This window comes from Pinus tabuliformis, chromosome X, assembly GCF_031772625.1.
Source record: "Pinus tabuliformis cultivar Carrire ecotype Pingquan chromosome X, CPIR1, whole genome shotgun sequence".
NCBI lineage: Eukaryota > Viridiplantae > Streptophyta > Pinopsida > Pinales > Pinaceae > Pinus > Pinus tabuliformis.
Genome location: NC_142308.1, coordinates 1,652,133,153 through 1,652,277,331, shown reverse-complemented (window position 1 = coordinate 1,652,277,331; position 144,179 = coordinate 1,652,133,153).

The following is a 144,179-nucleotide window of genomic DNA, read 5'->3' as shown; positions in this document are numbered from 1 at the left end:
AAATCCCATGTTTAAGTCAAATTTTTGTAATATTATTATAAAGAATCCACATTTTGTGGTTGTAGAGTGCAAAGGTGTTATGTGTCACAAAGGGTAGTCCGCCCTTATTTTTGTAAAGTAAAGTCAACTGTAGGAGATCTACCCATGGTTCATGGACCATGGGATTGTATAAAAAGAGCTAACCTCTAAGTAGTTAGAAGGATAGAACATGTAAGAGAGTCATAGCTTTAGGGAAATAAGTCTAAGTCTTCGGTTGTAGCGTAGGTAGAGGCTCTGCAGCTGAGTGCATAGAGGCCTAGGGTAGAAGTCCATAGCTGAGTGCATGGACCCCTACAGCTATGTGCGCAAGGTGGACAGAGTCTGTAAACATCTGAAAGATATTAATAAAAGGAGTTATTCTGTAATTTTTGTGTTTTTTTTTTTCGATGCATTTGGATATTTTATGTATGATTTTCCTTTATTATGCTTATACAATGCGCAAATGAATGCCACTACATTGAGTAATTAAACACAATTACGAATATCTGCTTGCGCAGTGATAACTTTAAGTAGTTTACAAGATAAAAAAAGTCACTTAGCGTAATTGAGGAATCTGCACGACGTGCTGCCATAACAACGTGAGAGTACCTGAGCCCCAGGTTAGGGTTGCGTGAAGTTTGATCGTATACTTTCACGAAGGTATTGAAAGCTGAAATAGAGAGTTTGTCTTACAAGCCCTAGAACGGGACCACCTGCATGAATGCAGGGATAGAAGAAATCAAACGAAATCATAACCATCTTAGGGTACGAAAACATGGTTCGAGCATCCCCCCATACTACTTCGGCTGAGACTTCAGTCCATGCTCCACTAGATGATGCTAAAAGGGCCAGTAGTGTAGGGATTTGTTTGGCTAATTAATGTTGAACCTGGGTCAGGCCCCCTCAAGCCAACAGGGAGAATCAGTAGTGATGGCACATATAAAAAAATTATTGAGTTAATTAATATTTAACCATGCATGAACTGAAACAAGAAAACATCGATCAAAGAATCAAAATAAACATGCAACCATAAAATCAATCAACACAATAGACAAAATTGTTTCTGGTGGAAAATCCTTCACCGAGAAAAAAAAAACCTTTCTCTTGCTTCGATACTAAAATTATATTATTATATATATGAACAAATTGTGCATGGATTAGCTACACCAATAGCCGAAAGAATCCATTTCTTTCACAGTATGTTAACCCTTTTATACAGGAAATTGTTTCTCTCTCAGATCTACAAACTACCATCCGCTGAAGGCCACCACAATCAATGACTCTCGCTCAACTGCAATTAGACTATCCAATTCCTCTTGGATGGATAAATCTCTTCCATCTATTGAATCCACTGAGTCATTGTATACTCTAAAGTATATGTGCCTTCACTTCATCCATGTGAGCCTTGTTTCATATATTTTCATACTGAAGTCATAACTTATGAATACTGTAACAACATAGAATTAAATCTCAAACAAATAACAAATTTGCAGCAATAGCTTTCATCAAAAACTCCACACAAAATCTCCACACAAGTTGCAAAAACAATCTCCTCAAAATCTACTCCAATCCATACATCAACACTTCACTCACTACACTAATCTGATGGTTGAAACATACTTCATCTCATTGCTGCCAAAGTGAAAAACTAATTCATAAATTATGCACTAGATAACACATGCAAATTCTAGACTATTCACCACACACACACTCACTCTATACAACTAGACAATCAACAATACTAGAAATGAGCTTTCTTCAATATATGGATGAACTCAAGTGCTCAAATCAATAAATACATAGAACTACTGAGCTCAAAAATATTGTTCATATTCTTGATTTGATCTAGATTCAGCTCATTGACTCTATCAACCACTAACTCCACTTGCATTTTTAATAGTTTCAACTTTAATTAACTTTTGGAAGTCCCACGAACTTTTCAGACCATAAACCGAAAAATTTTGATCATAATATTTGCCAAAATACAAAAATTAGTTGATCAGCGTGAGAAATTTGGAGAAAAAATAATGCAAATGCTCCGTCACATGCATGTCACTAGCTCCACATGACTGGAACATCACAGTCACTCCCATAGGCCTGCCTCCATGTGACTGGAGCTTTTCAGTTGCTCCCACAGGCTTGGCTCCATGCGACTAAGGCCAAAGATGAAGAAAACCTATGGATCTTTGGTCCTAAACCTCTCCCAGCTAATGAAACACCTTCTTTTGCATCTGATCACTCATCCAAAACTTTGTGACAAGTCTGCAAGTGATGGCATAGACCAAGAAGAATCTAACGACATGCAAGACCTATTCTAAAAATCTCAACACCAAAATCAACACCTCCAACACCTGTAGCAGCATCTCTAACTCTTGTAGAAATAATCTCAACACCTATAACAACATCATTAAGTCATCCAGCTTCCTCCATCACTGATAGAGCCATATCCAACACTAAAATACATGACTCAACACATGTAGCAACATATCCAATGTCTCGAAGACATGTAGAGACATATGGAACAACCAGAGTAGCATTCCAATCTCCTGTAGTAGCAACATCTTCAATCAACTCAACATGTCTGGAATCCATATCGTCCACTTAGTCATGCCATAACTAAATTAACACCAATTCCAACCAATGGGACCATCACCAAACATCCATCACTAATGCACATGACAAGAAACACCTCCAACCTATTGCCATTAATGCCAACACTACAATGCCAACAAACTCCCCCTTTGGCATTGATGTCAACCTCAACAAATTGTGAGACTCGTCTCCATATACTGAAACTGTAACTATCCATCCAAATTATCTCCCCCTTTGACATCAATGGCAAAGGGACATGCTAACACTAAAGAATAATGCCAATAATGTCAGATGAGGATAGGATTCCCCTTGTCATACACAATATCAAACAGATGCAACCATGAAAGCATTTCCTGCGAGATAAGCATGTAGAACAAGGAAACTAGATGCCAACACCACTAGCCAATGCCATGCCAACTATGAAGACTAAACATTCTCCCCCTAAGCATGTAATGGAGTTGCAACCATACAATATTCTTAATGAAGCCACACATCCGCTTGCTACAATAAGCATCCTTTCCAAGTGCAAGAGATTACTACTCAAGGACCATGACTCTAGCTGACTTTGGACATGATATACAATGCATTACAATACAAAAAAGTTATCCATACAGAAAATACATGGTTGTGACAAATACATAGGACCACAATATCAATCCTCCATAAAACCTCCTATCACCAACCATGACTCTATGGACCCAAGATTACATTATGAGCCCAATGAAGTGGTGCCACATCAATGATATACATCATAAACCATGACTTGGACTCCCATTGACCCATACATAGCTCAAGACATAGTAGACACCATGGGTATCTCCAAGAGAAATACACCCAAAGGATGAAACAATGATAGTACATGACATTTACATTTGCACACAATGGTGCTCTCTTCTATACATGCCCAAACTGTAAAATAATTTGAGTACATGGCATTAATGAGCAATAATATATGCTCCATATGGAAGCAAAAATTAAAATACAATCCATAGAATGTGCATCAAGACATAGGAACTCCATGAGCAAAAATATAATCAAAAGAAATAGACTAGAAATGAAAATTCTCTTCAAACCTCATGAACTCCCCTTGAACACATGCATCTCTTAATATGCATATTTGTCTTCATGAACCCTTCTATATATGGCTGCATATCCAAGAATCCACTTGTAACTCATGATGCAACCATATGCACCCCCTGAGATCAAGCAGGGCTCAGTTTTTGGTGGGATTTCCTTGCTAATCTTTTCTTCTCCAAACTTTCATCTGCTAATTTTTCCTTTTCTTGTGTGTTTGGCCTTCTATATTTTCCTCTCTCTGGTTGGATCTCTTGTAACATATGGGAAACTTGCAATCCTTGGCCTTACGGTGAATATTGTAACACATAAAACATCTAATGTCACCAAGGAACTGAGGAATAGCTTGATATCTTCTATTGATCTAATTTTTATTCCTTGCATGTGCCCTACAGTCAATAGCCCTATGGCCAAAATCATTGCATGAGAAACAATAACCATAAAATGGACTATTATACCTGACAGATGAAGATCTTATTTACATGCATGCTTGATGTAGCTTCTCCTTTGGTTGCTCCTTTTGATGAGAGAGATTGATCTCTCCATTTCTACGACTTGCTCCTATGTGTTCACGAACTCCACAGTTATAACACTTTCCAATTCTATTCTTCTTCTTGAACCTTCTTCACTTGTTGTTCTTGCATGGCTCATAGATCTCAATATTTTTTCTGCAACTAGGTGCTAAAACAATTTTTAGTTTGCTTGAAGATGCTTAGGAACTAGATCTAAGCGCTCTAATTCTTCTCTTGTAGAAACTGAACATAATTACTGATCAAACGAGAAAATTACCTAGTACCTGTTTTTTTGAGGTAGAAAAAAATCACTCGATTTTGAAAAGTGGTGATTTGGAATACACTTATTTTTTGGAGCATATTTTTGACACTTCAAATTTTATTATGTATCAAGTATGAACATTTTTTTAAATGTTAGTGATTTTCATGTTGATTTTCAAAAGTGTTGATGCAACATCAACACATTTTTTTAGAGAACCTATTTTTGACACTTTGATTTTTTTTTTTTTTTATGTATGAAGTATGAACATTTTTTTTTGTTAGTGATTTTCATCTTGATTTTGAAAAGCGTTGATGCAACATCAACCCTTTTCTAATGTATTAAGTGTGGACATTTTTTTTAAATGTTGGTGATTTTTATGTTGGTAATAAAACATAAAAAAATAGCATGACAAAAACAATCAAATATAAAAAAGAGGAAAAAAAACCATTAAAAAAAATAACTTGTAAAATAAAAAACAAAAAAAGGCTAATATTTCAAAAAACATATAATTTAAGGGAAAATTAATAAAAATAACAAAATAAATAAAAATCTAAGACAATTCTTTTAAGTTAAAAAAAAAAAAAATATCCTAGATATGCTAGCTGTTGGAGGCTCTGCTCAGACTATTTAGCATGATGAGCTAGATCTGTTTCTTCAACTTGTCCTGGCGATGAACCACACTAGTTGGTTCGAAACGCGTCGACAAATGAGATTCCATGTGATTTTCGCCGAAATCTTTCTCTAAATTAAAAAAAAATAATTAATAAAACGATAAAAATAAAATAAAATAAAAAATTCTTGTCGACCAACCATCCAGGGGTTAGTAGGGGCCGATTCCTAGAATTGGCCCCTGCCACCCGAGGCCGGTTGGGCTGCAGTGTAAGGGGGAGGGACTTTTTTAATTTATTTTTTTCTTAATTTAGTTTTTTTTTGTTTTTTATTTTATTTTATTTTATTCTTTTAACTTCAAAAAAAATCGCTGATTTTTTTAAGTTAATTTTTAAATTGTTTTTCTTAAATTATGTGTGTGTGTGTCTATATATATATATATATATATATATCATTTTTATATATCTTTTATATTTGATTTTTAATTGTTATGTTTTTTAATTTTGTTTATGTTTTATTACTTGTTATTATTTTTATACTGTTTTTGTGTTTTTCTTTTTCTTTTTCTTTTTAGTATTTGAATTTTTGTTTTCTTTTGTATTATTTTTTATTATTTTTATTTTTTTTCAATATTTGAATTTTTGTTTTCTTTTGTATTTTGCATTTTTAGTTATTTATATATTTATTTATTATTTTGATTTTGATTTATTATTTATTCTTTTCTGCAGGGTCCATGTCGGTGCTCATCTAGCAACCTCATCCGATTATCTGCAATTTAATAGTTGATTTTAAAATTTACATTATAACGAATCGAGTCCACCCCCACTATGTGTCAATTTCATAGTTGGTCTTTAAGTTTTCATTATAATGGGTGGAGTTCACCTCCACTGCGTGTCAATTTGATGGTTGATTTTTAATTTTTTATTGCAATATATCAAGTTTTCTTAGGCTAAGATTTTAAAATTAGTATACATTTAGCATATAAAAAATAGATTACTCTTACCATAATAACTCTTTCATTCAGGTGTTCAGTTTTAAGGTTTTTCTAGTCATAAATTTTTTCCATAATGTCATGCTTGAAATATTTTGAAAACTCAACATTTTTTGTAGTCATTATCTTTGGTTTTAATTCCATGGTTGAAAAATTCTCAAGATTTTAATGTTTTTCTAAGTCATGATATTTTTTCTTTAATGCTATGGTTGAAAACAATTATAAGTATTGTTTTCTTAACACCATGCCTGAAAATTGTTGGAATTTTAAGGTTTCAAAGACGTGATATTTTAAATTTATTGTCATGCCTAAAAATCGTTGGAATTTGAAGGATTTTCAAAGATGTGATAATTTATCTTTAATGTCATGCTTTAAAATTGCTGGAAATTTAAAGTTTTTCGGAGTCGTGATATTTTATTTTTAACGTCATTATTACAAAATGTTGAAAATTTTGGTTTTTACTACCATTTTAAAAAAATGTTGAAAATGTACCCTGAAAAAAAAATTGTTATTCCAGCGTTAACAATTTTCGTTTTAAGCTTGTTCCTTCATGTTCTTTTGGGGTTTTTTGGCTAGAGTTCTCATTTTAAGGTAGTAGTTCTGGTTTGATCGGTAACTATGTTATTGCTTCACCTTTCGAATTTTTCCATTTGTCCTCCAACTCCTTGTTTCCAGCCATGAGCCTTTGCATCTCTGCTTCTAGTGCCATCATCTTGGATTTCTCATTATTTTTGCAACTGATGTTTGATCTATCACTACAATCATTAGTGCAATCATCTTCTTGTGAGGATTGATTTGTTACTGCAATGTAAGTAGAATCCTTTGCATTTTTCTCCATTTCTAAAAAATGCAAGTTTCCTCCAAGATACAAGTTCGACAACATATCCAACATTTGTTTGGCAGTCTCATAATGCTTTGCATGCATGCTATCGAATTTTGAAATACTATTCAAAATAATATTTTTATCTAAATCATTAGATTTATCTTAACTCCATATTCAACTGATAGCAAAATATCTTCATCAATGGATAAAAAGTATGAATCCAAATTTACCCTCCAAGTTTCAAATTTACCTTCATGAAGTAGTGGAATTCCTTTGCTGATCCATTTCAGAACATTTACAAAAGTTATGCCAAAAACTCTAAGATCTACTCTCCAGCGATCAAGTTGCAATTGAGAGTCCGTTTTGTGCTACCAATTGTTGGAAACTATATCACTACTGAGAGGGGCGGTGAATCAGTAGTGATGGTGCATATAATTTTTTTTTCATAGTGATGGTGAATCAGTAGTGATAGTGCGCATGAAATTTTCGCGTACATAATCTGTAAACAAATAAAATCCTTTAAATTTAGAAAGAGGTACATGTAAAAGTCATGGAGGGAAAATATAAAAACTACTTTTTTTAATTGTATTTTTTTATTATCTCCTTCTAGGTTCACTCAAACTTAAAGTGTAGATACTCATTGGATGAAAAATTAAATTCCACATCCAATGCATATCCATTATTTATACTTTTGAGAAGGCCCACATTGATAAAAATGAAGATACTTTAAAAAAACTTGTTGAACATGATTTTTCATGTATCTTCAATTTTTGTCAATGTGGACCTTCTCAAAAGTATGCATAATGGGTGAACATGTTTTTTTAATCTATTTTCATTTTTTATCAATGTGGGCCTTCTCATAAGTGTGCATAATGGGTACTCGTTGGATGCATAATTTAATTCCACAGCCAACGAGTCTCTAGACTTGAAATTTGAGTAAACCTATAAGGAGATAAACCAAAAATACAATTAAAAAAATAGTTTTCTTCTTTTCCCTCCAAAATTCATATCTATTATTTTATTATTTTCCTCTTATTTTATTATTTTTCCTTAGGAGGCCACTTTTAGGCTGAAATTTCCTCTAATGAATATGTTTTAGCGACTACAACCACCCTACAAAATTTTGCCTTATCTTCAGTTTGGAGCCTCCCTTGCAACCTTCACAACAACTTGTCTTGCTTCATCAAGTTCAAAAGTTTCAGTGTTTTGCTTGCGCAAAGGTAGCTTGTCGATCCCAGCTTGATGCATTCCCCTCACAAGCCATTCACCTGGACTTGGTCCAACTACAGGTTGAGAAGCTTCCCTAAGAAAATTGCACATTTATGGAGGGAAACCAACCTTCCCTCCAGAAATTGTGCAATTCTGTCTGGCAGCCTGCTGGGCTCCAGGATTGTGCAATTATGTCAGTTAACACTCCCAGCAGGAATTGTGCAATCTTCCCTAGCAAGGCTTCTCAGTCTAGCATTTGTGCAAATCTAGGAAGCAGTCAACTGCTCTGTCTAGAAATTGCACAAATCTCTTGGGCATCAAGGCCAGTTCCCAGCCAAAAATGTGCATTTTCTCCAAGCAGTCGAGGAGTCTCTTGCATGTGTAGTTGAGCTGACCAGTTCCCTCCAAGACGAAGAAAAATTGGCTTGCATGCATGGGTTGCTTCTCCCAAGGTAGAATTCAAAGGCATCCCTTGTTTTAGGGATATTTTTCTAGTAGTTGGAGGTTACATGCAAGGATCATTTGAGAAACCTCCCACCAAGTGTCGCTTTCCCTAGATTTGCGGCATTCCCATCACAACCTCGATGTTGTAAAAAATCATCAAACGGACGCTACAAAGCTCATTCCTCACATCAACCTTGTATCTCTGACATCACACATCACATCTAGGAGCTGTCAACACATTTAACTCAGTTGTTTTGGGGTAAGCTCGCTTCCCATGCCTTGTGCTGCATTTCTGTCACTTTTTGTGTTTTTGCTTGTGTGAGTACTTCTTGCTTGATTTCAGTGAGCGCTTGCTATCGTTTACATGTATATTTGCTTGTCCTAGAATTGTTTCAATTTTCATTTCTCTCTCACTATTGTTGCATACATGAAACTGTCTTTCACGAACAGTCACCGATTTGGCAACTCATCTCACCCACATGCATGTTGTTCCATTTTATGAATCGGTCATTCATCGTTTGAATGCATTATGATTCACTTATGCTTACACTCAGTATCACCATGCATTCACACTCACATTCACTTTCAATTTCTCGTCGGCGAGTCTGGGCAGCCTTGGCCTAGACTTTGCCTCACCAAGACAACATTGTGCAATCTTGAGAGGGAAGGCTCTGTCTTCATCTCAGGAAATGAAAATTTCTTCCTAGTGACTATCGCCTAGAAATGCTTCGCTTATTTCTGAGGGATAGTGACTACTAGCCCAGAAAATTCACAATTCAGTCACTGGGCCTACGACCATTGCCAGATGAGATTTAGCATTGCGTAATTCCAGAAGTCAGCAACCAGATTGGACTGTGCATTGCACAGTTCTAGTAGTCAGTCAGTATCCTAGTAGCCCAGAGTATGCCTTGCACAGTCTTGGCAGTCAGTCTCCCGACCTCCGGGCTGAAATTACACTGTGCAAGAGACTGTGCATAGGGAGGCATATTTGATATGACTGAATGCCCCTGTCTGATCTCTTCTATGGTCCAGCTGCCCATATCCTGTTGTACACCAGCCTTAGATAGCTGGTCTGCTTCTTCATTCTTGTCCCTGTAAATGTGGCAGATAGAAAAAATATTAAAAGATGCCTTTAATAAAGAGATTTCTTCCACAAGAGTCCTCAAAATCTGATTATGACAAGATGCCTTTCCATTGACCCAATTTATGACATTTAGAGAGTCCCCAAAAATCTGTATCGTGTTTATGTTTCTGTGAAGAAGCCAGCATAAGAGGTAGCGAAGAGCTGATAATTCCGCATAGTTATTAGTGCCAGAACCCAACCCAACAGAAGCTTTCAAAGTGTGTTCCAGATTGATATGTATGCATAAGCCAGCTCCAGCCCTGTTATTTTGTGAAGCCCCATCAAAGAAACCACAGGGGATGCCTTCCTGAATGTTGATTTGATTTTGCTTTGGGTTAGGATTTTTAGGCTCAGGGGGCGGTAAGGCAGTGTAGATGGCAGCTATGTTAATGGCAATGACGGAAGAAGGAGTATCCTTATCTTGGAATATGCTTTTATTCCTGGCAAGCCATATTCCCCAGCAAAATATGAGAGGCAAGTTCCTCAAGTTTCCTTCTGGAAAGTCTTGCCACCATTTTCTCCAAGCTGTCTCCAAAGAATCATGTCCCCACTGAGCTTTAATCTTGAGCAGCACAGTGACCTCCTCCCAAATCTGTCTTGTGACAGCACAAGTAATGAAAAGGTGAGTAATGGATTCGTCTTCAGACTTGCATAGGGGACATCTACCAGGCCCAACTAAGAATCTTGCCTGTAAAATTTCCCAAGTTGGAACCTTCCTTTTTAAGATACACCAGAGAAAAAGCCTGGCCTTTGCTGGGCTTTTGAGTTTCCACATATTTTTGGCCCACCAATCCGGAACACCCCAGCCTTTCTTTCCCATCAAGAAGAGATAACCATCTTTAGGCGAGTATTCCCCTGATTTACTCTGGGCCCACATCAAGCAGTCAGGTTCATCTTTTATCCTGACATTTGAACGTTGTAAACCTTTAATGAAACCCTCCCACTCAGCCTTCCATCTGACATTTATTCCCAGATCGACATCATCCTTCCACGCCTGTCCCCAAATAGTAGACTGTCCGACCTTCTCCACCTGATTTAGTGCTGTAATACCTTTACTGTCCAGATGTCTGAGTAGTCCAGGTGATAAGGCAAAGTCCTCATTGCAGCCTACCCAAGGATCTCTGCCAATCCTGACAAGTCTACCATCACCAACTTTCCAAGCTAGGCCTTGTTCAATTACAGAGAAAGCATCCACCGTGGCCTTCCATATGGCAGAAACATTTTTAATCTTCTTGTTTTGACTCCGAATCCAATCTTCCAAAGGGATGGGGTCTATGTATTTCCTTTTTACCACTCTTGTCCATAAGTTTTCCAGAGTTATTAGCCTCCATCCGGATTTTGCAGCTAAAGAGAGGCTGAAGTCTGGAAGTCTTTTAATGCCCCATCCTCCCCATTCTTTTGGTCTGGCCACTTTGTCCCAGGCCACCCAAGGTAACACTGAGGACTCCTTTGTGCCAGCCCATAGAAATCTACAGCATATTTTCCTGATTTTCTCCAGCACTCCTTTGGGTATCCATGTCAGGGCGGCCCAGTATACCGGAATAGCTAGAAGAACTGATTTAATAAGAGTCAGCCTCCCAGCTCTGGATAACCATCTGAAGCTCCAATGTGATATTCTGGCTTCAATCTTGGCAATGAGCCAATTCCAGTCCTCTTTTTTGTAACCAACCGGCTTTAACCAGAATCCTAAATATTTAAAAGGAATATCCAGAGACTGTATGGGGAATGGGAATAAATTAGCCAGACTATTCCTTTCCCTTCTTTCAAAATCTGCCACACAAGCTTGGGACTTTCTTGAGTTTATCTGCATTCCAGTGGCTTTTAAGAAAAGATCAAAGATGCATTTTAACTCCTTTAGTTCATCAGAGGAACCATTAGTGAAAATCAAAATATCATCAACAAAAAGAAGGTGTGTGATGAAGAGATTGATTGCTACCTCGATACCCTTTACCTTCTCCGTTCTTCTGGCTTTATGAATTAGTCTGCTTAGCCCTTCTGCCACAAGAAGAAACAGAAGGGGTGATAAAGGGCAACCTTGCCTTAGTCCCCTCTGACTGTTGAAAAAAGAGGAGGCAGCACCGTTAACCAGAACAGCAAAGCTGACATTTGTGATGCACCCCATGATCCAGCTAACAAAGGAATAGTTGAAGCCAAGATGTGTCAGCAGCATCCTCAGATAGAGCCAACTGATCCGGTCATATGCTTTGGATAAGTCAATTTTGAGCACAACCCCCTTCTTTTTCTTCATTCTGATACTATGAATAACCTCCTGGGCTACACCAATGGCTTCATGTATTTGCCTTCCATCCAGGAAGCCAAATTGTTCCATCGATATGTTTTGAGATAGAATTGGAGCTAATCTGAGAGCAATAACCTTTGCTATAATCTTGTAGATGCAGTTGCACAAGGATATTGGCCTGAAGTCTTCGAAACTTTCCGGATCATCCTTCTTCGGAATAAGAGCAATAAAAGTTGAGTTGAAAGGTCTATAGACTGCTCCTTTCTGTCTCGACTCTTCAACTACTTCAGTTATTTCAGTTCCTATTTGATCAAAAAAATGGAGGAACAGCTCGATTGTCCAGCCATCTGGGCCTGGACTCTTATCCTTGCCCATGAGCTTCATAGCTGCTTCAACCTCTTCCTTTGAGACCGGGGAAGACAGATCTTCTGTTTCATCTTCCTCAATGAATCTAGGAAAGCTTTGCGCCGTTTGGAGGACTTCTGCAATAGTAGCCTCCCCAGAATCTGAGAAAATATTTTGAAAATGTCTTTTCCCTAACCCAGAGATCTCTGAGAAGGAATTAACAATCCTCCCTTCTTCGTCTTTAAGGCGCCAGATAGTATTTGCAGCTTTCCTACCTTTAGCAAAGTTATGAAAAAACTTAGTATTCTCATCCCCAGATTTTATCCAGATTGCCCTACTTTTTATCCTCCATTCTTCTTCCTTATCCAATAGGATTTTATTTTGTTGCTTCTCCAAATGGAGGATTCTGTCTTTGGAAGACTGGGAGGAATAACCATCTACCCCCATACTTTCCAGCTGCTTCAATTCCTCCCTAATTTTTTCCATCTCCTCATTTTGCTTCAGCTTTCTTTCCTTTGCCCAGGAGATAGTGGCTTTCTTCAGATTTTTAAGATTCTCCATGAACAAAAAACCCTTATCCTCATCTGAATTTGGTGCAGGGTGATTCCATGAATTATAAAACAGATTGCAGAATGAGGGGTCTTGTAGCCAAGCAGGATTGAACTTGAAAGGGGCAGGTGGCTTGGGAGGAGGGAGAAAAAGGTCTAGAAAAACAGGGAAATGGTCCGAGTTTCCTCTTTCCTCAACCCACTGTTTGATCATGGGAATTTTTGTTAACAGAGGCTCAGCTACCAGGAAGCGGTCAAGTCTTTTAGCAATTCGATCTTCACCTATTCTTCGATTTCTCCAAGAAGGCTTTAATTTGATCGGAGAAGGATCTGTGAGGTTATTATCCGAGATGAGGTTAAGGAAGAAATCTGAAAGAGGGTCTTCTCTAGCAGATGGCCCCCAAGCTTCAGCTCTGCCTATGGAGAAATTTAAATCACCACCCAGAATCAAAGATGGGGTCTTCATCACCGATTTCATCATCAGATCTTCCCAAAAGGATTCCCTGCCCTGACAGGGCCCATAGACATTTACTAAAGAGATGGGAAAAGAGAAATCTGGGGAGATAACCTCCATGCCCATTACATTTTTCATTCCCCATTGGTTTAAAATTTTAACCCGTCCTTCTTTGATTCCAATGGCAATGCCCCCCGAATGACCAGAAGAGTCAACAGCAGAAAAAAACCACCCAGGCAGAAGAGCTTTTAGCATGGCTTCAATCTCAAAGGCCTTCCCCAATGTTTCTTGCAGAAAGATAACATCTAGATTTGAATTGTTTATCCACTCTTTTAAAGCCAGTTTTTTAGGTTTGCTGGCTAAACCTCTACAATTCCAGGATGTCAAGATCATTTTATAACACTCTCAGGGGGATGGGCTGCTCTAAGAACCCCCGGGATAGAGTATTGCTTTCCATCTGCAACATCAAGTTTTGCTTTAAGCTTTGCTTTGGTCATATCCGATTTCCTACCTCTCTTATTTTTAGGGCAACTTTGATCAGAGGGCTGTCCCAATCCGCCTACAGTCCCTGGATCACTAAGTTTCCCTCCCATAGATCTCAAATTATAGGGGCATGAAGATCTGGCAGCTGAAAGAGAGAGGGGGGGCCAATGGTCTTCACGGTTAATATCCAGAGCTGGTAAGGCATCAGCAATAATGTCTATGGAAGGGGAAATAGAATTATGTTCCATAGTTTCAGCATCAATATATTCTTGTACATTACAGTTTTGAGAAGTAACATGTGGAGGAACAGTAACATGCTCAGGTAAAAAGTGAGTAGAAGGAAAGATCCTTGACATACCCTTTTCTTCGCCTTCACGATGATCTTGTAATTCCGGGACTGTCTTGACATTCTCCTCCGCGGTCGCCGATTCTTTGACAGGTTCCTCCACATGCACCGTCGAACAATTTGCGATTTCCTGAGATTCCTCTTGGATCGGAACATTTACATCCGCTGGAACCTTATCAATTTCCTCTGCCTCCATATCCGCTACTCCTTGCATCTCCGGGATTTCATTATCCATGGGAAACTGTTCAGGTGTTTGGACATTTCCTCTGTTCGCTGAGGCCCGCCGGAAGTGTCGCCTTCTTCTCATCTGTGGGCAATCTTTTGCCAAATGCCCATACTCATGACAGAGATGGCATCGGAAAGGCAGATATTCATAATCTAATATCTGCTCAAAAACGAAATCCTTGTACTGGAGATTAATTGTTTTTGCTAAGCCTCTGCTCGGATTAAGGGTGGCCAGTATACGCGCCATCGTTCGATCCTTTGTATTCAAAAAGGTCATATCTGCCTCCAGATATACCCCCAACCTATTACCAATGGTTTTGAACACTTCTTCAGTCCACAGGAAGGAAGGCAAACCCGGGACACGAATCCACACCGGAAACTCGTCGGTTCTCTCCTTGAATGCATCAAACATGGGAGTCCATTTCTTTAGCAGGATAGGAATGTTCCCAATATGCCAATTGCGCTGAAAAACCCATTCTGCCGAGTCTTTATCTACAAAGCAGAGCTTAAACCAGCCCTTCCCTAGAACTTGGGCTTCGAACTGTAGCGGTCTATCCGTCACAAAACAGGACTCCCCCCACACTTGTAGAAATTCAGAGGAGTATTTCTTACCTCGTGCTCTGCCGACCAATGTGCATTCTGCGACAGCTAGGGCTTCTTCAATAGACACCTCCATTCCAAGGACCAAATTGCCTTCTATCTCCTGAGATCCAATGGGTCTTTGCGACTTCCTCTTCGCCCCTTTGAATCCTAAATCTTCCACCTGAGAACCATAACCCTTTCGACCAACATTCCTTTCTGTGTTTACCTGCGGGATGCCCCCACTAGATGCTATCTCCTGCTGAGACGGATTTTGGCTCGCCAAATCTGCTTCCACGTTCCCTGAGAGTGACAAACCCTTCGCCTGTCCATCAGAACCTGCCCACACCCCAGCTGGAAGATCTCCGGGACCCTGTACAAACGGCCCTTCTAAAGAGAGGGATTCCCTTGGCAGCGAAACCCTAGTAATCGGTGGAAGCCCCCCAGAGGTCCTTAACGGGCTATTACTTGCAGCGAGCCCTAAATTTGAAAGATCTTCAAAACCCTTAGACGGCTGTAAACGCGAAAGAGCTTTTTTACCCTTTGGGTCCGAGGGTAACCCTTCCTCTGCTGCTCCTCTAAGAACAGAATCGATGCCATCCTTCTTAGTAACGGCCGCTGTGCCTGAATGATGTTCCGCACTGCCCGCAACCTTGTCTACTAAAGGGAACAAAGGGGTATCGTTCGGGTTTATCTCTCCCAACCTCGACAGGTCGAATGCCCCAAAATAATACTCCACAGCCTGAGCATTGGTCTCTTTCCCCCACATGGACAAGATGTCCTCAAATGCGGGGTCCAAATCGACTAATTCTGCGGGGTTAACCATAGTTACAAAGCAGCAGACACTGGTCAATGGAGGAGGCCCTCACGGTTCTTGTTGGAGGAAACGTAAAAAAAAGCGGGTGATCAAACTGTAAAAAACATTGATATGGTAACTCGGGAAAAAAAACAAAAGACCTGGTCCGGCACCAGGTTTTACCTCCAACTGCCAGTCAACAATAAACCCGCGCCGACAGCTGTTCTGAAAACCTCTGACCTGAGCAGACTATCCGTGGCCCTTGCGAGGTTCCAAGCTGCTTCCTGGTTCCAGAACCCTAGCCGGCTCCATGGTCGCTCTTCCGAATAGATTTTCGCCTGAGCGGTGCTCTTCTTTACTTTTGTATTTTGAATTTTTAGTTATTTATATATTTATTTATTATTTTGATTTTGATTTATTATTTATTCTTTTCTGCAGGGTCCATGTCGGTGCTCATCTAGCAACCTCATCTGATTATCTACAATTTAATAGTTGATTTTAAAATTTACATTATAACGAATCGAGTCCACCCCCACTATGTGTCAATTTCATAGTTGGTCTTTAAGTTTTCATTATAATGGGTGGAGTTCACCTCCACTGCGTGTCAATTTGATGGTTGATTTTTAATTTTTTATTGCAATATATCAAGTTTTCTTAGGCTAAGATTTTAAAATTAGTATACATTTAGCATATAAAAAATAGATTACTCTTACCATAATAACTCTTTCATTCAGGTGTTCAGTTTTAAGGTTTTTCTAGTCATAAATTTTTTCCATAATGTCATGCTTGAAATATTTTGAAAACTCAACATTTTTTGTAGTCATTATCTTTGGTTTTAATTCCATGGTTGAAAAATTCTCAAGATTTTAATGTTTTTCTAAGTCATGATATTTTTTCTTTAATGCTATGGTTGAAAACAATTATAAGTATTGTTTTCTTAACACCATGCCTGAAAATTGTTGGAATTTTAAGGTTTCAAAGACGTGATATTTTAAATTTATTGTCATGCCTAAAAATCGTTGGAATTTGAAGGATTTTCAAAGATGTGATAATTTATCTTTAATGTCATGCTTTAAAATTGCTGGAAATTTAAAGTTTTTCGGAGTCGTGATATTTTATTTTTAACGTCATTATTACAAAATGTTGAAAATTTTGGTTTTTACTACCATTTTAAAAAAATGTTGAAAATGTACCCTGAAAAAAAAAATGTTATTCCAGCGTTAACAATTTCCGTTTTAAGCTTGTTCCTTCATGTTCTTTTGGGGTTTTTTGGCTAGAGTTCTCATTTTAAGGTAGTAGTTCTGGTTTGATCGGTAACTATGTTATTGCTTCACCTTTCGAATTTTTCCATTTGTCCTCCAACTCCTTGTTTCCAGCCATGAGCCTTTGCATCTCTGCTTCTAGTGCCATCATCTTGGATTTCTCATTATTTTTGCAACTGATGTTTGATCTATCACTACAATCATTAGTGCAATCATCTTCTTGTGAGGAGGATTGATTTGTTACTGCAATGTAAGTAGAATCCTTTGCATTTTTCTCCATTTCTAAAAAATGCAAGTTTCCTCCAAGATACAAGTTCGACAACATATCCAACATTTGTTTGGCAGTCTCATAATGCTTTGCATGCATGCTATCGAATTTTGAAATACTATTCAAAATAATATTTTTATCTAAATCATTAGATTTATCTTAACTCCATATTCAACTGATAGCAAAATATCTTCATCAATAGATAAAAAGTATGAATCCAAATTTACCCTCCAAGTTTCAAATTTACCTTCATGAAGTAGTGGAATTCCTTTGCTGATCCATTTCAGAACATTTACAAAAGTTATGCCAAAAACTCTAAGATCTACTCTCCAACGATCAAGTTGCAATGAGAGTCCGTTTTGTGCTACCAATTGTTGGAAACTATATCACTACTGAGAGGGGCGGTGAATCAGTAGTGATGGTGCATATAATTTTTTTTTCATAGTGATGGTGAATCAATAGTGATAGTGCGCATGAAATTTTCGCGTACATAATCTGTAAACAAATAAAATCCTTTAAATTTAGAAAGAGGTACATGTAAAAGTCATGGAGGGAAAATATAAAAACTACTTTTTTTAATTGTATTTTTTTATTATCTCCTTCTAGGTTCACTCAAACTTAAAGTGTAGATACTCATTGGATGAAAAATTAAATTCCACATCCAATGCATATCCATTATTTATACTTTTGAGAAGGCCCACATTGATAAAAATGAAGATACTTTAAAAAAACTTGTTGAACATGATTTTTCATGTATCTTCAATTTTTGTCAATGTGGACCTTCTCAAAAGTATGCATAATGGGTGAACATGTTTTTTTAATCTATTTTCATTTTTTATCAATGTGGGCCTTCTCATAAGTGTGCATAATGGGTACTCGTTGGATGCATAATTTAATTCCACAGCCAACGAGTCTCTAGACTTGAAATTTGGTAAACCTATAAGGAGATAAACCAAAAATACAATTAAAAAAATAGTTTTCTTCTTTTCCCTCCAAAATTCATATCTATTATTTTATTATTTTCCTCTTATTTTATTATTTTTCCTTAGGAGGCCACTTTTAGGCTGAAATTTCCTCTAATGAATATGTTTTAGCGACTACAACCACCCTACAAAATTTTGCCTTATCTTCAGTTTGGAGCCTCCCTTGCAACCTTCACAACAACTTGTCTTGCTTCATCAAGTTCAAAAGTTTCAGTGTTTTGCTTGCGCAAAGGTAGCTTGTCGATCCCAGCTTGATGCATTCCCCTCACAAGCCATTCACCTGGACTTGGTCCAACTACAAGTTGAGAAGCTTCCCTAAGAAAATTACACATTTATGGAGGGAAACCAACCTTCCCTCCAGAAATTGTGCAATTCTGTCTGGCAGCCTGCTGGGCTCCAGGATTGTGCAATTATGTCAGTTAACACTCCCAGCAGGAATTGTGCAATCTTCCCTAGCAAGGCTTCTCAGTCTAGCATTTGTGCAAATCTAGGAAGCAGTCAGCTGCTCTGTCTAGAAATTGCACAAATCTCTTGGGCATCAAGGCCAGTTCCCAGCCAAAAATGTGCATTTTCTCCCAGCAGTCGAGGAGTCTCTTGCATGTGTAGTTGAGCTGACCAGTTCCCTCCAAGATGAAGAAAAATTGGCTTGCATGCATGGGTTGCTTCTCCCAAGGTAGAATTCAAAGGCATCCCTTTTTTTAGGGATATTTTTCTAGTAGTTGGAGGTTACATGCAAGGATCATTTGAGAAACCTCCCACCAAGTGTCGCTTTCCCTAGATTTGCGGCATTCCCATCACAACCTCGATGCTATCAAAAATCATCAACCGGACGCTACAAAGCTCATTCCTCACATCAACCTTGTATCTCTGACATCACACATCACATCTAGGAGTTGTCAACACATTTAACTCAGTTGTTTTGGGGTAAGCTCGCTTCCCATGCCTTGTGCTGCATTTCTGTCACTTTTTGTGTTTTTGCTTGTGTGAGTACTTCTTGCTTGATTTCAGTGAGCGCTTGCTATCGTTTACATGTATATTCTCTTGTCCTAGAATTGTTTCAATTTTCATTTCTCTCTCACTATTGTTGCATACATGAAACTGTCTTTCACGAACAGTCACCGATTTGGCAACTCATCTCACCCACATGCATGTTGTTGCATTTTATGAATCGGTCATTCATCGTTTGAATGCATTATGATTCACTTATGCTTACACTCAGTATCACCATGCATTCACACTCACATTCACTTTCAATTTCTCCTCGGCGAGTCTGGGCAGCCTTGGCCTAGACTTTGCCTCACCAAGACAACATTGTGCAATCTTGAGAGGGAAGGCTCTGTCTTCATCTCAGGAAATGAAAATTTCTTCCTAGTGACTATCGCCTAGAAATGCTTCGCTTATTTCTGAGGGATAGTGACTACTAGCCCAGAAAATTCGCAATTCAGTCACTGGGCCTACGACCATTGCCAGATGAGATTGAGCATTGCGTAATTCCAGAAGTCAGCAACCAGATTGGACTGTGCATTGCACAGTTCTAGTAGTCAATCAGTATCCTAGTAGCCCAGAGTATGCCTTGCACAGTCTTGGCAGTCAGTCTCCCGACCTCCGGGCTGAAATTACACAACCTTCATGATGAGTCACACAAGTATGTTGCAAGTCAGCGCTCTAGTTCATTTTGGTTTTTGACTGACATATTTCTTTCCATGAGTGTTTCCATGTATCCAGGTATTGCAGGTGCTCATCTACCTCTTGGTAGTGCAGGTGTAATGGTTTCTAAGAGGGTAGATTTGAAGACACTGCTCAGAGCACACCTGGAGATGGAGTCGATCAAATGTCTATGAGCTCGCCTACTCACAAAGAAATCAAGTTATTCGTAGAAAATAAAATCAATATATCACAAAAGGAAACATCATGAACAGCAGCTGAAGGTAGCATACCGAATGCAGTGAGAGTAGTGAATGCATCGAATGCACCGAATGCAGTGAACACAGTGAATGCAATGAATGGAACATGAAGGTTGTTGACAACGCAAAGGTGGAACAAAGTTGCAAGATCAAGCAGATCCACTGATGGTGAAAGAAGCTTGGGAGACTCAGACTATGAGGTGACGGTGCGACATGAAGATCACGGAAGAGAAAGAATGGAACAAAGAAGGAGTTGCATGCGTTGAAGTATCAACTCAAGGAAAAACATGAAGCTACACAGACAGATGGATGAGTTGTAGTAGGAACGGGAACAGTAGTGGGTGTAACATGCACTCACGAATGAAACTGCGCTCATACAAGTTAAGGATCCATCCCAGTAGCTAGCATGGAGCAGACATGGTGAGCAATGTTGTTGATCACTTTCAAGGGATTCAGTAGCATGCATGTCATTGTGCACATGCATGCAATCCAACCCATTCATCACACTCACCAAGGCGAAGACAAGAAGCAAGTCCAGCTGGAGCTGAACGTGTATTTCAGCAAGTTGATGCACTTGACCATCAGCGCACACTTGAAGAGTAGCACAGATACTATGCATCAGTGTGTGCCAGTTCATTTGCACCCAAGGAGACCATGCGCATGTTAGCAGATGAGTTGGCTGAAGGAACTGAACCAATGCACCAGATACAATAGAGGCAAGAGTTCACTTCAGCAAGATGTCACTGTGGGGTGCATGCACACCATCACGAATGACCAAGCTTGGCATCAGCTCACCACCTTCACCATCACAAGCATGTCAAAGAGTTGGTCTCATCACAATGGACCGAGTGTCAGTAATGTCTTGCATGGCTTGCTCAAGCCATTTTGTCTCACATGAGTACATGTGCATTGTAATGTTGAGTCATGTCAAGTGTAAGTTAAGTCTCAATAGTTGGATGTAACAGTCATAGAGTAGGTGAAGAGTCATGAGGGTAGTTGAACTATCACAAAAGGGAATGTCAAGGGTCACCCCACACTTTTCTATAAATAGTCCCTCATAACTCATTATAGGGTATTTTGGTCATCCAAGCTTCTGTTAAGACTATCTTGTAGAAAGCTTGGATAGTATTGTAATGCTCCTTGGCTTCTCCACTACACGGAGCTAGTACATCTCTTTGGAGGAGCAGGTGGATGTGGTTGTAACACTTCACTTTTGGGTCTAATAGGTTTATGAATGTATTGTATGATCAGGACTTACACTTATTTATATAATAAGAGCCAACACTTTTTCATGCATATGTTGTTATTGTAGTTGGACTGCTCCAATTTCTTAGCAATATATGTTGTTTAACTTACGTATTTATGTACGAATTGCTTTGTATGCGATTATATGAATCTTGTTGTTGTGATGTTGGTTTAACTATCAATTTGGATTGTCAACTGATATTCTTTCCAATTTGTGATGCATCTTCACTTGTGTGTTCCCTTTTTAGCTGAGTACTTCCATAGATTTCTAAGGAACACACTCATCTCACCCCCCATGTGTTAGAAAATCTCATTCACCTTCCTTGACTCATTGGAGCGGTCACACACTTGCTACTAACAGAGTTACCTAACTTGCCTCTGTCCTACATTGCGGTCAACGCATTACCTTACGACCCACTGCTGGTACGCCTACATCAAACAATCTGAGGTCTAATTGGGACTTCCTACTAGGGAGATCTGCTTGACATGTTGGCGGGTCCAGCACCATCAACATTTTGGCACTAGAAGGAGGGCCAGATGACAAGCTGAGTCCTCACATCTATTTTGAATCTCTACACATCTATCGTGACTAACTACTGAGTTGCTCTTACATAATGTATGTCTTATGGAAAAAATTTCATCATCCCGAAAAAGCTCTCGGATAACTTGTCTCATAAAACATTTGATGGTGGAGGCTACATAGCCTTTTTTAGGCATGCAGTCAGCATTGTAGGCTCATGTGAAAGACATGGATTCTTTGAAGAATATATGAGCTACACACTGTTTGTCTACACACTTCGAAGGCACCCAATGCACTAGTGTGCCACATTGCCCAAACAATATATTCATTCTATTGCTCATTTGGTCACTGAGATAGACCATGCTTTCAAGCAATTTGACCGTAAAGCACTCAACAAAGAAATTCTGGAATTACAAAAAGCACCCGATGAATCCATTGAACAGTTTCACACATGCTTTTGTAATCTTGCATACCGATTCCCCGAAGATGACATTGATTTGGAATTTCTTGATGGGAGATTTGAGTATCTTCTTTACATATCTGAAAATCCACAATTCTTGAAATCACTCAAAGCCCACTCATACTCCAGTGATGGAACTGCACAATCATGAGCAGGCACAGTCATTGTCACAAGTGATTGTCTGCCTTCACCTCATCAAGTGGCTCCACCATCGTGTAGTGATGTGGGAGATCATGCACGCACCATTGTTGAACTGTCACATCCTCCCACCCCACCACTCTTGAGATTTGCGCAGATTTGGCTTGCAAGCTTGTTGGTTGTCACATGGACGTGTTCCCTTAACCTCCGTCCTCGCGCTGTATTGATCCTCTAGATTGTACTATCTTGTGTTCTTCCATTCTGGACCCCTCACCTGCTATGAATGAGGATCAAGTTGTCGATGGAATTGTTGTTATGAATCCAGCCTATGCCATCATTCATGATAAGTGTGTGCGGGAATCTAAAGAAGAGCCAATGGTCAAGGGTGACTCCACTCCATCCGTGCCTCATCCACTTCACCTTGACATCCCTTGTGATTCTTCCACTGCTGATTTTCCCTGTGAAAACTCATTTCCGAATGCTTGTACTTCCGATCATTCACATGACACCTTAGGTATCAGTCTTTCATTATAGTGCAGAGATCACACATCTTCCTTGGAAAATTCATTCAATCTGTCATTTATCTTTCTTGAAAACACAGAGGGTGAACATATTTGCTTCTCATCTACCACTCTGCCCGATTCATCAAATCATGAGGATGCTGACCCACATCCTAAATTTTTTGATATTGGTTTTCGTGATCTATTCACTTCCTCATCTGATCACAATGTTGATTCAACAATTGTTAATCTATGCAAGACACTGGTCCACGATGATCTATCTGTCCATAAGGTCGAAACCCCCCAGACTGTCGAGGCACTTTAGCCTGAGCTGATGGTTATGTCAGGCCCTTGTTGTCCTGAGGTTGGTCTCACTTCCTATCACGAAAATTTTGAAATACTCAAGGCTCCTCATCACTCTCTACTTTGTTCTAAAGATCGACCAAACACCCAAATTTCGCTTCCTCCAGTCAAACTACACAATCCCATCACTCATGCATTAGGGGAATCGTACACAGCAATCACACATGCACAACACAAGTGGTATACCTTTCTCATGTTTGCTTCCATGTCACAGTCAAGAGAATGCATACACTCAACATCTGCATGTAGTGTAGAACAACATCATGGCAGCACCATAGAATGCATGTCATGCACTATCACTCATCTTTGTTCTCTGGTCACTTGTAAGCTTGGAGTGTGTTTGTCTTCACTGTTACATATTTCTTGTTTGTTGGTTCGTAGAACTGTCTTGTTCGCGAACCTTGCCTTCACCAACATGGGTCAACCAATGTGCCAGTGGTTGCATTGGAAGTATCACTTCACGTGAGATGACCCATGCTTTGTTAGCTTAGGATTAGGAGTAGACTTTGATTTTGAGTTGTTTGCTTACTTGCTTTGTTTTTTTATTTGTCTTATTTCTTTTTTGATTACTTTCTTTTCTTTCGCTTTTGTTTCTACCCTTTCTTTGTTTTGTTGTTTGTTAGTTCGCTTGTTACATTTCGTAGGATAGTTTTGCATGAAACCATGAATGGCTCTTGAAGCAAGTTGGGTAAGGTACAAGAGTTCGTGCACTTCTATCACTACTTGGTTATCTATCATCCCCCCTCTGTATGAAGAACTTGTTACTTCCAGTCCATGATACATCAATGGAAAATATGTATTGTTTGAAGTGAACCTTGGTGAAAACACAATGCTTGCACGCTAACTAGTGTCACCTACTCTAGTTGGTTGTTTTTGGGTTAACCCTTGTCAGATCATTCAAGTAGAGTAGGGTGAGGGCGAAAACCTTAAGAGGCATGTCAGAGGTATAATAAACTACTTTTATGCAGGAACAACCTCTTATGCTCTCAATAAGTCAGGATCCCTCTTCCGCCTTTGAAATGAATAAGTGTTATGCATAGTTAGGTAGATGAAAATGAAAAAAATAAAAAAGTGAAAAAAGTTTGAAAAAAAATGAAAATGAATAAGGCGAAAGAATAGAAAGGCTTCCTGTGTAAAAAGGTGATGCAAGTAACGCTGCCGGGGTCCTGACCGGCTCTCTAACAGTGGAGCCATGCTTGTGTTCCTATGTGACTCCATTGGGGTACTGTCCAGGCCTACTGGCAGCAGAGCAACACTAGAGATGAAACCAAGACTCTGACAACTATACTGTTTGTGTATCAATATACCCCTCAGCCCCAATCAAAACAAATGTGTTGACTTGGCTTGGAATGTGTGTCAACCGACCAAGATTTTTGCAGATTGTACATCTAACAATCAAGCTAGTGTGAAACCAAGAGGAGCTGAGAACTGAGAAATACTTCTCGAGGTGTTAGACTGGCTTTTCACGAACAAGGTCCATTTAGAGAGTTGGAGTTCTACCAGTGTGTAGCCAAGTGTTGTAGCAGCTACAACCACCCTCTAAAATTTTTGCTTAGCTTCTTTTTGGAGCCTCCCTTGCAACCTTCACAACAACTTGTCTCGCTTCATCATGTTCACAAGATTTAGTGTTTTTCTTGCACAAAGGCAGTCTTTCAATCACACCTTGATGCATTCCCCTCATAGGCCATTCACTCAGACTTGGTTCAGCTACAGGCTGAGTAGGTTCCCCAAGAAAATTGTGCATTTCTTGAGGGAAACCAGCCTTCCCTCTAGAAATTGTGCAATCCTGTCTGGCAGCCTACTGGGCTCCAATATTGCACAATTCTGCCAGTCAACAATCCCAACAGGAATTACACAATTTTCCTCAGCAGGGATGCTCAACCTAGAATTTGCACAAATCTAGGTAGCAGTCAGCTTCTATTCCCATAAATTGCACAAATCTCCTAGGTGGCTAGCCCAACTACCAACCAGAAATGCACATTTTATCCCAACAGTCGAGCAGTCTCTTGCATGTGCAGTTGAGTTGATCGGTTCCCTCCAGGACCGAGAAAAACAGGCTTGCATGCATGTTCTTCTTCTCCCAAGTCAACATGTAAAGGCATCCCTTGTTTTAGGGATCTTTTTCTAGCATTTGGAGGTTACATGCAAGGATCATCAAAAACATCCCACCAAGTGTCGTTTTCCCTAGATTTGTGGCATGCATCTCACAACCTCAATGTTCTCAAAACTCATCAACCAGACACTGTAGAGCTCATTCCTCACATCAACCTTGTAGCTCTGACATCCCACATCACATCTAGGAGTTATCAACACATTCACTCAGCTATTTTGGGGTAAGCTCGCTTCCCATGCCTTGTGTTGCATTTTTGTCGCTTGTTGTGTTTTCACTGTTTCTTGATTTTAGTGAGTGCTTGTTGTCATTTACATGTATATTATATTGTCCTAGCACTGTTTCATTTTTTGTTGCTCTCTCACTGCTGTCGCATGCATGAAACTATTTTTCACGAGCGATCACCGATTCGGTGACTCGCCTCAACCACATGCATGTTGTTCCATTTTCTGAATTCGGTCATTCACCATTTGCATGCATGATCATTAAATTATGCTTACACTCAGTATCACAATGCATTTGCACTCACATTCACTTTCAGTTACCTGTCAGCGAGTCTGGGTAGCCTTTGCCCAGACTCTGCCTCACCAAGAGCATCATCAAGACAACATTGTGCAATCTTGAGAGAGAAGGCTCTGTCTTCCTCTCAGGAAATGCACATTTCTACCCAGTGACTATCCCCTAGGACTGCTTTGCACATTTATGAGGGATAGTGACTGATGGCCCAGAAAATTGCGTAATGCAGTCACCGAGCCTGCAACCGTTGCCAACTAAGATTGCACATTGCACAATTCCAGTAGTCAGCAGCTAGAGTGGACTCTGCATTGCACGGTTCCAATGGTCAGTGAGTCTCCCAACAGCCCAGACTGTGCCTTGCGTAGCCTTGGGAGTCAGTCTCTCGACCTCCCGACCGAAATTTTGCAACCTTCATGATCAGTCACACAGGTATGTTGCAAGTCAGTTCTCAAGTTCATTTTGGTTTTCGACTGACAGATTGCTTGCCATGAGTGTTTCCATGTCTCCAGGTATTGAAGTTGTTCATCTGCCTCTTAGCGGTGCACATTTAATGATTTCCAAGAGGGCAGAGTCAAATACACCACCCAGAGCACACATGGAGATGCAGTCAATCAAATTTCTATGAGCTCACTTACTCACAAAGACATAAAGTTGTCCATAGACAAGAACATCAAGATATCATAGCAAGCAGCATCATGAACAACAGTTGAAGCCAGCATTCTAAATGCATCAAGTGCAAGGAATGAAATGAACACAACGAATGCAGTGAATGCAACAAATGAAATGAATTCAAGAGGAAGGTTGTTGACAACACAAAGGTGGAACAAAGTTGCAATATCAAGCAGATCCACAGATGGTGAAAGAAAATTGGGAGACGCAAGCTATGAGGTGACAGTGCGACATGAAGATTGCATGAAGATAGAGAATGGAACAAAGAAGGAGTTGCATGTGTTGAAGCAGCAACTCAAAGGAAGAACATGAAGTTGCACAGACAGATAGATGAGTTGCAATAGGAACAGGAACAATAGTGGGCGCAACATGCACTCAAGGATGAAATTGAACATGTACAAGTTAAAGATCCATCTTAGCAGCTGGTACAGGCCAGACATGGTGAGCAATGTTTTCGATTGTATGCAAGGGATTCAGCAGCATGCATCTCATTGTGCGCATGCATGCAATCCAACCCATTTAGCACACTCACCATGGAGAAGACAAGAAGTAAGTCCAACTAGAGCTGAACGTGTACTTTGGCAAGTTGATGTGCATGACCATTAGCACACACTTAAAGATCAGCATGGACACTATGTATCAGTGTGTGCTAGTTTAGCGGCACCCAAAAAGACCACGCATATGTTAGGAGATGAGTTGTATGAAGGAACCGAACCAATGCACCGGATACAACAGGGGCAAGATTTCGCTTCAGCAAGATGTCACCATGGGGTGCATGCACACCATCATGGACGACCAAGCTTGGCATCAACTCGCCACCTTCACCATCAAAAGCATATCAAAGACTTGGTCTCATCACAATAGGTCAAGTGTTAGTGATGTCTTTCATGGCTTGCTCAAGCCATTTTGTCTCACATGAGTACATGTGCATTGTAATGTTGAGTCATGTCAAGTGTAAGTTAAGTGTTAATAGTTGGATGTAACAGTCATAGAGTAGGTGAAGAGTCGTGAGGGTAGTTGAACTGTCACAAAGGGGAATGTCAAGGGTCACCCTGCCCTTTGCTATAAATAGTCCCTCATAACTCATTATAGGGGCTTTTGGACAGCCAAGCTTCTATTAAGAATATCTTGAAGAAAGCTTGGACAATATTGTAATGCGCCTTGGCTTCTCCACTACACGGAGCTAGTACATCTCTTTGGAGGAGCAAGCAGATGTGGTTGTAACGCTTCATTGTTGGGGCTAGAAGGTTTACATGGATGTATTGTATGATTGTGACTTACACTTATGTATATAATAAGAGCCAGCACATTTTCATGCATATATTTTTATTGTAGTTGGACTGCTTTGGTTGCTTAGCAATATATGTTTTCTAACTTATGTATTTATGTATGAACTACTTCGTATGTGATTATATGAATCTTTTTGCAGATGTGTTGTTGTTTTAACCATCACTTTGGATTTTTGACTTATATGGTTTCCATCTTGTGATGTATCTTCACTCGTGTACTCCCTTCTTAGCTGAGTACTGCTACAGGTTTCTAAGGGGTGCACTCATCTCACCCCCCATGTGTTAGAACCTCTCACTCACTTTCCTTGGCTCACTGCAGCAGTCACACCCTTGCTACTGATAGAGTTATCTTACTTGCCTTTGTATGACATCGCGGTCAAGGAATTACCTTACGACCCACTACTGGGACTCCTACACCAAACAATCTGAGGTCTAATTGGGACTTCTTACCGGGGAGATCCCCTTGACATGTTGGCGGATCCAACACCATCAACATAATATTTAACCATGCATGAAATGAAACACAAATCCATAGATCAGAGCCTCCAAATAAACATGCAGCCATAAAGTTAATCAACAAAAAAAACACAAATGTCACTGGTGAAAAACCCTTCACCGGCCAAAAACCACCCTGTTGTTGTTGCACTCCTCAAATTCTATTATTAAATATCTGAAAAAATTGTACATGGATTAGCTACACCCATATCTGGAAGACTCAACTTCTTTCATAGTATGTTGACCCTTTCAAACAAGAAACTATTTATCTCTGAAATCTATAGACTACCATCCATTGAAGGCCACCACGATCAATGAGCCATGCCCAACTGCCACTGGACTATCCAACTCCTATTGGATGGAGAAATCTCTTCCATCTACTGAATTTGCCAAGTCATTGAATAATCTGAAGCCTTTGTGCCTTCACTTCCTCGATGTGAGACTCATTTCATATTGTTATACAGGAAAATAACCTTCTCACCAGCTCAAATGAGAAAGACATGATGACTGAAGGACTGATCGAGTTCACAGGCCCAGTTGTCAAGCTAACATTGTCTAAACACTAGAAACCTTCTTTATAAAGAATCCTAGCAAGGTTAAGGGTGCATTAGTGCCTAGGGTAACTCTATATGTTACCTCGGGAAGAGCGTTAGTGAACTTAAATGAGTTTCTATGGGTCAAGGGAACAAGTTGACCGATAAATATCCCAAAATTCTCTGATATGTCAGCTCACAATAGCAAGGAAACATCAGAACTCGACCTATTTGGAGAATTCCTAATTCCTTATGGAGTCTACAAATGGGAAAGAGCACAAAGTCATGGAAACATCACTGCTTTTGCCTAATGGAACTCATGAAGGACTTGTCAACCCTATCCTCACATGCCATATATGCAAGGCTAGGGCCATTGTGAAAAAGGTCAAACCATTTGAAAGGATTGCCTATTAACTATCGAGCAGAGTCTCAAACTATGACACCAGAAGAGGTTAAGAAGGGAGAGAGAGAAAGAGGAGATTCAAGGGTAAGGGAAGGCTGATACAACCGATGGTTGTAATCGCTCTTTTCTACATCAATTATGTTGTCCACTCTGTGATGTTGGTAGTATAACTTATTTATATGTTTATGCAATGTCATTATTATGAGTGGCTTAGATATATGCAACTGGATATCTTCACAGGTTTATGCATTGTTTATCAAGGCTTTATGTTGTGATATTACTCTTATCTTTTCTATGTGCAGGTTTTGATCTGGAGCTAGCTCAGGGGTCTTCTGCCTAGCTACATTACACTCTCCAACAACACCACACTAAGACTTGAGGTAATAATTACTTCTCGCTTTGATATTCATTTGTTAAGCATAGGTATGCATGCATCTTTGTGACAGTTGCAGCTAATCTTACAGTATTCTGAAGATCCCTGGAAGATCCTTGAGGGTTTCTACATCACCAAATACCCATGCATTAATCCCTATAGCATAATTGGTGACTCCATTGGGGATTATAGTTACTTCTTGGGTTTTTCCCATAAAGTTCCTAGATCTCTCTTTCTTCTAGGACTTCCTGTACTTCTTCATTCCTTTCTGACCACTTAGGACTATACAACACCCTTCTCTCAATGTTCAACCCTAGACCTAATCCCCACAACCTATTTTTGACCCTTTTTCCTCACTAACATTGTCGCTAGTATAAACAGTGCTTTATAAAGCACCGTCGCCTCACAAAAAATGCATTAGTGTTGCAAGTAACTCTCTGTAGCCTCTATTACAGAGCGTTAGCCAGTGATTTCTTGATAAACAGACTACTCTGCGACCTCATGGGTTGGGAAATCTGCTTGTAGACTAATCAGGGATTTGTAGCTGTGCTTGTTTGATTGATTTGTGTTCTAAACAATTTTTTTTAAGAAAATAACTTTACTTCTTAAAGTCTTTTTTTCATAAAAGAAAAAAATACAATTTTTTTTACTGTTTTCTATTTAGTTGGTTAGATCTGCATTATTTGGTTTGAAAAGTTGTTAGTGAGCATTGTAGTTCTGTCGGTTATGCTAGTTTTACTGAATAGGATGCATGGTATATATATTGATGTATGAATGACTTTCCCTTTGTAGAAACAACTTATTCATTGAAAGTGAAAATTTACAAAAATTGTTTTTGCATGATTTGAGTCAAAGTCCCATATAAATTCATACGTCAACACCCCTACCGAAGACTCTAACGAAGTACATTTAAAATCCACCTAATAAAATCAATCAGAAACTCTTTTTAGAGTAAACACACATTATTTTAGGCTAGGATATTGGGATAGGTAGTGTGAGTTGACTGCATAAGATCATACATTGAAACTAGTGTCATTAAAGAGAGAAACCCTTCTACTCTCATACTTTCTGGGAGCATTACAGTAAAAGCGGAGATAAATACGAGACAACATCAGACTATAAGTGAAGGTATCCCACCTTTTCTTACATCTCCTTTGGGTATTCTATGTATCGGGGATCCCTTTGGTGATACCGGAGCTGAGTCGGGTACTCAGGTATCTTGCCCACACAACATACTATCTGTGACTATGTCCCCCCGGTAGTGTCTGTGATTTCAGGTATCCTTAGTCGCCATACTTTTAGGGAAGATCACAATGTAACTGGGGTGGGTGACCCTGGTACCTAACACAGATGAACCTACTCTATCTTTAGTTTTTGGGAGGGTGCTCGTCTTCATGAGAGTACTTGGCCCTTTAATCCGAGGTTTAGTAGAAGTTCAAGAGTAATGGTAACTATACATTTGGCCAACTCTCTCTATTATCCATTGTGATACTAGGTTTCATCTCCAGTGATCGGTGGTTATCAGACAGGGTCATTTCCCTCTACTTGTTGATTGATTTCCTTAGTGTATTTTTTATTTTCTTAAAAGTGCCAGATTATTATCACCGAGACTTTAACAAATATCACTGTAAAATCTATTGATAAAATTTATCAGTCACCATGGACAAATTCGGCCCTCGTCATCAATCTAGATGATTGTTAGGTCTTCCCCCACTCATTGTGGAGGATCTGTCGAGCCCTAGTGACTTGGATTCCTCGTCTTCGGGAAATCAGTCTCAGAGATCTAACACAGAATTAGTTTGGACATCCCATGATTCAAGCTTACCAGAAGATTTCTTTGCTGAAGGTTTCGTTCATCCATACAAATATCCGATCACGAATCCATTGGGACCACTCTTGATTCCTATTAAATTTGTACCTCCTATGTCTTATGTTGGACCTACACCACCCATCCCATCGACGACTGTCGTGGCGGAAAAAGTCGTTTGTGCGGACACAACTGACCTCCCTAGGAGTCTAAACTCTCTAGCGACAAACAAGACAAAATGGAGTGATCTTTCTCTAAATATATCTTTTAACACATGAAAACTACAAGTGTTTAGGCTTACCTTATTCCAAAACGCAGTTGTTGTAGTCCGTCCTTGCCGATCCGGATGAGCTCCTCCTTCAGTCAATTCCTGCAACCACAAACAATCAAACAATTACCAAGCACTTGCATTTCATATAATAAAACATATATTTAACATGCAGACCAAGGAACACATGAAATAACTCATTAACACAAGCTATTGAGAAAAATAAACCAGTTTGTATTAATAACGAAACAAAGAAACTCTTACAACCTGGCCTTGGTGTTGTGCAAGTTCCTCCCAGGGTCCATCAAGGGTTTTCCTCTACTTTGACAAAGCTCACCCACTTCCAAGTAGAATCAAGCAAAGACAATCTCTCCTCACAAGGTTCTAAATGAGAGTCCTAATTCCTGCAGCATTTACCCAAAGAAAATGTATAGCTCCAACCTCCTCTCCCTCTGGCTCAATGTCTTTATTTATAGTGCTGTAAAGAGGTTATTCAGGTCCACCATCAATGGGATAATCCCCCTCTTTGGGTGGGATAGCTCCCTTATTGATGGGATAAGTTCCCCTTAATAGAGATACATGAACCAACTGGAGGCGCATCCAATTCATCAAACCGACCTCTAGAAAGTTCTAGAAGTAACCACAAGTAACTTTTTTAAGATGAAACTCGCGCATTTTGCCTTTTACAGAAGGACGCACCTGTCCCTTAACATACAGAGCGTCCAAGGACGCACATTTTGTGAACATGGTCAGCGTCCCCGCAGGTAAGGCTAGAGAGAACCTGCGACCCCAGAGATAAACATATTTTTGACAAGACTTTCTCTCTTCTTTGAGTTTGAGATGGATAGCAGAGGCATAAGACTTGCCTAAGAGGGTAGCATGACTGTTGATTTGAGCCATACTAACTGTAAGTGGTCATGGTGACATTTTTTAGTGTAACAGATTGCCCCCTAAAGTGCGAAGCCTGGAATAGATTAGGGTTTTGTAATTCTAGGAAGGGTGAAGCGCTTTATCATTTCAAGGATTGTCTTGTGGATGGCCTGGTTGGAACCTGCAATTTTCAACACAAAATACATGGATAAGATTATATCATCACTGAGGTAGGCATTCCCATACTCAGATTCAAAACTTTAACTAATGGACTAACTATTCTGATACAGGAATGATCTTGCAGTACATCATTTTTATAGACTTTTGTAGACACAGTATGGACGCAGCCATCTGTTTATGATTAGTCTACATAGATAATGAATACAAAACTCCTCGCAGCCTGGATGGTAGAAACTAGATCCAGGGTCTTCACTTCTACTTCCCGAATTGGTACGATTCTAGCCATGTGATTAAATGATTCGATGTCGAACATGTTAGAAACCACTTGATTACCAGTCGATGATGCAAACTGTTAACAAGCGTGAGAGAAACCACCAGTAATGTCAATGGTTCTCAAAGTACCAAGCACAACCCGTGAAATGTGAATAGATGTTTTGATGTCGAACACTTCACGGAATCCTTTGATCGAAAGTCAATGATGTAAACTGACGTCAAAGGCGAGAAACCTGCCATTGATGCATGCAGACTTCAAGGTGCTGTCGATTCCTAAGTCATCTTTCTAGATAATGTGTCGATGTCGATAGAAAGCGACCCGTTGCAGGCAAGCCCACAACACGAAATCATTGTTCAAGTTGAAGAAATGTTGCTGTAAGGACTGACTCAGGGATGGTCAAATGGATGACAAGTATTTTGCAGATGAAAGTTTTTGCTTGCAGACCTCTTGAACACATAACGACACGACAGATGGCTTGGTGACGAATAACTCAAAGTTAATCCCCGAACCCGGTTAAAGACTTTCAAAGTGGTTTGGTCAACTGTGAGGTAAAAGATTTCCCAACCCAGGTGAATGAAAAGTGTCGTGTTCAAGAGTGGTAATAAAGTTTCTTTTGAGACAAAAGGTGACAAACAGGTTCATTCTTCTCTCTTTTCCCCCACCATTTCTGGCAAGTACCTCTTTATTTTTAACAAGCTTGAGGAGGATAACATATGCTTGATTATAAGCTCATCCTTCGGACGAGTCCAACCTAGTTTAAATTCGAACCCTAGGAAGGAGTGGTTCGTTCCTGTTTGTAATTGAACAGGTCCTTTACTGTAAAAGTTTAACGAGCCCAGTATAGGAGAAACTCGGCGTTTTTCATTTTTAGAGAGTCTGAAAAAACAAAAGGAGACTCCACGTTGAACTTTTTCGTATATTTGTGTCCCTCAAGCCCGAAAAAGTATAAAATAATACCTGGGGGAACCGCTTGATCTTGCGACCAAGGAGTACTTTCATAATAGTGTCGTCAACCTGAAAAGTAAAAAGCGATCAAGGACACGTCGTTTTATTTCCTTATCGAGTTCGAAACGACAAAAACCCGGCAATCTTTTCCTGATTTTACGGTCAGAAAAGAGCTAAAAGGGGACCGTCTTTTAATTCCGTTTTAACGAGTGTAAAAGAAACGCTCGGCGATCTTTTCATTTTTTAGGAGTCAGAAAAGGGCTTAAAAGATGACTCTGATATTTTTTTTGTGAAAAAATTACAATTTCCCTCGAAATCCCTTTGTCCTGCACAAAAGCGACACATTACTCATACCTGTTTAAAATAGGCAAAAATACATCGAAAAACATCTTTTCATGGTAAAAAATGAACTAATTCATCCAAAAAACCTATAAAAAGACCTTTTACCATGTCATTTTTACCGTTTGACTTTGAGGTTGAAAAAGGAGCTTTTGACAAGAAACTTCCCGTGGTCGCTGCGGAAAATCTGACCGTCGGAATCGAACGCCGTCTCATCCAGGTATTTTACACATCCTACTCTGCATTTCTATCCGTTTAGAATTAATTTTTAGGTCTTAGTTTCATTTTTTGGGGGGGTTTTGGTTTTGGAATGCGCCTCTCGGCGGACGCAGGTGCCCTTCGGGTGACCTGCGTCCCCCGACTTTTTCTCATACGGGAAAACGGTCGGAAGACGCAGCCCGCCTTCAGGCCAGCTGCGTCCGGGCGCCCTGTGCTACAAAGCCGGGGTGCGTCTTCCGAGAAGTGCGCATTTCAAAACCCCAACTCCCTCAAAAAACCTACCAAAAATCTTCAAATCAATTTCTAATTTCTATTTTTGATATGCAGGGCATTAATCATGTTAGACTGGAGAGAAAGAGAGCATGTAGAGGAAGATGAAGCTGCAATAAATCACCAACCTTCTCTGGATGCCCTAAGAGCATGCGGATTATACAAATATTGGACCATACCGGGCATGAGGGGCCAGGTAAGATTCTTGGAATGGCTGGTTGAGCGATGGAACGTTCAAGAACAATGCTTTTACATAGGAGGGCACCAGCTCGAGATAGAGCCCTCGGATGTATACTTTCTCACTGGCTTGCCAAACAGAGGTGAGCAACTCAGTCTTGCGGGGACTAGGCCGGGTGGCCAATCCCTTGATAGTCTCCGCGAGGATTGGTGCACACGTGGGGCTCACCATTCAAAAGGCATAGAGATAAAACACATCACTTACCGGAACTCAAAGTCATAGCGTTCACGGTTACCAGAATTTGCGGCGCGGCCGCTTTACACATTGCTTCCGGATCCCAAATGCGGATGGCAATTGACTGTTACCAAGGCACCATTTTCAACTGGTGTGAAGCTGTGTCGGCTCATATGAAGAGCCAACTGACCAAGGCAAAGAACGGACGACTAAAGACTTTTGGATATGGGCCTATAGTCGTGAGCTTTGCCTTGGAGAGAGTTCCAATGTTGATCCCTCAGCAACTCACTGTTGATATCTTGGGTCCTCGGGAGCCAAAGCTGATACGATGGGTTGCGGTGATGGCCCGGCATCCTGACGAGGGCGCGGCAGTGGTTCGATTCTCAGATAGTTACTTTCACTGGTTAGAGGACCAGGTTTTTTCGATACAGGACTTTCCGTATGCCGGAATGGATTTCAGAGGTGATCCGGACATGGTTCTTCCACAGGGAGAACAATGGGACGACAGAGGTACTTTTATTTTCACAAGTTTTCTAATTATGTATTTTTTTTTATTTTTCATATATATCGTCTCAAAACTAATAGTAAAACTTTTCAAAATGCAGATGTTGGTCCACAGCGTCCAGCCAACCTCCGGCCTTTTGATAGACTACATCCAGCTGCACCGGTACCGGCCCCACAGGACGCGGCTGCAGAAGTACTAGCTGAGTTGGAGCATGATCTAGAGCGTCTCACGGCAGATATACCTGAGACTACTATGGACGACATTCCTATCAGGCTTCAGCGTTTCGTAGTCGCGGTCCCTGGACCGTTTAGGAGATTTTTGCGTAAGGTAGCCCGCGCAGTGGTGTCATACAGAGAGCACCACCAGTGATTGACTAGTCACTTTTGTAGTCACATGTGACATTTTGACTTTTTGTACTATCATTTTGCCGATCATAAGGTGTTTTCAACCTATGATCGAAGACGATGTATATATTTTTTGACACACTTCTATCTATATATATCACTATTACCGGCTTATCTTGTTTAACATATGTGATGAAATGTTTTTAAATTTACTTGCATGATTATCGTAAATGTCTGTCCAACATTCGAGAAGCAATTGCATCTGCTAATGTATTCAAAGACCTTGGAATATGTTGATATTCAATGTAATCAAATTCACGTTCCAAGAGACGCACTCTCAAAAACAACCTTAATAACACAGGATTCCTAATGGCATAAACTCTATTAAGCTGTAATACAACAAGTTCAGAATCTAACCTCACTGTCAAACGTCGAATTCCAAATGAAATAGATTCGGATAATAATTCAATCACTGCACTGTATTCTGCAATGTTGTTCGTTGTTTGACCGAGGCTTACCCCATGCATAGAAACTAACTCGTCAGAGGGCGAATAGATAACCCAAGCTGCGGAAGAGATGTTCCGTGTACTACGACAAGCACCATCAGCAAATCCAATATATGTTTGGAGAGGCGTCGACATCTGCAATATCAAGAGTAAAACCAAGATAAGCCAGAATAACGACGAAAAACCACACTCTCTAAGCTAAGCACACTGACTAAACTAACACACTTGCTAGCTAGAAAGAAAATCTAACCTATCTAAAAATTTCTCCATTCCCATCATTTAAGCATAATACCTCTTTAGGTAAAGTCCATTTCTGGGTTTACCCAAAGAGTCCCCATCAAAGTCAACTAGCTCATAAGCCCCTTTTGCTAGCTTTCGCTTTACAATGTAGGGCCCATGCCACATGGGAACGAATTTTCCGGCACCTAGCTTATCGTTAGCTTGATCATATAATAGTACTAGGTCTCCTTCCGAAAAACTTCGAGGGGTTACATTTCTATCATACTGAGCTTTCATTCGTTTCGCGTGAGTCTCGATTGCCAATGTAGCGTCACGTCGAGTCTCATCTAATTTAGCCAAGTACAATAAACGTTTCTCCTCTTCGAAGTAGCTGGAAGTAATTCGACAGCCATTTGAAGTGATGGGATTTCGCATTCAATGGGTAACACAGCTTCTAAGCCATAAACTAGCTGGAAAGGAGTGAACCCTGTTGAATTTTTCACTGAGGTTCGGTATGCCCATAGCGCTGAAAATAACATGTTGTGCCAATTCGACCGATGAACACCAATGGTTCGTCGGATCATGGTAACTAGAACTTTGTTGATAGACTCAACCAAACCGTTGGCTTGCGGATAATAAGGAGTAGAGCTATCGTGGCGCAAACCAAGCTGGCTTGTAAGCTCAGTCATCATGACATTTCGAAAATGGCTCCCATGGTCAGTAATGATTGCTTGTGGGACACCAAACCTAGTTATGATATGATTGAATACGAAAACTGCAGCTGTTTTGCCGCTTGCGTCGAATGTAGGCATCGCCTCGGCCCACTTAGTAAAATAATCAACCGCAAGGATGATATACGCATGCCCCCCGGCCGAGTGAGGGTTACAAGTAATAAAGTCGATACCCCATTTGGCGAATGGACCAACGGCAATTATAGGGTGGAGAGGAGCAGGTGGAGCGCGCATCTTGCGATCAAACACTTGACAGTTGTGGCACTTCCTGACTGCAATGATACAATCTTTAAACATAGACGGCCAGAAATAACCAGCGCGCAACACCTTCTGAGCTGTGGCATACCCAGACATATGACCGCCACATGCTCCAGAGTGACAATCATTCAAAACCCTCTCAGCCTCTTCGTGAGTTAAACAACGTCGAAAAACTAAGTCTGCCCCCCGGCGATAAAGTGTATCTCCAATAATTTTGTATGGCTGGGATTGAAACCGAATTTTTCGACGTTCCGCTTTGGAAGCTTCAGGCCGAAAGGTTTGGGTTTGGAGATAAATGATTATATCCCCGTACCACGGATCTACAGTACTGATAAGAAACAAAGATTCGTCCGCAATGGACTCCTCTGCCACAGTCTCTGTGTCAGCACTCGGGAAATCACACATCAATTCCGCAAAAACTAAGGATTTCTTAGACTTGGACTTCTCGAACTCCAAGTCGAACTCTTGCAGGATAACAATCCATTTAGAGTACTTGCCCCCTAGCAGTTGTTTTGTCAAAATATAAATCATAGGGTTGCAATCCGAAATAACTGTAGTTTTGCGGAGAAGAATGTAGTGACGGAAACGCTGGACAGCTTGAACGGCTGCCAGGGCCAATTTCTCCACATGCGAATATTTTAGCTCAGTTGGATTCAAGGTCCTACTAAGATAATATATCACATGCTCCGCTCCGAATTCATCTTCTTGAACTAACACCATTCCAATGGTGGAATGCGAAGCTGCGAGGTATAAGAAGTAGTCTTGGTTGTAGTTGGGAGGATGCAATAACGGTGCATGGGTCAACGCGTGTTTAAGTGCATCAAAAGATTGTTGGGCAATCTCGTCCCAAAAGAATTGTGCGTTCTGTTTCAACAACCGTGTAAAACCTTTAGTGACCTCGGCGTAGTTTGGGATGAATCGGCGTAAAAAGTTCGCTTTCCCTTGCAAACTTTGGAGTTGGCGCAAACTCGAAGGAGGAGGCAATTTGATGATAGCCTCGACTTTCGAGGGATCGACGCGAATGCCGGCTTTTGAAACAACAAATCCCAGCAATCGACCTGTTTCTATACAGAAAACACACTTGTGGGGATTCAACCGAATTCGATAATGCCTACACCTCATAAAGATTGCTCGTAGGTGGACAAGGTGATCAGCTCGATGTAAAGAATGAGCAGGCAAATCATCGAGATAGGGTTGCACAATGTGCTTGATATCATGAAATGCATAAGACATCGCCCGTTGAAAAGTGGCCCCGGCATTCTTAAGCCCAAAAGGTAACTTGCAATAAGCAAATGTCCCCCATGGACAAATGAATGCCGTTTTTGGTTGGTCGGCAGGTAGAATATTGATTTGATTATAGCCCGAAAAACCATCCATGAAGGAAAACATTTCACTTCCGGCACAATCATCAATAATTTGATCGATATAAGGCGTAGGATAGTTGTCTTTTGGACAAGCTCGATTTATATCCCTATAGTCGATACAGATTCTTATTGTTCCTTGTTTCTTGTTGACCGGAACAATATTCGATACCCAATCCGTTAACGGGATCGGATAAATGAAACCTGCTTTCAACAGCTTTTCGACTTCTGCTTTAATCGCAGCCGCTTTTCGAGGGTGAATTTGACGCAACCGTTGCCGGACGGGTTTAGCATCCGGGTAGGTCTTTATTTCATGAATAACAATGGCAGGATCAATTCCCGCATTTCCTCGTAAGACCAGGCAAACACGTCGCGGAATTCTTGGAATAGGGCCTTGTAAGTTTGGATTTCTTCTTCAGTACATGCGGCACCTATATGAATGTTTTCCTCGATTCCGGGCTTCACTGAAATATCAATGGGAATAGTACGAGAAATATTCCCTAAATTCAACTCTGAATCAGAATGTTTCGTTGGATCCTGAGCGTCTTTGACATATTCAGCGGTAAAGATAGATGAAAAATCATTTTCAAATGCATCATCCTTAGGTAAAAACGAAGATCTGTGATGGAGATCTTCCCATGGTAGATCGTCTACACTTAGGATTTCGCGAAGTTGTTCGTCAGATGACACGACTTCGGGAAACGTTATCCGTTCTAAGGGTGAGGTGAAAAGTGACTCTTCACTGACCACATTCATTTGGTCGACTTCGGTTGAATGAAAGTCAGTAAAAGACATGAGAGCTTCATAAGCAATTTCATATGGACTCAAAGGCATAACATCACCGAGTGAGTCTATCTCAGAGTCAGATGGGACGAACCAAGGATCATCATAAATAATGTTTTCTGATGTAATCATATGAATGGTTGCAAATGAAGGATCTGCGCTGAGTGGAGGGAGAGGAAAAGTTCCCAGTAAACCGGAATCCTTAACTAAACCTACACCAACGTCCCTATAAGGGATTGTCGTTTTACCAACATGCTGGATACTCTCTGAAGAGGCTGGGTCGGATGAAAAGTATGTCAGCTGATCAATAGTCACGATCTTACCGTTATGTGGAAACTTAATTACTCTGAAGACCGATGAAACGACCGCTGTCATAGCATATGACCAACTTCGACCCAAAAGAAGGTTGTAGTCTAGAGGGGCATCAACCACTTCCACATCCAGACTAACGGTTTTACCTTCAACCCCTATAGGCAATTCTTGTAGAATACCAAACGGACGGAACCCACGGCCATCAAAGGCCTTAAGGATGGTGGGGGATTGGTTCAACGAAGGAGAACCAAGCGATCTCCAACATTGAATCGACATAATACACGTAGAAGCTCCCTCATCAATCACAGTCCGATGAATAGGCCTGTTTTTGACTATCACTGGAATTTGGAAAGCCATTTGATGGGGGAGACGTGGTGTACTATTTTCTAGATCAAAGATCATTAGGTTCGGGTCCTGAACATCGACAGCTCCGATAGCCGACAAAAGCAATTTCCGTTGTGCTGGGCATGATTGCAGCACTTCGAGTGCCGACATTGCTGAAGGTGAAACAGCTAAGTCCTCAACAATGTTGTAATTCTGGGCTGCTCTCGCATGTGGATTGAAAGCAGACCTTCGAAGTACACCCTTGGCGGGCGGCTTAATCACTAAGTCTGGGTTAGGTTTTTCGATCTGTAGTGGATCGGAACCAGGAGCTGAGGTTGATGGGTTAGAGTGAGAAGATTCTGCTTCCTTGCCATCAACAGGAGCCTTACTACCATAATCTTGCGATCGAGTCGCAATCCTCACATGAGACATCATCAAAATGGGTTCTTCACTGGCATTCGAAGAAGAACCTATCATCTTATTCTCCTGCTCTGGAAATGGATTTTTTAACACAGCAGGAGTGGGAGAACCTTTGACTATTTTTACAACCTCGGCCCGATGAGGGCAATCTCTCGTAAAATGATCCTCTTCACAAATAAGACAAGGATATCGAGGTTTGCGTTTTTCGTCATTGGTTTCCGACTTTTCAGTTTTCTCCTTTGGAGCCTTGTCTGCTTTAGCCTTCTTCTTTCCTTTCTTCTTTCCACCGTTTTTTGATTTGGCCGTAGATGACTCTACAGCGTGAATGTCGGCGGTAAGTTCAGGAGGAGAAGACTCTCCTGTCGGAGAATCAGGCAAAGTGATAATTGGAGTATTGGAGGCCTTGGAAGACTTCTTCTTACTCTTCGTAGTCACGATACCAATCATACCATCAGCGGCATGAGATCCCGAAGGAGCAGCAGCGATTTGATTCGACTTTGGAAGATCCGGAATCTTCTCGTGTAACGTACCCGACTGAGTGTAAACTAAGTCAAGGTATTGTGCCTGAGCAATGACTTGCTCCTCAGTAACTACTCCGGCCTTAGCGACATCTTCAGTAATCTTCGGTAATAATGATTTGACAAACCATTCAGCTAAGATTTGGTCCGGGATAAAAACTTTCACTAATCTCCTTCGACGTCTCCACTCATGAATGTGATCAGAAATATACGTGGACGTCGATTGTTTTAGTGAAGTTAATAACTCCGTGCCGTTATCGTATCTGACCGGCAACTGAAAGTGAGTTAAGAACGAGGTAGCTAACTGGCTAAAGTTGTAAAAAGAGGCCCGTGGTAACTCAATGTACCACTTGGCCGCGAGACCAATGAGTGTACGCTGGAAAAGACGTAAGCGGATGGAATCATCTGAGATAGAATTCGAAGCACACCAGAGGTGGTAAGTCATCACATGATTGGACGGATCCTCTCCAGACTTACCTTCGAACTTGGGTATATCACTGGGCAACTTATTTGGCATTGGCGGCCAGAACTGAAGATATTGAATTGGATCGTTCGTTAGGCGCGTCAAGTCGGGTAAATCTAAAGTTGCAATAAACGGTAACTGCCGGTTAGGATCTCTAAAACTCTGGGTCACAATACCAGCCCCAGGAGGAGGATATCCAGGATAACTAGGAACAGGAGTCGCATTTGGGATATTATATCCTCCTGGAAAACCAGGATTAACCGGACCGTACTGGGGTTGTTGAGGTTGTTGATAAGTGTACCCAGGATACGGTTGATACTGGTAAACCGGTTGTTGGACAGCTTGCCCAGGTTGGTACTGTCCCTGGTACGGAGGTTGAACAAATTGAGGTTGAGTAGTCACAACCGTACTTATACCAGGCTGACCTACAGGCATCTGGACCGTGGTTTGAATCGTAGATCCAGACAACGGTAAAGATGTCTGAGGTGCGGTAACAGGGACAGTAGAAACTGGAGCCGTCGATACTCCAGAAGTAAGTATGGTAGATGTAGCGGTAGTTGCAGCAGCCGTTTGAGATGGAGTACTAGGTGCAATTGCCGGCTGAGTAACTACCGAAGCTACAGAAGCTTGAACATTGGCTGGACAGGTTGCGGTTGCTGGGTTGGACCAGAAACTACGGGTTGTCCAGCTTGAGGAAGCATTTGTACACTTGGCTGCAACACCTGTTGACCCTGTGAGGGATCCCACACTAACATTCCAGGGTACTGACCCGTAACAGGTTGAGGGTACTGAGATCCATAACCAGATTGAGGGTAGGATTGATAATTGTAAGGTGCAGTTCCCATACTTGGAACATATGACTGACCTTGAGGCGGTTGATAACCTTGACTTGAGTATTGACCTTGAGGTTGATAACCTTGAGGTAAATACTGATACTGGGGTTGACCTTGACCTTGAGGTTGGTACCCTTGAGGTTGATAACTTTGGGGTTGATACCCTTGAGGTTGCCATCCTTGAGGTTGCCATCCTTGAGGTTGATATTGATACTGAGGTTGACCTTGGGGTACATATTGAGGCTGAGGTTGACCTTGAGGTAAGTATTGCACCATAGGTACATACTGACTTTGAGGTTGCCCCCCAGACACAATTTGTGTACCTTGAGGTTGCCCCCCAGGCGTTAACTGCGGTTGCCCCCCAGGCGGTAATTGGCCACCTTGAGGTTGGGAAACGGGAACTGAACCTGACATCATGTAAATGTCTCCTACACCCAATGGTATATTACCACTGTTTCCAGCAAATAACCCATGATCAATGGGTTGAGGAGATGCCCCCGCAAAGGTACCAGAAAGTGACTGATACCCAGTGGGAACAGAAGGACCGCCGTGTAAAAAAGATTCAGGACTTTGTGTAAACACGGACGACTGACCAGACATATTTACAGGAGTATGAATACCTCCGGTGGAAAAGGAGTACGAGGTGTGGAAAAACCGACTGAGTTGTCTAAAAAATTGGTTAACGCAAGGTACCAAGAAGTACTTCTAGGAGGACTGTAAAAGATGGATTCACGCTCCCTTAGATCAATAGTAAGTTGACCTTCAAGGTGAGAGACACCTATATCTTCTTCTGGAGCAAGTTCTTCTATAGCAATCAAACCAGAAGGTAGATTTTCGGTGATAATTCTTTCTATTCTCGGTGAATCAGGGACACTAGAAGTTGGAGTAACAGGTTCGGAAATTTCAGGTTCTTCGCCTGTTTCACTGCCAGATGAAAAACTACCAGCAAGCTCGGAAACTGTAACAGTTTCGGGATTGTAACCTGTTTCTAAACTTTGGTAATCTGGATGGACTACCAAGGAAGATTCTCCTTCTTCAGGTGAACCTACTCTACTGTCACTAGGAGGAGTTACAAGGACCTTTAACCCTTCTAAATTACCCGGGTCGTCTCGAGGAGGGGATCCCCTAAGTCTACGGGATCTTCTCAACAATTCGGCCACAGAAACAACTTCAGGAGACTGGCCCCGAAGTCTACGGGACTGTCTCGGTAATTCCGCCACAATTAAAGATTTTTAACTACAACACACGAAAACAAAGTAAAAAATTTCAAATCAAACCACCTAAAGTCTTCTAAAGAAGCAAACAAATTTGAAGCACACGCCTAAATAATCTAGAGCGTCAAACCACACACAAACAGTAGTCTTCCGGACCAAAAGCGCTAGTTGGTGATTAGGCCCAACCTCGCAGGATTCAGTACAGAAATGGCGGGTGGAACAGTTACCCCGGCAACCTGCTTAATGAATAGACCGGCACAAGTTCCTCCACTTTAACCGTCTCGAAGTGAAGTGAACCCCCCGAAAAATCCAAGTGAGTATAACCGACGTCTGCTCCAGGTACAGTGGGACCTTCCCTCCACCGTCACCTCGGTAGAACCCTAAAGATTATGGTCACTAAAGTTACCAATCACAACAATTACACCTGGGGGAACAGTCTAAACTCCGACAGCACGCAAGGGCAGAGTAACAAGCTCAATCCCCTTACCGGCTCCTTGACAATAATCCAAGGTTTACCGATAAGTGACCCCTGGCTCCTCGACAATGGTTAATCCGAGGTTTACCGTTTGTAATACGTACTGTCTGGCGTCGTTCCCAACGAGGGAGGAATGATCCCCTCACTGGTTCGGACACGAGCTCGTGCTTCTCCTTTAAGAGGAGCTTTCCCAGAGTATAACTGAAACAATTGGATTTAATCTACTCAAGATAAACTATCTGTTTGGTTTTGTAGTCTTGGAGAGTTAAGTACTCACCTACTCCAAGACCCTAGCCTAAGCTATGTTGGTGTTTCAGAGCCCTAGAAAAATAAAAATTACTAGATTGATTTTAATTTAAGCGTTACTTTTAAGGTTGTTTCTTAAGTCAAAAGGTGATGGAAGTGAAACCAGTGGTGTGTTGACTCGACTCGAAACCACTACAAAATGCACCTAGGATGATTTACCCACTACTTTACTTTTTCGATGAATTGCTTAACTAAAAAGTTGAGAGAATGCAATCTTTATAAAAGCAACTTCTTAATTGAAGACAATCAAAGAAACAATTCGTTTGTCTTTTCCAAGCATAAAAAACATGACCGCTCTTTACATGCACGAAAAAACTCTTTTTCTCTTTCAAAAACAAAAAGCTACTTGAAACAAGACTTTTAAAGAAGATGTTTTTGTATTTTTCTTTTAATAAAGCAAATAAATCTAATATAACCAAAAATCAATCTTAACAACTATTAAAATCTATGAAAATGCACTCATAAGCAAACTAAAAGGTAAATTTACTCTAAGCAATCTTAACGAGGCCAAAACCAACAATGATTATTCTAAGGTGTTTTACTTGATCACAATCAAATCAAGGACTAGCTTATTGCAGAACCAAAAACTAGTCAAAACAAAACTCTAATCTTTTTGTTCTTTTGTAAAATGGAAATCAACACTTTATAAACAAGTAATTCGAAATTTGACCCAAAACAACTTAAATGGCAAGCTGCTCACACAAGGAGACTTTACGACAGGCCCGACTTCTAAGAAGGCTGACTAACCAGAGAGATCTAAGGCTGGACAACTTTCTACCGTCAAAGTCACTACAAGACCTATTGAAAAATCAAACCCTAGGCCTAAACTTCGTTGAAATCCACTAAAACACTCAAAGCTCACAAAACAAGTTCAGGTGAAAATTCTTGACAGGGTACTAAAGGATCTGGGTAGAAAATACTAAGAAAAATCAAAATCTAAAAGCAATTAAAGCAAAAAATGGAATTTTCCTAAATTTTACAGGAAGACGCAGGCAACCCGTTATAACAGGTGCGGGCCCGCTCTGTGCAAACGGCAACAGCGCGTCCAAAGACGCACTGTGCAGTACTCAGAGGGTGCGTCCTTCTGGAAAAGTTGAGAAAAACAAATCTAACTAAATCTAAAGCTAAGCCACCCAAATACTAATTCTCACAGTCAAAAACCAGAAAATAAAAGTGATTTTCACAGAGCAAAGTTCACACAAAGGAAAAGACTCTCTCATTAATGGATTCCCCAGTGGAGTCGCCAATTTGTCGTGGCGGAAAAAGTCGTTTGTGCGGACACAACTGACCTCCCTAGGAGTCTAAACTCTCTAGCGACAAACAAGACAAAATGGAGTGATCTTTCTCTAAATATACCTTTTAACACATGAAAACTACAAGTGTTTAGGCTTACCTTATTCCAAAACGCAATTGTTGTAGTCCGTCCTTGCCGATCCGGATGAGCTCCTCCTTCAAGTCAATTCCTGCAACCACAAACAATCAAACAATTACCAAGCACTTGCATTTCATATAATAAAACATATATTTAACATGCAGACCAAGGAACACATGAAATAACTCATTAACACAAGCTATTGAGAAAAATAAACCAGTTTGTATTAATAACGAAACAAAGAAACTCTTACAACCTGGCCTTGGTGTTGTGCAAGTTCCTCCCAGGGTCCATCAAGGGTTTTCCTCTACTTTGACAAAGCTCACCCACTTCCAAGTAGAATCAAGCAAAGACAATCTCTCCTCACAAGGTTCTAAATGGGAGTCCTAATTCCTGCAACATTTACCCAAAGAAAATGTATAGCTCCAACCTCCTCTCCCTCTGGCTCAATGTCTTTATTTATAGTGCTGTAAAGAGGTTATTCAGGTCCACCATCAATGGGATAATCCCCCTCTTTGGGTGGGATAGCTCCCTTATTGATGGGATAAGTTCCCCCTTAATAGAGATACATGAACCAACTGGAGGCGCATCCAATTCATCAAACCGACCTCTAGAAAGTTCTAGAAGTAACCACAAGTAACTTTTTTAAGATGAAACTCGCGCATTTTTCCTTTTACCGAAGGACGCACCTGTCCCTTAATATACAGAGCGTCCAAGGACGCACATTTTGTGAACATGGTCAGCGTCCCCGCAGGTAAGGCTAGAGAGAACCTGCGACCCCAGAGATAAACATATTTTTGACAAGACTTTCTCTCTTCTTTGAGTTTGAGATGGATAGCAGAGGCATAAGACTTGCCTAAGAGGGTAGCATGACTGTTGATTTGAGTCATACTAACTGTAAGTGGTCATGGTGACATTTTTTAGTGTAACAACGACTAATGGGTCGTGGGCTTTTATGGACACTTTTGGTCCACCACCAACTACCGAGTCAATAGTCAGTACCACACCTTTGATGGAAAACCCTGCTATCCCATCTGTCCCAGGTGCAAACCCTATCATGACACCCACCACGAGTGGAACCTAGTACATACCGGGTTCCACCCCTTTTGTGCCAGCCCCCAAATCTTCGACAAGTGCTACATATAACACTCCTTATAACCCTCAATATAGCATGGTTAGCAAGGTCCTATCAACACCCCCCCCCCCCCCCCCCCCCTTGGTTGGAATCCATTGTTTAGTTCTAACCCCCAGGTTTAGATGCCTGGGGGCATAGTTCCCAATATGCATATATCATCCGGGAATGTAACAGTTCCTCCTCTGTTTATAGGACTATAGGGACAATCATTGATTGACATGAACCCTCCTTATTTCATTCAAGGACCTATAGTTAATTACGTGGAGAGCGAGAACCCTCAACAAGGTCCCAATCAATCCATATGGGCACCCTACTCTCAATCTAAAATGAGTCAAGGGGAATTCCATATCCTATGGGAACTTCCAACCCCCAGTTTAACAATCCCTATGGAAACACACAGTACATGATTGTACCCCAAGGAAATTACTATTCCACACAACCTATGTATAATATTGGGTAAAACATGATGGGAGGACCACAAGGATCCTTAAGTCATATGTCATCACCTTGGTTAGATTCGGGAGCATCATACACCTTGCCTTTCTTAGAAACTTTTGATATCCCTGACTTGTACAAAATCACATATGACCCCATTTATCACAACTTACTTTGGCTACCAATCTCGCATAAAATCCTGACAAACATCCCAAAGTTTGAAGGGAATCAAGGGGAGGATCCGGGTACACAAATCACCACCTATCATTCATGGTGTGTTTCTAACTCCATGGTGGATGATAGTATCCAGCTACAGATCTTTCCCCGCACCGTTACTGGAAATGCAGCGAAGTGGTACATTGAGTTACCATGCATGTCATTCAATACCTTTGGCGCTTTAATGATGGAATTGTTAAAGCACTTCCAGCTACCCATTCGTTATGAAACTAGGACGAAACTCCTCACTTCAGTATGTCAGGACACCGCTTCATACATCTCTGATTATATCCATGAATGGAGAGGTAGGCGGAGGCTAGTCAAAGCTCCCCTCCCATACTATCTATTAGTAGATTGGTTTTGCAAGTCTCTACTCTCCAAAATCACTAAAGATGTCACCTTAGGTTTTGCGGTCACTGAAGACCAATCCATTCCTCATGCCCAACACTTGGATTTGATATATTCACAGTCTAGCACTTTATACAACATCATTCCCCTCGCAACTCCAATGCTCCCACTACTCAACAACCCGGAGCACATGCCGATGGGATTATCTGCACTATCTCTGGGGCTTCTGTAAAACAACTCAGCAGTCACATTTCCCAGTGTTCAGTTGACTCCTCTACCAAATTGACTGCTCTTCCTACCACAGTGATAAACTCTGTGTAGTGTACACAAAAACTTGGTGGTAAGAAAAAGAAGAATAAGAAAAAGACCACTCCTTCTGAAGAAAAGTCAACAAAGCAGTACAACCCAAAGAAGAAGGTTGTTGTGCCTTTTGATGATGGAAAGGACAAACCCACCCGATTCCCTTGCAAAATCTGTGTGAAAGACCACATGACATATCATTGTCTACATCTTTAGGAATGCACAGATTTCATCACTAAAAAGGACACTGGCAGGACCCCTGTGGTCTTAAATAATCCTTTCCCTACTCAGCAGTAGTAGCACCTTGTTTAAAACTAACCCCAACCCCTGCAAGGGGGAAACGATAGTTTGCATCATCCTTCAGCTGGTGAAGGACCATCTACCATTTACACCTTTGAAACAGTAGATCTACAAACCAAATGTTGAGGAGCTCCAGTCGCTAATGTTGAGGAAGACTCCTCGAGTTGAAACCCACCACTTCCTAACAATATTCATATCAAAAGGCTAGTTGCTAATCTTGTGATTCGGCCCCCAGGAAGGGGCAGTTCATCACACGATATATAATACATCTGCACATGCTACCCAGAACTATAGTATTGTAGAAGATTTAGCACAAGCACCATCAATTATGTCGGTGCTCAAAGTATTACAAACATTTCTAGCACAAAGGAAAGCTCTACTTTCGGAAATTGGTGGTATCGACCCTCAAGATTCCATGCTCGCAATCTTCTACCTTAACAAATGTAAGCATCCCCTTTCACACCAGCTTGCATTTCAGGTGAAATTTTTTTGAAAGGGTGAGGAGTACATAGAACTGTCATTGAAGAAGGTGCTTCAGCCTACGTCATGTTGGCTTCATGTTGGCTCGCTTTGGGTTCTCCAACCCTATCCCCATCGTCGAATTCCCTTAAAGCTTTTGATGGCCACACTTTCATCCCAAAACCTTACCTAGCTAGCTACCCCATCACTTTGAGTGGGAAAACGGTAACAGTGGACATTGAAGTCATAGATAGAAAGCTCGACTATAACCTATTGTTGGGTTGTACTTGGACTTACGCCATGACTGCCATTGTGTCTACTTTCTTTCACATCATCCTATTCCCATTGGATGGAAAGATAGTCACAGTGGACAATCTGTCATTTTGCATCCTTGATTATTCCCCATTACCCAGCAGCTCAATACCCATAGTGGGTGGTGTACCTAACTCTTATGTCACTATCGGCACTAGTCTATTCAATGGCTCTTCCATGATGGGTTGTTTCCCTCTTCCACCACCCATAGTTCCACGGATGGTCTCTATGGTTTCATCCATTCCTCAGAAGCCGACCAATCCTTGAATCCTCCGGGCCCCTTTAGACATTGACACTTGTGGAGAACAAATGCCACTATCACCAGCTGAATTGGCCTCCCAAGCCATTCAATCTGCATCCAAATCTATGGTGACTTTGGTCACGACCAATGGTACCACATCCCCTCCCATAAATACTCCTTCTTTCGATCTCCTCAATCAAGTCCTACCTTCAGATGAAGCCATTAGAGAGATCATGTGTTTAGAAGAGCTACCTTGGGAGGACTCTCACCATCTTGTTTCGATATCTGAATCGGACATGATGCCTCTTCAAATCCTATCATTTGACAGACCTGAAGTTGTTTCCTCACCTTATATGAATATCCAAACTTTGGACTTGGAAGGAAACATGGGAAATATTTCAAAGAGATTGCTCATTGATATTTCTGTCAAGACAAGAATCGTGGAAAACATCCAAGCTGGAGTTGATTGCACTCCTGAGGAAATTACAAGCTTCACCTGCCTTTTTAAGGAATTCCACGATGTATTTTCTTGGTATTACGAGGAAATGCTCGTCATAGATCTACCTATTGTTGAGCATGAGATCAAGATATATGACAATGCCAAGCTTGTCTGCCAAAGGCTTCGACCAATCCACCCCTACAAAATGAAAACCATCAAGATTGAGGTGGAAAAGTTGTTACATGCTGGTTTTGTCTACCCTATTCCCTTAACAGAATGGGTCTCCAATTTGGTTCTTGTCGATAAGAAATGAGGAACCATCCACTTATATGTCGATTATCAGGACTTGAACACCACGTGTTCGAAGGATAATTATCTAACACCGTTCATCGACCAAATCATCGACGACTACGCCGATTTTGAATCATTCTCATTCAAGGATGGTTTCTTAGATTACAACCAGATTTCCATAAAACTGTTAGATGAACACAAAACCACCTTCATTTTCCCTTGGGGAATATTTTCCTATCAAAAACTCCCATTCCGTCTAGAGAATGTTGGAGAAAATTTTCAAAGGGCCATGGACTACACATTTCAGGATATTAGAAATATCATTGAATCTTACTTGGATGACCTTCCAGCCCATTTCAAGAGGCGAGCACAACACCTAGATAATTTATGAGCGATTTTTCTTAGGTGTCAATTCTATAACATACATTTGAATCTGCATAAATGTGTTTTCTTTATTGAGTCTAGATGCTTACTTGGTTTCATTGTCTCCAAGTACGAGACTAGGGTTGATCCCGATAAGGTAAAGGAAATTACTCAATTGCCTAAAACACAATCCATTTTGCAACTCCAACGTTTGCAGGGGAAAGAAAACTTCTTGCAACGGTTCATTGTGAATTATGATGAGTTGACGAAAGGCTTTATGCACCTACTTAAGAAGGGAGTGTTGTACCTATTGGAAAATCAATCTCAATGATCATTTGATGCCTTGAAAAAGGCGCTTATATTAGCCCCACTCCTTATGCTTCCAACTATGGGCGCGACTTTCTTTTATACTTGGCAGCCTCACTATCCTCTCTTGGAATGGTCTTGGTTCAAACACACGATGACCTAAGTGAGCATGTGATATATTATCTATCGAAAGGCTGGCTGGGCCCGAACATAGGTATTCACATGTGAAAAATTTTTCCTTGGAAGTTTTCTTTGCTGTCAACCACCTCCGACATTACATACTGTTGTGATAGACTATTGTCATCATCTTGGAGAATCCCATGAGACATATTTTGTCTTGTCAATTCATTGGACAGAAATATTCCAAATGGATAGTGATCCTCCAATAATTTGATTTGGTTTTCATCACTACCAAGGTGAAAAATTCCTTAGTCTTCGTCGAACTTTTGTTGGATCTTTCATTGTCCATCCTAATGAGATACCCCACGATCCTCTTCTGGATGAAGTTGTCTATCTTATCGACTCTACTGACCCTTGGTATGGTGACATTCTTGTCTACCTCCAAGTGCAACCTTTCTGCCCTGAACTATCGTCAGGTGACCATTGTTGCATCTGCCACCAAGCGCGGCACTATTTAGTGCATAAAAATATGTTATATTGTCATGGTACTGATACAGTTCTTCAACGCTGCCACACTCATGAGGAGGGGGAACACATTTTAAATGACTTCCATGCTAGGGCATGTGGTGGTAATCTTTCTAGCATATCTACTGCTTAGAAAATATTTCACACAGGCTACTGCTTAGAAAATATTTCACACAGGCTACTACTGGCCAACCTTGTTTAAAGATTGTATCAAGGCTATCTCGCAGCGCCACCCTTTTCAAGTGTTTACAAAGAAAATGCATGCTCAATAGGCCCTACTGTACTCGGTTATCTCCATTGGCCCCTTTGGCAAATGGGGGATAGACTTCATAACTTGCAACCCCACTTCCTCTGTCACACAAAACTACATTATTGTAGTTGTGGACTATTTCACAAAATGGGCCAAAGCCCTTACCACTTTCCAGGTTGATGGAGAAACCGTGGCACTATTCCTATTCAATTAGGTCATATGTTGCTTCAGTGTGCCCTCACACAATCGTTACACACCATGGGTCTCATTTTCAGAATCACATGATGTTTGACTTAACATCATTGCTCGATTTTTTCTAGGATCAATCATCCTCCTACTACCCCCAAGCTAATGGCCAAATACAAACTGTCAATGGTGTCTTAAAGACCATGATCCGTAGGTTAGTAGGGAATCATAAAACCCATTGGCATTGAATTTTATATCCCATATTTTGGGCATACCAAAATTCAGTAAAAACTTCTACATGCTTTACACCTTTCCAACTAGCTTATGGCCTAGAATTAGTTTTACCAATCGAGTGTTAGATTCCTCCCGTACAAATCGTTGTTGAACTCTTGCCTAGCACCACTACCAAAGAAGAGCACCTGCTATACCTAAATCAATTGGATGAAACACGTCAAGATTCCAAATTGGCACTCGAAGCCCACACAAGCACTGGGTCAAAGCACAATACGACAAAAAGTTCAAGCCTCGTTCTTACCGAGAGGGAGATCTTGTTTTAGTCTACGATAAAAAACATGACCTCTTGGGGGCTGGAACACTTCAACCCTTATGGCTCGATCCATATGTTGTCATGAAAGCCCTATTAAAAGGGGCATATGAACTTCAAGACTAGGAAGGAATCCCACTAGTTGAGCCTCGAAATGGGCTCTATCTAAAAAAGTATTATGCCTAGTACTGCACTAGGCATGTGCTTTGGCATTTTATGTATTTATAATTTTTTCTTCTTTTTATGTGACTTGAGTTTTTCGTATTTTCTTGAAGTATTTTTCTCATACATATTTCTCGTTATGTAGATGTCTTCATTACCCTTAGCATATGTAGGATACATGCATGGTTCAAGTCGTCACACACAGCACATTGCATCAGCTGCTTGGGTCATTTACACACCTAAGTTGGAACTGTTTTGCTCTGGGGGAGTCTTTCTTGGTATAGTTAGCCTTGTTGGAATTTGGCCCAAAAATGGATCCAAAACACTCCTAAAGTCTTCAAAATTTACTTAAGATCATCCAAATATTGAAACAATCACATGCCAAGAGCCCTTGGAAGGGCGGAAAAACACTATCAGGAGGCTAAAACACTCAAAAACAGTGAAAAATCAAGTACCGGAGGCATACACAGAGATGATGCACAACAGCCATTAGATTTGGCCAATCAATGGCCCAGATCTAAGTGGAAAATCACAATCAGCCAAGCACAGAGGATGACTTAAGGTTGGGTGTAAGACACCCTCGATCAATGATCTCCAATGATCGGATGGTGGGTCGTAATCAGTGGAGGCAAGCTGGCGAAGTAAGCACAGACGAAGTGGAACTTACGATTGCGATCAATGATGCAATGTGGACTGTCAATCAAGCGCATAGATCGACGGCCCACATTGCGTTGCAAGATCACTATCAGAGATAACCAAGGGGTGGGGCCTATGCACAAGTATATGCGCGACCTGATGAACCGGACCCGATGGTGTTCTGAATAATATTTCAAGAAATTTGAAATCCGTAGAAAGGCCTTTTTCAATGCATTTTCGTTGTTTGATACATATTTATAAAATACAAATGGAACCTTGGACTTGTGATATGCGACAAGACCAGGATCCGAAAGGGTTAGCGAAGGGAAATATATGATATTTGAAGTCTGGAGGGAGCCATTTTCATGTGATTTTCACAATTTTTGTATTTCTAGAATACAAAGCAAATACACAGGGAACAGGCCACTAACAACTTGGGATAACAACCTAGAGGGTGGAATTGATTGAGAAATAGGCCATGTTTAAGGACTTTTGAAGTCCGGAAGGACAAAGATGGGTGAGATTTCTCATTGTTTTAGTGTTTTTGTTTAAAACAGAAAACAATCATTGTTCACATTTAAAAGGATAAAAGATGCCCGAAGACCCATTCTATCACAAAATAGAGGCTAGGAAATAATTGTCGAGAGATAGGGGCCGGAAAGGGAAAAACGAGGCCGCAATATGATGCAGCCCGAAATGGAAATATCATGGAGCAGACATCGCAGCTCATCCAAAACAACAAAATCGAATGTGGGACATCTCTGGCATGAGGGAGCTCTGAGACAGCACAACAAACTAACCAAATGAAGTTACTCTTCTGTCAGAAGAAGGAACCTCCGAGCCCATGATTTCCTAGTGAGAGCATCAAACAGTTAACAAGACAGAGGGATAGATTAAGACCTATCGAGCCTTGGAAGGCTTGAAAGCATTGTAAATAGGCCTATAAATATTTGTAAAATCAGAGTAACAAGGGTTCAACTTTTGGAGACTGTTTTACTCTGTTCCTTGCAGCGTCTCATCTTCATTCCAGTAATACAAGCTTCTTTTGCTGTTAAATGTTCAATATCCATTTCTCTTCTGTTCTAAGCTTGGAATTGAATAGGTTATTCATGTTTTCTTTTGTTTCTAATGCCATATAACTTTCATTTTATCTCTGCATTCATAAATTACATTTGCAAGCTTCATTTACTTCCTGTAGCTAACCATTCATATATGTTTATGTATGCATCTGCCGGTATAGTTAGTATTCTCTATCTATCCATTGAATCTATAAACTATTGAGCATTAGTGGTCTAAAGCCTTGTCAAGCTGAGGGTGTTCATACATGTTTGGAGTGAAAATGGAGTTGAAATGGTTATTTGGCTTGATCCAAACCTTCATCCATTCCTATAGTTCAGAGAACAATATTAAATATTATATGTTACCAGGCATCTCCGAGTTACAACCTAGGAGAGTTTCCTGGAGTGATAACATAATTGGCGTCGTTGTCGGGGAGAGGAGACTGAAGCTCAGCTTCCCTGGGAGACGACACAGATCCAAATTTGATCATAGACAAAGTCTGGGCACTTTTTTGGTTGTAATCATCTATCTGGTGACTCTACTAGAGGTTGAACCATTTTGGCAACTCCACTTCATATCTCTAGCTAAGTTTGTGAGGCATACTCAGAGAAATCCTCAGAAGCCACAAGCTGACCCAATACCTAACCCTGAAAAAATCATCAAAGAAAGAAAGGCATTGCAGAAAGGAGCATCGTGTTCAGGTAGTTCTAAACAATCTTCTATATCTCTTCAAGAAAATCTTGTAATAGAACAAATACATGTTGAGAGTATAGCTTCTAATACTAGCAGTGAAGAAAAAATCTCAGAGATTCATAAAGCTCATTATTCTTTAGGTTCTCCTTTTTTTATAAGCCCATAGGAAACCTCACCTCATATCCATCATACTCCTTTAGTCCTATCAATCACTCAACCCTCTTTCATTCAGACTTCCAATACCCTTATAGCCACCATAGCTATGGCAGGCCCACAAGCACCTACCAAAATGGAAAGAATCATAGCTGCTAGGTATGGACCTTTAGTATTACCCACTCCTTTGAATGCCATGCCTACTGGAGAATATCAGAAGTATATGCCTAAATTCACTGGGACTGAAGGTGTTGCAGCTGAAGAACATATTGAATCATTTTTTAGCTATGCTGATAACCTAAACATTAGTGAAGATGATGTCTGGATGAGAGTCTTTGTTCGAAACCTAGATGGAGAGGCTAGAAAATGGTTCAGAACTTAAAGAGGGAAAATAGTGAGTTGCTGTCTGATTTTAATAAGAGGTTTAACTACATGTATAGCAAGATACCATCTAAAGTAAAGCCCACCACTACCTCTGCTAGACTCATCTATGCCAGTGCCTTTGATTCTAACTTTTGTTTACTATTGAGGGAGAGGTGATGTGCTACTTTGGCTAATATGTAGGATGCAGCCTTGGAAGTAGAATCAAACATCATGGCTGCAAAAAAGATCAAAGGTAATGTTGATAGAAGGAGACAAAGGGGCGAGTCTTCATCATCTTCAGATCCCAAGATCGATAAAATGACCAAGATGATAGAGTCATTAGCCTCCGAGATCTCCAAATTAATGGTTGAGCAACACCATGGGAAAGGAAGAATTCCTAACACCTTTGCTCCTCCAAATCCAAATCCATATCGAAGAGCAAATGAGCAGTTGCAAATTCCGCAAAGATGCCAATGAAGACCAAAGAGTAAAGACTCCTTTTTAGGATGTAGTCATGAAGGAAGAGCACTTTGAAGAAGATGAGGCCATTGTCTGGAAGACAGAGGCAGTGCCCCCTTTTTGACCTTAGCTTCCTATGAAAAGTCATTATTCAATGACCAGATCAACCAAGAATGGGATGGTGAAGCTGTTCTGTAAACTGAAGATCAGCACATATATAATCTGAGGTCAAAGATGAATAATGCCAAGGAAACCCCTATTCAAAGATCCGTTGTCCCTACAGAATAGCAAGATAATAAGCAGAAGCAACTGGCAGTTGATCCCATCATCCTCAAAGCTCCAAAGATAGAGGTAACAGGCCTTGACAAGTCCCCTTTTCCTTTTAGTTTTCAATCAGAAATTCAGAAGCTAAGAATACCTATACCTCTAATTGAACTAGTGAATAATGAGTCCTTCAAGAAATATATCCTTGAGACCCTTGAGCCTAAAGCCATCCAGGCCTCTACCGACTATGTAAATCTGCAAGATGACAAACCAACTGTTATTCTCAGCCCAATGATTGAAAATTGTGAAGACAACTCCCCATCATTCTATGTCTCTCTGACTATTCATGATAAAATCCTTCACAAATTCCTTATGGACACTGGAGCCAGCCATAATCTAATGCCCAAGGCTGTCATGGATAAGCTGGGTCTTGACATTACCAAGCCTTATCATGACCTGTTTTCTTTTGACTCTAGAAAAGTGAAATGTTTGGGATTAATGAAGGACCTAGCCATCACTTTGTCTTAGTTGCCCATGAAGAGAATGATGATGGATATTGTGGTAGTAGATGTACCCCCCAAGCATGGAAAATTTTAGGGGTGAATGTTGTGAAATTAAGGGGTTTTAAATTTTTAGTGGGCGAATATTTTGTCTCATAGTACATTTTTACAAATCGCCTCAAATAGCCCACCTTATTTTAAGGGAGAGGGTAAAAAGGTAAATTTAGCCCTTGAAATTAGGAGTTACAACCTTCCATTCGCCCTAATTTTCAAGAATAGGTTTTATTTAAGTGAATCCTATGGGCCAAATACCATATTTATAAAAGGTATGGTAAATTAATAAAAATATAAATAAATGAGAGGTATGGTAAATAAATAAAACATTTTTTATATTTACTCCATAAGTCACCTTATATACATGCAAGGGTGTAAACAAATAAAAATATAAATAAAATGGAGGTATGGTAAATAAATAAAAATATAAATAAACTAGACGTATGGTAAATAAATAAAACCTCTTTTTATATTTAGTCCATAACCCTTTTTCTATTTATGAAGGCTCAAAAAAGAGGTTTTATTTAAGTGAAGCCTATGGACCAAAGACCATATTTGTAAAAGAGGTATGGTAAATTAATACAAATATAAATAAACGAGAGGTATGGTAAACAAATAAAACATTTTTTTATATTTACTCCATAACTCATGTTATGTTTACGAACACTCAAAAAATGTGTTATATTAGGTGAAACCTATGGGCAAAATACTATGGGCCAAATACCATGGGCTACATTATTATTAATACCATGCAAAAAACATTATTAACCCTAATATTAGTATTAATAAAAATTAAAATGGCACATGATATTGACCCATGGTATTCAGGTGGACTGTAGCCTCTTTAAATGGGGGAATTAAACCAGCATAGATCCATCTTTACTTTGGATCTACTACCCTGAGAGGTATCAAATATACTAATATGCAAACTAGCATAGAGTGAAAAAATATTTGATCCCTCTCAGGGCTTGGTGGATCAAGAGTAAAAATGGATGTTGTAATTTAATGTATGTTAAACATTTTAACTTGGTTAAAATAAAAAATAAAATAAAAATCAATTATTAATTTTATTAATTTTTATAAATTACTAATAGTAATTTTTAAGCTCCAGGTTTATGATAACCCATGGTATTGACCTATGGTAATACCATGGTATTCATGTGAGCATAGACTATTTAAAGGGGAAATTCTATCATCTTAGATCCATCTTAATTCTGGGTCTACCAAGTGCTTAGAGGGATAAATAGATTTCATCCCCCTAAGAGTGGTAGATGTGGAGTTAAGATGGATATAGGTTGGTTTTTATGATAATGAAGATATTAAATAGACTTAGGAAATTATATTGTAAAAGAATCTTAAGGTGAATGGTTAAAACTACATTTAGTCACTTCACAAAATTTAGTAAAAAATACCAATATCTCCATTTATATTTTAACTTCTTCTCATTTAACAAAAAAAATTCAAAGCAATGAAACCTTATTATTCTTTCCCCGTCACCCTCGCAGAAGATTTCTCACCGTTTTTCAAACATTCTCAATATGATATCTTCATGAAAAAGTTTAGGTACTGATGTTGGATTAGTTGTTTGAAAAATAAGTTGGTTTGTACAACCTTTCATCTTCTGTGCTATTCTTAGTTTTTCCTAATGATCTGTAGGGGTTGGAGCCACTGCACCATATTTTCCCAAAAGTTGGAGATTGTTCACCAAAAAGGAAATTAATCTATGTGTTACAACACTATTAAAACTGGTGAGACCTATGAGGGTAGTGAATTATGCTAATATGAAATTTAGATTGGGAGAGACGTAATTAAATTTTATTATTTAATTGAATATTTCCAATTAAAATAATAATAAATCTACATTTATATATTCATATATTGATTGGAAAGATTCTCACAATGGTCACTTCTTTCAATTAGATCCCCTTCAAGCCTTTGGGATACCTAATACTTTCTTATATAATATAGTTAGGGCTTGCTACTTGTTGGCGTGTTGGGGTAAACAAACTTGATGTGTTTTCTTTATCTCGCAGTTGGAGTCTATGGAATAAGAAAGAAATTCGATAACTTGAAAAAAGTGGTAGCTTGAAAAAAGTTGTAGAGAAAAAATTAATCTCTCCTACCTTGAAAGAACTCGTTGTCAATATCAACACCTACAAGAACTTTGTTGTGGAATATTATCAAAACTAATAGAAGGATATGAAAGAGTGTGTTAGTGTCGGTATGTTCATCCCTCCATCAGTGAACAAATTCTCTTGTTGCATTGCATGTTAGGTGTCTCACCCGATCACCTGCATTCCATTAGGGTCATGGATCATCTGACGGTAGTGGCTTATTATACATTTTCCCTCATGTGCTGGCCCATTTTCATTCATCTAGATCATCTGCAGTCAATTTTTGTCTTTAAATCTACAAAAGTCATTTTTAGGGTTTTAGGTCTCATTAGGTCTAGGGTTTTGTCAATAAGGTCTTCAAAATGCTCAATAATGGTTAGCAGGCGCATGAGGAGGTCAAATAAAGTTTCAGCAACAATAATTTCCATAATCACATGCTTAGTGATTGATTTTTCCTCAAAACCCTGTTTTGAGGAAAAACAGAGTTTTTTTATGTTTTCATGTATAAATTTGATGTAATTTCATTTTCCTTTTTCATATGTAATAACCTAAGTGGCAACCCTGGTCACGTTGCCAAGCCTCTGCAACTCCATCACCTCCAAGGTAAACAAAAAGTTAAAGCATTCAATTCATCAAAGGAAAAAATAAAGCAAACTGCCCAAAAACAGATTTTTAAAAGCAAGTCAACGGTAAACATTACAAAGTGGGTTTTTATAAGTGAAAAATTAAAATCCTTTGTATATAAACCATTTTTTATGTTTAAAGAGTTCATTTGCATCCAAAGGATAAATAGTGAACAAGAGAAAGGTCATGTTGAAGCCAAAGAGAAAAATCGCAGCAACTTTGGCAAATTTTAGGGGCACGGCGCATTGGTTCGTGGGCGTGGCACATTGGGCCACACTCTTCACTGTAAAAATTACATAGCCACGGCACATTGATGTGGCGCGGCACACTGGGTTTTTGGCACGGCGCACATGGTTTGGAAGCCGATTTCATTCACAACCACCTCCCAAACTGCCAAATTTTCTCAATCTTCAATTTTTCAAGTAAGTCAAACATTCCTCCATGATTAGTGAATGAGTTTCTCTTGGTGTTTATGGTGATTTAATGAGAAAAACTTGAAACCCTACCTCCTTGCAATTTTTGTCAAAAACAATTTCATAGGGTTTACAACTTGTGTTTTTTGCTACTAACTCCACAAAATTTCTCACTCCCTCATTCTTTCATTCCCTCATTCATTTTCTACCTCTCATTACATTTTCATCAACCCATTCCCCCAATCCCCATATCCCTAAGTTTACTAATTCTATCCCTAATCCCACTATCCCAAACCCTAGTTAAAATTTCCCAAACCCTAACTGCTGCCCCAAAGCTTAAATACTATTCCCTAAACCCTTCTATTCCCCAAAATCCTATCAACAACATTCCGAAAACCCCTCATACACTTTCCCTCCACGGTCCCTCATACATTCTCATACTTGACAGTAAAAACCTAAAGACACCATAAATCTCTTCATACTCATCAAAGAAAACTCAAACATTATCAAACATGGAGTCAGATCCTTCCTATGATCGAAATGAGGAGACACCCAGTGATTCTTCTAGAGAAATGCATGCACCAAGGAGACCTCACAAGGGTGGTAAACATATACGAGAAGAGCCTCCTTCACTTGCCGAGCTGTTGGCCTGTTGTCTTACTGTCACATGCTTTCAACAGTAATCTTGTTATCAATTCTGTGAGATGGAAGAGAGAGTCTAGTACCATCATGAGTTTGCCAGATTGTTTGTGCTCCATCTTCATAATGGTCAAGTCACTTTGGTAGGTGTGACATTCACCTTGACACCCGAGACTATTTCTCAAGCAACTGGCATTCCAACTGTTGGTGAGTAGTGGAATAAAAGGCAGCATATTGATAGAGAGAATTATGAGCCTTACATCAAGTCTGGTTATCACAGGCATCTCAGTAGAGTTTTTCCCTTCAGATATCTGAAGGATACATATGCTCCCTTGATGAAACTCATAATTAAATATTTCAGTTGTGAGGGCCGGTTTTCTCACCTACATGCCTATCACATCATATTGTTAATGCACTTCATTAGGGTGAGAATGATGAGTCTCCCCTATTTTATTTGCCGAAACATTGGGAAGATGACCACCTTAGTGCATAGGAAGCCTCCTCAGCAACAGTATAACAATTTATAACATTTTGCACTAATCAAAATTGTGGTCTTGCATCAGCTTGGTTTACAGAAAATCTCATGGTAGGATTTAATTTCACATGAGGTCTTCACAAGTCCTCATGTACCCCCAGCATTTTTTCATGAGACAAAAGGACCTTCACATCAGTAGGAGATTCATGAGACACAAACCACTAGTGTGCCAGTGTTTGTCACCTATCCAAAGGGCACTAGAAGGTTGTTTGCAGTGGCAAAATGAGTATTATCTCCACTCAGGATGGAAGGGGTATCATTTCCTCCATCAGCAGAGTAGGTACAGGACAAGGGCAAGTGGCCATTACATGATGAGGGACCTTCAGGAGGGCAGGAGATAGATTTCATTCTTATTCAGGATGATGACACCGATTTGGGCTCATAAAGCTCAAAGCTCAAGGAGATCATTCAGGGGCAACAAATGGACATTCATGATTTGTCTCTCAACCTAGAAAGAGTCGAGTGGATAATCAAATATCTAGAGAAAAGAAATGAACAGCTAGAGGACCAGCAAACCATTATGGAGCTACAAAACATACAAGAAAACTAGCAAGCTACCAAGAGGAGGAAAGTCAAGCTCACACCACTTGAACAAGAAATCAATGCTGATCATGAATCTTGGCTTGAGAGGGAAAATATCCACTTGGAAAAGATGCTAGAGAAGGACAACAGAGAGAAAACTATGTTGAGGCACATGGCCCATCATTACTTGGCGAGAAACAAGGTGTGCAAAGCAAGAATCAGGATTTTGAAGGCCAAGTTGAAGAAGGCATCGAGGAAGCGAAAAGAGAAAGATAGACTTCAGATCTTGGCTGAGGATTCCTTGGCCCAAAACAAAACTTGATGAAGGACACTCAGCCCAAATTTCAAGAAATTTGGGACACTTTTTGCAATTTTGAAATTTTTGGCCTAAAAAAGAGGTTTTTCTACCTAATGCGTCACGCCACCTGGCACGCGCTTTTTCTAGGGACCTAATTTTGAGGAAAACTCAGCATTTCTGGATTTTTCATGGAAAAATATGAATTCGAACAAATGGCCAAGAAATTTTGACAGGTTTTGAGCTTCCAAAAAGGTCAAAAACACCTCAAAAATGACCTTTCTGCCCCTTTTTGGACACACGGGAAACTGTGTTGGGAGAACTCAGTTTTGGAGGGGAAAATGGAGGCCAAATTCAAAACTTCCACTAGTTCTCGAAATTTGACAGGTATACCTTTCCAACAAGCCCACTTGGAACAAATTTTGACATCGGGAAGGCCTCCAAAATTAGTTGCAAAAAGGAGCTATGCATAGGGAAATCAACGCGGCGCATAGGCGGAAATTTGCTCATTTTGGCCAAAAAAACTTTGTTTTTCACCTAGTTTCTTCACAGTTTGACTTTTCACTTTCTAATAGTCAATTTCATGATGTAATTTAATGTGACTTTATGGATTTTGATGTAATTATCCTAAAATTTCACTCATAGAGGTAGAATCATCCATCAAAAGGTAGTTTGCAACTGAATGAATCAGTTCCCTAGTTTTTAGAGGCAAGCTGTTCCACTGCCTACTTTTTAGTTCTCACTTTAGATTTTGTTGGAACAACTCCTAAAATTATGAGCTCGACCCCTAGAGGATAGAATGAGTTGTTGGTTGCCTATATCTTGTAATTTTTCAGTCATTGGCAAGGTTTGGACTTTTGGGAAAGCTTGGAGCTTCATTGTATACTCATTTTAGTAGTTTGGAAAAGGAATAGACCAGGGTTTGCAGCACTTTATGGGATTCTTGTGGCATCTTGCTCTGGTATTGTGTCTCCTTCTGTAATTGTAAGTTTACATGTGTTTTATGTATGCCATAAGCTCTCTTATATTCATATTAACTAAATCAAACAAGGATAAAGGTAGGATTCATTGATTTGTAGTGCTCTACCTAGGGTTTAATTAGTTATTTATGTTTTTAACTATTTGAAGAGGATCCCTGAGACTTTCATGCCCTCTTCAACTCCTCACTAGTCTAAAAGCTCTCCATCTCACTCAATTTGAAGTACCAAACTATTTCCCTACCTCGCCCCATAGAGATCTTTGCAAAAACTGAGCCTCATTCCCTGGACCCAAATCTGCCATTTCACACTTGAGACAACAAAGCATCATCAAATTCAATCAAAACTCATCTGAACATATACCTAGCCTAAAATTAGTCTTTACATTATTCATCTCAAGCCTTCCTTGATAAATTTTCATTGAGATTGACGAGGAGAGAGCCCTCTCCCGACCTGGTAGGGCTAGCTACCAGGTTAAGCGTGGTTTGATGTTACCCTGGATCCTACTTTTCTAAGCCCGAGGTAGATTTAGGCAGTAACATAGTGGTGACCATACTGGGGAAGAGATTGTTTGTTTGTTAGTGTTCTTTGTTTTATAAACTACAGATGGAGCCTAAAGTTATACCAGGTAGCCTTTGAACTGCACATTGCTTTGCGAGTGCATAAGTAGATAAAAGACGCTTCAGTCAATCTCCAGTCTAGTCTTATAAATGAAACATCTGACTTGAAAATTGCCCCAGTACATCAGATAATTTTAGACTTTTAGATGATGAGCTTAGAATTTGATAGGCTGAATAAGTTGATTTTGTCCGTTTGATTTTTGGGAATAATTCAACACACTAGCTTCCAAACGACACACCAGAGCAAATCCTGATCCTGATCCACCTCTTGTGTATGAAAATCCCAATCTTATTCTGAGAATCCTTCGTCAAGAAAGTTTTGTGATTCCTGTGTTCAAATCTCGTTCATGTCCTATTGTTTTTGAGTATCTTGAAGATCTTGAGTTTGACGAACATTTTGATCTATCATTGTTTGAGACCAAATCTGAAAGTGTTGTTGGTTCTACTGTCCTAAATCCAGAGTTTGTCAAAGATCTTGAAACTGGAAAGACTAATAAATCAATTGACGATTATATTTCGAAACTTAAAACTTCCATTGTGGCTACAAACATTGCTGAATTCTTAGAGTCTATATCTGCAACTCTTGCATCATTTGCTATTGCTTCTAGTTCAGAAATTCCTACTGAACCTCCTTTCATTCCCACCATTCCCGTGTAGCCTTCCATCTATGATAAAAAATCTACAGTGTTGTCACCTCCATCCACTCCTTCTACCCCTCAAACATAAAAAATTTCTTCACCTCCATCCACACCTCATACACCTCATACATCAGCTACTCCAACCCCTCCTACATCCCCAAGACCAGTCGTAAATCCACCTAGAGCAATGGTTGCCCGATATGCACCCGTTGTGTTGCCTCAAAACTTGGATGACATGCTTGCTGATTATCAAAGCAAAATTCCATTGTTTGATGGTACCCGTCAAGGTATCATAGCTTAGCAACATGTGGATAGGATGGCAGATTTCTTTGATCTCCACAAGATCAATGTAGAAAATGTAACCATGAGATTGTTTGTGTAAAATTTTGGAGGTGAAGTTAGAAAGTGGTTTAGAGAATTGACGGCTAGAACAATCAATTCATTGGAGGAACTTCAAAGACACTTTTTGGATCGCTGGGAGGTAAAGAAGAACCCTCTTCAAATTCTATCTGAATATGAAAACATCAAGAGGAATGTTAGTGAGAGTGTCCAAGATTATTGTGTTAGATTCAATACTGTTTACAATGCAATTCCTGCTGATATAAAGCCACCTATGGGGCTGTCTTTGATTAAGTTTCCTGATGGTTTCGATCCTGATATGGCCTATCAATTAAGAGAAAGAGATCCGGCTACTTTGGAAGACATGCAGAAAATTGCAGTCAGCGTTGAAGCAAATTTGCTTGCCAAGAGAGCTAGAACAAAGGCTGAAAAAAAGGTAACAATAAAGGAAGAGTCTTCCACTTTAGATCAAGTGCTCCGTAAGATTGAGAAGATGTTTGATAGGTTAACAATTGATAAGCCTGAAGCACAAGTCAGAAATCCCAACTTCCGTGGTCAGCAACAACCACAATTCAGAATCAAACAACGAGAGCAATGAGCACAAGACCAAGCGGCATAGCAGCGAGTGAAGACACCCTTACAACAGAATTTTGTACATGGTCCGGAATCAGATGATTATGAGAACATAATTGGTGAGGAGAATCATTTCTTTACACCTGATGATATGCCAATTTTTATCACTGAATATGAGGAGTATTTAGAGAGCCCAACTGTACAAAGGGATGAAAATTTCATCTTGGAAAATGAAACAGTTCTTGAAGAAGAGTCTGATGAATATCAGAGGGGTTACATGAATGCTTTGATAGCCCAGTAGTGACAATATTCACTCAGGAGTAGAGATGTACCCATAAATCCAATTTAGAAAAGGAAGGAGGTGACACTGGCAAAGAATGATCTTCCCATTATGCAGAAAAAGGGAAAAGAGACGGCTGATCCTACCACCAGTAAAGCACCATTAGCAAATGAAAGATCAAATCAGCCAAGTATATCAAATGAAAAAACTGAAAAGAAGGATGTTTCAGCTAAAGAGGTAGAGAAAACGTCAGTTTTTAACTTAGAAAATGAAATTGCTAAGTTAAAAGTATCTATTCCTTTGATAGAGTTGATGAAGAATAGCAGCTATAAAGGTCAGGTGTCTAAGATTTTGAATTTAGATCCATTATCTAATATGGTAAACGTAGAGGATGATCAACCTAAGTTGATCTTTGGTCTAGCATTGGAAGGTCAGTCTCAAGATAGTGATCTAGCTCCCTTTTACATCAGCCTTAGGGTGCATGACTATGTGTTACACAAGGCTATGTTTGATTCCGGAGCCTCTCATAATTTCATGCCTAAGGCAATCATGGAGAAATTGGGTTTGGATATCACTAGAGAGTATCATGACCTTTACTCTTTTGATTCTGGTAGAGTAAGATGCATTGGTCTTATTAAATATTTGGTTGTCAGTTTGGATCAGATTCCAATGAAAAATGTTTTGATGGATGTGGTTGTGGCGGATATTCCTCCTAGATTTGGCATGCTTCTTTCCAGATCCTGGGGAGCAAAACTTAAAGGGACATTGCAGCTTGATTTCTCCTATGCTACTATTCCCGTGTTCGGTCAGATGAGGAAATTATACCACGAGAAAAAGATGAAGTACATGATCACTTGCAAGGAGAAACCAGTAAATCATCCAATCAACTATGTACATACTAATTTAGAATCATTGGTTTTATATTCTGATGGCTTTAATGATGTAAATAGCTAAGTAGTTGAAGTAGAAGACATTCCAGAGGTCACTAAAAATTTCAGAGAGGTATTAAAGCAAGAAAGACAATGACTTGATAGTACCGCTGAGCAATCATCGTTTCGACAGCAGCAAAATAATGATGGAAAACAGTGAAAAGTAAAAGAGAAAACAGAATCTTAGCATTTGGAAGAGGACAAAACCGGCTTGTGGAGCATGGATTTTGATGGCGCAGTAGGAAGGGAAGGTGTTGGAATTGGCATTTGGATACACAACCCTGTTTTATCCCCAAACAAAGTTCCAAGTAATGTAATGGTCTATTTGTATAAATTGGCTTTTGACTGTTCAAATAATGAGGTTGAATATGAGGCTTTAATTACTGGTTTGAAAATCCTTAGAAAGTTAAATGCTAAAAGAATTTCAGTCTATGGCAACTCCAAGTTAGTTATCAAGCAAGTGAAAGGGGAATACCAAGCTAAGCATCCTGGAATGTGAGCCTACTGTAATGCGGTATTAGATATCTTGAGATTGTTTCCATATTACACTTTGACATGTGTCCCTCTTGTTCAGAATGATATTGTAGATTCACTTGCAACAGCAACAAGTAATTTGAAAATTTCGATGAATTCAAACAGTAAGTTTGAGATTAATGTGAAACATTGCCCGGCTGTCCCTGATAATCAAAGGCATTAGCAGGTGTTTCAAGATGATAAAGAAATAGAAGAATTTCTGCAAGATGAAGGTAAATTCAAAGACACTTCTATCGATGGGGAGCATGATGATGGTGAAGCAAATATAGAAGTCAATCAGATGGAAGTTTTGCAGCTCAAAGACAATGTCATTCCTAAAGGTAAAATACCTTTAGAGGAGTTGTTCAACCAAGATGATGTAGCCCGAAAACTGAGCATGCTACCAACCGATAAAGGAGTTGAGGATGTGAACATTGGATCAGCAGAAAATCCTAGAATGGTCAAGTTATCAAAGGCATTTCCTCCACAAGTAAAAGCAAAGTATATCAGTTTATTATCTTCATTTACTAATGTATTTTCATGGGACTATTCAGATTTGAAGGCATATGATACAAGCATAATTCAGCATATAATTATGATCAAGCCAAATCAAAAGCCATTTCAACAAAAGTTAAGAAGAATAAATCCAAAGATGCTGCCCTCAATAGAGAAGGAAGTGAATCGATTGTACAAAGCTGGTATAATCGTGCCCATAAGATTTATAGATTGGATTTCAAATTTGGTGCCTGTGCGCAAGAAAACAGGTGAGATTCGATTATGTATTGATTTCTGAAATCTGAATAAAGTATCTTTGAAAGATAACTATCCATTGCCCAAAATGGATCACATACTTCAATGAGTAGTTGGAGCATCTCGCATGTCACTACTCGATGGTTATTCCGGTTATAACCAAATCTTGGTCCATGAGGATGACAGAGAAAAAACAACTTTCACTACTCCGTGGGGAGCTTTCCATTATGCCAAGATACTTTTCGGATTGAAGAATGCTGGTGCGACCTTTCAGCAGGCCATGGATATTGCATTTTCTAATGAAAAAGATGTACTTTTAGTTGTTTATCTTGATGATTTGACAGTTTTTTCTAATTCAGATGAAGAGCACCTTTATCATTTGAAGATTGTATTTCAGTGGTGTAGAAAGTATGGTATATCTCTCAATCCAAAGAAGAGTCTGTTTGCCATGGATGAAGGCAAGCTTCTCAGTCATATTATATCAAAGGAGGGCATCTGCATTGAGCCAACTCGAGTGGAAGCCATTTAGAAGATTGATAAGTAAAAAGGAGATCCAATCATTCAACAGTAAGATGAATTTCTTACGTCGCTTTATGCCCAATTTTGCAGAAAATTTAAGGGAAATCACAAACATGTTAAAGAAAGATAGTGTAGTGAAGTGGACCGAGGAAGCAATTAAGTCTTTCAATTTGGTGAAATTGGCCCTTTATGTAGCTTTGGTTTTGATCAGCCCGGATTATACTCAAGATTTCATTTTGTTTTCATTTTCCTCGAACAATACAACAACATCGGTCTTAATGCAGAAAAGAGACCAGCTCAAGAAACCAATTGCATTTTTCAGCAGAACCATAAGGGATGCAGCTTTAAAGTATAATATTATTGAAAAGCAAGCTCTTGCTTTGGTAAAGGAATTAAAATATTTTTGAGTCTATATTCTTCATTCTCACATCCTTTCTTATGTCCCTAATGCTGTTGTTAAAGATGTCTTAGTGCAAACAGATCTGGAAGGGAGACAAGGCAAATGGATCGTTGCTTTGTTGGAATATGACATGGAAATCAAACCAACAAAGCTCATCAAAGGACAGGGGCCAAAGTAATGGCTGAGTCAAATTTGCATTCATTGGACATTAATCTCATTGCTGCTATGTCCGAGGAAGATGAAGACAGTTAACCCGCTCAGGTATCAGAAATTTTTCTTCTTTCTCCTTGGTATTCAAACATTGTTTATGTGCTCCAAAATCTGTCACCACCACCTAGAATGGCTAAGAACAAAAGTAGGATCCTGAAATTAAAGGCTGCCAAGTTTTGTATCATGGATAATGCACTCTATTGGAAAGATCCTGGTGGTGTCTTACTCATTTGTTTAGATGAAGAAGAGGCAAAACAGGTTATGGAAGACTTTCACAAGGGAGATTGTGGAGGTCATATTTTCTGGAAGACAACAACCAACAAAATTTTGAGAGCGGGATATTATTGGCCAACTCTCTTTGCTGATGTGTACAAAACTATTACAAGCTACCACAAATGTTAGATGTTTCAAGGTAGGAGAAAATTACAACCTTTACTGCTCAAGCCAATTGAAGTAAGTGCTCCATTTCAGAAGTGGGGTTTGAACTTCATTGGCGAGATTCATCCTACTGCTTTAGTGCAGCACAAGTGGATCCTCACAGCGACAGACTATTTTACCAAATGGATTGAGGCGATTCCCATTAGGCAGGCCACTGATTCGGTAATCATTTCATTTCTTGAAAACAATATTTTGTCTCATTTTGGTTGTCCAAACACGCTGATCATTGATAATGCAACAACTTTTAAATCTAAAAGAATGATTGACTTTTGTAATAAATATCAAATTACCTTGGGGCACTCAACTGCATATTATCCACAAGGCAATGGATTGGCGGAATCCTTAAATAAATCCACGGTCAATATTATCATAAAGCTACTGGACATGAACAAGAAGAGTTGGCACAAAAAGCTGGTTAATGCACTTTGGGCAGATAGAGTAAGTCAAAAGAAATCTATAGGCATGTCCCCTTTCGAGGTTGTGTATGGTGTTGACACAGTATTCCCAACCTCTCTTGCAGTCCCAGTGGTTAAACTTCTATAGGAAACTGGCAGTGAGGATGATCATTTGTAGCAAAGAATCAATCAAATGATCCATTTACAGCAGACTAGAGAGGAGGTTTTTTAGAACACTTTCAGGCTACAAGAGAGAATCAAGAAAATATATGATTGAAAGGCAAAGGCAGACAAGTTTCAAATAGAAGACATAGTGCTGAAATGGGACGCGAGAAACGAAGATAAAGGTAAGCATGGCAAGTTTGAGAATCTTTGGAAAGGACCTTTCAGAATTGCTACATATCGGGGCCAAAATGCTTTCCTTCTAAAAGAAATGAATGGAGAAGATTGTCCAGGTGGGCTGGTCAACGGTCGGCTGCTCAAACGGTACTATTTCTGAAATGTTTTCTACTGTCATATGTATCATTGTACATACCAGTTTATTTTATTTCATTGCAAGTGTGTACTGTCATCATTCATTCAGTTTGGGGCCCGAGGTGAAGGCTATAAAACTGAAGTTTGATTTCAGTTTTGGTTTGGATTGTTTTAGTCAGGTCTTTCAGTCGATTTCAGTCTTGAAATTGAGTCAGTTTTGAGTCAGATTTCAATCCTGAAATTGAGTCAAGAGTTTGGTTTTGGTTTGTCAAAGTTATTGAATCCATAGCCCAATGGACAAAGGCACTGCCTACTTTCCCAGAGATCTGTAGTTCTTGGCACCTCCAAGGAGCTACCATCCCCATTGGAGCCAATGTTAGTGTCGGTATGTTCATCCCTCCGTCAGTGATCAAATTCTCATGTTGCATTGCATGTTAGGTGTCTCACCCGATCATCTGCATTCCATTAGGGTCGTGGATCATCTGAAGGTAGTGGCTTATTATACATTTTCCCTCATGTGCTGGCCCATTTTCATTCATCTAGATCATCTACAGTCAATTTTTGTCTTTAAATATGCAAAAGTCATTTTTAGGGTTTTTGGTCTCATTAGGTCTAGGGTTTTGTCAATAAGGTCTTCAAAATGCTCAATAATGGTTAGCAGGCACATGAGGAGGTCAAATAAAGTTTCAGAAACAATAATTTCCATAATCACATGCTCAGTGATTGATTTTTCCTCAAAACCCTATTTTGAGGAAAAACAGAGTTTTTTTATGTTTTCATGTATAAATTTGATGTAATTTCATTTTCTTTCTTCATATGTAATAACCTCAGTGGCAACCCTACCAAGCCTCTCCAACTCCATCACATGCAAGGCAAACAAAAATTCAAAGCATTCAATTCATCAAAGGCAAAAATAAAGCAAACTTCCCAAAAGCAGAGTTTTGAAAGCAAGTCAAAGGCAAACATTACAAAGTGGGTTTTTATAAGTGAAAAATTAAAATCCTTTGTATATAAACCATTTTTTATGTTTAAAGAGTTCATTTGCATCTAAAGGAGAAAGAGTGAACAAGAGAAAGGTCGTGTTGAAGCCAAAGAGAAAAATCGCAGCAACTTTGGCAAATTTCAGGGGCGCGGCGCATTGGGTCATGGGCGTGGTGCATCCATCTGGCATGGTGCATTGGGCCACACTCTTCAGTGTAAAAATTACACAGGCGCAACGCATTGATGTGGCGCAGTGCACTAGGTTTGTGGCGTGGTGCACAGGGTTTGGAAGCCGATTTCATTCACAACCACCTCCCAAACTGCCAAATTTGCTCAATCTTCAGTTGTTCAAGTAAGTCAAACATTCCTCCATGATTAGTGAATGAGTTTCTCTTGGTGTTTATGGTGATTTAATGAGAAAAACTTGAAGCCCTACCTCCTTGCAACTTTTCTCAAAAATAATTGCATAGGGTTTGCAGCTTGTGCTTTTTACTGCTAACTCCACAAAATTTCTCACTCCCTCACTCTTTCATTCCATCATTCATTTTCTCCCTCTCATTACATTTTCATCAACCCATTCCCCCAATCCCCATATCCCTAAGTTTACTAATTCTAAATCCCTAATCCCACTATCCCAAACCCTAGTTAAAATTTCCCAAACCCTAACTGCTGCCCCAAATCTTAAATATTGTTCCCTAAACCCTTATATTCCCCAAAATCCTATCAACAACATTCCCAAAACCTCTCATACACTTTCCCTCCACTGTCCCTCATACATTCTCATCCTTGATAGCAAAAACCTAAACACACCATAAATCTCTTCATACTCATCAAAGAAAACTCAAACATTGGCAAACATGGAGACAGATCCTTCCTATGATCGAAATGAGGAGACACTCAATGATTCTTCTGGAGAAATGCATGCACCAAGGAGACCTCACAAGGGTGGTAAACATATACGAGAAGAGCCTACTTCACTTGCCGAGCTGCTAGCCTGTCCTCTTGCTGTCACATGCTTTCAACACCAATCTTGTTATCAGTTCTGTGAGATGGCAGAGAGAGTCTAGTACCATCATGAGTTGGCCAGATTGTTTGTGCTCCATATTCATAATGGTCAAGTCACTTTGGCAGGTGTGAAATTCACCTTGACACCTGAGACTATTTCTCAAGCAACTGGCATTCCAAATGTTGGTGAGCAGTGGAATAAAAGGCAGCAGATTGATAGAGAGCATTATGAGCCTTACATCAAGGTTGGTTATCAGAGGCATCTCAATAGAGTTTTTCCCTTCAGATATCTAAAGGACACATATGCTCCCTTGATGAAACTCATAATTAAATATTTCAGCTGTGAGGGCTGGTTTTCTCGCCTATATGCCTATCACATCAAATTGTTGATGCACTTCACTAGGGTGAGAATGATGAATCTCCCCTATTTTATTTTCCAAAACATTAAGAAGATGACCACCTTAATGCATAGGAAGCCTCCTCAGTAGCAGTATAATAGTATATATCATTGTGTACTAATCAAAATTGTGGTCTTGCATCAGCTTGGTTTACAGAACATCTCATGGGATGATTTCATTTCACATGAGGTCTTCACAGGTCTTCAAGTACGCCCAACAGTTTTTCATGAGACAAGAGGACCTTCACATCAGCAGGAGATTCATGAGATATAAACCACTAGTGTTCCAGTGTTTGTCACCTATCAAAAGGGAACTAGAAGGTTGTTTGCAACGGAAAAACGAGTATTATCTCCACCCGGGGTAGAAGGCGTCTCATTTCCTTCATCAAAAGAGTAGGTAAAGGACAAGGGCAAGTGGCCATTACATGATGAGGGGCCTTCAGGAGGGTAGGAGATAGATTTCATTCTTATTCAGGATGATGACACCGATTTGGGCTCACAAAGCTCAAAGCTCAAGGACATCATTCAAGAGCAACAAGTGGACATTCATGATTTGTCTCTCAAACTAGAAAGAGCCAAGTGGATAATAAAATATCTTGAGCAAAGAAAGAAAAAAGTAGAGGATCAACAAACCATTATGGAGCTACAAAACATACGAGAAAACCGACAAGCTGCCAAGAGAAGGAAAGTCAAGCTCACACCACTTGAACAAGAAATCAATGCTGATCATGAATCTTGGCTTGAGAGGGAAAATGTCCACTTGGAATAGATTCTAGAGAAGACAAAAGAGAGAAAACTATGCTGAGGCACATGGCCGATCACTACTTGGCGAGAAACAAGGTGTGCAAAGCAAGAATTAGGATTTTGAAGGCCAAGTTGAAGAAGGCATCGAGGAAGAAAAAAGAGCAAGATAGACTTCAGATCTTGGTTGAGGCTACCTTGGGCCAACACAACACTTGATGAAGGACACTCAGCCCAAATTTCAAGAAATTTGAGATACTTTTTACAATTTTGAAATTTTTGGCCTAGAAAATAGGTTTTTCTGCCTGATGCGCCACGCCACCTAGCCCACGCTTTTTCTAGGGACCTCCTTTTGAGGAAAACTCAGCATTTCTAGATTTTGCATGGAAAAATATGAATGCCCACAAATGTCCAAGAAATTTTGACAGGTTTTGAGCTTCCAAAAAGGTCAAAAACACCTCAAAAATGACCTTTCTGCCCCTTTTTGGACAAACAGGAAGCGGTGTTGGGAGAACTCAGTTTTAGAGGGGCGAATGGAGGCCAAATTCATAACTACCACTTGTTCTAGAAAGCAGACAGGTAGAGCTTTCCAAAAATTCCACTTGGACCAAATTTGGACACCAGGGAGGCCTCCAAAATCAGCTGCAAATAGGCACTACGCATAGGGAAATCAGTGCAGTGCATAGGAGGAAATTTTCTCATTTTGGCAAAAAAACTTTGTTTTTCGCCTAGTTTTTTCACAATTTGACTTTTCTCTTTCTAATAGTCAAACTCATGATGTAATTTAATGTGAATTTATGGATTTTGATGTAATTATGCTAAATTTTCACTCATAGAGGTAGATTCATCCATCAAAAGGTAGTTTGCAACTGAATGAATCAGTTCCCTAGTTTTTAGAGGCAAGCTGTTCCACAGCCTACTTTTTAGTTCTCAGTTTAGATTTTGTTGGAATAGCTCCTAAACATATGAGATCGACCCATAGAGGCTAGGATGAGTGTTTGGTTGCCTATATCTTGTAAGTTTTAGTCATTGGCAAGGGTTGGATTTTTGGGAAAGCTTGGAGCTTCATTGTATACTCATTTCAGCAGTTTGGCAAAGGAATAGACCACGGTTTGCAGCACTTTATGAGATTCTTGTGGAATCTTGCTTTGGTATTGTGTCTACTTCTATAATTGTAAGTTTACATGTGTTTTATGTATGCCATCATCTCTCTTAGATTCATCTTAACTAAATCAAACGAGGATAAAGGTAGGATTCATTGATTTGCAGTGCTCTACCTAGGGTTTATTTAGTTATTTATGTTTTAGCTATTTGAAGAGGATCCCTGAGACTTTCATGCCCTCTTCAACTCCTCACCAGTCTAAAAGCTCTCCATCTCACTCAATTTGAAGTACCAAACCATTTCCCTACCTCGCCCAATAGAGATCTCTACAAAACTGAGCCTCATTCCCCAGACCCAAATCTACCATTTCACATTTGAGCCAACAAAACATCATCAAATTCAATCAAAACTCTTTTGAACATATATCTAGCCTAAAATTAGTATTTACATTAGTCATCTCAAGCCTTCCTTGATAAATTTTCATTGAGATTGACGAGGAGAGAGCCCTCTCTCGAACTAGTAGGGCTACCTACTAGGTTAAGCGTGGTTTGATGTTACCATAGATCCTACCTTTCTCAGCTTGAGGTAGATTTAGGCACTAACGAAGTGTATTGTAAGAACCTTGACAAACACAGCCACTAAAACTTGGAACATCGTTTGTAGGAAGATAAAATTATGTTTCTTTTTTCCAAACATGTATGTTATTATATTATAGTTTAATGAATATGTTTTCTTATTATCATATATGGTTTCATACTTTAACAAAATATTCGCCAAGAATTCACAATGTTTTATTATTCAGTAAAAGATTTACCAAGATCTTACAAGATTTTATAATTCAGTGAAAGATTCTCCATCAATGTACAAGATAATATAATCTAGTGAGAGATTCGCCAAAAAAATTACATATACATATTATATTATTCATAAAATCACCTCCCATTTTTCCTATGTATCATGGGGATTAGCCCATTTATTATACATATAAATTTAGGGTGGTTCTTAAAATTTACCCTGCCCCCAAGTTTGGCATGTTGCTTTCTAGAGGATAGACAAAGAGATTAGGTGGAACATTGCAAAATGATCTGTCCTATGCTACTGCCCCAGTTTTTGGAGGTGAAAATAGGAGATTGTACAGAGAGGCCCAATTGGCTTATATTATCAATGATGAAAGGAATGATTCCCATTAATCATCCCATCTATGCTGTCAACAATGATTTTGGCACTTGTTTTCTTCAAATCGAAGAATCTCAGTTGGCCTCCATGCAACTTAAAAAACCAGTTTACCAGATTGCGGAGGAAGAAATCCCACAAATTTGGGAATGTTCTCTGATGGAGCTTGCTCTAAGGAAGTTGCAGGGGTAGGTGTAGTCCTTGTGTCCCCCACATAGGAATTCATTCATTTATCTCTCATATTCACTTTGTATCTCAACAAAACTTTCCAAGCAAAGCATCCAAGGTTGAAAGCATACAAAGTTCAGGTGAAATATAAACCATCTCTACCTGACAATTTCAAATACTAGAAAGTTTTTGAAAAGGATGACGAAATTAATAGGCTTCTACAAGTCTCTAATGAATTTTCTGAAATGCACATTGACCAAGGGATCAAAGAAACCTTTTACACGAAGGCAAAAGTGGACAATTTCCAAGTTGGTGACTAGTTTCTCAAATGGGATGTGTTGAAGGAAAAGAAGGGCAACCATGATAAATTTGATGCCTTATGGATAGGTCCGTTTGCCATCGCTCAATTCCAGATGAGCAACATTTTCATTCTGCACAATTTAGAGGGGGAAGGTGTTTTCGATAGCCCAGTCAGTGGGCAGTTCTTTAAACTTAATTTCATTTAAGGCTTTAAAGCCTTGGTATTGTAAATATGCTTTTTCCAATTTTTATTTCATTGCAAAATAGACTCCATCCCCAATGGAACACTAGGAGGAAGATTTGATTTTGTTTTTACAGGAAAGGCATTGTTTTGTGATTCTTGAAACCTCACAGGGAGGATTTCATCCCCAGAAGGAGGCAGTGTTAGCCTTGTTGTCATTTGGCCCAAAAATGGATCCAAAACACTCCCAAAATCTTCAAAATTTTCTTCAGAGCATACAAAGATCGAAACAATCACATGCCAAGAGCCCTTGGAAGGGCGGAAAAGTACTATCGCGAGGCTAGACACTCAAAAACAGTGAAAAATCAAGTACCGGAGGCATACACACAGATGATGCACAACAGCCGTTAGATTTGGCCGATCAATGGCCGAGATATAAGCAGAAAACCACAATCAGCCAAGAAAAGAGGATGACTTAAGGTTGGGAACAAAACATCCCCGATCAGTGATCTCCGATGATCAGATTGGCGGGTTGCAATCGGCGGAGCCAAGCCAGTCGAGTAAGCACAGACCAAGTGGAACTTGTGATTGCGATCAGTGATGCAATGTGGAACTTTGATCAAGTGCGTAAATCAACGGCCCACATCACATCACAGGATCGCTATCTGAGATAACCAAGGGGCGGGGCTTGTGCACCGGTATATGTGCGACCCGATGAACCGGACCCGACGGTGTTTTGAATAATATTTCATGAAATTTGAAATCCGCAGAAAGGCCTTTTTCAATGCATTTTCGTTGTTTGGTACGTATTTATAAAATACAAAGGGAACCTTGGACTTGTGATATGCGAAAAGAAGGGAAATATATGATATTTGAAGTCCAGAGGGAGCCATTTTCATGTGATTTTCACAATTTTTGTATTTCTAGAATAAAAAGCAAATACAAAGGGAATAGGCCACTAGCAACTTGCAGTAGCGACCTAGAGGGCGAACCCTATTGAGAAATAGGCCATGTTTAAGGACTTTTTAAAGTCTGGAAGAACTGATATGGGCGGGATTTCTCATTGTTGCAGTGTTTTCTGTTTAAAACAAAAAACAGTCATTGTTCACATTTAAAAGGATAACAAAGGCCCGAAGACCCATTCAATCACAAAATAGAGGTCAGGAAATAATTTCCGAGAGACAAGGGCCAGAAAGGGAAAAAGGGGGCCACAACATGATGCAACCTGAAACAGAAATATCATGGAGCAAATAATGCAACTCATCCAAAACAAAATAATCAATTGTGGGGCATCTCTGGCATGAGAGAGCTCCCAAACAGTGCAACAAACTAACCGAATGCGGTTACTCTTCTATCAGAAGAAGGAACCTCCGAGCCCATGCTTGCCTAGTCTGGGCATCAAACAGTTAACAAGATAGAGGGATATATTAAGACCTCTCGAGCCTCAGAAGGCTTGAGAGCATTGTAAATAGGCCTATAAATATTTGTAAAATTAGAGTAACAAGGGTTCAACTTCTGGAAAATGTTTATACTCTATTCCTTGCAGCGTCTCATCTTCATTCCAGTAATACAAGATTCTTTTGTTGTTACATGTTCAATATCCATTTATCTTCTGTTCTAAGCTTGCAATTGAATAGGTTAGTCATGTTTTCTTTTGTGTCTAATGCCAGATAACTGTCATCTTATCTCTATGTTGATAAATTAGATTTGCAAGCTTCATTTACTTCCTATAGCTAGCCATTCATATATGTTTATGTATGCATCTGTCGGTACAGTCAATATTCTCCATATATCCATTGAATCTATAAACTATTGAGCATTATTGGTCTAAAGCCTTGTCAAGCTGAGGGTGTTCATGCATGTTTGGAGTGAAAACAGAGTTGAAATGGTTATCTAGCTTGATCCAAACCTTCATCCATTCCAATAGTTCTGGGAACAATATTGAAGATTATATGTTACCAGGCATCTCCAAGTTACAACCTAGGAGAGTTTCCTGGAGTGATAATAGGTACTTCCACCAACAATATTCCTGAGTACATATCCATAATTTCACTTCTCATTGAGGCGTCATCAAGGGACATCTCTAATTTGGAGGTCAGGTTAGACTCTCATCTTGTTGTTATGCAATCGAGAAATCATTATCACGTTTGTAATCCAATCTTGTTGTGTCATTATTTAAGGGTACGAATCTTGGAATATCAATTTGATTTTATTACATATGAACACATTCCTCGAGAATTTAATACAATTGCTAATTCATTGGAAAACTATGTGTTAGATTGGAATCTATCTCATTCATTATAGATACATGTATGAAAGTAAATATTTACACAATTAAAAATCTACAAAAACACTTAAAAAACATTTACATCATAAAATACCAAAATATTTGTAGATATATATATATATATATATATATATATATATATATATAGAGAGAGAGAGAGAGAGAGAGAGAGAGAGAGAGAGAGAGAGAGATCCAATCTAGTCTTTTACATCAGAAAATTTCCCAAAACTTGGGTGTTTTAAGTACAAAATGGCTACTAAGCCTAGCCATAAACACCCAATGTCTATACCACGTCTTTGCTAATAGAGCCTATTGGTCATGAAAGGATAGCACTGCTCTAGCTATCCTCTAAAGAGGAACCAGAAACCACTCAGGCACAGCAACTGTGTGTCGCTGCATGTGAGTGGGGATCTCCCTCATAGGAAGGGGGGCAGACCCATGCTCAAGCCCTCCAGGTTCCTTAGAACTTCGCAAAGACTCTCAGCATCACCCCCACCTTCAGGTAGTTGGCCTCCTCGCCTCACTTGACAAGGATCGCCTATAGATCGGACCGATGCCACATCTATGTCAAGCAAAAAGCTTCATGTCAGTACTTTTTCACCCATAAAATCAACAAAAACATAACATAAACATTCAAAAGCTTAAAAATACTTAATACTATCAAATAAACCTTCTTACCTTGAGGCTCCTAGTTTGTACCAGGTGGAAAAATCAAGTCAGGGTCACCTGTGAAGTCCATGCCCTTGTAGGCATAGTCGTTTATCATCACAATCTGACCATTGAGCCATTCAAAGAAATATTCTTTGAAAAAAATGTCGGATGGGTCCTCCTCCTATGCAAGTATCAAGCGATGCCCATCACCTTTGTCTAGGCTCCCTCGGATCGAGGAGAACTAAGCTCATCCATGGGCACACAACTGGCGCCCTCTCATGTATGAAGGAGACAATGAAAGTGTCGTACCCAAAACTCTGTTGGGCCTGGGTCTTACATGCAGTCAACTCTGCCTTAAACTGGCGAAGCACCACCACACACTAGTTGAATATATGTGGATTGACACAGTCAACTACAAGCAACATTTGGGCCTTTGTCACATCATGGGTACTTTTAGACCCCGCCAAGTGCATAATCATCCATAAAATGGCCCTCACAGATCTAGATCCAATCCTCTTTATAGGGACTCTGTTGTTGACAAGTCCTCTCTCAAGGATACAATAAGCTTGGACCAGGTCTAAGGTGGATCGTGTATTAGGCCAACCACCTGTCAAGTTTTCTTGTTCTCCTCTGCATGACAAACCTGTCAAGAAATATATATGATCTCGATCAATAGCCAACTCATGGTCCCCAATCCGGAACACTTGTTCGCGTTCATCCCAGTGTTGAATAATCTAGCTCAAAAGGTCCTCCTAACCTTCCATCAAGCCCAACTATGCATACTTCATCAAACCACATCGGTGCAATGCAAGTGTGCAAGTTGGATCATTTTGCATAAGAAATTCTTGTTTATCGTGGTCCCGTTCTCTCCATCGGCTAGTCATAATGGCTCAAAACCTGCATAAATCAACAAAAAAATAAGTGCAAATAGGGCAAAAGAGCTCAAGAAAAACACTGCCTAGGGTTTTGGGGTGTGCTCTCATGCATTAACGCCCCCCCTGATGGTAAACATGGAGGATTAATGCTCTCCCCCAAGTTGTAAAGGGCATTTAATGCTCCCTACATGCCTGGAAGGGGGAATTAGGTGCAATAAATGATCTAGGGATCCCCGGATCTCTAAAAATCCACCCCAAAAGCCACTAAAAAAGGTTGAAAAATGCAAGATCATGGTTTTGGCATCTACCTGGGACTAATGACTAATCGAATAGTTGCCCAGGTCGCTCACAATTGTCTGTGGAAAATCTGCTCCTCTTTAGATCCAAAACACTCTCATGGCTCTCAAATGATGCAAATGGTGAAAGTGGAGGCTCAATAACTCCATTATAGTCACTTTGGAGACATGAATTATCTTAATTGAATTCATTAAAGTAGAAGTATTCCATTTCCTATGATATTTATCATGCGCCATGACCCCATATTGGCAGAAATTACTCGTGTTTTGATGAAAGAACTTTCAGGGTTGAACGAGAGAACTGACCATGTTCGATTCTAAATGAGCTTTTTATTTTATGGGATGTTTTCTCACTCTAAAACTGAAAAATCCACGAGTTTTTCATGATCAGGCTCATTAAATACTTACGACGACGGTCTAAGAAATTCTTTTTCTCTCATTTTCTAGCTCACTAAACTGAAAAGGATCCACTAAGTATTCTTGTTTGGGACTTTTTTCTTGCTCATAAATTTGAAAAAAAACCCAAATTCCTTATTCAGGTTCATTAAAAACTTATGAAGAAGCTCTGAGCATTCTTTTTAGGCACTTTTCTCACTCATTAAATCAGATAAACACCAAGTTTTCACCATCGGTCTCGTTAAAAACCTACAACGACAATATGAGAACTTTCTTTTTTTGGACTATTTCTTGCTCTTAAATCGAAAAACCTCGAGTTTTTCCCTTCTTCGAGCTCGTTAAATCTACGAAGAAGGAATGAGCAGTTATTTTTCCCTCTTTTTCCTTGCTCATTAAACCAAAAAAGATACCTCGAGTTTTCTTCATTTGACTCGTTAAAATTCGATGAAGATCTATTGAGTTTGTCGTCGCATGACTTATTAAAATTTCATGACGAATATCAAGTTTACTCCATCTCCTCATACTCGTGACAAAATGAGGCAAACATATATTGAGCATAGGTTTCTCTCTATTTGGACTCAGTAGATTAACTCACAGAAAAGGAACCTTTTCGGGTATACTATTAAACGTTTTTCACACCCGGTTAACAACTATAACAAAGGGACCACCCTAGAGTCATTCTTTATGATATTTTCAGACTCTTGAAATATGAAAATACCACCAATTTGTCCCAACCCTATCATGAACTACAATTGTGTTGTCCAGGGGCGTGACATCAGTGGCAAGTCACCTTGTGCTTGGTCAGGGGTTTTCATTATTGGCTCTTAGTTAAACGATTATATGAGTGTTTGATGTTATTCACACTCGCTAGATTGTACTATGCATATTGGAGACCATCACCATTATCGGTGGCCATCGTCATGTCTGTTAATGGTATTGGTCTCCATTATTGACTGGTAATCAGAGAATTCCATGCATGTTCAACCTCAATGCCTATATTCACATGTATCAATCTATGTTGTCGTGGTGAAGTGAAAATCAAGACCTAGGGTAGAGGCTTACGTCACTTAGCATTGTTTCCTCTCCCAAGTTGCGTTTATAGTTTTTTGGAGACAACACTTTAGAATGATCCTATTATGACACAGGTTTCGCATTATGCTTACCGCTGGCTAGCATGATCATATCTATTTATTGAAAAAATCACTTTGACATAGCTACTGAGCGTGGGAATTCCCAACTCAGCACATGATTTTAGTTGTTTTATATATGTGTTGTATCAAGCTTCTCGTACAGCCCTAAGCTCCAATCCTCTCTCTCTTTTTTCCAAAGAAAAGGGCAGTTAAATATAAAGTATTTCGGCCATTGTCGTAGCCTATGATCTCACACTTTAGGGGGCATATGTTATACAAGAAAATGGCCTCCTCACCAACTTAGAGGAGAAAGACATGATGACTGAAGGACTGACCAAGTTCACAGGACTAGTTGTCAAGCTAATGTTGTCTAAACACTAGAAACTGGCTTTATAAAGCTTCCTAGAAAGGCTAAGGGTGCATTTGTGCCTAGGGTAACTCTTTCTGTTACCTAGGGAAGAGCGTTAATGAACCTAAATGAGTTTCTATGGGTCAAGGGAACAATTTGTCTGAGAGATATCCCAAGATTCTCTCCTATGTTAGCTCACAAAAGCAGGGAAACATCAGAACTCGACCTATTTGGAGGAATTACTAATTCCTAATGGAGTCTACAAATAGGAAAGAGCAAAAAGGCATGGAAACATCACTGCTTTTTCCTAATGGAACTCATGAAGGACTTGGCAACCCTATCCTCACATGTTATATATGCAAGGCTAGGGCCATTGTGAAAAAGGTCGAACCATTTGAAAGGATTGCCTATTTGACTATCGATCAGAGTCTTAGACTAAGGCATCATAAGATGTTAAGAAGTGAGAGAGATAGAGGATATGGAGGGGTAAGGGAAGTCTGATACAACAGACGGTTGTAATTAGTCTTTTGTACATCAATATAGAACAACAATTGTGTTGTCCACTACATGATGTTGGTAGTATAACTTGTTTATATGTTTATGAAATGTTGTTATTATGGGTGGATTATATATATGCAACTAGATATCTTTACATGTTTATGCATTGTTTATCAAGGTTTTATGTTGTGAGCTTACACTTATATTTTCTATGTGCACGTTTTGATCTGGAGTTGGCTCAGGGTTCTTCTACCGAGCTACGTTGCGCTCTCCAACAACACCGCACTAAGACTTGAGGTAATAAGTCCTTCTCACTTTGATATTCATTTATTAAGCATAGATATGCATGCATCCTTGTGACAAATGCAGCTAATCTTACAGTTTGCCAAGGATCCCGAGAAGATCCTTGACGGTTTCTACATCACCAAACACCCATTCATTAATCCCTATAGTACATATATTTTTAGATTGTACTTGTAAACTTTCTCATCATTATCACTACAACAACATCACATCAAAGCTTAACCAAATAACAAATTTGCAACACTAGCTACCATCCAAACCTCCACAAAAAAGCTTCACACAAGCAGAAGAACAATCTCCTCAAACTCTACTCCAATCCACACACCAACACTTCACTCACTGCACCAATCTGATGGCTGAAACATACTTCAACTCACTGCTGCTACAGCTGCAAAACAACTTCATAAATTATGAACTAGATAACAAATGCAACTTGTAGACTATTCTCTACACACACACACTCTACACAGTTAGACAATCAACAATACTGGCAATAATATTTCTTCAATATATGGATGAACTCAAGTTCTCAACTCAATAATTACACAGAGCTACTGAGCTCAACAATCCCGTTCATATGCTTGATTTGATCTGGATTCATCTCTTTGACTCTATCAACCACTAACTCTAATTACTTTTTATATTTTCAAATTTAATTAACTTTTTGAGGTCCCGCAAACTTTTACGACCATAAAGAAAAACGTCTTGGGCATAAGTTTTGCCACAATATAAAAATTAGCTTATCAATGCAAGAAATCTAGAGAAAAACTCATGCAAATTCTTGGTCGCATGAATGAAACTATCTCCATGTGACTCGAACATCATATTCACTCCCATACGCTTGTCTCCATGCGATTGGAGATTTTTAGTCACTATCATAGACTTGTTTCCATGTGACTAAGGCTAAAGATGAAGAAAACCAATGGATGTTCAATCCAAAACCTTTTCTAGATGATGGAACACCTTCTTTTGCATATGATCACTCCTCCAAACCTCTGTGACAAGTCTGTAAGTGATGACATAGGCCAAGAACAAGTTAATGACATGGAATACCTATTCTTCCAATATCAATACCAAGACCAACATCTTCAACACCTGTAGTAACATCTCTAACTCTTGTAGCAGTAGCGTCAACACCTACAACAACATCAACAATTCATCCAACTTCCTCCATCACTGATAGATATATCTCCAACACGACCATCCATGACTCAACACATGTAGTAGCATATCAGATGTCTCCAAGACATGTAAATACATATGGAACACCTAGAGCATCACTCCAATCTCCTGTAACAACAACATCTCCAATCAACTAAAAATTTTTGGAATCCATCTCCTCCACTAAGTCATGCCATTACTAATTTGATAAAAATTCCAACCAATAGGAACATCACCAAACATCCATCACTTATGCACATGACAAGGAGTGCCTCCAACCCGTTGAAATCAATGCCAACACTATAATTCCAACACAAAACTGCTATAGATATGAGATTCTTCTTTAGGCCTTGAACAAACATGGCATCTTTGAGATGAAGAGGGGATCCTGACTCCCTATTAAAGGTTAATGTACCAATCCAAGTAGCAATGTGCCTTTTCTCAATCCCAAGCTCAATATGCATCTAGAGATATTTCTCCTTCATATCATTGAAAAACTATCTACACCCTGTCGTGTGGAACAAGGTAGTGGAGTCCAAGTAACACACACTCCCCATCATAGTGCTGGCCATGCATGTGATAAGGGTGAAGTCTAGCTCAAACTATGAATCCAATGCCTCACCTACTACTACTCCTAAGTTCTTCTTGCTAGAATTTTTCTTTGGACACTTTGCGGCATAGTTCCTGAATTCATGTCAATTGAAGCATTTTATTTTGGGCAAGCCTTTCTTCTTGCCCCCTTGGCTAGATTATGGTTTGGTTTAAGATTTATTCCATTTTACCTTCTTTCCCTTTTCAAGTAATGTAAAATCTTCTTCATCCTCTCCCTTGGATGAGGTCCCATCTCTGGTATTCTTCCTGATCTCTTCTTGTACCAAATCAGACCACAAGTGTTCCAAATTTCATAGTTTCTCCCTCTCGTTCACTGAGTCCTAGTAGTTATGCCAAATTTTTTGAAGGCCTAGAAGAGATAGGCTCACCAGGTCATCTTTTGCAACATTCACACCAACAACTCCAAGCTCATCCTGAACTTGTGTAAATTTGGTGAGATATTGTGAAATAATGTCATTCTTTTGTGTTTTGAAGTTTGTCTTTGAGGGCCAGTTTTCTATGATCACTACTATTATCAAATAGCTCTATCAGTTCCTTCCACATTGTTAAAGGAGTTCCTTTCCCATAGATATTTGAGACAATGTGGTCTCACACTCCCTCCAAAATTATTCTCCTCTCCTTAGATACATCTTTCTTCCATTAGGCTAGGTTTTGGGCACTAGATTCTACTGCTTTTGCAACATATCTCTTGATGTATTCGAGAAAGCCTTTCTCATCAAGCACCACCTCCATGTGATCCTTAAATGCAATGAAATTGGATTTTCCTTCCAAGGAATACTCTAATCTCAATCCATTGAAGGTCATTCTCACAAACTCTAAAGAGATCCTACTACACTGAAGCTGTAAATTTGAACCTCCTGAGGAACAACTTCGAAATTCTTGTTCTAATGTGAATCCTACTTTGATACCATGTAGAAATATGGTGATTGAATTTCAACTAATCAATAAATTTTAATATAGATCAAGAGACACAATTATACTCTATTGATATGTAGAATTCAATTCACAATTTAGAACACCATTCACAAACATGTAATAAGAAAAACCACACATGCACAATATTTATCTAGGGAAAAGAAATTGTTAGCACCTAAATCTGCCTTAGGCTGAAGGAAGGAAAAATTCAGGGTAACCACAAACCACGCTCAGTCTGGTAGCTAGCCCTACCAGAATAGGAGAGGGCTCTCTCTGAGTCACGCTCAGTGAATAGATAAACGAAACAGTCTGAGATGACTTACAGTGAAATATTGATCTTAGGCTAGTAAGTGAATATGGATACACGAAACAATTTTTATGAATGACTGAGCTTCATGGATGTTATGGGACCAACAGACAACAATGAACAAAGAAATTAATACAAAGGCACAGGTTACTCCGTGAGGAAAGACATGCAGAAAGTGTAGCGATTTAGTTCGAAATAACGCGGAATGGAGAGATTGCTTAGGAGAGTGAAAAGGGCATAAGTACATGAATCCTTTTCAATAGAAGAAGGACACTGAACATGAAATTTTCCCACAGACAGAGCAATAAAATTGAATTCTACCTTATCTAACTCAGAAAATTTCACTGGAAATGAATATGAATTGAACTATGAACATTACAAAATACATATGAAACATAAGAGACACATTTACTACACTCACAACCACATGAATCTAATGAAACAGAGCCGCTACCTTTCATTAATTCTCTGTCAAAAATATACAGTGAAGAAATAGAGTTTCTTTCCCACAGTCTCCTAGAAGTTACAAGCCAACCAACCCTTTGCAAATAGTTTGCATACAATATATAGAATGTGCCATGAAGAGATAGAATGCCCAGGGGTTGGGGAGTTACTCGAATCATTACAAAATGGAAGTGGAAAGCCAACCATTAGCTACAGGTGCTGCATTACAAACATGACAAATGGCTTGGGTGACCGTTTACCTTCCTTTGCCACTTGGATAGAAGCCAATCTGGAGTGAAAATACTTTAAATGCCGCCTTAGGTGCTAAAAAAATGAAATGTAGATGAGCGGGCCCACTTGGAGAAGTTGCGAATTGAAATTTCGCGAAACAGAGGTAAAATTGGGCTTTTTTCCTGTATGCGACGCACCATTTTCTGTGTACGCTGTGCCACTTTGGAACCTGTTTTGAGGCACTTGCAGGAGCCAAATGTGCCCAAGTGTGCTTGTTAGAAAAGCCTGTCCTGTCTACTTTCTAACCCAAGTGGAATTTCTGAATTTGGTGCTTATTTCCCCCTCCAAATCTTTATTCTCCCAAGACTGCTTCTTGTGTGTCAAAATAGGGGTAGAGAGGTCATGTTTTGGGTGTTTTTGACCTCCTGGAGACTCAGATCTTGCCCAAATTTCTTTTCCAAGCACCAGTAGTCGTGATTTTTCATGCTGAATCCAAAAATGCAAACCATTCTTCATTTGGAGCTCCCAATTTTTAGCGCCGCGCACAGGGAGAAAAAACCTGTGTTTTGCCCAAAAATTTGTCATGTGACCAAAATTTCCCCAAATTTCTTGAAATTTGGGCTGGAGGTCCTCTATGAAGTGCTATGTTGTGCCAAGGAAGCTTTAGCCAAGATTCGAAGCCGATCTTTCTCTTTTGCCTCTTTTTCCTCTTTTGTTGCTTTGCTCAATTTTGCCTTCAAGCTCTTTATCCGGGCCTTTGCACTCATATTTTGTGCCTTGTAATGGGAGGCCATGTGTCTCAGTAAGGCATGGTCCTTGTTGGCCTTGTCCAGTAGCCTCTCCAAGTGCATGTTAACTCTCTCGATATTGGCCTCCCGATCCTCATTGATCTCTTGTTCCAATGATGTGAGCTCAACTCTTCTCCTTTGTGTAGCTTGTCGATGCTCACAAATGTTTTGTAGCTCCATAATCACCTGCTGATCCTCCAGCTACTTTTTCCTTTGCTCCAGGTATTTCATGTTCCACTTAGCTCTCTCCAACTCAAGGGATAAGGCCTCAATCTCTGATTGCTGCTCCTGGATGATCTCTCTAAGCTCTGCATTTGTCAGTTCTGTATCTGTCTCATCATCATGAAGGAGAACGAATTCTGTCTCTCGTTCACCTGATGGCTCACCTGAAGGCCCCTCATCATGCATTGGCTCCTTACCTCTGTCCTGTTCCTGTGTCGTCGATGTAGGAAGCGAGGCCCCTTCCACCCCGGGTGGAGATAACACTCGCTTTGCCGCTGCAAACAAATGTCTACTGCCTCTCTGATAGGTGATGAATACTGGCATAGTAGCGGTCTCATGGTGCTCATACTGATGAGAAGGACCACCTATCTCATGCTCTGCCGCTGACACTACCTGTGGAGTGTTGAAGAAGTCACGGGAGATGAAGTCCTCCCAAGCAATGCCCTGCAATCCCAACTGATGATCCACCAAAATCTGGATAAGAGAAAAGTGATAAACACTGTTAAGCTGCTGCCAAGGGGTTTTATGCTCCACGAAATTGTTCATCCTCTCTATGTTCCTGCAAATGAAAAATGGGAGGTTCATCATCCACACCCTAGTAAAGTGCATGAGCAACCTAATGTGATAGGCATATAGGCGAGAGAATCTCCCATCACAACCAAAGTACTTCATGATCAACCTCATGAGTGGAGCATACTCATCTTTCAAATATCTAAATGGGAAGACTCTTGTGAGGTGCCTCAAACAACTCGCCTTAATGTAAGGCTCATAGCATTGCCTATCCACCTTCTTCTTCTTATGCCACTGTTCTCCAACATTTGGTATGCCTATTGCCACTGAGATAGTTTCAGGTGTCAATGTGAAGGTGACCCCGGCCAAGATAGACTGACCTCCATGTAGGTGAAGCAAAAAAAGACGGGCCAACTCATGATGAACTCTAACGTTAGCCACCCTTTAAAAATTCAAAACATGCTAGGTGCTGGAAACATGACATAGCAAGAGGGCATGCCTGCAATTCAGTGAGGGTGTTTGGTTCATCCCTAACATGTTTTCCACTCTTGTGATGCCTCCTGGGAGCCTATTCTCTTGAATTTGTATCACTGTGAGTTTCCACCTCATACTCTGATGAACCCTCAGATGCCATGACTGTTGTTTATGTACTGTACTTAGGCTGCCCTTTGATGATGGTGAAGCTAGCTGTTGTTTTCATGATATCTGCCACCAAGGGGAACAATGAAACAAAGGGAGTATTAGGAGGGGAGTAATGTGATGGGAATAGGGGTAATGGGGAGAAATTTGTTTAGGGATATGTAGGGGGTTTGGGTATTTGATAGGGTAGGTTTTTTTGGGGTTTTAATGAGGTAGGGTTTGGTGTTTGTATTGAACAAATAGTGGAGGGATAAGGAATATGAGTTTGGTAGTATTTTATGGTAGTGGGAATAGGAAACAATAGCATATGGGGATAAGGAAAAATGGTAAGGAAGGAAAATGGAACCTTGGCATCAACACCACACTTATACAACCCTAGCAACAATGAATTTTTGGTATTTTCTTGGGGTTGGTTTTATGAGTTTTTTTGCATTCAATCATAGGCATAAAACCACCATATCATTTATGAACTTTGATAAACAAGTGATGTTATAGAGCCTAACTTGAAATTTGGTGGGCTTCGCAAAAGATTTGAGGAAGTTTGGCAAGGTTCTGAGCGCTTTGTCTGTGTGCGCCATGCGCAAAACCCAGTGCGCCGCGCCCTGGGTGTGCGCCGCGCCCTCTGTGTGCACCGTGCCCCTATCTATATGCATTGTGCTAGTTAGAAAAATACACTGTGGGCCGGCTCTGTGTGCGCCGCACCCTGTGTGTGCGTCGCGCCCCTGTCTATATGCGCCACGCCCTGAAATTGCCTCCAATCTTGCTCTAAAATGCACGATGCACACTCAAACAGTTTGAAATGTTTCCCCAAGCACTTGGTTTGCACAATGACTTCGATTTTGGTGGAAAATTATATTTAAAGAGTTGAAATTCATGGGTTAAATCTTTGCTTTTCAAAAACCCATTTTTCTAATGTTATGTTTTGACACTTTTTCACTGACTAATAGCAAAGCTAATTTTCACTTTCCCTTTGAAATTTTAGCTCAAATGATGAAATTTTCGGCACTTTTTGTAGGGATTTCATGACAGGACGTTTGGCCATGGAAACCATGACTGTATCTGAAGAAATCAATTGGCATCCTTTTGAAAATTTTATCACAAATGACACTGTTTGACTTTTCTTCAAAACAGAGTTTTGAAGAACAGTCGAAGTTTATCAATATGACGATGAAACTCTCTGAATCATTACTTTGTAAGGGCCTCACTCTGGCCTGCATGGCTTTAGTGGACATATTTAAAGGCCAAATTGATTAAACCCTAGACATAATGATCAAAAATTACTTTTGTCCATTAAAGGACCAGACCTTGACTGTCATGGACTTTGGTGATCATTGACAAAAGACCAAAGCCAACAGGAGCCAGACATGAGGGGAAATGACTAGCATGACCTTTTCCGTCAGATTATGGCATGCCCCTAGTGGAATGCAGCTGAGTGAATGGAGCGGGACACCTAAAAATGAAATGCATAAAGAGTTTTGATCTCTGACGGAGGACTAACTAGACCGACTCTAACAGAAACTACGAAAAAATCCTTAATATTTCTTGCATTAATCATATGAATAGAGAATGTATTACAATTTCCAGCTTTCTTTGAGCTCAACCTGCAAGTGAATAACCTATCTCTCTATTCAATGAGAAGCTCTAACCCATATTTAGTCAATTTATCCCTAAGATTGAGCCCCTATTTTCTTGCACAAATCCTAAGGAATTAGGCATCTATTATTTAGTGATTTTCCTCCGCTTGATTGCACAATTCTAAAGGATGATCATTTGATTGCATGCAATACTTGTACACTCAAGACTATTCTACAACTAATGTTAGACTACCTTGGAATCTCTACCACAACTATGGAACTTGAATTCTCTGCATGCAATAGCTATTTTGGGATGATTGATTAGTTAACTGGATGATCAATGAGTTAGACTACTATCCCACTACATAACTTCCACTAGTTATATCAACAGTTATAACTAATTTAACTGAAAACAACTTGAAATAATTGACCTTGATTGCTACAATTTAGAAATCACACATGCTTAACTGAAATCCAAGCCCAACTTGAATTTACTGATCTAGATGAGTGACAAGAGCCATGTTGCACAAGTTAACTACCTCCAATTTGTCTGTTGAAGTGGAAATTCAAATTTTCCAAATTTGACCTAGGCAAAGTCAAATTTAGACTTTCTTCATACACTTCTCAACACCACTCAATCAAAAAATAATGCATAATTTCACTTTGACAAAAACTCCTATCCTTCCACACAATAGGTTTATGTGATGGTCAAACATGCACCAATAGACACAACACACTATTCCATTCTTTTTATATTCCTAGTCCCTTGTTTAAGGGAGTTCAGTAGAGAACTTGTCTGATACAAAATTAGAAATGCACAACCACACATTATTAATCAAAATAATGTTACATATATAAATATAGTAGTGTTAGCTCAGGATATGTTGAGAAAATATATCAATGCCACACCAATCTAAGAACTATCTTGTTGGAGAGAATTTCTCACATCCAACTAGTTCCAACCACCTCCTACAAACTAGATGAGACTCCTTTATATCGAAACCACTCTACTTAATAATGACCAATAATCATATGAACACAAATCTAGGAACTTTCTTGTTGGAGATAATATCTCACATCCAACTAGTCCTAATCACCTCCTACAAGCTAAGAAGAGACTCCTTTGTGTCTAAACCACTCTACTTAATAATGACCAATAATGATAGGAGATCAAACCCAAATAATATGAAACACATGACAAGTAGAAATTGCACACTCTAACAAACATAGGAGTTGATCTATAAATACAAGAAGATTATAGTAAAGCTTACTCATGTTTAGGGAATATAATTATTGTCATAGATTTGACATCCCTCTTTGCTACCTGTTGTGTTAATGTCACGATAAAATGAAATTCATGTAAGTATTGTGGAAATGTAACATAATGATTGGATTGGAGGAGTGGACATGGATTCAAAAATATGAGGAGGAGGAATTTCTTGTAAATTCAAACCATTGCATTCATTTCATCACCTATCGCCCTTAAGAAATGATGGCATTTCTAGGGCAAGTACTAAAGAATGTATTGTTTTCTTGAGCCAAGGACAAACCATACATTCCTTGATCTCATGGAATGTATTGATGTTTTCAACACACAAAGAAATAAAAAGAAGTAAAAAGACGATAAGGGACGATGTCAAGGGGGATGCGTAGTTATGAAAATAAATCATGCAGAGAGAGTGGACACTCTGAAATGCACATGGTGGAGTATTTATAGAGAAAAGGTCAAAACATTTGTGTATGGAAAGGAATGGAAGAACATTGAGTAGCATGGTGTAAAGAGAATATGATTTTGTTGAGAAGGTAGAGTCACGATGGACTCTAGATTATTTCCTAATAGGTGGAGGTGTTATGTACTTTTGTACTTCTTGTGGTGTTTCACAAGTGGAAAACCAAAGGATGGGCTTTAGATTCTCATTAAACCTATAAGGTGGAGACATGATGTGCTATTAATTCTTGCCTAATTGGAAGTGGAGGTGTTATGGGTTCTAGATCCTATAGTGTGACTTGGGTGGAGACACCATAGGTTCTGGATTCCTATAGTGGTTGTTGGGTGGAGAACTATGTTTTGGATTCCATGAAGTGTTTCAATGGGTGGAGACACTTTGTGCTCTATACTCCTAGGTATCAGGTGGAGGAACTATGTGTTCTAGATTCCCATGTGATCTGGTTGACTTGTACTGGCATAAATTCCCTTGGGAACTTAACACCTTAGTCTCTAAATTCGGCTTTAGGGTGGTAAGCTCAAGAAATATTGCGATGTAGATAGCCTACAGTTGGGTGGAGAATTTAATTCACTCCATTAGATACTAGTCATCTAAGCTAATCAGATAAGTATATTCACATGTACACATGTTGCACTATGAATGCTAAATGATATTAATATGTATTATGGCAATGCATGAAACAACATTGTTTATGGAGGAATTAACTATTCTTGGTGGTTGTAATGAGATGTGTATGTGAACGTTTCCATGGTTAAGAGGGGTTTTGAGGCCTCTCTGATTGTTTTTATTTTACTGAGTTACAACGTTATTTACATTGTTTGAATGAATTCTTGACACATATTTAACTACCAAAATTTGTGGAATTCCATTGTTTGGCGTGACCATGAGTATTTACTTATTTATACTATCGAATGTTGTTATGTTGTAATACATGTTTTACCAGTAGATCTAATGGGATATGTACTATGGGATATATTGTGTGGTTAATATGATACCATTGTGCCTAAAGTTACAGAGTAGTGTTAGCCATGGTTTGGTTCGTTTTATGCATGTTGATAGGCATGTTGGATGCTTCATTCATGTGTCATAACTATGCATAACATCTCAAAATTAAGTGTGGAATAAGGCTTTATCATTATAGATGTCAATGATTTGAGTAACTTTTTGTGGCATGGAAAGATTAGTCAATTATCTGGAGGTCTTGTGAAATTTCTAAGTTCGAGTGAAGAAGTAATCATACTTGTATTAGGAATTTGTATTAGTGTTAATAATCATGATTACTTTTAGTGGTAGTTTTATCATTAACCCAAGATATTAGTGAAAAATGTCACATCTCGCCTCATCGTCGAATGATAACTCTTTGGAATGGGCATTGTAGATGGAAACCATGATGCTAAGGATCAAAATCAAATGACGAGGAAATTCATGTGGCACCATCTTTCTAGCTTCGAGCCTAAACTATGTTCCTTTTAGACATGAATGCAGTTAATAGAAAGCATGATGGAAGTCCCTTATGTATTCAAACGGAAAAGCGTGGAATTTGACGAAGGGTTCAGTGTTGTGAGACTCGACACAGGTTGAGGTGGAAGACACCACAAGGGCTAGGTAAACCTCCATGGATGCCATATATGTAGAATGGTATGGTAAGATTGATAAATTGGCACACTATCAACATGACACATGGTAGGTAGGAATGATCCTTTTGGAAGGCTAAGTGGCGATTTTTTGGATGACACATGACATCGACATAGGATTTCATGTCCTAGGGTGTTGTCATCCTAACATTCGTGTGACATAAAATAGACATTGAGAAGGTAGAGTGATGTGTAGTAAGATGATGTGGACTCTACAAAAACACATGAACACTAGGTGGTGCCACATGACTCACCATGTCACCCCAAACCACACCTACTAGAAGAATTATAAGGTTTTCCCTTATCCCTTAGTGTGGGTTACATAGAGTGGAATGTCCAATTAGACACTTCATGACATAAAAATTTTCAATTACACCTTTCATCTAGCACCAAGTATGGTTTTGTGACATCCCACTATTCTACCCTTGCTTATTGTAATGATGATTGTGATTATAATGCCAACATGGAAGGACCACAATTTTTTGGACCTATGATTAAAAATACTATAATAATTATTAATTAAGTAACACAATTCAACGTTGGACATATTTATGGATCCTTGGACTGAAGGGAAACTTTCTTGCTCACCTATTTTAACCTAAAACCATTTTAATGCCTGAAGCCTTCTTTCCCACTTGTCTTGCTTGAAAATCCATGACCCATACTAGGTGATAAAATGTTGAGGTTGCTTGAATACTTGGTGGGTTAGTTATCTAATAAGTGTTATGCAATGTGATTGGGTTGGAATTGAATCTAGCAGATCTCATTAAAGAGTGTTACAAAAGAAGGAGTGGAATGAAGCCTTTGCCTAAAGTGGAAGGAAGTGGTGTAACAAATATAATGACCTTATAGGTGAAGAGACATGATTGGACAAGGGGTACATAAAGGGTCATGCAGTGCCCATTCATATCTCTATCTATCTCTATCGCTCTCTATCTTGCAAAATCAAGAGAATAGAACAAACCAATGAGCCAAGTCGATTTTTGATAGCTAGGAGATAGAAATAATAAGAGAGTAGAAGGGGCACAAGATGCTCTAATATTTGGAGTGCTTGGCCTAGGTTGGGTTGTATTTCCCTATATTCTGATACTTTTCCATTAATCTAATGGCATAATATTCATGACTCTAGTGATTATATGTGTAGTTGTGTTTATAACCATTAAGTTATTTATCTAAGATTGTGTGCCTTATGTGAACTTGAGTGCAGGAATGGGCCACTTAGTGTTGGTTGTTGAGTTGGATAAGGACGCCAATAGTGGACTCCATATCTTAAAATCATGTTCAAACTTTTGTGGGAACCCTTTCCTTATGCAATAATTTCCTTAGACCATGGATTCAGCTCAGGGGTGCTTAGCTGTAAGAAAGGTTGTAGTGTAGTTGACCTATGGTTGGGTGGAGAGGAAGTCCCTCCTTTAGTTGTTAGTCCTTTCAAGCCATTCAAATAAGTATTATTGGATTATACATGTTAGATTGCAATATGCCTTATTGGATTTATGACCAATGATTAATCCTATTCCATTTATATATAGATTCCTAATTCACTACTAAATCATGATTGATTATCTAACTTCTATATCTATGGTCATTATGTGCTGCTTGAGTTATGTGGATGCAACTTATTAATATTTTACAAGTTTTCTGATATGTACCTAATTGATGATCTAATATCATTTAGGAATAACTATGATTTCATAAGTTTTAGTTATATATGTATATGTTTATATTATCAGGTAGTTCATTTCCATAACCATAATGGATGTTTATCTCATTAGGAGTTCAATTTATGTGTTGTGTGCATAGAATAACTCTACCTTAGGAAGGTTGTAGATATTTATTTTTCATCAAATTGAGTGATTTTCTTTATATGGCCCCATGGTTATGATAAATTTATGGATCTATGTGATGTTATCATCTTAATGGTTATAACATTACTTCCATGAATATGAATGGTTTCTTAATATGCTTCATCTAACCTATTATGTTACGTGATTTATATAATCTAACATGTTGTGAATATTATGGTTCATTGCTTGGCGGAAAGCTATAGACTCCCTCTTGAGAGGAGAAATTAATTAGGTGTTATGTGATGCTTGAAGGATTCATCTACATTTATTCAATGCTTGTTTGAAAGTTAGGTGAGCATTTTGTGGTGATGTGCATTCTGTGTGATGTTGTGGGGTCCAGAGCTTCACATAGGAAGCATGTTATGTGAAGTATATTTATTGGAACTATGTTATGAAACCAGCTCAAGAAAAGATAGAAAAGATAGATCAACGCCTTAGAATTCAGCCTCTTCGAGGGGCAACCTCCTTTACATTACATAAATGAACAATTATTGGATGATTCAAATGACAAAACCTCCTTTCTATATATAGGAGTCTAAGGAGTCACAATATAATCTAGCCGACCTAACAATAGTAATATAAAGCCACAAAAATAACAATAGAGGGATTCTATGGGGCACAGAAATAACAATATGGGGGTAATAGGGGCACAACAATATAAATAAGGGGTATAACCACAATAGTAATGGGGTAATCAATAGTATTATAGGGGCCCAACATGCCCCTCTCCTTCAAAAAAGTGTTGTCCTCAACGCTTGAATAGTTCTGGATACTTTTGCATAAAATTCTCATCCTCCCATGTGGAATCTTCAACGGATAAGTTTTTCCACTTGATAAGATACTCTGAAATTGATCGATTTCGTAGCTGTCGAGTTCTTGTTTCTGTGACTTCTTCCGGTTCCAATATAATTTTTCCTTCCTCGTCAAGTTCTGGCAATATTGTTTGAATTGGGAGCTTGTCGCCTATAACCTTCTTTAAACATGAAACATGGAAAACTGGGTACAATCGAGAAGCTGCAGGAAGCTCTAATTTGTATGTCATAGTACCAATCTTTTGCAACACCTTGTACGGACCATAATACTTTGGTGATAATTTATTATCCTTCTTATCTTGCTTTAGGGACATTTGCTTATATGGTTGTAGCCGTAGGAATACCCAATCACCTACATCAAAACTTCTTTCACTGCGATGTTTATCTACCTGTTGTTTCATTCTATTTTGTGCCAACACGAGGTTATCCTTTAAGAGTTGGAGGACTTGTTGTTGATAGTTGGATGTGATGTTCCACTGCCTGAACCTTAGAATTTTCTCTTAAATATGATGTGATGGATGGTGGTTGATGCCCATAGAGTGCCATAAATGGGGTCATTTTTGTTGTTGTATGGAAGGAAGTGTTATACCACCATTCAGCCAGAGGCAACCATTTGACCCATTGTGTCCGTTTATCAGATACAAAGCAACGAAGATATCCTTCCAAACATTTGTTTACTATCTCAGTTTGCCCATCATATTGAGGATGATAAGATGAGCTATGAGCTAACTGAGTACCAAGACAAGAAAATAATTCTGTCCAAAAATTTCCAGTGAAAATGGGATCTCTGTCACTTACAATAATCTTTGGGTTTCCATGTAGCTTTTGAACTGTTTCCATAAATGCAGTAGAAACTGTACTGGCTTTAAATGGATGTGATAATGCACAAAAGTGTGCATACTTGGTAAGTCTGTCAACTACCACCATGATGACACTCTTTCCCTCAGACTTGGGTAAACCTGTGATAAAATCCATTGAAACCTCCTCCCAACGTTGGCTTGGAATGGATAAAGGTTGTAATAGACCCGGTGTCTTAATTGTTTCAACTTTATTTTGTTGGCAAACCAAACAATCCGCCACAAACTTTTGAATATCTAATTTAAGGCCATCCCAAAAAAATTCCTTCTTAACCCTGTGGTAAGTTTTTAAAAATCCTGAGTACCCTCCTAAGGGAGAAGTGTGCAATTCCATAAGAATCTTTTGTTTTAGCTGGGAATTCTTACAGAGGTATAAGCGATCTTTGTACCATAATGAATCATTTTTCCAGCTAAATGTATCAGAAGTACTGGAATCTTGTTGTAGCTTTCGAATAAGTGCCCACACTTCTTCGTCATTCTTCCATTCCTCCCTTGCTTCGTTTATCCAATCTGGTTGGATAATAGAAATGGCACACAACAATGCTTCCACATCCTCATCCTTTCTTGAGAGTGCATCTGCCACCACATTTTGCTTCCCTTTTTTGTAGATGATTTCAAAGTCATAACCCAACATCTTTGTGACCCACTTTTGTTGCTCTTCAGAGGATAATCTTTGTTCTAAAAAGTATTTAAGGCTATCATGATCCTTTTTTACCTTGAAGTGTCTTCCCATTAGGTAGGGTCGCCATTTCTTAAGTGCATGGAGTATTGCCAACATTTCCTTCTCATAAATAGCTTTGCTTAAAAACTTTCCCTTGATTGGATGACTTTCAAAAGCAATGGGTCTTTCATCTTGCATTAGAACAGCACCAATTCCATTTCCTGAAGCATCACATTCCACAATAAAGGTTTTTGTGAAGTCTGGTGTAGCTAAGACCGGTGCTTGGCACATTGCCTCTTTAAGATGTTCAAAGGCCTTTGTTGCTTCTGGAGTCCATGAAAATGAATCTTTCTTCAATAATGTTGTTAGAGGTGCTGCTATTCTCCCATAATTCTTAACAAACTTGCGATAATACCCTGTCAACCCAAGAAATCCTCGCAGATGCTTTATGGATGTGGGGATTTTCCATTCCTTAATGGCTTTAATTTTGCTAGGGTCTACCTTAACTCCTTCATGAGATACAATATGACCCAAATATTCCACCTCCTGGACTCCAAAGAAACATTTGGATCTTTTTGCATATAATTGTTTCTCCTCCAATAGTTGTAGCACCCTGTCAACATGTTCAACATGATCCTTCCAAGACTTGCTGTAGATTAGTATATCATCAAAAAATACTAACACAAATTTTCTAAGGAATGGTTTGAAAATTGAATTCATCAAACCTTGAAATGTTGAAGGTGCATTGGTAAGGCCAAAAGGCATGACCAAAAATTCATAATGACCCTCATGAGTTCTAAATGTCATTTTCGAAATGTCTTCAATCTTCATTCTGATTTGATGATATCTTGAACGAAGATCCAACTTGGTGAAGTAAATTGATCCATGCAATTCATCCAGTAATTCATCAATGACAGGAATGGGGAACTTATCTTTAATAGTGAGCTTGTTGAGCTCCCTATAATCCGGACACATGCGCCATGATCCATCCTTCTTGTGCACCAATACTACTGGAGCTGAGAAAGAACTTTGACTCGGTTGAATTATACCAGCCTCTAGCATTTCTGCAACCATACGTTCAATTTCACTTTTTTGGACATAGGGATATCTGTACGGCCTGATGTTTGGAGGAACACTTCCTGGAATTAGATGAATAGCATGATCATGATCACGGATAGGTGGGAGACCTTTGGGAGTCTCAAATACCTTGGAATGATTGTCCAGGACTTTTTGGAGATCTGGAGAAATAGATGATTCCAATGTGGAAACATCTAGCGAACATAATTGTGCAATTACACCTCTTTGCTCCTTTTTTAGAAGCTTTGTCATGCCATTAGAGCTGATTATCTTTCCTGGTTTCCCTGCAATACCCCTTAATTCAACTTCCTTTCCTTCCGTAGAAAATTTGATGAAAATTTCTTGAAAATTAAAAGCTATTGTACCCAAGGATTTTAGCCATTGGACTCCTAGTACAACATCAACACCTCCCATTGGAATGGAAAGCATTGGGCTAGTCAATACATATTCTCCCATGGATAGCTTGATATTATGGCACTTTCCAAAGCAATTTATTGTTCCTCCATTTGCAATCATCACTTGACACTCTGGTGCTGGATATAGGAAGAAATTCAATTCTTTTGCTACCCTACAATGAATAAAATTGTGGGTGCTTCCTGAATCAATCAACACTATTACCTTTTTCTTCTTGATTTGTCCTTCTATCTTGATGGTTTGAGGAGTGGTAATTCCCACCAATGCATTACAAGGTATGGTCGGATTTATTTTTTCTTCATCTAGGCTTTGTTCCTGGAGTATATCCTCTTCTTTTGACATTTCTTGCTCCTTTTCTTCTTCCTCTTCACAATCTATGTAGAATAATTTCTTCTCAGCACACTTATGACCTTTTGTGTATTTGCTATCACAACTGTAACAAAGCCCTTTTGCTCTTTTTTCTTCCAATTGTTGTGGTGTCAACCTTGTAGGTTGTGGAAGACTAGGGGCAACAACACTTCTGTCTTTATAGTTGTGAGTGGTATGCTTCCTAGTTGCCATAATTTTTCTTTCCATTTTTCTTTCTAACCTGAATGCCTTCTCTAATGAATCAGGTTCCCAAAGACGAACAACTTGTTGGATATTATCCTTTAAAGATCCTATGAACACATCAATCCTATGATCCTCTGGAATATCTTTTACCCTTATGTTCAATTTTTGGAACTCCTCAATGTGCTCCATTATTGAACCCTTTTGTTTGAGACTTATCAATTGGCTAAAAAAAGTGTTGCTTTTTGTATCCTCATAATGTGCTATCAATTCTTCCATAAAAATTGCCCAAGTGATAAATTTTTTACGAGAACAGAGCCATTGATACCATACAAACTGATTTGGTTCCAAATATACAGTTGCCATACGTACCTTTTGTGCATTTTGCACATTATTGAGGTCGAAGAATTGCTCCATCTGTAATATCCATGTGGTGGGATCCTTGCCATCAAACTTCCTCATATCGATTTTTGGAATATGGTGATTCTTTGATCCAACATTAGCATCTATGGAATCATGATTAACATTTCTTTTGTTCTCATCATGAGTTTCCTTTACTACCTTTTCACCATTAGTAAGTATTTCTTGTAGAAAATTTGTCAAATCTGTCTTCAAATCTACCATGCCTGTCTTCAAATTTGTGTTCAAATCTATCTTCAAATTGTCCATCTTAGATTCCATGCCATTCATCTTAGCTTCCACGCCATTTATCTTAGCTTCTGTTAACTTTTGTGAGCGTGACATTTGTTGCACTTGTTCTTGTAATTTTGATATATCATGTAGCATTTCTTCCTCTTCTTCATGAGTCATGCTAGAGCTTTCAGGTTCCTTACTAGGTGTTTTCATTTTCTTTCCTCGCGGCATCAGTTACCGATAATAATGCTCTACTATGCCCTTTGAATTCCTTCAAAATAAATTTTCAAACCAAGCTTAAGCAAAAATTTAAAAGAATCTACACACCTTTTTTCACTTTGTAGGAGCTCGATATTGCCTCTAATGTATCTTTGTACTTTCCAATCATCTAGTTATGAATTTGTGAATTGTAGTAGCTTTCTGTTTCCTCTTTCCAATGCCACCAGTCTGATCCAAATTGGATTCTCCAAGAGAGAGTTATGCACAATCTCCCAAGATGACCTGATTATAGACCTTTCCAGAAGAGCGAACTTGTATGAAGTGCCACGTGTACAATTTTCGATCTTTGGTTTTGAAAAAGATATACAAGAAACTAAAGTTCGTCCTCTTTCTGTAAATTCTTACGAAATTTCAATCTGATTCCCAGAGAGAAAGTTATGACGATTTTCCCCAATTCACCTGTTTTGAATGTAATTCAGGAGTCTGCAAAAACACCAACTTCCTCAGATCATATCTCCGCAAATATCGCACGAAAAGATCTGAAATTTGGACCCAAGGTTCAATGTTATGTCTTATCAAATGGTTTTTTTTTGTGACTTCTGAAACGTCACAGAAAAAAAGTTATAGCGAAATTGCCACGACGACCTGTTTGGAGCAGCGAAACCCTAGAATCCAAAGCTCTGATACCAAATGTTATGAAACCAGCTCAAGAAAAGATAGAAAAGATAGGTCAACGCCTTAGAATTCAGCCTCTTCGAGGGGGAAACCTCCTTTACATTACATAAATGAACAATTATTGGATGATTCAAATGACAAAACCTCCTTTCTATATATAGGAGTCTAAGGAGTCACAATATAATCCAGCCGACCTAACAATAATAATATAAAGCCACAAAAATAACAATAGAGGGATTCTATGGGGCACAGAAATAACAATATGGGGGTAATAGGGGGACAAAAATATAAATAAGGGGTATAACCACAATAGTAATGGGGTAATCACTAGTATTATAGGGACCCAACAAACTATATCTTAGTTTTATTTAGTATCTAATAAATCAATAGATTTGATAATATTTTCTTGGGACGGTCAATGTGATCATGTATGTTGTTTTTATATATGAGTTTACAAGATACATAGATTTATGGAATGAATGATTGCTATGTATAATGAGTAGAATGTTCTATGGTTGGATAAGGGTTTTAATTTTGTAAAATGGTTGTTCTACACAATGCCCTACTTCAAGGTGAACCTTGGAAAAGTCCTTTGAAGTTCTTAGGCTTTCTAATTTTACATATTGTTGGAATTAAAATTTGTATCCAGGGCTAGATATCTCTTCAACTGGAAGATCTATCCAGGGCTAGGTACCTTTCCAATTGGAATATATATTTAGGGTGAAGAAGATGCATACAATATTTTTGAGCAAATGTATCTAGACATCCAAACATCTAGGATGTCAGTTCAATTAATCAACTTTGGAAACATAAGATAAGTGTTCGAATGATATTTTATTGTGAAGTATAGATATTTGGGGCAGGTCCTACTTGAGCTAAAATTCTTGATCGATAGGGATATCATTTCATTCAGAAGGAAAATATAGGATCAGGGCGATATGGGACATAAGGCATATTGCAAATGTTTTTGGATGCATATTTTGTATGATCTGGGGTGGGCCTAGTGTGGTGGAATAGTTACACAAAACTAGATGGTGGCATATTTCATATAAGTATTCGACGTGGGTCCGACATGGTAGAATAATTGTGAAAAATAAGATGGATATAGATTTTGGATGAAGCACAACGTATTTAGGGTGGGACTCAATGTAGTGGAATAATTGTGTAGGACTAGATTCACTTGGAGTAGAGTGAAATATAAAGATTTGGAGGTCTGGGAGGTATACCAAGAACAAAAATATAATGTACCCAAATTTTTCCAGGACCAAATATAACATGAGTTCATAAAAAAAATAGAGAATGGCCTAGCCTTGTGGAACCTCTGACATAGGCTGAGGTGGGAGGTGCCACATAGGCTGGAAAAGACTATGTGGATGCCACATGGATGGTGATGAAGACATATGATGATCTGGTGCATGTGTCATGACACATGGCAAGTAAAATTGGCTCAGTTGGATGGCTAAAGAGTTAATTTTTGGATGACACATGGCACTATTAGAGGATGCCACATGGTAGGGTGACATCACCCTAACATCAACATGACATCAACAAGCAAAGACAGGTGACATGGTGCTAGATTACAAGGATGGCAGGTGGGACCATATTCATGCCACGTTGGATGTAATAGAATGTACACTGTAAAATAAATGCATTAAGGGATGAGAATGTTCCCAATATCTCCTTCTGTGTAGAACCTAGTAGAGAATACTAGACGAGAAATCCTATGGCATGTCTGTTAGGACTCCAAATTGACCACTTTTAACCTTGTAGTTTTGCTATAATATCACCCTTTTCAGTCCATAAGTTGAAAGCTTTGATTATATAATGACCTAATCATTCCAAGGTATGAAGTAACTCTCCGCATTACTATATGTTTAATTATTCATTACATATTCATGTTATCTTTATAATTATATTTGGAGAAGTTAACCAATTTGCTAAGTAACCGTTGAACTGTCTAAGGTCTGCAGAAATTATAATTCGTAGTTGCTGCAACACCAGAAATAGCAACTACGCAATTGCTGCAACACCAGCAACAGCAACTATCTAAAGCAGGGAAAACGTTATTTTGCAACAACTGGAATATCGGAAATGACAAACAGCAACTATCAGAAGATCGACAGAATTCCATGCTGACACAGCACGATCAGCAACTGTCCAGAAAGGGTAAAACACGGTTACAATTGCTAAAACACCAGGAACGGCATGAGTTTACTAAATCAGCAACAACGGGGAAGCGGCAAAGGATAGTACGAGGATTCCAAGAAGACAGTTGAAGTTTGTTTACCAGCTGTGTAACAATAAGAGACCCAAGAAAGAATACACCGTCACACTATTGTAACGACATCTTGTAACAAGGATGGATTTCTTATTTTTGACAAAAAAGGTTTAACTGAATGAACTATGACGGTCTATTGTAATAGATGTCTCCTCTATAAAGAGGAGACATCTACATTAGAGAAGGGGAGGAGAAAAAGGGAACAAGTTGTAAGGGAAATTTTGGGAAAAACAAAGGCAAGTCTGAATCTTTATTGTAACTGGACATTTTGGCAGATGAATAAAAAATTGTTCTGATCATCTAATCCAGCATTTGTGTTCTGGGGAATCTTGTGAGAGGGACAGAGCCCACCTTCTTCACAAGATTCACCCATTTATTTCCTGTTAGTGTGTGAGTGTGTTTGGTAATTTCCTTTTTGCTGGTACTCTGTTTGGATTCTGTAGCATTACCTCTGATAATTTCCTTTTGCTGATACTTTGTTTTGTTAATTGCTTGATATTGTAAAAGAACACTTCACCAGTGATTTGGAATTGCAGTGTGTATTAGCAACCTGGTTATAGGGGCAGGTGCTGAACATCCTTACCTTGAGGATAGGGTCCTGATCCTCTGCTAACAGAGCACCCATTAATTCTCTTTGCAGATTTGTATTCTTAGTTAACTGCTTTCATTTTATCTTTGCAATATACTTTAACTGTTATAACATAGAGTAAGGAGTTTGACAGAAAACAGAATCGTGTATACTACAACTTTTAATGCTTTTAGAATTAAGTACATACAGTACGAAGTCACCTTTGAAATAAAAGGACTTTCCCAGGTTGACAAATTAATGTGGTACTTGACTGTTTAATCAATAAACAATTCAAGTAGCCAACATTTTGGCGTCGTTGCTGGGGAAGGCGACTAGAGATTTTAAAAGCATTAATGATTTCTTTTTAAGAATAACAGGTGCATGAGAGGACGCAGGAAACCTAATTTCAGAGGTGGCAAAGGCGGAGGAGGAAGAAAAACCTTTATTGACGAAATTATTTCAAAGGCCGAGACATCACAGAGGACGAGTTCCCGGAGACCTCAGATCTAGTATTCCTCACAAACAAATCAACAGACAGAGGAAGTATTAGGACCTGAAAGGAAACTGGAAGTACCAGAATACACTAAGGAATCGGTAGAAGAACCTGAAGAGACAGAAGATACAGAAGATAAAGCAAGCAATTCAGGAAAAAGACCAATGGAGGATAACAGAGCAGAAGGAAGGGGGGAAAACTAACTCTCTACCCTAGAGTTCCCTATTGGGGATCTCCCGAGAGGAGCAACCCCTATGAAGAACATTCCACTTTCAGCATTACCCAACTTTCATGGGTTATCCTCTGAAGACCCGGATGAATTCCTCTTTGAATTTGATATACTATGTAGGAGTTATGATTATGTGAGCCCTAATCAGAAACTAAAACTGTCTCCAGCAACACTGAAAGGGAATGCGTTAAGGTGGTTTATGAGCTTAGGAGCTCAGGCAATCACTACCTGGGATCAAATGAAAGAAAGCTTTCTGGCCAAATATCAGGATTACTACCGAAAAAGAGAGAGGAAGGAAGAGTTGTTTAAAATGGTTCAGAAGGAGGACGAGAATCTGGAGGACTTTGTGGAAATACTGCAGTATAATCTGCAGCGGTCTGGCCACCCTACCATGAGTAAAGATATTCTGAAAACAATACTGCTGAAAGGGGTACGAGATGACTGCTTGGACATGTTGAATATGCTTGGAAAAGGGGACATTTCCAAGGAACCATTTGATGAAATTATCAACCTCTTCATGAGATGTTCAAGAGTAGCAGTAAGCAGATCAAAAAGCAGGGACAACATATATTCAAGAGTCCAGAAGTCAGCAAGTGGAGGAGCAACAAGGGCTGAAATAGGTAATTTGTTGGAAGAATTTAAAATTGAGATGTTAAGCTCTTTTGCTTCACAAATTGATGCTCTGCAGGTAAAAAAGAAACATGCAGAAGTAGAAGCTGCCCTATCTATTTTTTGTTCTAAATGCAGAGAAAAACACCCACTCAGGGAATGCCCACTAGATAGGGTACCAATCTGCACGATCTGTGAAAAGGACCATGAAACCCAGCAATGCCCCTCTTTGCCTGGAATAAAAGCAGCATTGCAGTCAACTGAAGAAGAGGTTGAAGTAGTGTACCTGATGACACAGAGGAGGCAATGGCCACAAAGACAAGGTATGAATCCTAACACAACATTTAGTCGTTGGAATAATCATCCTCCTTTTCAAACAAATTACCCACCCATGAACCAAATGCAGTACCCACCCTTCAATACGATGAATTTTCTACCCATGCAGCAACCAAGTATTCCTTTTCCTGATCCTACCATATGGAATCCCTGGGCTCCCCAGCAATCGTATTTTAATCAATGGAATCCAAACTGGGCAGGCCAGCAGATGCCATTTCCTCAGCATCAGCAGTCTCTTTCCTTACCATCCAATACTCCTCCGAATAACCAAGCAATTAGACCACAGCTGCCTGTGCAACCCAACCCCAACCCAAATAACAATAAAGCTCTGCAAGTAATTGATATTCAAAATCAGCCTGTCTCCCCCATGCAATGTAACGATATCCATCTTCACTCAGGGAGAATTGTTGAACCCATCATTGATGACATTACTGACTCTGGTAAAGAGGAAGTTAGAAAAGTAAAACTAGCTAACAATAATGCTGAAACAGTTGAATCAGCATCTAACAACAATTCTCAAACAGTAGATCCGCCATTCCCTGAACGTCTGGCTCTCACCAAAACACTTGAGCAACCTGCCTTTAACCTTTTAGGCCAACTACAAAATTTATATGTTAAAATTCCATTGTTGCAAGCGCTAAGGGATGTTCCCATTTATGCTAGGACTGTTAGAGATATCTGCATAAAAAAACCTAGAAGAAAAGTTAAGGACCCCCTCACAGTTCATGTGATGGAAGAACTGACTGCTTTAATGACAGAAAAAGATCCTCCTGTGAAATATGGTGACCCTGGTCACCCTACAGTAATAGTTCAGGTTGGAAAAACTTTTGTCTCTAAAGTTCTAGTAGATTTAGGTGCTGCAATAAACATTATGACACTTGAAACAGCACAATTGTTGCAGTTAAAACACTTTATTAGGGAAACTCAAACCATTCTAAAGCTAGCTGATCGCTCTACAATTAAACCTGAAGGAGTCATTGAAGACCTAATAATTTCTGTAGAATCCTGGAATTACCCAGCTGATTTTGTGGTGTTACAAACTAAAACAAAGTTGGGGGGTCATCCACTGATTCTAGGAAGACCTTGGCTAGCTACAACGGATGCTTTCATCAGCTGTAGATCAGGATCAATGACTATCTCTAATGGGCAGGAAACCAAACAGCTTACCCTTTATCCTCATGCTACACCCATGATTAATAATGACAACTCTGTATGGGTAGATTATGAGGATGAAGAAACCCAACCTATTTTGACTATCGGACAAGCTTTAAATTTCAAAGACTCTATCGAAGATGAATTAATCAGTAGCTTCATTTCTGAACCTTCTTCGGTCAGCCCAGAAATGTATAATCACTTCACTGCAATCTTAGAATCTGAATCTCAGCAGAACCTGAAAACTAAAAATTTATCTTAGACAATAGTAGGCAGCTCCTCCAAAAGTACAACAATAGAAATTGAGCCTAGCAAAACATTAAATATAAATCCTAACTTAAATGATAATGAAAAGCAACAGTTAGTAAAGTTACTCTGGGAAAATAAAGAAGCATTTGCATGGGATTATACAGACATGAGGGGGATTTCTCCTGAGCTATGCACCCACTGCATTTATATTAAAGAAGGATCCCGCCCAGTTTGTCAACCCCAGCGTCGGATGAATCAAAATCTAAGGGAAATTGTGAAGGAGGAACTTCAAAAACTGTTGAATGCAAGATTTATATACCCTATATCTGATAGTGAGTGGGTTTCCCCACTTGTAATTGTACCCAAGAAAAATGGAAAATGGAGAGTATGTGTGGATTACAGAGCTCTTTAAAAGATCAAATTGTAGGCAAAGTTTGGAATGAGTTGGGAGATCAAAGCCACCATGATAGATTAATGCCACCTATAAAGTGTCCCACGTCTATAAGATCAGTTTTCTGAATGAAGTAAAGCTGGGAAATTTAAATATCTTATTTGAATTTTTTTATTATATCTCATGGAAAATTAAATGTTGTGACATAGATGAAATAATGGAGTTGGGAGCCCAGGAAGAAAATCTCATGCAAGCTCTAAGAACCTGAACCAACAATCTATAATTGAAAAAGAGATGAGAGAGAATTCCTTGAAGCTCTATGAAATGTTGAAAAGTCCCTTCTTAAACTAATTACAAGGATACTGGAATTTTGAGTTTGTTGTATGTTAGCTACCTATACCAATAGGTTTCATATTTCATGATTGGCAAATAAAAGTTCCAAATATGCTCTTCTTTGGTGATTCAAAGATCCCATATTTCCATGAAAAGACAAGGTGTATACATAAGCTTGATGTTGACTCAATTTTGGATGGATGGTCCAACAGCCTAATCTGGATCATGCCATGTTTCAATTTTCTGTTGTAGAATAGAGAAAGAAGTCTGTCCAAACTGTTTAATCTTGGCAGACCAGTAGCTAGGTAGAGAAGTAAGGTTCCCAACTGCTTAATCTGGGACCCTGGAAGCAATAAGGGTAGTTCTAGATAGAAAATCAAAAGAAAAGGCCAAAAGAAAGAAAGGGCACATAAGGGTCTGCAAGTCTAAGTGCACCCTCCATGAAGAAACAAAAAAAAAATGCTAGGCAAGTAGATGGGTAGGCAGTTGGGGTTGCAGAAATATCATTCCTTTCAAACTGAGTTTTGCTGGTCTAACATGAAAGAAACATCAAGGCATAGAGAAGCTTCTCTTCTCCATCATGTTGCAGTAAATTAAAGGAGCATGTCTAACTTCCTGTTTCCCCCCCTTCACATTCATTACTAACATCCCTTCACCAGTTGTGTTCATGAAAGAATTCAAGGTATTATGTTGGTTCTTATTCCTTTAAAAGCCACATTTCTTGTCTAAAATTCTTTTCATTTTGATCTACTCCCTAAGCTAAGTTGTTTTCATATAAACTTAGTGATATCACTCCTCATTCACCTTTTTCCACTCATATTAACCCCTAACTTCTTATTATCTAAATCCCCTATGTTCCCCTTTTCCCTACTATTATAAACACTATGGTGTATAAACCCCAAGCATTCTATAAATATCCCTTCCCCTTTGGCATTATAGCCATATGTGCACAGTCAGGGATTAAAGTGACATCTGGTCAGTTTAAGAACCCAAACCCTACCCTTCTTTCCCCTTCAGAAGTCATTTAAACCATTTAACCCTTCATTTGCAAAAGAACCTTGTAAAAAACCCATTTTCACCCCAACCCGCTTTATTTGCAAAAATACATAAAAAACCCACTTTCCCGTTCTACCCAAAGTATTGGCGCAATACATATTTGCATTAAAAATACATTGAAAACCATACAAATTCGCCAAAATTCAAAAGTCCCCGCCGGGCGCGTCTTCCAAAGAAAATATTATTTTATTCCCCGCCCCCTTCCGTATTGTCCTGGCACCTTGGCAATCCGTCGACCGTCAGATCTGTCTCTTTTCATCGGACGGTCCACATGCATATCAGGTCGGGCCCGATGTCCGTAAGTTAGCTTCCGAAATTTGTCAGAGGGTGATGTCAGGCCTCTGCCACGCGTCACCCCCAAATTGTATCGGGCCGCCCTCTGACAATCCCGCTTCCGTATAAAGAGTGGTGCGATATCATACCGCTTACCGTTTCTGGTTTTGTGTGAACCCGCCATGCCAATGTCACTACCACGTTAGGCCCACGTCATTGCTACATCACCTCCGCGGCAGCGCCCCCGTCCGCCACTGCTCCAACCTGCCCGCCACCTCACCACCCCCGTGGACCACTCACAGGCCGCCATGCCAGCCAATGACGTCATGCTGACGTCATCGGACCTTGACCCCACCTGATGACGTCATGCTGACGTCATCCAAAAAAAGCGCCAAATAACCCAAAAGTCCATATTTTCACCCAAAAATGTCGTTTTTATCACTTTTGCAAAAAACGACTATTGCTCACCTCTGCATGTATTTTACGACCAATCTGTCGCCAACCTGCAAGAATCGACCTGAAGACCGTTGGCGCGCCAAATCCACCTGCATTTGTCACCATTGCCGGCAATTCACGAGGTATTTATCCGAATTATTCCTCCTGCGCCTGGTTTTGTCCATAAATCTCCAAAGATAGTTTAAAAGAGTGAAAAAACACATCATTTACCAGCAAATCCCGGTGTTTAGCCTCCATTTTCAACTGTTGAATCGAAATTCACCTGCAGAGCCTTGTTTATCCAAGTTTTTTCCAAACCTGCAATCTGTCCGCGCATTCGTGGACTTAAAACCCAAGCTGCTATAATTCACTGTGAAGAGAGTTTTTAAGGCCAAGCATTTACTTTAGCAGTGCTTTGTGTACTGTTTCAATTGCTGCCACTGCCATTCTACCCTCTGTTCCTCAGTAAGTCACTTCTCTGGTCCAAGAAATACTCCTCTGTGTCGCTCTGTTCAGTAACACCAGTTCACATACAAACAGAGTCCTAAAGTAATCATGGATGCACCGGTAGCACCTGTGGCCTTGAATATTGCTCCATTAAATGCCCCTCAGAGAGAGTTGGAGTGGAAAGCATTAGCAGACCTAGATTATCAAATATCAGAGGAAATGCTAATGCATAGCAAGTACCACATCCACTTGCTAAGTGAATTGAAGATTAAGCATGAGAGTGGAATGGATGTATTGGGCATTTGGGACTCTTTCCTCCCTATCTTCAAGCTCCCTCAGGTCAACAAGTTTCCTGACTTAATCCACCGATGTGCTGACTGCTATGACCCCACTCAGAGGGCTGTGCTTGACCCTTCAGGTTCAGTTGTCTTTTATATCACCCCTGAAGCCATCAGAGAAATGTTGCACTTCAATACTGATAAGAAACTAGTTCCTTTATCACTGGTAGATCTGATAAAGCAAGGAGCTAAACTGACAGATGCTCAGGTCACCAAGTTGAATCAATTGTACATTGAACCTGACACCGTGAAGTATCCTCCCATTTCTCATGTATACCTCAACCAATTGGGCAGAGACCTTGTAGACATGATTAGTCCCATATTGGGCTATAATTCAATTGAGTTTGTTGATGAAACTGTGCTGGTGATGATGCTCATGTTTTCCCCTGGCAAGTCCCCAATCTGTTATGACTATGCCACTTACATATCCGATAAAATACATGAGCAATTGATGAACTTGTCAAGAGAAAGGGTGTTCAGATACACCTCCTATATCTACCACTTAATCTTATATTATCAACATGAGAAATTTCCTTTTGCTGTGAAAAGAGTGGATGCACAAGGCAATCCAAGGTCAGTAGTCTATTGGTCCTCTGCTTTCCACTGCAGATCTTGTTCTCCATACACTTATTGTGAGTTTATAGACCTTTTCATCCACCCAGCCATGTCTCTGCTTCTGAGCTCACCTCCTCCTAGACTAACTGATGAGATGCAGAGGATTCTTCAGCTGTCTAAGGTATACAGCATTGGGGATTGGTACTATTACCAAAACCACACAGTTATCAGAATATATGGGTGTGAGTTGCCCCCATACAGATTACCCAAATATGTGCCTATGAGATTGTTTGCCCTTGAATACTTCAGGCAATTTGGGAATGCTGATGTACTCCATTTTTCAGGCAAAGGCAAGAAAGCACAGCTCAAAGTCAGAAACCAATTAGGCCACTTCATTTACAATAAAAGGGAGGAAGGTTGGCAAGAGGCAGATAGCATGCTAGAAGCCCTTGGCTTACAGACCAGCTTCCTTTGGAAACCATACGACCCCAATCATTTCATAAGTTTAAGAAGGGTCAGATATAGGCTGGCCAGTTATGACCACTTAAGGTTGCCTCACATAGAAAAATATGCAAATCAAATAAAGTGGAGGAAAGGAACCTTAGAGGAGGCTGCCACACAAGAAGAACTAAGTCAAAGAGCAGTAAAAAATCTCCAAAAGTTGGCTGACTTAGAGCTTTGTTCACAGGTATTTGCTCTTCCAGGCACTCAAGTGGGAGCAGCTGCCTCATCGTCTACAGCGCATCAGCAAGCAGCCAAAGCTACTGATCAAACTTCCAGCAAAGGCAAAGAGAAAGAGATGGAGCCAGAATAGCCACCTCATGAGGAGGTACAGCAGCGACAAACAGTACAACAGCAGGAAGTGCAGCAAAAGGAAAAACAACAAGAGGGGCAGCAAGAAAAAGAGAAATCAGAGCAGCGGGAACAAACATTAGAAGCCCCAATATCCACAGGGCAGCAAGCTCAGGACACTCTGCCTCCTAGGCAGGAGACTACAGTGGAAGCCTCGGTCCTCCAAACTCCACAAAATGAGGACAGAAATAGGAAGAGGGATAGAGAGACTCCCCTCACAACATCCACAAATCAAGGAGAGAAGAGGCACAGAATGAATCCCCTCTCAGAAGAAGAAATGCCTATAGGGCAATCTTTGGGCATGGGCCCACCAAGCATGGAAGCCTCGGCAAGTTCCTTCCAGCAGGAACCAGAAAGGACAGTGGGAGGAGAAGTCAGCTCCTCAAGCCAGCAAAGGGGAGGTGAACTAGGCATCAAACAACAGTTCATTGATATAAAGAAGAGGAATGAGCCAATAAGAATACAGTTGTACAATCATTTGTTAAAGATGGCTCCCACTAACCAGCAGAGATTAATGTCTGCATATGATGTCCAGGAGGGAAAAATGATCATGAGCCACTTTATGCCAACCGCATTGCAGCCACAGTCACCTGCAGACTACTTAAGGACCAATCTTGAGGTCCTTGCCAAGGACATCCACCCGATGGATCAGATTGAATTGCATAAGCAAATGGGTGAGATGGTGTATGCCTCCTTGGCAGACAAAACATTAGTGAACTACAGGCTGGAAAATAGCCTAAACAACACAACTGCCCAACTTGAGTTGGAGAGAGCATCCTCTCAAGCAAAGGACAACCGAATCAAAGCTTTAGAGGATATAATCATAGAACTTGGGCATGATCCCAAGGACATCAAGGCTGTACAAGCACTGTTGAAATTGAGGGATGCAGATATGGCAGCATTGAAGAAAATGATTAAGATCCCAGCAACCATTCACCCACAAACTGAAGAAGTTGCCCAGCTGAGACATGACCAAGATGCAGCAGCTATGCTGGTAGCATTATACAAACAGCTGATCCAGACACAAGAAAAATTGGGAGAATCAGAGGCAGCATTGCAAGCAGCCCTACAACAGAAGGAAGGGGGCCAAACATCTCAGCCTCCTCCAGAGATAATTAACCTTGAGGAACCTCCTCAAACTACTGCTCCTCCCACTGAACAGACAGAACAGGCAACACCATCTACATCAGCACCAGCACCAACAACAGAGCAGGCTCCAAGCCTGGATATGCAGAAGCTCAAGAATGAAATTCAGGCCTTAGAGGCCCAAATGGCAGAGCTAAATGAGGCCAGGGAGAGTCTAGCTAAGCTCAATGAAAGATATGACAAATCCAAGCAGACTGTAGCAGAAAAAGGAAGGGAAATAAAGGACCTTAAGGAGAAGATAAAGGAGCTGGAGCAGGAGCTCACACTTGAAAAAGTGATAGCTGAGCTTAAGATAGTTTTATGGGCCAACATTGGCCAATCAATCACTGAACAATGGCAATACATTGAGACCATTCATGAGCAGATGGAGCTCATAGGGAAAGCACATAGGGAAATCCAGAGAGCAAGGGCATCTCTAGGCAATATGCCTGAGGTTGCCAATAGAATGATTAATGTGCTTAATAACAGAACAAGTGCTCAGCTGGCAGCAATGGGAATTCCAAACAGAACTGAAACCATCCAGCTTATAAAGAGGGTCCTTACACTAAGAAACCTGGTACAAACACTGGAAAGAAGAAGCCAGGACATGCAGACAGAGGTAAATAAGTTCATGGACAAGTTTACAATACTACAGGGCAAAGGTCTTCCTAGCTTACTGAACAGCGCAGGGAGACTACTTTCACATGAGAATTATGCCAAAAGGGTCAATACGTTTGCTACTAATCAGATCTCTGAAAGACCCAGTACTTCAGAAGAAACAGGGCCAGCATCTGGAAAAAGTCTCTATAACAGGGTAGAGAACTTATTTTTCATTATGAATGAAATTAAACATTTGTTTGAAGTGCCTCCAAACTTCTACAAATACACAGAGGCAGATGAGACCTTAGAGGCAATTCTGAGACATCAATTGCCCACACAGGAATTTTGGACTAAAATGATACAGTTAATACTGTAAACAAGAGCCTGTAATCAAGTTTTTTCATTAAAATACATAAGTTATCATACACAGGAAAATTTGATGAATTCAGCATCTATGGAGAAGAATGGGCTGAGCCAACTCAGCAAATCCACTTGGCCACTAAAGCAGCACGGACAGTCACAGGTGACAAGGCCGAGAAGTCTACAGGATGACAGGGACATAAAGACACATCATTCAACATTTATAACAGAACGTTCAACCGACTCAGTGGCCTCCAAAGGTCAAAAAGTCTTCTGACAGAATTAAAGAGCATTTATTTTGTATTCAAAGCTGTAATAACTTTCTTATCTGCTATTTGTAGTAGTTGGTGAACGTATTTATTTCTGAGATGACTCAACAGTTCAGATATTTTGTATGACCAATTATATATATTCCCCCTCGCATAAGCTTGCAGGGGGTTGTTGATTTCTCTTCTAGAGTTTCTTATGCTGTAAATTTCCAGAGTATTAATACAAAAGATGATGGAATTTCCAAAGCTCTGAGTTATCTGAGGCATTGTGGTGTTTTGCTGAATATTACAGGATTCCTGCGTACTTCATGGCACAATAAGTTATCCTAAAAAACTCTTCGTAATGTGTTTTTGTTATCTTTTCATAGCTCATTCATGTTTCTGTGTTTCATCGTTAATGGCAAAGAAAAAGAATAGTTCCAGGATTTATTCACAGAATACCCTGAACTCAATCTATGTTGTTATAAATGTTTTTCTTCAGTTATAGTCATAAGGTGTAATTCTTAACTGCTGCACCTCCAAACTATATCTTTCACAGTGATTGTTGTTTCAGGAATTCAAGTTTGCTCCTGTGCAATATATCTCTTTCTTACACCCCAGCTTAGTGGAAAAATTCTTAATTGCTTTTCACGGGTTAAACACATTTCATATTCACAATCTCAATTTTGTTTCATGATGTATTTAAATAGCCCTGCAGTTTCAGCAACTCAACTCAATATTCCAGACAACCTGTAGCCGCAGACTCCATTGCCCAATGAACTAATACTGCCAGAAGACTTCCACCATAGGTACAGAGAGACATCCCTCAACCAAAACATAAAACCAAAACCCTGAACTCATAACTAGCCTAAAATCTTCACAAAACAGAGACAAACCTTAAAGAGAGAGCCCTCTCTGATTACAGTTTGGCTAGAAGCTGTAATCCAAAGCTTGGTTAGTGGTTACCCCGGCCGTATTCCCTTGGGAGTCAAAGGGAACAACCTGGGTGTTAACATAATTGGCGACTCCACTGGGGAGTTCCTCAGGATTTTCTAATTTCTGTATATTTCTTAAAGCTGCTTCAGTCAATTTTCATGCTAGCTTTAAGATATACACAGTCACTCCAAAATCTTTTCTGGCCCTTGTAGACACAAAAATATTCCAAAAACATACTCAAAAAACAAGTTCAGAAGCTGGCTCCCAAGAAGAATCTGCGATATACAAAGTCAAATCCTGACCCCAATCCACCAACTGTTTTTGAAAATCCTAATACAATCCCTAAAATCATTAGGAAGTAGCAAGGACAGGAAACTCTTGCTGATTTAAGTCCTGAGACAGCGTATCCAAACCCTGTTCCAACTCCAATCAAGGTTCTATTTCGGTCTACCCTTGATTCCCCCAGTTCACCATCCACATCTCAAAGCCCTCCTTTCACACCTCCATCCACTACACATATTCCCTTGACCAACACTCTAGTTTCTACTGTTCCCATTACCCCTGTTGTACCAGTCATTCATGTTATCCCAGTTGTCCCTGTCAATCCTATAAATCCTGCAAATATGGCTAATAGATATGCACCCTTGCAGTTGCCTGCTAATGCTGCAGCTCTACCTCAGGACTACCAATCCAAAATCTCATATTTTGACTCCACTGGCCCTTTCACGGCAATTCAGCATGCCAGAAGGATGCAAGACCATTTTGAGAATTATGAAATAGATGATGACAGTGTGAGAATGAGAATCTTTGTTCAGAGCTTGACAGGGGATGTAAGAACTTGGTTTAGATCACTGGCTGTAAATACCATCACAACTCCTGATGAGCTTTATCAAGCCTTTACTAACAGATGGGAGAAAAAGAAAGATCCCCTGCACATACTTGGTGAATATGATACAATCAAACGAGGTCCTCAAGAGACCGTTTTGGAGTATTGTGCAAGATTCAACAACGTATATAACGCAATACCACAGAATTTAAGACCTCCTCCTGATTTAGCCTTGTACAAATTTCCTGATGGTTTTGACCCTGATATGGCATATCAGTTGAAGGAAAGAGCCCCTGAAACCCTTGAAGATGCCCAAAAGGTTGCTGTCACAGTAGAGGCTAACTTGATTGCCAAAAGAAACAGGGCAAGATTGGAAAAGAGAACCACCTTCAAAGAAGAACCCTCAGCCTTTGATCAAAAACTGGATGCAATACTCACTGGTATGAAGAGATTGGGTGATAGAGTAGAATCAGTTGAGAGAAAGTCATCATGGGAAGCACCACAAAATCCCAATTTTAGGAGAAATCAAAACCCAAACGTTGGCAAGGTCGGTTCTGATCCAGACATAAGACCTCCTTTCCAGGAAAACTATACTGAGGCATCCACTTCGAATGAGCAAACAGATGACACCCACATTAACCTGATGGGCCTGAATGATGAGCAGCAAGTTTTTCTGAGTCAAGAAGATCATAAGGATGATGACATTCAGCAATTCCAAACCAGGTCAGGTGAGTCATTTGACTTTAAACAAGGATATGACACAGCTGTTTATGAAGTTCATAAGCAATACAAGCTAAGAAGCAGAACTATAAATGTAACACAGCCTGAAAAAACAAAGGATAGCCAGCAGCCCAAAAGAGCCATAGTCACAGAGCCAAATGACACAACTGATTCAGTTACAAATGAAGTAACCGTTCAAGAAATCACTGAACCATTACCCTCAAAACAACAGCCTATGGCTACATCACCCTTGCACCCTAATCCAAGTAACACTCCTCAAGAGATGAGTAAGAAGGACAAGCCTCAAGATCAAGATAAGAATCAAGAAGAAAACCTAGTGAACAAGGAAAAGGCTGTCACCCACAACACCAAGACCCCATCTGAAAGACCCTTTGACTTAGAAGCTGAAATTGGCAAATTGAAGGTAGCTATTCCTCTTTCAGAACTAGCCAAGCATGAAATTTATAGACAACAAATCAAGAAGTCCCTTCAACTTACTCGTAATAAAGATAATGTCAATGTGTTGGATGACACCCCAGAATTGCTTTTTGGTCCAGAGGTTGATGGAAAGACAGCAGTTACAGGGATCTTACCTTTCTATGTCATCCTGCATGTTCATGATAAGATATTACACAATGCAATGTTTGACTCAGGTGCCTCTCACAACTTGATGCCTAAATCAGTCATGGAAAGATTGAATCTAGATATTACAAGACCATATAAGGACCTATTCTCATTTGACTCCAGCCAAGTTAAGTGTTTAGGCTTAATAAAAGACTTATGTGTGTCCCTTGTTCAGTACCCAAACAAAACAATTCTAATGGACGTTGTAGTTGCTGATATCCCACCCAAATATGGGATGCTGTTATCAAGATCATGGGGGGCTAAACTCCAAGGTTCCCTACAATTAGACATGTCATATGCCACCATCTCAGTCTTTGGTCAACCCAAGAGGTTATATAGAGAGTCACTTATGAAATACATGGTCAGCAGTGAAGAAAAACCTCAAAACTTTCCCATATATGCTGTCCATTCTGACATAGACTCCTATATTCTCTTCAATGATAATGCAGGTCCCACAAATGATGAAGAAAACCAGACACTCAAACAAGATCAGCATATGAATGAAGAAGCTGCTGTTCAAGAAATAATGATTGAGAAATCAATAAACAAAACTGTTCAAGAAGGAAAACCAAATGTAACCCAAGATCCCAAGTTGTTGATGCTAACTCCCACAATAGTTGACAATTCTTCCCTTAACCAAGAAGTCCTCTGGTTTCTTGAATTCGATGGGTCAGTCAACAAATTAGGGGCAGGAGCAGGGGTTTGGATACATAATAAACAAAACAGTCATGCAGAAGGCCGAGCCTATAGGTTAAACTTCAGGTGCACCAACAATATGGCAGAATATGAAGCTCTCTTACTAGGCCTCAAACTAGTAAAATCCTTACAAGCCATAAAAGTTTCAATACTAGGAGACTCAAACCTAGTTGTCCAACAAGTAAAGGGTAATTTTGTCACCAATGACAAAAGACTGAGATCTTATAGATCTGCTGCTGCTGAACTACTACAGTCCTTCACTGAATTTCAAATTACCAAAATTCCTAGAACCCATAACCTGCATGCTCATAGTTTGGCCACATTTGCAAGCACCTGTAAACTACCCTTTGAACCTAGCCATTGCTTCACAGCTGAGATAAAATAAAGACCCTCTGTCCCAAACAATGTTAAAGACTGGCAAGTGTTTGAAGATGATACACAAATAAATAATTTCTTGACCTTGCAACAAGAATTTGCAGGACTAAACATTGACACTGAGGGAGCAAGTCAATCACAAATACTTAGTGAACAGAACCACAGGGAAATATCACCCAAAACAGCTAACCAAATGCTATATCCAACAATTTTTAACAAAGACAATATACAAGAAATTCAACAAATCAGTTGTGAAGAAACAGCTGGTGCAGAGGCTGAAATCATAGAGCTGAAAGACAATTTTCTTCCAACAGGCCTAACTCCATTGGAGGACATTTTTGATTCAAATGACATCCCTAGAAAACCAAAGATGCAGCCCCTTAATACTGCCATTGAGGAATGCAACATTGGAACCATTGACAAACCCAAGATAATAAAATTGTCTGCATCCTTACCTCCTGATCAAAAACCTAAATACATTGACCTCTTCAAAGAGTTTCAAGATGTCTTTGCATGGGCTTATGAGGATTTAAAATCCTATGACACCTCTGTTATCCAACATACTATCCCTCTCAAGCCTAATCAAAATCCATTTAAGCAGAAATTGAGAAGGATCAATCCCATGCTTCTCCCTTCAATCGAAAAAGAGCTGCAAAAAATGTTTAAAGTGGGTATCATAGCACCTATCAGGTTTTCAGATTGGATTTCAAATTTGGTGCCCACAAGAAAGAAAACTGGTGAGATAAGACTTTGTGTTGATCTAAGGAACTTGAATCAAGTGTCCTTGAAAGATAATTACCCCTTACCCAAGATGGATCACATCTTGCAAAGAGTAGTGGGGGCCTCAAGAATTTCTTTACTTGATGGATTCTCAGGTTTCAACCAGATCCTAGTTCACCCTGATGATCAGGACAAAACAACATTTACAACCCCATGGGGAACCTTCAAATATGTCAAAATGCCTTTTGGGTTAAAAAATGCAGGGGCTACATTTCAAAGAGCAATGGATATTGCTTTTGCCAAAGAGATTCATGACTTCCTTGTCATTTATTTAGATGACCTCACACCATTCTCAAAATCTGACCAAGAACACTTGAGGCATTTGAGACAAATATTCATAACCTGTAGGAAATATGGCATTTCCTTAAATCCCAAAAAGTCTCTATTTGGCTTGGAAGAAGGTAAGCTGTTAGGTCACATCATTTCAAAGGATGGCATTAGAATTGACCCAGACAGGATACAAGCTATCTTACAAATGCCCCACCCTAGAAACATCAAATAATTGCAAGCCTTCTTAGGTAAGATTAACTTTTTAAGGAGGTTTATCCCAAACTTAGCAGAATTGATCAGATTACTAAATAACATGCTAAAGAATGATTCAAAAGTGAAATGGACAGTAGAAGCAAATCAAGATTTTGAAGGCATAAAGTTGGCCCTTACCCAAACACCAGTCTTAACAAATCCTCAATTTGACAGAGAATTTATCATTTTCTCCTTTGCCTCCCAGCATACCATTGCTGCTGTCTTATTACAGAAAGATGACCAAGGAAATGAAAAACCCATTGCTTTCTTTAGTAGAGCTCTTAGAGATGCACCTCTGAAATATCAAATCATGGAGAAACAAGCTTATGCTTTGGTCAAGGCCATTAAAGACTTTAGGATTTACATCCTGTACTCCCATGTTATAGCTTATGTGCCAAGTCCCATTGTGAAAGACATACTCACCCAAGAAAACCTAGAGGGCAGAAGAGGCAAATGGATTGCCAACATCTTGGAATTTGATATTGAAATAAAACCTACAAAACTGATAAAAGGGCAAGGTTTGGCCAAATTAATGACAGAGGCAAACTTTCAAGCTTTAGACATCAACCAACTGGACAGTGAACCGGAGCTGGCGACTCCAAAGATCAATGTAGCCTTTGAACAATCTCCCTGGTATTCCGACATCTGTTATATATTGCAAAACCTGTGTGCTCCCCCAGGATTGTCCAGAACTAAATGTAGGTTCTTAAAAATGAAAGCTTCAAGATTTTGTGTCATGGATGGCAATTTACTTTGGAAAAACCATGAGGGAATATTGTTAAACTGCTTGATTGAGAATGAGACTAACAATGTTATGAAGGAATTTCATGCAGGTGACTGTGGTGGACACTTGTATTGGAAGTCCACTGTGGATAAGATACTGAGGGTTGGTTACTATTGGCCCACCGTTTTCTCTGATGTCAAGAAATTTACTACCTCATGTCATAAATGCCAAGTGTTTGAGGGAAAGAGAAAGTTACTGCCACTTCCTCTGAGGCCTATTGCTACAGAGAGACATTTTCAACAATGGGGCTTGGATTTCATTGGGGAAATTCATCCCTCATCTTCAGGCCAACATAGATGGATCCTCACAACCACAGAATACTTCACCAAATGGATTGAGGCCATCCCATGTAGACAAGCAAATGATTCCACTATCATTCAGTTCCTTGAGACCAATATCCTTTCTAGATTTGGTTGTCCTGATAAGATAATAACAGACAATGCTGCTGCTTTCAGATCTAAGAAGATGGTGAATTTCTGCCACAAATTTCACATTACCTTGGGCCATTCTACTGCATACTATCCCCAAGGAAATGGCCTAGCTGAATCATCAAATAAAAGCCTTGTGAACATCATAAAGAAGGTGTTGGAAGAAAATAAGAAGAATTGGCATAAGAAGCTTGTCAATGCCCTATGGGCAGATAGACTAACAACCAAGAGATCAATTGGGGTTAGCCCATATGAGTTAGTTTATGGATTAGAAGCCAAATTTCCTTCATCACTAGGGATCCCTGTCATGAAACTTCTTCAAGAAAGCCAGGCTGAACCAAATGATGTGCAAAGAAGGGTTAATCAAATTATATGTTTGCAGCAAACTAGAGATCAAGTTTGTCACAGAGTTCAAGTTTTACAAGAAAAGTTAAAGAAAGCTTTTGATAGAAGGACTAAGGCTGAAGATTTCAACATTGGTGATAAAGTCCTCAAGTGGGATTCAAGAAGGGAAGATAAAGGAAAACATGGAAAATTTGATTCCCTTTGGAGAGGACCATTTGTTGTTCAAGCAGTGCAAGGAAATAATACTTACTTCCTTAGGAATCTTGATGAAACTGATTTGGATGAAGGTCCTGTGAATGGCAGGATGTTGAAGCACTATTTTGACTACTATCCATGAGTGTAGCCTAATTCTCCCTTGTACATACTCAGGTGTATATATTACTTTCTTTCAGGTGTATATATTACTTTCTGCTAACATGTAAAAGAATGCAGTTTTTCGAGTTTTGTGAATTATCAGCAAAAGGCAAATAAGTTCAGAGATGCACCAAGAGGGGAAGAGCACAATTTTGAGATTTCAAAGAGAAGTACTCCAAGTTTGGTAAGAGAACTCATGGACCAAGGCATTCTGACCTGCTGTTCTTGGTCTTTCAAATGGAAAAACCATCCCCATGTGGAGCCACTGTTAGCTACCTATACCAATAGGTTTCATATTTCATGATTGGCAAATAAAAGTTCCAAATATGCTCTGCTTTGGTGATTCAAAGATCCCATATTTCCATGAAAAGACAAGGTGTATACATAAGCTTGATGTTGACTCAATTTTGGATGGATGGTCCAACAGCCTAATCTGGATCATGCCATGTTTCAATTTTTTGTTGTAGAATAGAGAAAGAAGTCTGTCCAAACTGTTTAATCTTGGCAGACCAGTAGCTAGGTAGAGAAGTAAGGTTCCCAACTGCTTAATCTGGGACCTTGGAAGCAATAAGGGTAGTTCTAGATAGAAAATCAAAAGAAAAGGCCAAAAGAAAGAAAGGGCACATAAGGGTCTGCAAGTCTAAGTGCACCCTCCATGAAGAAACAAAAAAAAATGCTAGGCAAGTAGATGGGTAGGCAGTTGGGGTTGCAAAAATATCATTCCTTTCAAACTGAGTTTTGCTGGTCTAACATGAAAGAAACATCAAGGCATAGAGAAGCTTCTCTTCTCCATCATGTTGCAGCAAAGCAAAGGAGCATGTCTAACTTCCTGTTTCCCCCCCTTCACATTCATTACTAACATCCCTTCACCAGTTGTGTTCATGAAAGAATTCAAGGTATTATGTTGGTTCTTATTCCTTTAAAAGCCACATTTCTTGTCTAAAATTCTTTTCATTTTGATCTACTCCCTAAGCTAAGTTGTTTTCATATAAACTTAGTGATATCACTCCTCATTCACCTTTTTCCACTCATATTAACCCCTAACTTCTTATTATCTAAATCCCCTATGTTCCCCTTTTCCCTACTATTATAAACACTATGGTGTATAAACCCCAAGCATTCTATAAATATCCCTTCCCCTTTGGCATTATAGCCATATGTGCACAGTCAGGGATTAAAGTGACATCTGGTCAGTTTAAGAACCCAAACCCTACCCCTCTTTCCCCTTCAGAAGTCATTTAAACCATTTAACCCTTCATTTGCAAAAGAACCTTGTAAAAAACTCATTTTCACCCCTAACCCGCTTTATTTGCAAAAATACATTAAAAACCCACTTTCCCGTTCTACCCAAAGTATTGGCGCAATACATATTTGCATTAAAAATACATTGAAAACCATACAAATTCGCCAAAATTCAAAAGTCCCCGCCGGGCGCGTCTTCCAAAGAAAATATTATTTTATTCCCCGCCCCCTTCCGTATTGTCCTGGCACCTTGGCGATCCGTCGATCGTTAGATCTGGCTCTTTTCATCGGACGGTCCACATGCATATCGGGTCGGGCCCGACGTCCGTAAGTTAGCTTCCGAAATTTGTCAGAGGGTGACGTCAGGCCTCTGCCACGCGTCACCCCCAAATTGTATCGGGCCGCCCTCTGACAATCCCGCTTCCGTATAAAGAGCAGTGCGATATCATACCGCTTACCGTTTCTGGTTTTGTGTGAACCCGCCATGCCAACGTCACTACCACGTCAGGCCCACGTCATTGCTACATCACCTCCGCGGCAGCGCCCCCGTCCGCCACTGCTCCAACCTGCCCGCCACCTCACCACCCCCGTGGACCACTCACAGGCCGCCACGCCAGCCAATGACGTCATGCTGACGTCATCCGACCTTGACCCCACCTGATGACGTCATGCTGACGTCATCCAAAAAGAGCGCCAAATAACCCAAAAGTCCATATTTTCACCCAAAAATGTCGTTTTTATCACTTTTGCAAAAAACGACTGTTGCTCACCTCTGCATGTATTTTACGACCAATCTGTTGCCAACCTGCAAGAATCAACCTGAAGACCGTTGGCGCGCCAAATCCACCTGCATTTGTCACCATTGCCGGTAATTCACGAGGTATTTATCCGAATTATTCCTCCTGCGCCTGGTTTTGTCCATAAATCTCCAAAGATAGTTTAAAAGAGTGAAAAAACACATCATTTACCAGCAAATCCCGGTGTTTAGCCTCCATTTTCAACTGTTGAATCGAAATTCACCTGCAGAGCCTTGTTTATCCAAGTTTTTGCCAAACCTGCAATCTGTCCGCGCATTCGTGGACTTAAAACCCAAGCTGCTATAATTCACCGTGAAGAGAGTTTTTAAGGCCAAGCATTTACTTTAGCAGTGCTTTGTGCACTGTTTCAATTGCTGCCACTGCCATTCTACCCTCTGTTCCTCAGTAAGTCACTTCTCTGGTCCAAGAAATACTCCTCTGTGTCGCTCTGTTCAGTAACACCAGTTCACATACAAACAGAGTCCTAAAGTAATCATGGATGCACCGGTAGCACCTGTGGCCTTGAATATTGCTCCATTAAATGCCCCTCAGAGAGAGCTGGAGTGGAAAGCATTAGTAGACCTAGATTATCAAATATCAGAGGAAATGCTAATGCATAGCAAGTACCACATCCACTTGCTAAATGAATTGAAGATTAAGCATGAGAGTGGAATGGATGTATTGGGCATTTGGGACTCTTTCCTCCCTATCTTCAAGCTCCCTCAGGTCAACCAGTTTCCTGACTTAATCCACCGATGTGCTGACTGCTATGACCCCACTCAGAGGGCTGTGCTTGACCCTTCAGGTTCAGTTGTCTTTTATATCACCCCTGAAGCCATCAGAGAAATGTTGCACTTCAATACTGATAAGAAACTAGTTCCTTTATCACTGGTAGATCTGATAAAGCAAGGAGCTAAACTGACAGATGCTCAGGTCACCAAGTTGAATCAATTGTACATTGACTCTGACACCGTGAAGTATCCTCCCATTTCTCATGTATACCTCAACCAATTGGGCAGAGACCTTGTAGACATGATTAGTCCCATATTGGGCTATAATTCAATTGAGTTTGTTGATGAAACTGTGTTGGTGATGATGCTCATGTTTTCCCCTGGCAAGTCCCCAATCTGTTATGACTATGCCACTTACATATCCGATAAAATACATGAGCAATTGATGAACTTGTCAAGAGAAAGGGTGTTCAGATACACCTCCTATATCTACCACTTAATCTTATATTATCAACATGAGAAATTTCCTTTTGCTGTGAAAAGAGTGGATGCACAAGGCAATCCAAGGTCAGTAGTCTATTGGTCCTCTGCTTTCCACTGCAGATCTTGTTCTCCATACACTTATTGTGAGTTTATAGACCTTTTCATCCACCCAGCCATGTCTCTGCTTCTAAGCTCACCTCCTCCTAGACTAACTGATGAGATGCAGAGGATTCTTCAGCTGTCTAAGGTATACAGCATTGGGGATTGGTACTATTACCAAAACCACACAGTTATCAGAATATATGGGTGTGAGTTGCCCCCATACAGATTACCCAAATATGTGCCTATGAGATTGTTTGCCCTTGAATACTTCAGGCAATTTGGGAATGCTGATGTACTCCATTTTTCAGGCAAAGGCAAGAAAGCACAGCTCAAAGTCAGAAACCAATTAGGCCACTTCATTTACAATAAAAGGGAGGAAGGTTGGCAAGAGGCAGATAGCATGCTAGAAGCCCTTGGCTTACAGACCAGCTTCCTTTGGAAACCATACGACCCCAATCATTTCATAAGTTTAAGAAGGGTCAGATATAGGCTGGCCAGTTATGACCACTTAAGGTTGCCTCACATAGAAAAATATGCAAATCAAATAAAGTGGAGGAAAGGCACCTTAGAGGAGGCTGCCACACAAGAAGAACTAAGTCAAAGAGCAGTAAAAAATCTCCAAAAGTTGGCTGACTTAGAGCTTTGTTCACAGGTATTTGCTCTTCCAGGCACTCAAGTGGGAGCAGTTGCCTCATCGCCTACAGCGCATCAGCAAGCAGCCAAAGCTACTGATCAAACTTCCAGCAAAGGCAAAGAGAAAGAGATGGAGCCAGAACAGCCACCTCATGAGGAGGTACAGCAGCAACAAACAGTACAGCAGCAGGAAGTGCAGCAAAAGGAACAGCAACAAGAGGGGCAGCAAGAAAAAGAGCAATCAGAGCAGCATGAACAAACATTAGAAGCCCCAATATCCACAGGGCAGCAAGCTCAGGACACTCTGCCTCCTAGGCAGGAGACTACAGTGGAAGCCTCGGTCCTCCAAACTCCACAAAATGAGGACAGAAATAGGAAGAGGGATAGAGAGACTCCCCTCACAACATCCACAAATCGAGGAGAGAAGAGGCACATAATGAATCCCCTCTCAGAAGAAGAAATGCCTATAGGGCAATCTTTGGGCATGGGCCCACCAAGCATGGAAGCCTCGGCAAGTTCCTTCCAGCAGGAACCAGAAAGGACAGTGGGAGGAGAAGTCAGCTCCTCAAGCCAGAAAAGGGGAGGTGAACTAGGCATCAAACAACAGTTCATTGATATAAAGAAGAGGAATGAGCCAATAAGAATACAGCTGTACAATCATCTGTTAAAGATGGCTCCCACTAACCAGCATAGATTAATGTCTGCATATGATGTCCAGGAGGGAAAAATGATCATGAGCCACTTTATGCCAACCGCGTTGCAGCCACAGTCACCTGCAGACTACTTAAGGACCAATCTTGAGGTCCTTGCCAAGGACATCCACCCGATGGATCAGATTGAATTACATAAGCAGACGGGTGAGATGGTGTATGCCTCCTTGGCAGACAAAACATTAGTGAACTATAGGCTGGAAAATAGCCTAAACAACACAACGCCCAACTTGAGTTGGAGAGAGCATCCTCTCAAGCAAAGGACAACCGAATCAAAGCTTTAGAGGATATAATCATAGAACTTGGGCATGATCCCAAGGACATCAAGGCTGTACAAGCACTGTTGAAATTGAGGGATGTAGATATGGCAGCATTGAAGAAAATGATTAATATCCCAGCAACCATTCACCCACAAACTGAAGAAGTTGCCCAGCTGAGACATGACCAAGATGCAGCAGCTATGCTGGTAGCATTATACAAACAGCTGATCCAGACACAAGAAAAATTGGGAGAATCAGAGGCAGCGTTGCAAGCAGCCCTACAACAGAAGGAAGGGGGCCAAACATCTCAGCCTCCTCTAGAGATAATTAACCTTGAGGAACCTCCTCAAACTACTGCTCCTCCCACTGAACAGACAGAACAGGCAGCACCATCTACATCAGCACCAGCACCAACAATAGAGCAGGCTCCAAGCCTGGATATGCAGAAGCTCAAGAATGAAATTCAGGCCTTAGAGGCCCAAATGGCAGAGCTAAATGAGGCCAGGGAGAGTCTAGCTAAGCTCAATGAAAGATATGACAAATCCAAGCAGACTGTAGCAGAAAAAGGAAGGGAAATAAAGGCCCTTAAGGAGAAGATAAAGGAGTTGGAGCAGGAGCTCACACTTGACAAAGTGATAGCTGAGCTTAAGACAGTTTTATGGGCCAACATTGGCAAATCAATCACTGATCAATGGCAATACATTGAGACCATTCATGAGCAGATGGAGCTCATAGGGAAAGCACATAGGGAAATCCAGAGAGCAAGGGCATCTCTAGGCAATATGCCTGAGGTTGCCAATAGAATGATTAATGTGCTTAATAACAGAACAAGTGCTCAGCTGGCAGCAATGGGAATTCCAAACAGAACTGAAACCATCCAGCTTATAAAGAGGGTCCTTACACTAAGAAACCTGGTACAAACACTGGAAAGAAGAAGCCAGGACATGCAGACAGAGGTAAATAAGTTCATGGACAAGTTTACAATACTACAGGGCAAAGGTCTTCCTAGCTTACTGAACAGCGCAGGGAGACTACTTTCACATGAGAATTATGCCAAAAGGGTCAATACGTTTGCTACTAATCAGATCTCTGAAAGACCCAGTACTTCAGAAGAAACAGGGCCAGCATCTGGACAAAGTCTCTATAACAGGGTAGAGAACTTATTTTTCATTATGAATGAAATTAAACATTTGTTTGAAGTGCCTCCAAACTTCTACAAATACACAAAGGCAGATGAGACCTTAGAGGCAATTCTGAGACATCAATTGCCCACACAGAAATTTTGGACTAAAATGATACAGTTAATACTGTAAACAAGAGCCTGTAATCAAGTTTTTTCATTAAAATACATAAGTTATCATACACAGGAAAATTTGATGAATTCATCATCTATGGAGAAGAATGGGCTGAGCCAACTCAGAAAATATACTCGGCCACTAAAGCAGCACGGACAGTCACAGGTGACAGGGCCGAGAAGTCTACAGGATGACAGGGACATAAAGACACATCATTCAGCATTTATAACAGAACGTTCAACCGACTCAGTGGCCTCCAAAGGTCAAAAAGTCTTCTGACAGAATTAAAGAGCATTTATTTTGTATTCAAAGCTGTAATAACTTTCTTATCTGCTGTTCTGTAGTAGTTGGTGAACGTATTTATTTCTGAGATGACTCAACAGTTCAGATATTTTGTATGACCAATTGTATATATTCCCCCTCGCATAAGCTTGCAGGGGGTTGTTGATTTCTCTTCTAGAGTTTCTTATGCTGTAAATTTCCAGAGTATTAATACAAAAGATGATGGAATTTCCAAAGCTCTGAGTTATCTGAGGCATTGTGGTGTTTTGCTGAATATTACAGGATTCCTGCGTACTTCATGGCACAATAAGTTATCCTAAAAAACTCTTCGTAATGTGTTTTTGTTATCTTTTCATAGCTCATTCATGTTTCTGTGTTTCATAGTTAATGGCAAAGAAAAAGAATAGTTCCAGGATTTATTCACAGAATACCCTGAACTCAATCTATGCTGTTATAAATGTTTTTCTTCAGTTATAGTCATAAGGTGTAATTCTTAACTGCTGCACCTCCAAACTATATCTTTCACAGTGATTGTTGTTTCAGGAATTCAAGTTTGCTCCTGTGCAATATATCTCTTTCTTACACCCCAGCTTAGTGGAAAATTCTTAATTGCTTTTCACGGGTTAAACACATTTCATATTCACAATCTCAATTTTGTTTCATGATGTATTTAAATGGCCCTGCAGTTTCAGCAACTCAACTCAATATTCCAGACAACCTGTAGCTGCAGACTCCATTGCCCAATGAACTAATACTGCCAGAAGACTTCCACCATAGGTACAGAGAGACATCCCTCAACCAAAACATAAAACCAAAACCCTGAACTCATAACTAGCCTAAAATCTTCACAAAACAGAGACAAACCTTAAAGAGAGAGCCCTCTCTAATTACAGTTTGGCTAGAAGCTGTAATCCAAAGCTTGGTTAGTGGTTACCCCGGCCGTATTCCCTTGGGAGTCAAAGGGAACAACCTGGGTGTTAACATTGTAAACCTCAGGAAAGACTCTGACTAGAATGTTTTTCACATATTGGTGATGGACACTCTGAACACCAGAACTCAAGGGATTGAGTTTGTTGTGGGATAATGGATGATTTGAAATGGAATGTTGTGCATGTCTTTTTTGTTATTGATGACCAAATATTTCCGTGTTGCTTTTGTTTGCTGACTTTGAGCATTAACATGTTTCTTGTGTTATTTTCATGTATTGCTATTATGGTATTTCTCTATTTTTCATTGTGTGTTATTTCCTTTTTCTGGGTTTGGTATTGGTTGTTTGTTGGGTGTGCGAAATGAAAGAAAATGAGCTCAAATAGAAGAGTTAAATAAAACCCAACTAGAAGTGCAAGACTGTGATTAAACCCTATACATTAGAAGAATGATAATGGAAGGAAGAATCCCCAAGGGTTACCTCAAATGGTCGAGTTTCCCTTTCTAAGAACCTTGCCGATTGGGATATCACAAAGTCAATTCTCCTTAATGAACTTGGGGTTAGACCTTCCTAGTTTGGTTAGCGAGATTTGATTCCCTTCAGGGTTGATCTGCTCATAACTTCCCATGGATGTAGTGGCCACCCAGTTTCCATGAACCACCATAAAAAGGACAATGGAAGGAAGAAGAAGGTGATAGAATAGTTAGGTAGACCTGGCTGGGTTCACATGAAAAAATAGGCAATGACATCACAACTATTAAAATGGCATAAGAAGGAATTTTTTCATAAACCTTAACCTTATTTGGTATATGCATATTATACATTTCATGAGTACGTTATTGATGAAATTAATGCATATAATGTCATTTCATTTAACAAGTCATTGTCAAGAATCATCCCAGTGGAGGGCTTATTGATCAATGTTCTTAAAACTCTGGTGACTATGTGAATGGTATGTTTGGGATAACATGATGAGGTTATCCAATAAGATCGCCCATCATGAAAGGGATCCATCAGGAAAGTATCAAAGAATGGACTCTTGTTGTTAACTATTATTATGCTAATGTGATCATGTCATTTTTGTGCCCATTTTTATATTATGTTTATGACAAGGAAATGTTGAATATTAGATCATCGAATATACTAACAACTAACTAGATTCCTTTGTAGAAATTTAATGTGTAGATTCAAAACTACTCATGAAGTTTACTAGATCGCAAGACTTGAAGATATTCTACTTATATGTGGAAATAAAATCATGATCAAGGACACAAATAATTAGCATGCATCAAGCTTCAACACACACACACACACAAATATTTTTCTAGGGGAAAGAAACTGCTCAAAACCCCTTACTATCTCTATTGCATTAATCAAATAATAGAGAAGAAATATAGTGTTTTCTCAAGCCTAAGAAACCTCGGAACTAGTATAATCTATCTCACCACTTCATAGACTGACTCAAGCCAATACTTAGCCAATTTCCTATCTTTCCAAGCTCTTATTTCATTGCATTGTTCCTTGAGGAATTAGGCCCCTACTTAATAGGAGTTTTCATCCATGAGTTAACATAGGCTAACTGATTAATTAACTAGATGATTAATCAGTGTGAAAAATGTTACACACCCTTGTCACTTTGTGTGAAAAAATTTACACACCCTTATCACTCATAGTGAAAAACGTTACACACCCTTGATTGAACCTCCAGTAATTCTACTAATAGTGAGAACTAGTTACACTGACAATAACTCAAATTAACTGAAATAGATCGAAAAAAATTAGCTATCAATCATGTAGAACTGAAATAAAGTGTATCCAAATCGAATTTACTAAGTTAACTGAGTGAAAAGATCCATGTCACCTTAGCTAAGTACCTCCAAGTATTTGATTGAAATTGAAATTTGAATTTCTCCTAATTTAATCATGGCAAAATTAAATTAATATTTTCTTGTTGCATTTTCAACACTCCATCTAAAAAATAAATGGATTCACATATACCTTATTCTAGAACCTTTGGAATTTATTTCATGTAAAACCTCTCACTATTTTTGTTGCAACTGCAACACCTACAACTAGGAAGCATGCAAAAAAGAAACAACTGAATCAACTGTGTCTGCAACCGTCAACTGAGAAAATTGTGCTACTGCTGACTATTGGTATCCTAAATTGCCCTATTTTATACCCCATTTCCATCAAAATCAACCTTTGTTTTATTTCAATAAAAGTCCCCTCTTTCTTGCACTAGTATAATATAGTTACCCATTCCTGCACATGCTCATATTTTATATTAAGATTTATTACAACACTTTATTAATCATTTTATATGGATTTCATGCCTATTTACATACCTCTTGTAACTCATATTAATTTCCTAGAGTAATCATGGAACTTAGTATTAATTATGAATGAGTGTGACTAGTGCAGGTAGATTCCTACACTGCCACGAAGACTGTCCGAGATTTTTGAGAAGCCAAATCTTCCACAAGGACGAGTCTCAATCCTTGAATCTGAGTCTAGTTGTTGATGAAATAAAGTAGGATAATAGGTGGCACACAATCAGGGAATATTTTCCAAAGTTAGGTTACAACCAAGCGAAATTCATGTGTATTATAACTGCTAGCCAAGTTTGTAATTTTAGCTTCTAAGTTTGTTCGGCCAAAAGGCCTGAACAAGAAATCTCTATAATTAGTGAAAATGGCTAGAGCCGAAAGGATATATAAGACATAGATCATAGGAGGAAGTTAGCGAACCATCGATTGTAGTTTTTTTCTATCTAATCTGGTTATCACCTCAGCTCTGGGGTTGGACTGCTCTGTTATGAATATTTTCCTAATCGAGTAATACAAGAGAACTGCCATGATTCACATACACAACATCTAGTTTATATTTGATGTATATTTGAAGTGCAGATATTTTTCATTCCTTAGAAGGGGAATGATATGGTTGGCTAGGGCCTAGCTAACCCAGCTCGTTTACGCCTCTCACTCTTCTTATGCAGAAAGACGGTGTGGATATTTATTTTGAAATTGTGTGATGTTATAGTTTTAATCATTATTTTTCAAGTTCCGATTTAAAATATATTTTGTAGCTAATGTGTGAAACAGATCTATGGTTTGAGAGTTAGTTGTGCTTACTTTGTTTATGAAATATGTTTCTTACATTTCTTTTACTCTCAATCTTTGTTTTAACTCGTTTTCGATAGGATCATGCAAGGAACTCTTTCCTGCACCAGTGCATGTTGTTGCCTGCACTTTGGTTTAATCATTCGTTTGCAGCGAATAGTGAATCACTTACCTACATAATATTTTCAGTTATTTCACAAGTGAATGAATCATTAACTTACTAGCTGTCTTCATTATTAAAAGTACATCTTTAAAGGATCTGGAAGCAGTTGCATAAAGTTACCATAAACATATTATACTTGCAAATGACATAAGCATTTTGAATAGATTACTAAAGTTAGTTAACACATGCAAAACACTTAGACTACTATTTGATTCTTTTGAAGTTCTTTTATATCATGAAGTTTATTTCCTTTGCAAGGTTTAATGAATTGAAGAATTTCTTTTTTCACATATAATTTACTTCAGAATTTCATTTACAGTTTCACTTCTTTTTCAACACATCTTTCAGTCCTTTTGAAATTAATTTGGAAACTGGGTGAAGGAAGCTCTACCTCGATGCAAGAGCTGGTCTCTTGTCACAAAAACAGAGTGCTCTAAGCCCTGAGGCTTAGAGCACCCCCACTAAGACATAAGTCTTCAGTAAGGAAGGTCACATATATTTTTGCGCAGAGAGACCGTATCTACACTAGTGCAAGCAGATTGCAACAATGCAAGGATAGATTGTTTGTGTGGAAGGAAGATCAGAAAGAAGAAAAAATTCTGCAAGGACCCAGTTGTCAGACTATTAGCCATCCACATGTATATGAACATATCATTTCATTACAACATTTAAGATTTTTTCTGTTGTGTGGAATCTCTTTACTTTATTTACATGCAAATTGTCTTTTGCATTCCAACACTAGAGTTTCTTTGGTGTCAACTACCTTTCCGATTATTCTCTGTCTGATTCTGCAAAGAATTTCCATTAAGAAGTAGGATTAGAGATAGGAAAAGTTCATACCATTTATGTCATTGCCTATTCTTCATCTCTAAGTTTACAAAATCCTCGGGTTGACAATTAAGTGCTGAGGAGTTTTCTCAAACGCAATTCCTACACCCAACATTTTGGCATCGTTATCGGGGAGGGGATTTGAATTGGTAAGAATTTTCCATTTTTTTCAATAGGGGTAAGTCTGCTATTATTTTTTTCCTGTAGTATGCTTCTATTGTTTGAAGCAATTTGTAGGTGCCGATTTTTTTTTTGAAATTTGTAGTTTTTATTTGAATTTCATTTTGTCATTTTTTTTAAATGAATGCCTAAAAGAGGTAGGGGTCTAAAGTCCACTAGGGGCCAAATAAATACTGACATATGTGAAACAAAAACTCGTATTGGGCCTTATTTTGCAGGCAGAAAGTCCAAACAAACAAAGACTCATCACACAGGAACAATCCACCTATGCCTTGGTAGCAGTGGTTCAGGTGTGACACAGCCCATAAAGGGGAAGAAGGGGATTGTTGGAATCCATAGTTAGCCTTCTCAGCTTGTTGAGAGCGGTTTGGGTGGAATAATAAAAGTGGAAGATATGGAAGAACATGCAGAAGGAAGTGGTGAAAATCAGGTAAATGAGGAACATTCCACTTTTGGATTCCCGATTGTGGATCCTGATACACAAGTAAAAATGAAAAACTTTTCACCATCACCTCTTCCTCATTTTTGTGGTAACGTATGTGAAGACCTGGATTATTTCTTATTCAAGTTTGATATTTTGTGTAGAAGTTATGATTATTCATCTAATGCCCAAAAATTAAAGTTATTTCCTGCAACTCTCAAGGATGCAACACTCTGCTGGTTCATGGGACTAGGAGGAAACACTATATCTTCTTGGGAGAAAATGAAGAGAATGTTCTTGTCAAAATATCAGGAATATTGTAAAACTAGAGATATTCAAGATGAAATATTTACTATTGTGCAAAATGATGATTAGAATTTAGAGGACTACTTGGAGATATTCTTGTATATCCTTCAAAGGTCAAAGCACAAATTTGAACCAATACCATTAAAACCTTGTTCTTACATGGGCTCACTGATGATGCTAGAAATAATTTAAATATGTTAGGATAAGGGGATATTTCTCAAAATACTTTTGATCAGATCTGTGACTTGTGTAGGAAATTCTTGAGGAACCAATATAGATCCGGTAAAGGAATTTCGAATAAAAACAGAAAAATTGAACCTAATGATGCTATGATTATTGGATTAGAAAGAAAAATGGACAATATGAAAATTGAAATAATGAATATTGTTAGTAAACAAATAGACTCTTTAAATTTTCAGCAGAAACTTGTAGAAGAGTAAGACATATTGTCTATTTTCTGTCCTAAATGTAGAAGAAATCATCCTTTAAGAGAATGTCCTCTAGATATTAAAGAAACTAATAAATGTGCAATTTGTGTAGATAACCATGCTACAGATAAATTTCCCTCTATGCCTGGGCTAAAAGTTGTATTTGAAGGGGGACAACCTGAAGCTAAATCATTACATGCTATGGGAGCACGAAGGAATTGGCCTCAAGTAAGTGCAGGTATGGTTCCTGAATCTCCACCACATTCTTTTGGTTATAATTCACATTCATATTCCTATCCTAACTCTAGTCACTCTCAACATTGGCAGCATGGGAATCAATATCAATATGGAAAACCCTCCCAATATTGGAAACAAGGATGGAGAGGGCCAAACCATTCACATCATTCACATCATTCCTATCCTACACCTATGCAATCATACCCTCGTACATATGCACCTTACCCAATGCCTCATTACCTCAACTGAGTCAACCTATGCCACCATTATCATTACCTCCATTGTTTCAGCCTTCTTATTTGCCTACTCAACCTTTACCCAACCCCAATAATAAAGCAGTACAAATGATCCATTCTATGGCCCTGCTTTCTTCATCGATATTTTAGACTATGCCAGTTAGAGTCAATGATCTCCAATTGAGATCAGGGAAGGTAGTAATCCCAAAAAATCAAAAGTAACCCATGGTGATTATCGATGAGAAAGTAGAGGAGGAAGCTCCTGACCATTCTAAAAAATATGACTCCATTTAGCCTATCCTTGTACATTCTGAGCCCTTGTCATCTTCTTCCAACCGACCTCCCTATCCAAAGATGTTAGTTGTGGAGAAGAAAGACCCCATTCCTGAGTCTAGCCTGGCCTCTGAGCTTAAGAACCTTTTCATAAGGGTACCTTTACTCCAAGCTATCAAAGAGATCCCCATCTATACAAAAATCATAAGGGAACTCTGTCTCAAGAAGCGAGGAAGCAGAAGATTGGAACTCCAAACCATTCAATTTATTGGTAGAGCTGCAAAGTTAATGACGAGATGTATGCACATCGAAAAATATATCGAGCCTAAAAACCCTGTTGTCTCTATTCAGATAGGTGATGTTCTTGTCTCTAATGTACTTATAAACCTAGGGGCAGCCATTAATTTTATGACCAAGCAAACCATGGATCAACATGGATTGGTCCATATTCGTCCTACTCTCACTATGCTTGAACTGGTAGATCGATCTAAAATCAAGCCAAAAGGGGTGTTGGATGATGTGGTCATTTCCATAGATTCTTGGGAATATCCCATAGATTTCATTGTGCTTCAGCCAAAGAAACCTGTGGGAGGGAATCCCTTGATCTTGGGACAACCTTGGCTTGCTATGTCCGATGCTTATATCAGATGTCATTCTGGTGATATGTATATTTCCCATGGAGATTCAAGATAGAAAGTCACCTTATATCCACCTTTTGAGGAGACTCAACTTGTTTCCTTGATACATCAGAATGTTGACTCCTCATAGGAGGGTGATATTTAAGAATTCATAAACAATCTAGACACCATGCCTAATTTCGAGCCATTAAGTCGTCCTTTTAGTCTAGATTTTTAGGAAGGATATGACTCCCTACCTCCATTATCACCATCTCTAGTGACACCCTTGTGTACTCTTGAGCCTGATACTACTCTTGTTGAGATTGGTCCAGGTAAATCCTTGTATATTAGTTCAGAGTTGGATCCTTCTCAATGATAGCAGCTTGTGAATTTGTTGCAAAACCATCTTGATGCCTTTGTTGTGAAACTTGTACACACCATATCTATATTTAGGATGGAGCTCAACCTGTCCAAAAACACAAAGGCGAATGAACCCAGCTCTAAGAGACGTTGTAAAGCAAGAATTACAAAAATCTTAGATGTTGATTTTATCTATCCCATTTCTGACAGCTAGTAGGTCTCTCCATTAGTATTAGTCCCGAAGAAAGATGGGAGATGGCGCATTGGTTTTGACTACAGAGAATTGAATAAATCCACTCTCAAAGATTACTTCCCCCTTCCTTTCATTGATCAGGTACTCGATGCCCTTGTTGGTAAGAAGTACCTTTCTTTCCTAGACGGCTTCAACAGATATAACCAAATATAGATAGCACGTGAAGATCAAGAAAAAACCACTTTTACATGTCCATGGGATACATTTTCTTATCGAGTGCTTCCCTTTGGGCATGTAATGCCCTGGCTACCTTTTAAAGGGAAGTCTTGGCTATTTTTGCTAACCTGGAATGCGTAGAAATCTATATAGATGATTTCTCTGTGTTTGGTGATTCATTTCAAGAAGCCCTCAAGAAACTAGAAAAAGTGTTTCTTCGACGCCAAGAAGCTCATCTCACCTTGAGTGACAAGAAATGCAGATTAATGTGCAAGGTGAGAGTGGTTCTTGGCCATCTTATTTATGACAAAGGTATCTAGGTTGACCCTACCAAAATAGATGTCATTTCGAGTCTTCCTATACCCAAAACTCAAATGGAAGTGTGTTATAGACATTTTTGTGCCTTACAGCATTGAGCATGAAATGTCCATAATCTAAGGGATCCAAAGTCCCTAAACATGTTTTTCCTACCCCTAGAGGAACAAGGCTAACAAACCACAGCAATTCACAGAAGTTCTCCACCAGAAACTGCTCAAAAACAAGTCAATTCAGGATCATTTCAGTGGCTACACTAGCTGTTTGCGCTGAATGTCAAAGCCAACACTGGCTACCTGTGTTGAATGTCAAATGGAACACTGGCTACCTGTGCTGAACAAGAGTGGACATGTGGCAGGCTCATTTCTCAAGGTGTCAAAACCCAGGAAGCTTCCAAAATGACACTTGCCTCAGGGAATTCGACTGGTGATGAGTAAGAGGTTCCAAATCTCCAAGTGGAAGCAAGAACCTCCAAGTGGACTCAAGAACTGACAGAGGGAGAGGACACTAGTCAGATCTCAAGCTGACTCATCCTCTCTCCAAACATCTATATATGGATCTCTCCTCCATGGGATCTAGAGGCTGGAATTTTTTTATTGCAAAGAATTGCTGTTGGTTTGAGATTGGAATCATTGGGTGCTTAATGCTTTGAAGGGGGAGAAGATAGGAATTCCATTTGCTGGGAAGGAGATGCTGGATTGGAGCCCTCTGGGTTGTATCTCTTCCTGAACCTTGTTATTCATCAATAAAGCTATCTTGGTTTCTCCTATATGCTGATGTATTTTTGATGTATGAATGCATTAGTGTATTTAGTTTATTCTAATCCTAAACTAGTTATGAATGTGAATATATGTCTTTGTGTAGTGTTCTTCTCTTGTCGCAAGTAGCTGTTCTCTTGTGATCTTGCAGGAACCCGTTGAAGCTGGATAAGTAAGAAGGCAAGTAGCTGTGAACTCCCAAAGAGAAGAGAGACCGGATCGAGGGACAAACGGAAGACACCGGTAAGTCTATTGATCTCTCTTCTTTCACATTTCATAAAGGAAGAAACCAGAATAGCTGTACTCGTTTGTTGCTAAGGCACTGTCACACCTTAGGTGGATAGGATCGTCCTGCATAGGTATTTTTCCCCACAACAAATTGGCGACTCCACTGGGGATATTTGTTTAGTCATTTTATTTGTGTTTCTATCATTGTTTGCTTCATAGACTTGACAGCAACAATCGAATTGTATCTTTCCGGGATGCAAAGTAGACAGTTGCTGCTTTGATCCAATCACTGGACTTGTCTATGATCTAAACAATGGATTCACAAATGATTTGATGATCCTTGTGATAGATCTTAGTAGCCCTTAAAAGCATCCCTTTGATTGCACCTTGCTTGTTGCTTTTATTTGGCCTGAAACAGTGAATTAAATAGCAATCTGTGACCCAGAACCTGAGGGAAACGAGAGTTTCTCCTTCAGCGCAGACCCAGTGAAGGGATTCTGCATTTCAACGCAGTTCCCGTGAAGGTTACCTGCGCTGAATGTCAAAACCCCTGTGTTGAGGTTGCGCTGAACCAGTTTGCCATTGTGCAGCTGGGGTTCTCTGCTCTGTTTTGCCTTGTTTTGATCTCTGATTTTTGCAGCCTGTAACCAACATAGGTACCAGTCTAATAACTCCTTTTCTCTGCTTAGATTCTGCCTCCTTTTGTACAAAAAGACTGTGAGTGTTTTTATGTGTTTTTGCGTCATTTACAGTTTTCCTTTGCATGAGTGAAATAATCATCCTGTAGCCCTTGATTCAGATCTGTTGATTGTGATCTTGAAGAGAGTTCGTTGGTTGTTTGCATATTGATTATACATTTACTTTTGCTTATTGGTTTGAATTTGTCTCTTTTAAATGTCGAAACAAGTATTCATTTCGAAAATCGTTAAGTGTTGTAATCTCTTCTATCTTCTCTGATTTCGAAAAAGTAAACTTGTTTGTATTTGTCATTTAAAAGCAAATTCAAAGTTGTACAAAAAATCTTTCTTTGTAGGCATCAATACTAAGAAAGCGGAAAACAAACACCTGCATTGTGCATTTGCATTTGATAGTTTGCATGTTGGATTTAGGAAAAGTGCATTAGAGTGTGCTGATTGCTCTTTGAGAAAAGATGGTGTCTTTCTTTTCCCTTAGTAGCTAGGATTTTCATAAGTTGAAAAGATATAAAGCTTGCTTATCATCTTTAGACTGCATTTAGGAATTGTATCATACATCTCGTGGTGAACCTTGAAAGGCAAACTTCTAAAAAGATCAACCTAAAATAAATTGAATGAACTTAACAACGCTTTGCAACATAACGCACAACATAGAGGTCTAGGCTAGAGACGTGTTCCGGCGTCGTTAAGCCTGGTGACTGTCGATCTCGTGGATGGTGGGTGATTCCTCCTGAGGGACGATAGCGCCAGTACAGATTGTGCTCCCACGTACCGTCGCGTATATATTGGGAGACCCCTATAGGCATAAAACCTTTATCCTTAGGAAGCCGTGTCGGCCGCCCTACTGATCGCAATGCACTGAACACAGCATTCAGGAAGATCGACCGCCCGTACCCTAAAAAGTATTCTGCGGTTTTGCGAAAAGTTTGGCACACCCTCTGCCTAGAACTCCAAAGCAGTTCCTTTTGGCCTTTTTCAGACTCTATAACGGAAAAAGTCCATCCGAGCATTTGTCACTTCGGGTTCGTTAAAACATCGAAGGAGACTAGAGTCATCTTTAGCTTTTTCTCGACTCTTTAAAACTGAAAAAGCAAGTTGTGTCTAAAAGCGTCTAAAAATTCATTTAAACGAACAATCACCCTTATTCCTGCGTTGATCTTTAGGTTGAAAAAATGGAGCACACCAACCAAGGAATTCCTCTTGGTGGGAATCCTAGTCCCTTCTCCTCTTGGGGAGATGTTGGTGCGCCCCACATGGCCACATTGTCGCTTCCAGGACTGACAATTGGCCTGCCGGTCTGGCTCTTTTCAACTAATGTCGTTCAGAACACCACCATTCCTGAACAGTCGAGTCAACAGTTAGACCAGACCAGAGTTGCCAACCAACCTTCTACCTCATCTACCTCTTCCTCTCCTCCTTCCTCTTCGCTTGACGGAGCTGGTGAAGCAAAAAACCAAGTTCCTAAGGAGAAGAAGGAAAAGAAGAAGAAAGAGAAGAAGAAGAAGGAGCCAAAGGCGACTGGGGGCAAACAAGTGTCGTCTGACAAAAATCCACACACAGCACTGACCAGGCCTAAATCGCCATGTGTCATATGCAAGGGAGACCATTTCCACATAGATTGTCCCTGTATCCCTCGAATACTAAGGGACTGGTCTCCCTGTTTGCACAATTCGGTAGCATCAACCTCTGATAGCCATGTTGACTGCTCACCGTCAACTAGTGAAAGTGAAGTCCCAGGACAGAGAGGGAAAGCTAGATTTCCTTGCAAACTGTGTGAAGGCGATCACGCCATCCATCGTTGTCCCTTCTTAGACGAGGCCAAAAGAGTTTTGGAAGATCGCCCGATTTTACGAGCGCAACTTCCTCCTGGATATCAAAAACTCCTGCCAAGTCCTTCACTAGTTGAGAACCCGGCTGGCCCACCCAGGTGGTCAGCCGAAGCACCTATCATTGAAGATGAACCGTCTGGATCCATGCCTAACGAAAGTCAAAAGGTTGAGACGGCAGTTGACCCGGTTTTGCCTTCAGAGGCTCTATCTTCGAATGATACCATCACAGAGGAGAATAAAGACGACACCGTCCAAATTCTCTTCATCAACACTGACTCTGATGAACAAGGGGGCAATGCCACCATTCCTTTATCGCAGGAAGGAAGTTCGTCAGAGCGATATCCGGCCGTCTATTCGGTCCCACCACCAAGCAACCTGGTTGTGTCCTTTGACTGGAACCAACTAGGCAGACCCCGGTTGCCAGCAAGCATACCATTCAGAATTATCGTTCAAATATACAGAATGGTAATGGCTGGCACTATCATTGATGAGGGGGCATCTGTGAGTATCCTTTCCTCTATTGCTTGGAAAGCGCTTGGTTTGCCAGCGCTTTTTCCTGAAATGAGAAATCTATCAGGCTTTGATAAAGGAACCAGTCGACCTTTAGGGATCCTCCCCAATGTGCCCATAACATTGAAAGGGAAGACCGTTCAAATGAACGTGATGGTCGTTCAAGGACCCTTGGATTATAACCTACTCCTTGGACAAGACTATATATATTGCATGGGAGCTATAGTCTCCTCACTCTTTAGAGTAATGTGTTTTCCGCATGAAGGAAGAGTGGTCAAGCTCGTGGACCAACTTTCGTTTCCCGGATCACGCATCGCAAATAGTCATGTACCATCCCTAAATGGTCTATTCACGCAAGAAGTGCCTCAACCCACGGTCCGTCCTCCTGATGAGCGCGAGTAATCTGGGAGGATATGACTGGAACCCAGGGGGCATGCGTCCTGGTCTGCTTCGGCAGGGAAAATTTGGGTATAGAGTGGGTTTCTGCGGGGGAGAATATGACTAGTCTGTACCCCGTCCGTAGAGGAAGAGGGGTTATTCTAGAATAAGATTCTTTTGTCAAAGTTATGAGAGTTGGCGGGCATCGCCGCTCACCTTTGCCTATTTCGGTAGACATTGCTGAGGAAGTGTTTTGTTTGAAAGATTAACGAGACAATCTTTGGGTAACCTGAAAGAGGTAAGCCTCTCTCTTTAAAACAATTGTTTTGAAGGAAAAGAAGTAGAGGTAACCTTGAAATCATACTTTATACCTGGGGGCATGCAAACCTTTTGGAGTGCAAGCAAAGAGCGGTTATTTATCTGTTTTTTGGGTTAGCCGTTTCCTAACTTGCATAAAGAAAGGATGCGAAGCAAAGCTTAGTGAGATGAAGCTCCATAAAAAATAGAATCTTGATGAGACACTCTTATCATATGACTGGGTAATCGAGCAGTTTTAGCACAAAGTTCATGCTCGTTAAAAATAAACGCAAGATCCGAGCAGTTTTAGCGCATAGTTCATGCTCGTTAAAAAATAAACATAAGATCGAGCAAATGTTTCCACCCGCGTTTAAGCTCGTTAAAAAATGAACTACCCCGGTAAATAACCACTGTGAATGTAATATCATCAGCCATTAAAGCCTTGGTCGTGTTTGCACCATCACCTCCACTTTTCCATTGGCCGATCGTTCACCTCCATATGATTGTTTAATCATTTCGAGGAACAGTTGCGAAGAGTGATTTCACCTAGCCATCCTTGTGACACTGTCGTGATTGGAAAATTCCAACCTGTACCTGGAATCAGCTGCTATCCCTGTTTATCACTCGTTCCTCAAAAGACGAGTCTTCTTTAAGCTCTTTTCAACTGACTCGTAAAATATGAAAAGATTGCCGAGTTTTGGCCTTCCAGCTCGTTAAAGCAACCGGAAGAGCTATCCCTCCTCTAGATTTTAATCTTTTTGGACCTGAGGGATTATTGCACAAAAAGATCGAGCGCTTGTTTTATTCGGCTCGTTAAAACTATCGAAAACTCATCCCTTCTGTATTGTTTTATACTTTTTCGGACTTAAGGGATTAGATGACGAAAAAGGACTTTTGGAGTTAACTTTATGTACCTTTTCAGACTCTCTAAAAATGAAAAGGACCGAGTTATCCTTGTCGTTAGACTCGTTAAAATCATTAAATAGTGACAAACTTGTCTTTAGACGAGAACGAGTTTCACTATCGCTAGGCTCGTTAAAACATAGCGATGGGCTTGCCCGAAGGGCAGGTTATAGAACAAGCATATGTTATCCTCCTCAAGCTTGACAAAAATAAAGAGGTACTGGTCAGCAATGACTGGGGAAAAATTGGGAGAAACTAAAGAAAACTTTGATGGTAGAAAGTCGCTCTTGAACATGACACTTTTCCTCCGTACCACAATCGGGTTGGGTTGTTTCATTCACCGGTCACATCCATGGTCTCGCCATACCATCCATATTTGGGGTAATGCTACCAATCCATCGCATCAGTGTTGCCATATGTTCAAGAGAAGTCGTTCAGAAAAAGTCAACCGTGTCCCATCCATTGCCATACATTATCCTTCATCCTTTCATGACCGCCACCCTGAATCATATGTCACAGATCATTTTCACCTCCATTAAAATCATTAGCTCCATTCCGTGTCACTGATGTGGGATTCATTAAGGCCCTCCTGTGACGGATCGCTTCTTGTCGACATCAGCTCATTATCCAAGAAGTTGATCTAGGAACAACCCCTTCAGTACTTTGAAGCTTGCATGCCTCAATGGCAAGTTTCTCACTTCCCGTGACAGGTATACATCAATGACCTTCGACCGAAAGATTTTGCGTGGTGTTCGACGCCAAGTCCTTTATTCACACCACGTGAATTGTACTGCAGTACCTTGAGGGTCATTATCATTATCGGTGATTCCTCTCGCGCTTGTTAACGGTTTACATCATTGACCAGTAATCAAGCGATGTCTTTCCATGTTCGACTTCAGAACATTTCTCACATGGATCGACTTGTACTTAGAGTGAAGATCGAACGAGTTTGAAGACCCCGGATCTAGTTTCATCCATCCGGGCTGCGATATATATTCAGGAAAGATAAAGACATTGATATGTACAT